Source organism: Theropithecus gelada, chromosome 18 (assembly GCF_003255815.1).
Source record: "Theropithecus gelada isolate Dixy chromosome 18, Tgel_1.0, whole genome shotgun sequence".
Taxonomy (NCBI): domain Eukaryota; kingdom Metazoa; phylum Chordata; class Mammalia; order Primates; family Cercopithecidae; genus Theropithecus; species Theropithecus gelada.
In genome coordinates this window covers 14,819,430-14,963,608 of record NC_037686.1, presented here as the reverse complement: position 1 = coordinate 14,963,608, position 144,179 = coordinate 14,819,430, and the positions used below count along the sequence as shown (strand labels likewise).

At 38.6% G+C, this 144,179-nt stretch overlaps 1 long non-coding RNA gene across 1 annotated transcript; it reads left to right on the top strand.

Moving 5' to 3' along the window:
* Window positions 1-82,660: 82,660 nt before the first annotated feature.
* LOC112611672 lies at window positions 82,661-142,866 on the top strand. Its single transcript, XR_003116707.1, has 2 exons — window positions 82,661-82,747; window positions 142,608-142,866. It is a non-coding gene; the product is annotated as an uncharacterized LOC112611672 (long non-coding RNA).
* The last annotated feature ends 1,313 nt before the right edge of the window (window positions 142,867-144,179 follow it).

Genomic DNA, 144,179 nt, shown 5'->3' with positions numbered 1-144,179 from the left:
TTATAGTTAAGACACTCATAAGCACCTGCCATAGATTTAACATCAAAACTGTCGATTTTCTAGATTTTCCTTTCAGAAGAATCCTAGGCTCTTGGACATAGTAGTAAAAGGAAAAGTCATGGCTCTTTCCTGCTGTGTGTGTCAAACCTTCCTTGCTGGCACCAGTTCTGGTTGGTGAGAGGCAGTCTAGACTAGACACTGTCTAAAGTTTGGAGTTGTTAAAGGGGCTATTTGGGAGGTATCTTGAAAATACTTAATGCTTCTCTTTGCTTTCACCAAGGCAAAGAAATAAACCTTTTAGAATTCACAAAGGGAGGAAAGAAGAACAAAAGGGCAATCATCAGAGGCAGTGGTTTGGATGATAAGCAAGTCTGTTGTCTTCCTGTCACTTCTGTTGTTCCTGTGCTGGATGTCTTCCAATTGCACACTCCTCCCCTATCTACCCTGCTTTCTGTCCAGAGAGGCTGGCCTGTTTTAGATTAAGTCAATGGTTTTCCAAATGTGACCCCTGGATAATCAGCATCACCTGGGGACTTGCTGGAAGTGCAAGTTTTCAGGCCCCATCCCAGACTTCTTGAATCATAAACTATGGGGGTGGGACCCAGGAATCTGTGCTTCGACAAACTGGCCAAGTGATTCTGAAACATTCTAACCTTTGAGAATCACTAGATTACAAAATTAAGCTCCTTTGTGGCCTCCAGTTGGTTTTGATCAGTGGGGAGCATCAATAGGAAATCTGAGGGAGGGAGGAGAATGTGGTCTGGGCATTTATTTTCCCAACTCTCTCCCTGTGAGGTCACTGGCATTTGGCCACATTCCTCTAATGGAGGCCACATCTCCTGTCAGGAGGCTTTTGCAGGTCATAGTAACCTTTCCTCCTCTTGGGGCTCTTGCTGTGGCTAGCCTCACGGGTGCTACATTCTTCCTTAATAGCTTCTCTAAAATCTGCCCACACTTGTTGTAAATAGTCACTTTAATGAACTCTTCTTGATGACCTTATTTGAGTATAGTTGATGTAGTTCCCAGTGCAATTTTTGTATTGTCTATTTAAGTGACTCTTTACTTTCTTGAATACCCTCTTTTCCCTTACTTCATGGCATTGTTGGGAGGACTAAATGAATTAATATGCTTATCACAGTGTCTGGTTCATAGGCAGACAATATATGGTAGTTATTTGTAGAGGTGTTACAGTGTTTTTGCTGTATGCAGCCATGAGATATCAAAATGTAAATGTCTTTAGCATCTTTCCATTATTGCACCTCTGTCCCTTAGCCATCTGGTATTACAGTTGATTTTCATATTGATTAACTGATTTCAGGTGGAGGCATAATCAGAACCATGAAAAAGTTCAACAGTTTGGAGATTAAACATTAAAACCAATTTTAAATCATCAGAACCAAAGTGCCATTAAACTTGATAATTAAGTGATTATTATCTAATTTATAAAACACGTAGAAAGGTTTGCAGTTCCTTATAAACAGCTGTTGTTGCTCCTTAATGGATTCTAAGTTTACTGGCACTACTGTGAACTTCTCACTAGTAATAAGATATCATGAAATTGTGGGTGTGATCACCCAAATATGTAAAAAATTAAGTGGAGAGTGTGAGGGGGTCTTAACAGTGACTTTTATTTCAATATGTCTGCTTTGTCCAGGGCGAGCTTCTAGGGTGTGTGACCTATACAGTCACACTGGGTCCTGCACCCAAAGTGACTATGGTTTGATTTAATGATTTGTTTGGAATTTTTAACAATTTTTTAGCAGTAGGCCCCACATTTTCACTTTGCATTGCCCCGTAGATTATGCGGTTGGTTCTTGCTCTGCCATATTCATATTTGTTCAGGATGACCCAGTTAAGTATGATTACTATCAAAAATAAAGTCTGACTGTATTATCATACCTATTAATAATTACTTTATTCATTTTGGTCTCCAGATGAAAGTTTCTAAAACTCCAGCTCTCACAGTATTAAACAAATGTGTTCATCTCAAAGATTGAAACATAGTTTCACCTGTATCACTATTTCTAATTAAATATAACAGATAAGGAAACAGATAAGATCCAGTACACAAAATCGGCAGGATTATGTTGAAAATACTGAGAAGTTAAGGTGCTAACAGGAACTGCTATTGTATTTCATCAGGCAACCAAGCCATAAAGGTTCTGACTGAAAGCTACAGACACAAATGAAAAATGCTTTTCTTTGTATAGATTTCCTTTGAGAGTAAAATAAGGAATAGTAGATATCATTGGTAGCTCAGCAACAGGTAAGTTTCATCTAAACAATAACTTTGTTAATCAGAGACTATCTTCCCTGAATAACCTAAAATTATTATTATTAATTAAATTTTTTTTTTTTGAGATGGAGTCTCACACTATCGCCCAGGCTGGAGTGCAGAGGCATGATCTCTACTCAGGGCAACCTCTGCCTCCTGGGTTCAAGCGATTCTCCTGCCTCTGCCTCCTAAGTAGCTGGGATTACAGGTGACTGCCACCATGCCTGGCTAATTTTTTGTATTTTTAGTAGAGACAGGGTTTCACTATGTTGGCCAGGCTGGTCTTGAACTCCTGACCTCATAATCCATCCACCTCGGCCTCCCAAAGTGCTGGGATTACAGACATGAGCCACCGCACCTGGCCCCTAAAATTATTTTTTTTTTCTTTTAAGTTTTGGGATACATCTGCAGGACATGCAGGTTTGTTACATAGGCAAACATGTGCCATGGTGGTTTGCTGCACCTACCAACCCATCACCTAGGTATTATCTTGATTCTCTCCCTCCCCCACCCCGCCTCCAACAGACCCCAGTGTGTGGTGTTATCCTCCCTGTGTCCATGTGTTTTCGTTGTTCAGCTGTCAGTTATCAGTGAGAACATGTGGTGTTTGCTTTTTGTTCCTGCATTAGTTTGCTGAGGATAATGGCTTCAAGCACCATCGATGTCCCTACAAAGGACATGATCTGGTTCCTTTTTATGGCAGCAAAGTATTCCATGGTATACACGTACCACATTTTCTTTATCCAGTCTATCATTGATGGGCATTTAGGTTGATTCCATGTCTTTGCTATTGTGAATAGTGCTGCAGTGAACATATGCATGCATGTATCCTTATGATAGAATCATTTCTATTCCTTTGGGTATATACTCAGTAATGGGATTGCTGGGTCAAATGGTATTTCTGGTTCTAGGTTTTGAGGAATCGTCACACCATCTTCCACAATGGTTGAACTATTTAATTCCCACCAACAGTGTAAAAGCATTCCTATTTCTCCACAGCCTCACCAGCATCTGTTTCTTGACTTTTTAATAGTCACCATTCTGACTGGCATGAAATGGTATCTAATGGTGGTTTTGATTTGCATTTCTCTGATGCTTGGTGATATTGAGCTTTTTTTCATATATTTTTTGGCTGCATAAATGTCTTTTGAGAAGTGGCTGTTTATGTCCTTTGCCCTAACCTAAAATTATTGATGAAAATAGAAATACTTTGGGTTTGAGAATAAACTGTTTCTATAGGGTTGGGACTTGGTTATGAAAATTGAAGTAATTTCTGGTTAAAAATTTATTTCCTGAAGGAGTAAATATCTAATACCTGACATAAGGGTGACTCAGAATGTCAGTGTTTCCTTTTTTGGCATCCAATGAACAAATCTTAGAAAAGGTTACATGAGCCAATTAACAGCCTTTTCCCAACATGGTGAAGAAACACTCTATTCAATTATGGTTTGCACTGCAGGCTCTCTTACCATCTTTACTCTGACCAGTCCTTGTGAGACATGGCATTAGTATACAATTGAATCCATTGAAATAATTCATTCCATTATATATCATAATACATGGGACCTTGCCATGGCAAGTCAAGAAATCTCACTACCCAAAGCAGCTGTGGGCTGAAAGAATGTCAAGGCTTGCAGGGACAGATCTATTGGATGCTTACAATGTGTGGGTAGAATTGTGAGGCCTTATCCTGGTGCTTGGATACATCATCTAGAATTGAATGCCGAAGTCTTTGTCTTTCAGTGCTTTCTTAGCATTTACAGCTTTTCTCCTGTACTATTTGACTGGACTTCACTAAAGGAAATTTATAACACTCAATATCAGTTTTCTCACTAAGCAAGCCACCCAACCAGTGTTTTAAAGGGAAAAAAAGTGATATATCATTTCTTCCTCGTAAATCACTAAAGTGGACCCATTGAGCACCCACAGACTGATGAAAATGTGCTTTGGGAGGCCGAGGCAGGAGGATGGCTTGAAGCCAGGAGTTCAAGACTAGCCTGGACAACATAGTGAGACCTGTCTCTACCATTTTTTAAATACAAAAATTAGCCAGGGATGGTGGTATGTACCTGTAGTTTTAGCAATCCAGGATGCTGAGGCGAGAGAGGATTGCTTGAGCCCAGGATTTTGAGGCTGCAGTGAGCTATGTTTGCATCACTACACTCCAGCCTGGGTGATAAAGTGAGAACCTGTCTCAAAAAAAGAAGAATGAACAAAAGAAAGAAAGGAAGAAAGAGAAGGAAGGAAGGAAAAAGATATGCCATACTAACACTAATCTAAAGTAAGATGTAGTGGTTATAGCAAACAAAATAGATCACAGAGCAAAGAATATTACTGGGGATAAAGAGAGTAATTTCTATAAATGGGTCAATTTGTCAAGGGGACATAACATTTCTGTTTATTTGCCTAATAGACTTCAAAAATTCATGAAACAAAAACTGATAGAACTGAAAGAAAAAAATAGACAAATCCACAATTTCAACCAGAAATTTCAACCCTGTCTCCATATTGATAGAACAAGTAGAAAAACATCAGTAAGGATATAGAAGACTTGAACAACACTATCAAATAATGACAATATTTATATAATATTAGACTCAACAGCAGGATACAGATTCTCTTCAAGCATACACAACATTTGCCTACACTGATCATATTATGGGCTGTTAAATAAGTCTCAATAAATTTAAAAAGATTCAAATCATAAAGTATATGTTTTCAGTCAACAATGGAATTAGAATTCAGTAAAAGAGCTATCAGGAAAATTCCAAGTATTTGGAAATTAAATTATTTCTAAATGACCTATGGGCCAAAAAAAGAAAAAAAAAAGAGACAGGAAATAACGTCCTTGAACTGAATAAAAATGAATACACAACATGTTGAAATTTGTAGGATGCAGTTAAAGTAATGCTTAGAGAAAAATTTATAGCACTAAAATGCCTATATTAGTGAAGATCTTAAATGAGTGACCTCAGCTTCTCTTTTATAAAAACAGAAAAAAAAATCAAATTAAAACTAATCAGAAAAAGGAAAAAATGATAAGAGCAAAATCAATTAAATAGAAAATAAACAAAAAGAGGAAAATAAATGAAACCACACCAGATTCTTAGAGAAAATCAATAAAATTGATAAATCTCTAGTCAAACTGATCAGGAAAAAAGAAAACATGAATTGCCAATACCCATAATGATAGAGATGACAACTACAGATTCCACAGATATTAAGAAAAGGTAGACAGATAGATAGATATAATAAGGGAATATTATGACAAACTTTATGGTAATAAATTTGAAAACATAGATGAGATGGATAAATTCTTTGTAAGACAAACTACCAAAGCTCACTCAAGAAGAAATAGATAACCTGAATACCCCTGTAGGCTTTGATGAATTTTATGAAACATTTGAGGAAGAAATAATACTAGTTGTACACAGAGTCTTTCAGAAAATTGAAGCAGAGGATATATGTTTTAATTAATTCTATGAGAACAACATTATCCTGATACCAAAACCACACAAAGACATTACAAGAAAGCCATAGACCAATATCTATCATAGACATAGATTAAAAAATTCTTAAAACTTTAGCAAATCAATTCCAACTATACATAAAAAGGATAGTATCTAGTGACCAAGTATCCCAGGGATGCAAAGTTGCTTTGAAATTTGAAGATTAATGGAGATAACTGTTCATTTTCCTGTCTACTCTGATATGGCACATGCCAATTTTCCTAGAATTTTTCCTCTGGAATGAATGTATCCTCTTAAAAATCTGACTAAATCAAAAATTATTCTTCCCAGGGTGGCATAGAAGTCTTTTTAAAAGCCATGTTGACTTTAGCCAGGTAAAGTTTTGCTTTTTAAACAAACAAACAAAATCTAGCGCTATTGTGGGATTCAATAGAACTCTTACATATTATGACTTAAACATTCCTTTTTTATTACTTTTCTATTGCTCTGTAACAAATTACCACAAATGCATTGACTTAAAATAACACACATTTATTATCTTACAGTTCCTGTGTATCAGGAATCTGGGAATGGCTTAGCTGGATCCTCTGCTTAGGGTTTCACAAGGTTATAATCAAAGTGTTGGCTGGGTTGCAGTCTTATCTGGAGGTTTGACTGGGGAATAATCTGTTTCCAAGCTCACTTAAGTTGTTAACTGCATGAATTTCTTTGTATCTGTAGGGCTGAGGGCCCTGGCTTCTTGTGTGATGTCAATTGGAACAGCTCTTAGCAGCTGCCTGTAGGTCCTCAGGCTGTCCATAGTTCCTTATTGTGCAGTCCTTCCCAGCATGGCTGTTTAATTCATAAAGTCAATAAGAAGAGTCTGTGGAGTAAGTCTGCTAGCAAGATAGAGTGGAATGTAACATAACAATCACAGGAGTGACAGGAAATTTCATTATCATTGTCATATTTTATTGGCTAGAAGACCACATTCAAGCAGAGGGAATTATACAAGCATAAACAGTAGGAGGCAGTGAATTGATGTGGGGTCAATTCACAATCTGCCTGCAACATATGCTTAAAGGACTTTAGGAAGTAATAGATTCTAAAACAAAATTGATTGGATCCAATAATGTATAAAACGCATTATACAACATGACCAAGTGAGATTGATCTCATGTATAAAAGGCGGTACAACATTCAAAAATCAATCACAGTCGTCTCTTCCCGCATCCTCCTGCCATTCAGTTTCACTTTCCTCAATTTCACTTACCTGTGGTCAACCCTGATTAGAAAATATTACATGGAAAATTCCAGAAATAAACAACTCATAAATCTTAAATTGCGTGCTATTCTGAGTAGCAGGAAGAAATCTCACACTGTTCTGCTGTATCCCACCTGGAACATGAATCATCCCTTTGTTCAATATATTCATGCTGTATATATGCTACCTGCCCATTATCCACTTAGTAGCCATCTCAGTTATCAGATTGACTGTGCTGATATCACAGTATTTTTGTTCAATTAATCCTTATTTTACTTAATAATCACCCCAAAGTACAAGAGTAGTGATGCTGGTAATTTGGATATACCAAAGAGTAGCTGTAGAGTGCTTTGTTGAAGTGAAGAGGTAAACATTCTTGACTTAATAAGGAAAAAAAAAAAGTATGCTGAGGTTACTAAGAACTATGGCAAGAATGAATCTTCTAACCAGGAAATTGTGAAGAAGGAAAAATAAACATGTGCTGGTTTTGCTGTCATACCTCAAACAGCAAAAGTTCTTGCCACAATGTATGATAAACACTAGATAAGATGGAAAAGACATTAAGTGTGTGAGCAGAAGACATGTACAGTAATGTGTTCCAATTGACAGCAAGAAGGTTAGGTACTATTCAAAATTTCAAGCATCTACTGGGAGGGTCTTGGAATGTGTGCCCCTTGGATAAGGCAGGGGGACTATTGGTGTAATGTCATTCATCACATCAATAGCTAAAGAAGGAAAATCGCATGATCATCTTGACAGATGCAGAAAAAGTATTTGATAAAATGCAAGAATCAGTCATGATAAAAATTCTCAGTAAACTAGGAATAGAGGGGAACTACTTCAACTTGATACAAGAGTATCTGCAAAAAACCTACAGCTAACATTATACTCAATAGTGAGAAACCAGAAGCTTTGCCACTAGGACTAAGAACAAGATAAGGATGTTCCCTCTTAACCACTGCTTTTCAGCATCATTCTGGAAGTCATAGGTAGTACAATAAGACAAGAAAAGGAAGGAAAATGTGTAATGATTGAAAAGGAAGAAATAAAATTGTCTTTTTTTGCTTATGATATAAATGTCTATGTAGATAATTCAGAAGAATTGACAAAAAATCCTGGAACTAATAAGAGATTACAGAAAGGTTGCAGGACACAAGGCTGATATACAAAATTTAATCACTTTCCAGCAATGAACAAATGGAATTTGAAATTAAAAACATAATACCATTTGTATTAGCACCTCCAAAAAAATACTTAGGTGTAAATCTAATAAAATATGTGTAAGATATGAGGAGAACTATAAAACTCTGAAAAAAAAATCAAAGAACTAAATAAATGGAAAGATATTCCATGCTCATGTATAGAAGATTGAATGTTGTCAAGATGTCAGTTTTTCTGAGTTTGATACACAGATTGAATTCAGTCCCAATCAAAATCCCAGAAAGTGCTGGGCGCGGTGGCTTACGCCTGTAATCCCAGCACTTTGGGAGGCTGAGACAGGCAGATCATGAGGTGAAGAGATCAAGACCATCCTGGCTAACATGGTGAAACCCCGCCTCTACTAAAAATACAAAAAAATTAGCTGGGCGTGGTGGCAGGTGCCTGTAGTCCCAGCTACTCAGGAGACTGAGGCAGGAGAATGGAGTGAACATGGGAGGAAGAGCTTACAGTGAGCCGAGATAGCGCCACTGCATTCCAGCCTGGGTGACAGAGTGAGACTCCGTCTCAAAAAAAAAAAAAAAAAAAAAAAAAAAAATTCCCAGAAGGTTATTTTGTGGATGTTATCAAACTGATTCTAAGTTTATTTGGAGAGACAAAAGACTCATAATAGCCAACATAACATTGAAGGAGAAGATCAAAGTTGGAGGACTGACCCTACCTGACCAAAACTTGCTATGAAGTTACAGTAATCAAGACAGAATGGTATTAGCAAAAGAATAGACAAATGCAGTAGTGGAACAGAATAGAGAAACCAGAAATCGACCCAAATAAAGTTGACTGATCTTTGACAAAGGAGTAAAGGTAGTTTAATGGTGAAAAGATAGTCTTTTCAGCAAATGGTGTTGGAACAACTGGACATCTACATGCAAAAAAAAAAAAAAAAAGGAGAATCCAGACACAATCCTATACTCATCACAAAAACTAACTCGAAATGGATCATATGTGACAATGTTTTGTGGACAATGTGAAATGGGAAACTATAAAGCTTAAATCTATATGACCGGGGTTTGGTGATGACTTTTTAGATATGACATTAATGGCACCAACAGGATGATCCATGAAAGAAATAATTGACTATATTTTATTAAAATGAAAAATTTCTGCTATGAGAAAGATACCTTCAAAAGAGTAAAACGACAGGCCACAGACTGGGGAAAAATTTTTGCAAAAGACATATCTGGTAAAGGACTCTTATCCCAAACTTGCGCAGGACTTTTAAAACTGAACAATAAGAAAAACCAAATTGATTTTAAAAAATGACCCAAAAACCTTAACAGACGCCTCACCAAATATGCATATGATGTAAATAAGCATGAAAAGATGATCTGTCTTTTATCACCAGGGAAATGCAAATTAAAACAACAGTAAAATACCATTACACAAATCTTAAAATGGCCCAGATCCAGAACACTAACAACATCAAATACTGGTAAGGATGTGATGGAATAAGACTTCTTATTCATTGCTGCTGGGAATGCAAAAGGGTTACAGCCACTTTGGAAGACAGTTTGGCAGTTTCTTACACAAGTAAACATGCTCTTACCATACAATCCAACAGTCATGCTCCTTTGTATTTACCCAAGTGAGGTGAAAACTTGCCACACAAAAACTGGCACGCAGATGTTTATTATAACAGCTTTATTCGTAATTGCCAAAACTTGGAAGCAACTAAGATGTCTTTCAATAGGTAAATGGATGAATTAACTATGGTACATCCAGACAATGGAATATTACTCAGTGCTAAAAAGAAATGAGCTATCAAGCCATGAATGGCATGGAGGAACCTAAAATGTGTACAACTAAGTGAAGGAAGCCTATCTGAAAAGGCTATATACTCTATGATTTTCACTGTAAGACATTCTGGAAAAGACTAAAACTATGGAGACAGTAAAAAGATCAATGGTTGCCAGGGATTGGGGGGAGAGGGGGATGAATAGGTAGAACACAGAAGATTTATATGGGACAGTGAAACTACTCTATATTATACTATAATGGTGAATACACATCATTATACAGTTTTTCAAACCCATAGAGTGCACACCACCAAGAGTAAACCCAAATGTAAATTACAGATTTTGGGTGATAAGGATGTGTCACTGTAGGTTCATCAATTGTAAGAAACGTGCCATTCTGGTGGGAGAAGTGTTATATAACAAATCTGTGTTTCTTCTGCTCAATTTTGTTGTGAACAAAAACTGCTCTAAAAAAATAAAGTCTAACAAATTAAAAAGCAGTAATACAAAATAATTATAAACTAAGCAAATAGATGTAGGAATTTAGATTGAATGATAAATTGATTGGGTTTAGTTTTGTTCAGATTTTTTTAAAACAAACTTATGGTTTGAATAACTGTGTATATTAATTTATAGAATGTTAAAACTTTCATACTGTTGTATTTCCTACCTAAATCTAGTTTTTCAAATTTGGCTGTAAGTTCTTGAAGGCAGAAACCATATCGTGCCTTTCTGGTATGCACAATATATTTTAGCATGTTAATGGAAGCATGTCAAAATTTTGTAAATACCATTCAAATGTTTACAAAGAGAATGAGTGAATTTATTGCACATTTAAAAATAAAAGTACTAAAAAAAAACAAACAAACAAACCCAAAAAGTGCTTTGGCTTCATGTATTGATCAATAAAACATTATTAATTTGGTTCAACTCAACTTGAAGTTTAGAGAAATAATGGGATTTGTTTGATTTAGGAGTTATTTTTGTTTCATTTATTTATGTTTTATTTGTACAAGTTTATGGGTACATGTGAATTTTGTTACATGTATTTAATGTGTAGTGATCAAGTCAGGATTTTTAGGGTGTCCTTCACTTGAATACAGTACATTTTTGTTAGGTATAGTCACCCTGCCCTGCTATCAAACATTGAATGTATTTCTTCCATCTTACTGTACGGCTGTGTCCTTTAACCCACTTCTCTTCATCTCCCTCCTCCCCCTAACTCACCCTTCCCAGTCTCTGTTGTCTATCTTTCCACTCTCTATCTCCATGTAATTTTAGCTCCCACATATGTGAGAACATGCAATATTTGTCTTTTTGTGCCTCTCTTATTTCATTTAACATAATGACCTCCAGTTCCATTCATGTTGCTGTAAATGACATGATTTCATTACCTTTTGTGGCTAAATAGTACTGCACTATGTATATATACCATATTTTCCTTATCCATTCATCTGTTGATGGACTTTTAGGTTGATTCCGTATCTTTGCTGCTGCAATATACATGAGAGTGCAAGTATCCCTTTAATATATTGATTTATTTTGCTTTAGATGGATAGCCACTAGTGGAACTGCTAGGTCATATGGCAATTCTAGTTTTAGGTTTTTGAGAAATCTCCACACTGTTTTCCATAATGGCTATACTAGTTTACACTTCCACCGGCCACGTGCATCCTCATCAACATCTGTTATTTTTTGTCTTTTTAATAATGACCATTCTGACTGGAGTAAGATGATATCTCCTTGTGATTTGATTTGCATTTCTCTGATAATTAGCCTTGTGATTTGATTTGCATTTCTCTGATAATTAGTGATGTTGAGCATTTTTTTCATTACCCGTTAGCCATTTGTATGTCTTCTTTTGAGAAACAGCTATCATGTCCTTCGTCCACTTTTTAATAGGATAATTCGTTTTTTTCTCTCAAGAGTTTGAGTTCCTTGTATATTCTGGATATTGGTCCCTGTCAGTTGGACCAGTGTTGTTGAATAATTTGCAGATATTTTCTCCTATTCAACAGGTTACCTCTTTGCTCTGTTGATTGTTTCCTTTGCTGTGCAGAAGCTTTTTAGTTTAATTAAGATCCATTTATCTATTTTTGTTTTTGTTTCCTGTGCTTTTGAAGTCTTAGTCATAAATTCTTTGCCTAGCCCAGTATCCAGGAGAGTTTTCTGTAGGTTTTCTTCTTGTATTTTTATAGCTTTGGGTCTTATGTTTAAGTCTTAAATCCATTTCGAGTTGATTTTTATGTATGTATAAATTTTTGAATAGATTTGGTATGGTGAAAGATGGGGTCCAGTTTCATTTTTCTGCATGTGGGTATCCAGTGTTTGCAGCAGCACTTATTGAAGAGGGTGTCCTTTCCCCAGTGTAAGTTCTTGTTGGCTTTGTCAAAGATCAGTTGGCCGTAAATATGTAGTTTTACTTCTGGGTTCTCTATTCTTTTCCATTGGCCTGTCCATCTATTTTTATAACCAGACTGTGCTGTTTTGGGTACTCTAGTTTTATATTTTGAAGTCAGGTAGTGTGATGCCTCCAGATTTGTTCTACTCAGGACTGATTTGGCTAATCAGTTATTTTGGCTAGTCAGTTCTTTTCTAGTTCCATATACATTTAGGATTTTTTTTTCTAATTCCATGAAAGAGGACATGTATTTTGATAGGGACTGCATTGAATCTTTAGATTGTTTAGGGCAATATGGTCTTTTTAACACTGTTAATTCTTTTGATCTATGAGCATGGGATGTTTTTTTCATTTGTTTGTGTCTTCTTGGACTTCATTTATGTTTTGTAGTTTTCCTTGTAGATATCTTTCACCTCCTTGGTTAAATTTATTCCTAGGTATTTTATTTATTTTTGGCTATTGTAAATAGGATTTCCTTCTTGATTTCTTTTTTGGCTAGATCATTATTGGCGTATAGAAATGCTACTGGTGTGTGTGTGTGTGTGTGTGTATGTGTGTGTTTTGATATGGAGTCTCACTTTGTCACCCAGGCGGAGTGCAGTGATACGATCTTGGCTCACTGCAACTTCCACCTCCGGGGTTCAAGCGATTCTCTTGCCTCAGCCTCCCAAGTAGCTGGAACTATAGGCGCACACCACAACACCTGGCTGATTTTTTTATTTTTAGTAGAGATGGGGTTTAACCTTTTTGACCAGGCTGGTCTCGCGCTCCTGACCTCAGGTGATCCTCCCACCTCGGCCTCCCAAAGTGTTGGGATTACAGGCGTGAGCCACCGTGCCCGGCCACTACTCATTTTTGTACGTTGATTTTGAATCCTGCAACTTGAATGAACTCATTGATCAAATATGAGAGTTTTTTGGTGGAGTCTTTAGTTTTTTTCTTGGTATAAGATCATATTATTAGCAAAGAGGGACAATTTGGCTTCCTCTTGTCCAATGTGAATGCCTTTTATTTCTTTCTCTTACATTATTGCTCTGGCTAGGACTTTCAGTACTATGTTGAATAGGAGTGGTGAAAATGGGTATAGGATATCTTTTTTTAAAGTTATTTTAATGGAAAAATTTAAACAAAAACTAAACAATTGTAAAGGGTTAATGTTTTAGAATATTAAGTTTTAGAAAGTTTACTTATTTTATGAAACAGTGGAAATTCAAGATTATTGCTGTAAAAAAACTGTCATTTATTTGCATTCTTATATGCTTTCATTTGTTACAAGAGAGAAAATTGTGTTAACAGAAATTGCACTTGAATGATGATCTATTTCACCTATGCCACAAGCTGTAGAAAATAGTGTAGTGAACTCCCAAGTACCCATCACTGGGCTTCAGTAATTATCAACACATGGACATCTACCCACTAACTTCTCCCTATCTTTTTCATATTGAGGCTAATCCTAGGTATTATATAATTTCATTTACAAATACTTCAGTGTGTATATCTTTAAAATATAATTGTTGCAATTATACTTCAAATTAATAGAAAATTAAAAATATATCAAGTATTCAATCTGTGTTCCATTTCTTCAATTATAGGTTTCAAACACAGTGCACATGTTGTACTTAGTCATTACATCTCTCAAATCTATAGACTCCTCTCTTTTTTGTTTATTTTGTTTTGGTTAGGTCCCTTAATAGAATTCCTAACTTGAAGGTGGCTAGAGACCTTGGAAAGGTCACCAAATTCATACTTCACATCAAGCACGATCACACCTAAATTATCTTGGGCAGAGAGGTGCCGTCTGAGAAAGTTTCCATCCTGGTGAAATCAGCTGTCTTGAAGTGTCTTCTACATTAAGATATGTGAGGTTGTGATACTTTGCAGAAGGGAGATCTCTAAATCTAATGTGTACGATAGGTAGTAGTGCTAGAAAGACCTCTTATTTGCTCCAGCTCTGTTTATTAGAATGCACTCTCATTACTAACCTGACAACAAGAGGTCTTCTTTGTGAGAGGCAGAGGGGTTACTAGGGAAATATAAAGAACCTTTCTCAATGGAAGAATTTGTCCAGGAATGGTGTGTCCCTTCTGTGAGTCTCTGGAATTCTTAACCTTAGTCAGAAATTCAGTTAAACAGTGTTTATATGCTATTTTATATTATCAAAGGGTAATTGGTGTTTTCTTTAGGATCCTGGCCAAATTCCAACTCTGATAAATACATTCTACTTCCCTAAATTTCCCCTGCAATTTCAAATGGATTTGGTATTCTTAATTACCTGCCCCAACCTGTTGCTTGGTGTTGAAGTTCACCTATTAAGCAGCTGCTACTTTTGGTTTCAGAGGGACCCAAGTAAATTTGGCAAATGAGTGGGTGTATGTGTGTGTATGAATGACTTGGAGGACTCTAGAACTTAAACTTCTTTTCTAATATGAAAAAGTTTAAAACAGAGGGAAAGGGAGAGAAAGAAATATAATAATAAATATAGTCACCCCGCAACTACAACTACAACCCCACCACTATAGGGCCTTTCGTCTTCTTGCTCTGTTACCCAAGCTAGCTCAATCTCCCGGCCTCAAGTGATCCTCCTGACTTGGCCTCCCAAAGTGCTGGGATTACAGGCATGAGCCACCACACTGGCCTGCTCAGTAAACCTTTATTAAGAAGTTTATATGTGTGAGGTTTTGCTCTAGGTATCATGGAGGATACAAAGATGAAATAGATAATAGTTCTTGCCTTAGAAGAATGTACAGTCTAGTAGGGTTGATGTTTTTATAATATTAGGTAGTACTAATTAACCTTTTTAAAAAGTCTCCTTTATAGTGAATAAAAACTTGAGCAAGTTATTTACCTCTTTAATCCTAGGTTTTCTTATCTTTAAAATGGAGATAAATATTTAACTGAGAGCATCTGTAAGCATTTTAAGATTTGAAGTGCTTTTGATATTGCCTGGCACATAGTAAGTGGGTGCTTAGTGACCATTAGTTATTGTGCATTTTAAAATGTATCACTTAGGTCCAGCTGCTAGGCAAATGTGAATACCATGGAAGACTGTACTAGGTTGAGCATTCAGATTCAGATAACTGTCTAGATTACAGAGCCATGGATGGACAGCTCACTCATCCCATAAATGCCAGGATTACAGGATAATTCCACACCCAAGTTTCTAGCAGGCTCTAAATCTTTCATTTACTAGATCTCTGGTAAAGATTGTAAAGTCAGGAAAAGGAATTGGTGTCCTTCTGCTCCTACCTCATTATCTAGTTTAAAATTTGGAATGATGTTAGGGACTAAGATTTGGAAATTCAGAACTTTAAAGCTGTTATAACAGGAGAAAATAAAAACTTTACTGTTTGGCATTGCCACATATGCCAAAGTTCCTCCCTATTTAATGAGCTTTAAGCTTTCATATGAAACATAAGACACTAAAGGAAAAAGTATTGCCACAAGGCTAATGATGACAACAGCTGCCAGCACACCTTCCATCAAAAGCATGTGAAGACTTGAAACAAACCTGAGCTTTGATTTGTTTTAGAAGCATCACTGTGACATGCCTATGCCGGCAGAGGCTCAGAATACATTCCTTAACACTAGGACTCCAAGATGTGCTGGATGCCAGAAGCCCAGTGATAATGAGAGAGCAATTGTAGAGCTTCATTCAGATGATGTTCTTTCATTGTGGGTATGCTAGCTCAGAATGTTTGGTGTAGGGAGCCACAGTAAAGAATCGGCCAATCCCTTTCCTTCATCAGGGGTTCTAGTCTGGCAAATACATGTATTCATACCCTCATCCTCCAGATATTGACTGCCCACTATATTTAAAGGCAGTGTGCTGGTAATTAAAGCAAGTAAAATAGTATATTTGGGACTGTCAGTAGATTATAAACTTCATATCCGATTCTTTGTGTTTTTAGAGAAAATCCACTGAGATACTTTAAATTGAATCAAATACACACACACACACACACACACACAGACACAATATGACTCCAAAAAGTAAGAATTTTATTTTCTTATATTGACAATTTACTATATTTAGAACACCATTCTAGGTACTTAGGAAATCCTAAAAAGAATATGGTTGGATTGTAATAACTGGGTTAGAGTGAGAACAGGCTACTTCAGCTTCACAGAGAAATCTGTGTATTTTTTTTCCATGGGAAACATACTCTGCTTATAAACATATGGTCCATTTACTAAGTCTTGGCTTCCTACCTATATATCAGATAGCTAGGTCATTCTAAAAACCCTAAATTGGCAAGTTGTGATCTTAACCTTAACAGTTACTGTGGGCTTTCCATACACATTCTCATTGTGACCACTTTCTCCACGTCAATTTGAGTGAACAGTGGAAATTCACCTCCCCCTTTCAGCATTTTTAAAGATTATAGTTCCACAAGTATCCACTGGGATAAGCAGTGTATATTTGGTGTCTCCATTTCAAACCATATTTGTCTTTCACAAGTAGAGTAAGAGGGAGTATTGGGAAAATTTATACAAATCTAATAAAATCAACGCTATCTAATCAAAGTTTTATTGGATAAGGAACACTTACATAGTAAAAATGTGCTGCATTTCTAACTTCTAAAAGTCTAGGAACAAACAGGGGTTTTATTAAACTATTATCAACAGGTTGATGTGCTAAGACAGAATGATACATTTTGTTCTCTTTGCTATCTGAAAAGCGAGTTATATTCATTTGCACCCACTCTTTTTTTCCTATCATATTCTTAATAGTTAAATTTCATTCAACTCCTCCTCCCCACTTCTGGCAATTCCATCATGCCTTGAAATACACAAAATCTATCAGATCTTTCTTCATGGTCTGGCTTTTTCTGTCTCCTTTAGTGCCCAGGAATATTACCCAGATTCTTTTTAGCTTTGGCAGTTCCATTTTCCAGGCATTCATAGCCTCATTAGCATATTTTAACAAAGATGTGATTCCTGGTCTCAATGAGTGTTTAACACTCTATTTAGAAAGGCAAGACATGCCTTTTAGGAGAAGTCACTCATACCAATACTTTTTTTCATGGAATTTTAATTTTATGAAAGACCATGAAGGTCTTATAATTTAGTAAGTATAAGTAGCATTGGAAACCCAGGCACATAAAAATAAAAGTCTTTTTACTTTAAATGATTTTAGCATTGTGGAGTGATTCAAAATATTAAACAGCAGCACAGACTTCTTCTAAAACTGGTTCTTTATTTATATCACTGGCTATTCAGTTGGTTAGCCTTTGGTATGTCGGGACTTTTTATGCTGTTGTTGCTTTAAATGGCATAATCAAATGGTCCAGCCGTGTAGGGATTCAAATTATTGTCAAATCAAACAACATAATACTATATTTTTTAAATTCTAAATACGAATTATATCTTCATGTAATTGTATTTATCATAGTCCTTTAGTAAAAGAGCAAAAAGTAGAAGGAAGTAGAGATAACATTGGCCAAAGAATTATTTTTTGAAATTATTAATAAGAATGCTTCTGATTTCTTTTTTTTCTTTTTTTGAGACGGAGTCTCCCTCTGTCGCCCAAGCTGGGGGGCAGTGGCGTGGTGATCTGGGCTCATTGCAAGCTCCGCCTCCTGGGTTCCCACCGTTCTCCTGCCTCAGCCTCCCAAGTAGCTGGGATTGCAGCCGCCCACCACCACGCCCAGCTAATTTTTTGTATTTTTGGTAGAGATGGGGTTTCACCGTGTTAGCCAGGATGGTCTCGATATCCTGACCTCGTGATCCACCCACCTCGGCCTCCCAAAGTGCTGGGACTACAGGCGTGAGCCGCCACTGTGCCCGACCAAGAATGCTTCTGATTTCTAAAGACACAGCATTACCTCTGGTGGGTCAATGGATAATAAACTTCACATGTAGTGGAACTAAGTTATTTATAGTTAGGCAAACGAAGAAAACAAATATTAGTTTAATGGAAGCCATACTGCAATTTAAATTATTTGAAAATGCAAACACAATTTATACAACTGTCTACTATGTTTCTGGTTCCAGATAAGATATGGTTCTGGTTCAATTAGAATGTGCTTCTTGAAAAGTATTTTCAACTCCTATTTGAAAAGTAATAGTAAGCAGAAAGCAGTACAGAATTCAAAGTACCACCAAATAGGTGATAAGATAACCATTTCTTGTTTCTAGGTAAACCCTAACCTGAACTTAAGGCAACCCCAAACCAAAAAAGGAACATAGACACAGAGAGTTCCAGGAGGAGACCTCTAATTCTTCCAGGAAAAGATTAGCTAACATTTAGAGAAAGAGTTGGAAATCCCCTTTCTTCCTTCTTCTCTCCCCCAGCTCTTCCTTTTCTTTCTTTTCTTCCTCTTCTTTTTCTCCTACTCTTTCTCCTTTAAGTCTCTACTCCATTTTCTTTTGCCAGTCTTTAGGCAATTGTGCTGTGATAGGGGCAGTGACAGCAAGAACAGCAGCTACTGGGTTCCTCCTAAAACTGGGGCAGGGGAACATTTCTGTCTGATGGGAGAAGCTGTGGTTTCAAAAATGTGGAGTGAAACCCTGTTGCTCTCCCTCCACCTGTTATCTTGCTTTGGCTCCAGAGAGGGGCCACTAGAAACTGTGGAGGAGAGGGGGGTATGGTGGCTCATGCCGGTAATCCCAGCACTTTGGGAGTCTGAGTCATTTGAGGTTAGGAGTTTGAGACCAGTCTGGCCAACATAGTGAAACCCTGTCTCTATTAAAAATGCAAAAAAATTAGCTGGACATGATGGTGCACACATGTAATCCCACCTACTAGGGAGGCTGGGGCAGGAAAATCGCTTGAACCCAGGAGGTGGAGGTTGCAGTGAGCCACTGCACTCCAGCCTGGGTGACAGAGTGAGACTCTGTCTCAAAAAAAAAAAAAAAAAATGTGGAGGAGAGAAGTTCAGTGTCCTGATTAGAACATTGAAAAGGGAGCCCCAGGGCACCAGAAATACCAGGGAGATCATGAAGAACAGGGAGACTGGGAAGAAAACTCGTAAAGTTGTCTGTGAACTCCTGAGCTCACCCTGGATTTGTGCATGCATGGATCCTAGATACCAAATACTTTGAGAACTGAACTAAGGGGTAGATCACAGTCTAGGTCCCACACTGGTCATTAGATGACACACACATGGAACAGAGCTGAACACCAGGAAAATCTCAACCTGCATAAAAATCAACAGATGCCACTGCTAATGTATCACCAATGTTGAAATTATCTGATAAAATATGTACAAATAAGTAAGGGCATACACTCTTGAAAATAATGAAGAGATAAAATGTCCTAACAAAGAAATAGGTAATATAGAGTATAATCAAATGGAAAATTTAGAACTGAAAAACACAATAACTAGGCCGGGCGCGGTGGCTCAAGCCTGTAATCCCAGCACTTTGGGAGGCCGAGACGGGTGGATCACGAGGTCAGGAGATCGAGACCATCCTGGCTAACACGGTGAAACCCCGTCTCTACTTAAAAAATACAAAAAACTAGCCGGGCGAGGTGGCGGGCCCCTGTAGTCCCAGCTACTCGGGAGGCTGAGGCAGGAGAATGGCGTGAACCCAGGAGGCGGAGCTTGCAGTGAGCCGAGATCCGGCCACTGCACTCCAGCCTGGGTGACAGAGCGAGACTCCGTCTCAAAAAAAAAAAAAAAAAAAAAAGAAAAATACAATAACTAAAATTAAAAATTACAGAATGGGTGTAATAGCTGAATAGAATTGACAGAGGAGTCAGCAAATGTGAAGATATAGTAATAGAAATTATCCAATCAGAAAAAGACAGAAAAAGTATTTTAAAAATGAAGAAAGATGTGTGGGATAATACTCAAAAGTCTAATGTTCATGTGATTAGAGACTCAGAATGAGAGGAGAAAGAACATGGGGGAAGAAACATCATTTAATAAATAATGGCTAAAAACTTCTCAAATTTGGTAAAAGACATACACCCACAGACTGAAGAAGTCTAGTGAATCCTAAATGTGACAAAAACCAAATAAATCCATGTCTAGACCTATCACAATTAAATCATTATGAGCTAAAGACAAAATATGAAAGCAGCAAGAGAAAAATTATGTATTATTGAACTGGCTACAGTTTTCTTATCAGTAAATGTTCATGCAAAACATAGTGGAGGCCAGGTGCAGTGGCTCACGCCTGTAATCCCAGCACTTTGGGAGGCCAAGACGGGCAGATCACGAGGTCAGGAGATCAAGACCATCCTGGCTAACACGGCGAAACCCCATCTCTACTAAAAATACAAAAATTAGCTGGGCGCGATGGCGGGCGCCTGTAGTCCCAGCTACATGGGAGGCTGAGGCAGGAGAATGGCGTGAACCCGGGAGGCGGAGCTTGCAATGAGTGGAGATTGTGCCACTCTACTCCAGCTTGGGCGACAGAGTGAGACTCTGTCTCAAAAAAAAAAAAAAAAAATTAATAATAATAATAATAATAATAGTGGAATAGCATTTTTAAGTGCTGAAAGAAAAGAATTGTTAATCTTGAATTTTATACCCAGTGAAAATATCCTTCAGGAATGAAGGTTAAATAAAGACATTCACAGGTGAAAGAAAACTAATAGAGTTCACTACAAACAGTCCTCATCTAAAAGAATTACGAAATGAAATTTTTCAGATAGGAAATGACACCAGAAGGAAATTAGGAGCATGAGGAATGAAGGAAGAGTGGTATAAATGGCAAATATTTGGGCAAATATAATAGACTGTTCTTCTCCTTTTAAGGTGTTTGAAGTATACTTGATAATTGAAAACCAAAACTATAACATTATCTGATGGGTTTTCAATGCATATAGATGTAATATATAAGGCAACTACAACATGAAGGATGGAAGGTAAAGGGATCTCAGAAAAATTTCTGCATCACATTTAAAGTGGCAAATATTGATTCAGAGCATGCAGAGAAGGTTTAAGTGTGTTCATAGTAACAGTTCATCACCACACACACACACACACACACACACACACCACAAAGTGAAATAATAATAAACTAAAATAGAATACTAACAAATGCTCAAATAACCCAAAAGAAGAAAAAAAATGGGTAACAGCGGAAGGAAAAACATAAGGAATAGTGAGTAAACAGTTAATTAAATAGTAGCCCTAAACCCAAACATATCAATATTAACATTAAATGTAAATGGTCTAAGCACACTAGTTAAAATAGAGATAATCAGAATGAGTAAAAAGGTATCACTCAACTATATGCTGTCTACCAGAAACATACTTCAAGTATAAAGATATAGGAATGTAAAATGAAAAAGAATAGGAAAAAACCTATTTTAAACATGAATAAAAATAGAGTTGGTATAAATATAGTAATTATCAAAGTAGACTTCAGTGCAAGGAAAATCACCAGGGATTAACTGAGACATCATGTTATATAAAAGTAAATTCACCAAGAAAACATACAAATCTAAATGTGTGTGTACCTAATAACAGACTTTAAAAATACATGTAGCAAAAATAGACAAAATTGAAAGAAGAAATAGCCATATTCTCAACATACATATAATAATTCTAAAATGTATATGGGAAGACAAAAACAAACAAAAAACCAGAATAGCCAAAACAATTTTAAAAAAAGGAAACAGTTGAATGGCTTACATTGATGTTAAGATTTGCTACAAAGCTATAGTAATCAATATAGTGTGGTGTTCGTGAAGGGATAGACATGTAGATCAGTGGTACCGAATTGAGTCCAGAAATTGGCTTCACTCAAATATGGCCAATTGATTTTTTATGAAATTGCAAAGGCAATTCAATGGGGAAAGGATCGTCTTTTCAACAAATGGTTTTGGAACAATTAGATATAGACATGCCAAAAAAAAAAAAACCTCCACCTAAACCTCATGGCTTTTTAAAAAAGTAAATAAAAATGGATCATAGTTCTAAGTGTAAAATGTAAAAGAAAGACGAGGCTGGGCACGGCTCACGCCTGTAATCCCAGCACTTTGGGAGGCTGAGGTGGGTGGATCACGAGGTCAGGAGATTGAAACCATCCTGGCTAATATGGTGAAACCCCGTCTTTACTAAAAATACAAAAAATTAGCCAGGTGTGGTGGCATGCACCTGTAGTCCCAGCTACTTGGGAGGCTGAGGCAGGAGAATCGCTTGAACCCGGGAGGCGGAGCTTGCAGTGAGCTGAGATTGCACCATTGCACTCCAGCCTGGGTGACAGAGCGAGATGCCATCTCAAAAAAAAAAAAAAAGTAAAACCATAAAGTATTTAGAAGAAAACATGAGAAGGAATGTTCATGACCTGTAGTAGGCAAATAATTCTTAGATATAATACTGAAAGCATGATCTAGAAAATAAATAATTGATAAATTAGACTTCAAAAATAAAAACTTTTGCTCTGCAAAAGACTTCACTGTTAAAATAGAAAAGGTAATATTTTATCACTCTCCCCAATTACTGATCCTCTTACGTAGGTACTCCTTTCTTTTTTTCTGTTTTATTCCACTGTGCTGGAATTTAGTCCTTTGACTTCAGGATCTCTCTTTGCTCATCTCTGGGGCATCCATCTCTAGCACTTTCTTGGAACTATCTAAGTAGATCCCCAGGTTTCTTTCTCACTCAAGCCTGCCTTGGGCCATGAGAAATATGTTTCTTTGCTCCACAGTTTGTAAGAGTGCAACTAATTCACTTTTTTCATTTGACCACCTCAGTTCTTCCAATCCTAGATAGTTTTCTAATAACTAGAATGGGACTACCACCATCTAGTTATCTAATATTTAGAAATTGAGAATAAAATTTTATTTTTGTCTTGTGTATAATGCATGTGTGGGTTAACTGTCACAAATGCTGACTCTCAGATTTGCTGTATCCTAGCTTGCATGCTCCTTGCTTCCTACAGATGTGTTCCAAATAAGAAAAATAAATCTTAAAATTAACCTAAGCAAAATGTAGGAAGATGGCACTGTTGCTGCAAAGAGTTACCCAAAAGATTTCAAATAAACTCAGTTTTCACTTCTTTACTGTTGGATTGTCCCTGCAAACAGTTTTCTCTCTACATAGAAAGTTATTATATTGAGTTAATGTGATACTCAAATAGGAGAACTTAATTTCAATTTTAGATTCTTTTTTCATGGAACAAATACCATTTGGACATCCATTTTATCATAAAAATCCTTCTATAAGCTAAAAAGTTGCTTTTTGTTTCCCCAGCTTAAAATGATTTTATGGCAGTTAATGAGCAGATAAGTATCTCTATGCTGTGACGCAAAAACTGGTCAATTAGTTGCAAAAAAAAGTCAGTTAAACTAGTTGTTTTGGCATTGCATAGTTTGAGATTGATCAATTCGTGAATGGATGGAACTCGAGATTTAATGATAAATGTGAATGCTTTTAAGTTTCTGGGTGTTAGCGGTAATTTAGAGTGTTTTACTCTATTAAATTTAGCCCTTGCTCATCTCTTTTCCATACCATTAAGAATGGCCGGCTGAGCACGGTGGCTCACCCCTGTAATCTCGCACTTTCGGAGGCTGAGGGGGGCGGATCACAAGGTCAGGAGATCGAGACCATCCTGGCTAACATGGTGAAACCCCCGTCTCTACTAAAAAATACAAAAAAATTAGCCGGGCGTGATGGCGGGCGCCTGTAGTCCCAGCCACTCGGGAGGCTGAGGAAGGAGAATGGCGTGAACCCGGGAGGCAAAGCTTGCAGTGAGCCGAGATCACGCCACTGCACCCCAGGAGCCTGAGCAACAGAGCGAGACTTCATCTCAAAAAAAAAAAAAAAGAATGGCCATTTAGCTGATCTTGACAGCTTACCCACTTTCAAACTATCCTCCACCCTGTCATTCAATGGCCTTTCAAATTGGATCATGCTGCTCTCCTGCCTTTTTAAAGGCACCCCAGTGGTTCTCTCTTACATACAAAATAGAGTTCACATTCTTCAGCAGGCCTTTGGGTCTTCAAAAGCTAGTCTCAATCTGCTTTATCCATTTTATTTTCTTTAGTATCTTTTTCTCACACTCTATAGGTGTTCTAACCTTTCTCTGAATATGGAATATTCTTTCAGGTCTTCATATTTTGCATAACCTGTTCAATTAACCACTCATCCTCTGCCCCATTGCCTCTCTGCCACCCATGGTGATTCCTTTCCATATCTTTACATTCCAATTCAGATGTCACTTTTTTGTCTGAAATAGGCCCTCTGATGCTCACTTCGTGCCATTATAGTACTTTTTTTTTTCAGACGGAGTCTCCCTCTGTCGCCCAGGCTGGAGTGCAGTGACACGATCTCCGCTCACTGCAATCTCTGGGTTCACGCCATTCTCCTGCCTCAGCCTCCCCAGTCGCTGGGACTACAGGCGCCCGCCACCACGCCCAGCTAATTTTTTGTATTTTTAGTAGAGACGGGGTTTCACTGTGTTAGCCACTAGACCTCGTGATCCGCCTGCCTCGGCCTCCCTAAGTGCTGGGATTACAGGCCTGAGCCACCGCGCCCCGCCACATTATAGTACTTTTTACATACTCCTGACAAAACAAACAAGTATTTGTTTACTTTTCTATTTTGTTCAATAGATTGTGAGCTTCTTGAAGACAGTCTGTTTATTCCCATATCTTGAATCCTAACCTAGTGTTTGAGATAATACACACCCAGGCAATATTTGTGGAATGAATGATTTATTGGCTAAAAGACTGCACTTTTAGTGGCTTATCACTTACTTGTAAAGGAAACACCTACCCTGGGAGAATCTGGCACACATATATTTCATAAAGTTTCCTATATAATGAAGTGAGTGCCTGAAAGAAGTTGTGAAACTCTTACAGGGCAGCTTGTTCCCTTCTTATTCATGGACTCAGGCCAGGGCATTAGAAGAAAGGTCTGACTGTACTTATTAAGCAATCCTCTTAGAATTCCTAAGCATAACCAAGTATTTGACAAATGCAAAATTAAATTTGGCTTAAAGCTGAAGGAATTCAAGCCCCCCAAATATTTTAGAGTCCTTTCTCCATAAAAAGCCCTATCATTTTCATATCATAAAATTATTTCTTTAATAGGGCCTTGTCCCAAGTTGATGCTCAATAACCACTTGTTAAATGAATTGATTTTTTCCCTGTCTAGTGAAATTATAAGAGCAAATGTCACCTATGCATATGTTCCCCAGTATATCCTTATATGAACATGATCCTATAACTCGTAGAATCATAGAATATCAAACCTAGGACTTTTGAGTTTGTCTTATTGAACATCCCCAAGTTTAAGATGAAGAAACAGGTCTAGAGAGATGAGTCCTTTCCTGAGCTGAATCATGTGAAACTGCGGTTTCTATACGTCAACAATGGTACAAAATTTGCAATTTTTTTGGTTGCATCCAAAAACCACCAAAATGTACATTGCATATCAGGTTATAGGACTCTTCCTGAGGATGATAAGAACAAAAGAAATACCATGTAAAGTAAAAATTAAACACCAAATCAGTTAGCTTCTGAGTTGTAGGAGAGGGATCATGTCCCTGTGGCTTTACCCATTACACATGGTCAAGGATACATTTGGATGATAGGGTAAAAATAATGATTTGCATGGTATATTGGGTTGGGAAACTTGTAAAGAAATAATTGGTTTTTAAAAAATATACTGAGTTATAAAATCTTCAGTGAGTTTTTTTAAGAATACAATTTTAAAACCTTTTACCAAGTTTAACTGTGTGTCTGTATTTCAAAGAACTGGAATTTGCCAAAGAATTCCTGTTCCCTGAACATTCTAGATCCAACCTAAAGTAAAGAAATGGAACTGAAAGTGAGGATGATTTTGTTTACTCTGTCCTGCCTTTATGGAAAGCTAGGCTTATCGTAGGGACTGCGTTTCATTTTCAGAATGAGCTTTCAGCAGGAAGCAGTCTGCTCGTGCATGCATGACGGGAGAGGAATGTGCCCTGAAAAGATGATAGTTTTACTTAAGAAAGGGTTTTGGCGCAAGCATTTCTTTGGGAAATTCTTTATGACATTTTCCCCCTTGACATATGTGGTCTACTTGACACTTTCCTCAATAAACACGTATACTTCAACCCAAGCCATCCTGTGGACCTTTCTTTTTTTTGTTTTCTCTTGTTTCTCTAGCCTGTCAGAAGAAATGTGACATTAGGTTTGGGGCCAGGAAAGTCATTATGACCTTAGAGTATTCAGAGATTTCTATCTTTGGATTTGGTCCTTGGAAGACCTATCCATAGGTGAAATAGAACACAGGTGCAATTTCCTGGTCAATCACGGTAAACGTGTTTTTCTTTGTTTTACTTTTAGATGAGATAATTGCTTTGGTTCTTACCTTTTGCCTCAAATGTTCAGGTAATTATTTTTGCTCTCTGTTTTGCTTTGTTAACTGAAAAAAATCAGCAGTGAGAAATAGTTTTAAAACATGTCTCATGTTTCTGATTGTCTAAATGAACATATTCTGATTTACTGGACAGCCTATCCAATTAATTCCATAGACAGTAACAATAAATGCCTTATGGCTGTCTTCAAATATAGCTTACATTGATAAGCATGATTTGTAAATGCCATAGGACAGGATTTGTTGGTTTTGCTCACTGTCAGATCCCCAGCATTTAGTATTCTGCCTGGTACATAGTAGGGACTCAGAAACTACCTGATGAATAAGTAAATGGAAACAGAAATATTGACCTTGAGCTCTGTGAGGGATACTTACCTAGACTTATGAAAATTAACTTAATGAAATATTCAATTATAGAGGTCAGAGAAGACATAAAATATGTTATTCTGATAGAAAACAGCCTAGGGAAGCAAGTGCCTGTGGGAGGATTTAACCCTAATTCTTGCCCTTCAAATCTGGGTGTTTGTGAGCCTTTGAATCGAAGGAAACTTTCAAGGTCATCAGGTTCAATTACTTATTGACAAAAGGTCTTCCAGCTTTCAATTGCTCACCATTTATAATACAGTGACAGGGCTTTTCTAATTAATAGGCAACATAGTCTTTTATGGGAAAATTCTGATTGCTAGAAAGTTTTGTCCTTTTGAGCCAGAATTTACTCGTCTGTTATTTCCAAATGCTGGGACTAGTTCTGCTCTCTGGGACTGCATGTTGTAAGTCTGACAGGAGACCAAGGAAGACCTGACTTAAGATCTGAAATCCTTTATATCAGCACTAGTGTAGATTTATTTTGGGATAAGGCCCAAACTAGATAATAAGCCTCACCAGTTCTGGTCACATAATAAATATAAATTAGCATGCTTAGCACCACCTAGTGTTCTCCTCTTGTACATTATTTATGGGAATGTACATTGATAACACTTCTTTCCAGAGCAGTTTGCCCCTACATAGGAAATTACATCATTTCACCAAGAAATTCCATTATAGGAATTTACCTTAAAGAAGTACTTCCAAATTTGTACAAAGACAGATAAACGAAGATGCCTTCAGGTGATCCAGGATACCCATTACAAAAATTTTAAAGCCATTTAAATATTCATTAGCAGGTAAATAAACTTGATATGTCCACTGAATGGAACAGAGTCATGAAAAAGAATGAGATAGAGCTACATATATCCAATTGGCAGAGGTTCATGATATTAAATTTAAAAAATCATAAAAGTATGTATATCTTCATTTTCATAAAATATAATAATACATCTATGTTAGACAATTTTGAAAGATTATATAATAAGCTGTTAACACAATCTCTAAGGGATAGCATTATGGTGGACTCTAATTTTTACTTAATATATTTCTGTATATATATATTTATGGGTTTTTTTTTGTTTTTTTTTGAGGTGTCTCACGCTGTAGCCTGGGTTAGAGTGCAGTGGCGCAATTTTGGCTCACTGCAGCCTCTGCCTCCCGGGTTCAAGCGACTCTCCTGCCTCAGCCTCCCAAGTAGCTGGGATTACAGGCACCCGCCACCACACTGAGCTAATTTTTTGTATTTTTAATAGAGATGGGGTTTCAGTATGTTGGCCAGGCTGGTCTCAAACTCCTGACCTCGTGATCCACCTGCCTCGGCCTCCCAAAGTGCTGGACTACAGGCATGAGCCACTGCGCGGCATATTTCTGTGTTCTTAGAATATTTTTAAGTGAGCAGGCATTACCTTTGTAATTAGAAAAATAACCCAGACACTTAAAAATGTTATCTGGATGAGTTATAGGACATTAGGGCTGGAATAGACCTTGGATTGAGTAGGAAGAGTCTTGAGAATTAATCCAACACCCTAATTTTACAGATAAGAAAACTGAGTCTTTAGTTTTTAGAAAACTAAAAATGTGAAATGAACTACCTAAAGCCCCCAAATTAGTAACAAATCCATTTTTAGAAGCCATATTTAGTACTGTTTGAATTATACCACAGTGCCTTTAAAAAGCAGCACAGATTTTGAGAAAAATAAAATAGGAAAATATTTACTTATAAATGTGTTTATATTTCTTCTTTTAAAAAAGTGTCTCATCATTAGAGCAATATAAAAGAGTAACAACTTCACAAATTATGATAGATTTTTTAAAAGCCTGAATGTTACTTTAGAGACGCTTAACACCAATGTTCGCAATCTCAGAAGAGAAAATTAAAGCCCAGTGATTTGTGGAAGATTGTATAATGCACTAGCAGCAGAGTTGGAACTAGAACCCTGGTATCTGGGTTCTCAGTCGATGATTCTGTTAAATTGTCCACACTTCTTCTTGCAAGTTGATGTGCATTTATTAAATATCTGTCACTGTGCTAGGTTACACCCTTGAAAAATAAAATGTGCCAATGAAATGTGCATTCAACAGACTTAAGTATAGATAAATAATTAATTTGAGAAAGTCTAATGAATTAAGTCTCAAGATTTGATTGAATTCTTTGGCCTTAAATTAAAAATGGTGTGTATGAGAACTTTTTTTTCCTTTTCTCATTAAAGATTTCAAGGCATTCCATACAATTATATAAAACATTACAACCTTCTCAAAGGGAGAGATTATTATATCCATTAGGAAATGAAGATACAGAGACATTAAATGGTTTGTACATTAGTCACCAAGAATAAGAATAACCCTAGGATCCCTTAGTTCTGGGTGATTTCCAGAAAACCACACCTTTCATGGATTCAAATTAACTTTGGACCACTCCTAGAATCCTGGACTTGTCTGGAAAGTGAATAGGTCATTGCACTTTATTTTAAGGTTAAGTCAACCACAAATCTGGCTGAACCTGACTAATCTGAGCAGAGTCCACTAAACTATGGCTTCTAACCTAGGTTAACTCCAACAGAACTGGGGAACCATTTATTATTCTGTGGGTGAGGCCGCATGCATCAACAGCCAAGTCAACAGCAGATGAATGAAAACCACAAAATTAAAGGTGTTACTGGCACCAAGACCCAAACTAAAAGTGCTGATCCAGGAATGACAATCTCTAAACATTTTCAGACAAGTTAGGAACACAAGTAAGACTAGCTTTGGGCAGATCCCATTTGTGTGACTGGCACCAACACAGAAAATACTGTACGGTGTGTGTCTCATTTACCTTGGCACTGAGGCTGCATCAGCCCTTTGGTGCCCTGACTATGCCTTATACAGATTTTAAGATACAAAGCAAATTTTTGTTCCAGGTTTATTTTAATCATCTTTAGATTCTCCTTCCCTTAGCAGGTTACCTTCATTGTGGCAAAAATAAAGAAATAAGTAAGTCTCTGATCCCCTTGTATAGTTTAAAAACATTCTGATTGCCAGGGGAAATGCAAATGCAGATCCTTTCTTCCATAGTCTTCCGGGTTTTCAGGGTATATTACTTCAAGTCCACTAAGAAGTAGGAGATTTACTGGGTGAAGGAGGGAGAAGGTGGGGAGATCCTTCAGATTGTGTAGAAGAGAGGGAAGAAAGGAAGACTGGATATGAGGAGTCTCAGACTGCAGTGCGGTACCAAGGAAGATTTGGCCAGGTTGACGCGGAGTCCTTGAATCAAAGTTACTGAGGAGTCCTGCATATTGCCGAAATGGACCTACCTTAGTATCTCTGAGGTGGTCCAGAATTGGCTGGGAACCCTCCCACAAAAGTATGTCCTTTGGGCAAATGCAGTGCTGGATCCAGAGGGACAAGATCTCAGGCTTTTGGTCAATTATGCTTCTCACAATAGGAGGTCTGACAGGAGCATTTTCATGCCTGCTCCTGTCTAACCCTTGTTCCACACAGGTCTACTTCATGGAATGCTAACTCCTCCATGGTTCCTTAGGGGTCTCTTTCTTTTTTTTTTTTTTTTTTTTTGAGACGGAGTCTTGCTCTGTCGCCCAGGCTGGGGTGCAGTGGCCGGATCTCAGCTCACTGCAAGCTCCGCCTCCCAGGTTTACGCCATTCTCCTACCTCAGCCTCCCGAGTAGCTGGGACTACAGGCGCCCGCCAACCCGCCCGGCTAGTTTTTTTGCATTTTTTAGTAGAGACGGGGTTTCACCGTGTTAGCCAGGATGGTCTCGATCTCCTGACCTTGTGATCCGTCCGTCTCGGCCTCCCAAAGTGCTGGGATTACAGGCTTGAGCCACCGCGCCCGGCCCTTAGGGGTCTCTTTCTAAGGGGGGATTTAGAAGAGGGATAGTAGAACTATGTCTGGCACAATAGCTATCATCAGGGATACTCCTTTGTTGAACTTGTGATAGTCTACAGATGGCTTTTGCAGGGGCCAGATTAGTGAATTAAATGAAGATATGATGAGAGCCACCATCTCTGCCTCCTTTAGCTCATTAATGACAGCAACAATCTCCTTCATCATCTGTGGGATATATTGTTTTTGAATTACTATGTTGGCTGTGAGGAGGAACAATTTTAAAGATTTCCAGTTGGTTTTTCCTACTGTGATAGCTCTTACTCCATAGGCCAAGGGTCTTAATCTGAGGGTTACTCCAACTGCCAAATTGTTGCAGTGGGTGTCATAGGAATGATTATAGAATATACTTTCTGCGGTATTTGGTCAATGGATTTTGGTTCTAAAAATCTGCTCAAGTCTGGGAATATTAGCAGAGGATTGTGACTTTTTTATAGGTGTGACTGTCCTCTGCCTCTTGCTCTCCCATTCTTGTCTTTTTTAAAAAATTTATTTAAAGATGTTAAGTAGCACCCTTGCTGGCTGCCCTTCTATTTTGCTCCTAGGAAAACCATGCTTTATCAACCGTCTCCACAGCTCCCTGTGGGTCAAACCCATTGGCCGCTCTGATCTTGCAGACCATTATGGTAATTGCAACCTCCTGACTTCTGATAGTTAAGTGCTGTCACCTGGCCTCTATTCCTGTGGGGCCTCTATCATGAATATGAATACTAATGAACCCAGCTCTATGATGGCCTCTCCTACAATCAGCCCTGGCCTGCAAAGGAACTGCTACTGAACTTCTTAGTGATATGGCTGTCCCTGTCAGCACTTGGTGGCCTTGGTAGAAGATGTGTCTTCTGGGCTTTCTTGTGAACACAATCCTCTAGGGAAATCTTACTGCCTTGCATAATAGGTACACTCTATCATACCCATTTCCAGGTCCAGGACTAGGATGAGGCAAAGACCCTAATATTTCAGGACCATGAGAGTGAATGACTCCTTCAGTTATGCCCCTTAGACGCTGCTCTTGCCTCACTCTAATCTTGGCCTTGCCCACTTCCCTTTGCCTCGCCCACTTCCCTTAGCCTCTTTATTCTTTCCTCTAGCATTTGTGAGGGCAACTCAGGTATTTACACTTTGCTGTGTTGGTCATCACTTTTTTCCAGTCTTCTCAGAGCCATTCTACCAGTGAATTTTCCTCATACTCTGGGATCCTTGCCAGGCTTTAAATCCTGTGTCCCAAGTAAGTGCCTTCAAGTTAAATTCAAGTTAATGAATTTCTGCTTACCCAATCCAGTCTTACATTCTGGTCCTTTTTATCAAGCACACTTAAAATCTAATCCTAGGCTCCTGGCTCCTACTGGTACATGCTAGCTCACTCTTGCAAACTCTTCTTTGGTATAGAGTCTCTTTCTTATGAGGCCCATCAGGTGCTCAGCTGGGTAACCAAGGGGAGGAAAGGGCAGCTTCTGAGGGGGCATTTACTTCCTCCTAGAGGGGACAGGACTCTAGCATTTTCTAGCACAAAGGGAGGTGCTTCCGCTTACTAGAGATGGCTAGGCCACCTTTGCAAGCTCTGAAGGTTCAGGGGGATCTTCATAGCCAGTATCTTCAGGAGGCATCCATCTAGATGTTCTCATCTCAGTTTTCTGGATCCTAGTTTTTCCCAACTAGGGCCCTGACCTTACCATAGTAGACCTAATTTGGCGGATCATTCAGACGTCTTTGGAGCTGTGCGTGCACCACCACACCCAGGAATTTTGTATTTTTAGTAGAGACAGGGTTTCACCATGTTGATTAGGCTGGTCTAGAACTCCTGACCTCAGGTGATCCACCTGCCTGGGCCTCCCAAAGTGCTGGGATTACAGGTGTGAGCCACTACGCCTGCTGTTTTTCAAATGCCTGAATGATTGGACCTGAATGATTCTTCCCTTCCACTGGGACATTTTCTCAGGTCATCGCGGGTGAAATCTTGAGCATTTGGGCCTCTGCCTTGGGCCACGGACTATCTGTACCCTACCTACCACACGAGATGGCCCCCACTTAATCTACTGTTGGGTGAGTGAGCCAATCCCAAATCCCCATCTTCCTGTCTGTTTTCTCACACCACTGTGTGTACCACCTGTTTTGATTTGGACCCATCCCAAATAAATCTCGAGCTAGGATTAGATATGAAAGAGATTACTGAGGGAGGGAGCAGGAGGAGGTGGAGAGAAACTTTAGAACCACAGTGTAGAAGAGAAGAAGGAAAGTAGCAGGATTGGGTAGGATGGGTCTCAGACTGCCATGCAGTGCTAAGAAAGTTTGGCCAGCTTGATGGTGAGTCCTGTATATTGCCAGAATGGGCCTACCTTAGTATCTGCTGTGCTCTAGCATTGGCTGGGAAGTATGGCCTTCGGGTAAGCGCAGTGCTGGCTGCATCCAGAGGGACAGGATCAATTAAGCTCTCTACAGCAGGAGGTCTGAGAGGAGCATTTTCATGACTACGACACACAGCAACCCAGCTGCTAATGATTTATAGTCTTCATGGGTTAGACATATTTGTGTTTTACAGTTGAAAACAGCTGAGAGGAAATAGGCTCAGTAGGTACTCCTGGAACTGCATTTAGATAAATACTTTCCATTTTTAATTTTAAAGAAGAAGGCAAACTAAATACATCTAAACAGTTTACATCATAGTTAAGTGGAATAACAAGTCTGGCACAGGTTAGATAATTCAGACCACAAATTCCCATTCTCTCTGGTTCCACAGTGGCTTTTTGGATCTGTGAAATGTAGAGGTGTCATTTTGTGGACAGGTGTGCCTTGGCATAACAATGCTTTAGCTCATACAGATGATCACATACTACCAATATCATTGAGTAATTTTGGATTGAGTGGTCGGTTGGAGGCAGAGTCATGCTCCCTGGTCTGTAGTGCAGTGTGATTGCTTCATGACACCTGCATTACACAAGTGTTTTTATCTTCTGAGTAGCTATTTGCCTTGTGTTTCCTCTTGCCTATATTTCTCTTTTTACATCTCATGGGTGTTAGAATGTAAATTCCCAGACAATACATAAAAATCCGATAATTATCAATGAGACTGATAATAATGCTATTTGACATTTGGCAACATAGAGGGTTTTCTTGGCTCACGCTGGATATCTTGAACCTGTGCCCTATTAGGTAACTTTCTTAAACTGCCTGAAGTATATGATTTTTCTCTGTTATCTCAATGAATCATTATTCTTCTAATGTCTCTTCAAGTTTACTTCCTCTGTTGGTATCTCTCTTTTGTCCCTCATTTGGCATTTTGGGGGTAATGATAAATGTTGGGTGGAAAACATAAGCAAGGTGGAGCATAGCTTTGCATATGCTCATTGCATTTTTGGAGCCCCTTTGCTATTATTGTATCATCAGGAAAAAATCCTAGGATGCTTGTATGGCTAAGGTAAGTCAGATAACTTGGTACTTATTCATCTCCAAAGGTATCTTGGATTTATAATGGAGATAAGGCAGAGAAAGGAGAGATTACATTAGTGACCTCTGTTCAGGGCTGTGGGAGTTCCCTGAGTCTAATGAGTAAACAGCTATATCATCTTAAGATCAAAACAGAAACTATAGGCTAAGGTCAGCAGTCAGGATATGCAGGAGTCTGTAAGCTGGTAAGCACTATTAAGCTTGAGTTTTCAAGCTGCACTCAATAGGGATATAGAATATTTGTAGTTTTTTGAAGCTTATTTATCTTTTGTGACATACTTAAGACCTTCCTGTGATCTGACAGTGTATCATAAAGCATTTTAATGCATTTCCTTCTCAATTTATTTTTATCGATAACTCAAATTGTGTAAGCAAGGAGGTATACTGAAAAACAAACAAACAAACAAAAAACAGTTCTAAACAGATTGAGAAAAGAAGACTGCCTTAAGGATTTAACCACCTTAGTTTTCTAGGAGGGTCTGGCTGTCAGACAGTTTCATCTCATGAGCCTCTCTGCCTACAATTCCTTTTCCTTTCTGTGACTGAAATGCAGGTTCTGTCCATCTCTGCTTTCACAGTCTGATTAACTAGAGTGAGATCTCGTATAAAGAAAGTGTTTTTTTTATTCTGAAACTAGCTTAAGGGAAGAAGTACAGGCTTCCTGCCTTAACGTTGCGGCTTCGCTTTTGGAGCAGAAAGTGAGTGCTTTTAAAGGGGAGCTTATGAAGGGGCAGAAGTGAGCAGGGTGATGGGGGAGTGGTCCACATACTCACTTCAGTGCCTTATCTGCCAGGCAGTTGGTGTTTTCATGGGCAGAAATAGGTTGTAAGAGTAGCTGAAAACTCTCCGGGTGGGAGAGAGTTTCATAGCGGGGGTACTTTGGGCTGTAAATTGACTGTTATCTCTCAAGGCAGTCTCCTGGTGGGAGGGAGTTTTGTACTGGGCATATTGTGGGTGTAGATGGAATGTTATTTTGTGAGGCAGTCTCCAGGTGGGGGAGAGTTCCTTTCTGGAGCTTCTAAGCACATCGTTAGATGAACTTGTTCCGTAGGGAGCATCTGGTGAAAAGGAGGTAGAAGGTTATAATTGCACTTCGAGAGGGCTAGGTAGGAAGTGGGGAAGAGGGGGAAATGGAGAAAAGAGAAGAGAAAATAATTTTATAAAGTAACTCACTCTCTTTCACTTAGAAAAATGGGGGTGCTTGGTTATGCTTCTACCCCCTCTCCATTAGAAGTACAACTTAATTCAAACAAAAAAATCATCACATATACATCAAATAAATTCCATGTGAATGTTCTCATGCTTTATTCATGCTTTTGGAATGGGAAGAGCAATTGTAACATTTTTCATGTTATAGGGAAGAAATGCTAGTAGGGATAAAATATATGGAAAGAGGCTGGATGATCAGGAGTTAAGAAAAGAAGGTAAGAGCTGTGATACTGTTAGCAAGGGGACTTTGATTTAGAATCTGTATTCTTTTTATATTCAGAGAGTTATTTGGATCTTCATTGCTCCAAGTGAACCCATTTATATTTTTCTTTTTCTCTTCTCCTCTCCTCCCTTCTCACCTATTTTGTGTCAAAGCAACCTTGTTTAAAAGATACTTACTTTTCCAAAAGGAGTTCTCATAGAACAAATCTAATAATTACCTTCTAAATATTAGCATTTAGAATAATTGTAAAAAATAAAACCATTATAATCCAGAGGAAGGAAGGCCACTCAGCAGGAGATATTCAATTTCAGCAGCTGAGGGAACATAGTCATGGGTATCTTCTCATATGTCAGGAAGGGACTAGTATTTAATCTTTCTTGAGATCTTATGGTATCATTACATATAGAAAGTCATCTAATTCTGACAGTGGACTATCAGATAGGTGCAATATTATTCGTCTTACTGTACACACAAGGAACTGAGAGAAGGTAAGACATTTTCCCAATGGGCTGAGAGAACTGGGGCTGCGAGAAGTTAAGAAGTTAAGAAATTTTCCCAAGTTCATATAGCTAGTATGGAAATGGTAGAGCTGGAAATGGTAGAGCTAGGACTGGTTCCATAGTCTATGATTTTCCCATTCTATCTCTATCAGGCTATAATTACACACACACGCACACCCCCACATATTTAGAACCATGAGTAACCCATTATGATTGTTTCTTATATATAAGCCCCTAGATTGAATAACAAACAACCATCTGAGGAGAAAACATCAATTATGAGGCGAGAGAATGTCCCACACCAGACCTGAGAGGAAATGACAGAGCAGCCTTTAGTAGAATTGATATGTTTTCCTTAAAACATTTTCATCATTTTGCTTTCCAATTTTCCTACCTCATGAGCCACTATTTGTGTTTCCTGAACTGATTTCTACTCTTGTTCCCAAACTGTTAATGTCGAAATGACCCAGAAATCAGGTTTTGGACCTTTTCTTTTACCTATACACACTCTCTCTTTAGATTTCATTTATTCCCAGAGCTTAAAATAGCGAATATGTGATGGTGATTATAAGTATTTATCTCCAGGTTGGACTTTTACCCTGAACTTCAGACTCATATATCCAGCCTCTTCAGTATCTTCACTGGGATGTCTGATAAACATCTCAAGCCTAATCCTTCTCAGGCCTCACATACCCACATACAGTCTTCCCCATCTTAATGAATAACAACTATTTGCTTCTAGTTTAGGACAAAAACTGTCTTGAATCTAAAGTGAGACTCCTGTAACAGCATATAGTTGAATTATTGTTTTCCATCTGTTCTGCCAGTCTCTGTCTTTCAATGGTGAGATTAATCCATTCATATTTAAAGTGATTACTTGATAAGAAAGGACTGCTTCTGACATTTTTCTATTTATTTTCTATATGCCATTTTAAAAATATTCCTAATTTCCTTCAATTTTATTTTGTTTTGTGTTGTGGGTTTTTTTTCTAGTGTATCATTTTGACTCTCTCCTTTTTTGTGTATATTTTTAGTTATTTTCATAGTGGTTACCATGAGGATTATAATTAAAAATCATATGTTCATAACCTCATTTGAATTGATACCAACCTAGCTTCAATATTATATGAAAACTTTGCCTCTTTACAGTTCCACCTTTTTTATATTGTTATTGTCACAAAATTATTGTGTACCCATTAACACAGAATTATAATGATTGTTCATGCCCTTGGCTTTTAAATTATAAAGAAAATTAAAGAGAAGTTATAAACCAAAAATAAAATGATATTGCCTTTTATGTTTATCTATATGGTTACTTTTACTGGAGTTCTTTATTTCTTTGTTTTTTCATATGGCTTTGGGTTACTATCTAGCATGACTTCCATTTTGGCTTGAAGGAATCCCTTTAGTATTTCTTGTAGGGAATGTCTAAGTGATGAACTCTTTAAGCTTTTGTTTATCAGGGAATGTCTTAATTTCGTCTTCATTTATGAAAGGTACTTTTGTCAAATTTAGAATTCTTGGTTGATATTTTTTTCATCACTACAAATAAGTCCTCTCAATGCCTTCTGGTCTCCATGGTTTCTAATGAGAAATTAGCTGTTGACCTTTATTGAGGATCCTTTGTTTGTGACAAGTTACTTTTCTCTTGTTGCTTTCAAGATTCTTGCTGTGTCTTCGGCTTTCAACAATTTGATTGCAGTATGTCTCTGTGAATCTTATAGTTTATCCTACTTGGAGATTATTGAGCTGCTTGGATGTGTGGATTCACACTCAAGAATCCCATTGAGCCTCTTGGATATGTGTCTTTCATCAAAATTGGGAAGTTTTCAGCCATTATTGCTTCAGATATTCTTTCTGCCCTTTTCCTCTTTTCTCATTATGCATATGTTAGTATTCTTGCTGGTGTCCCACCGGTCTCTGAAGCTCTGTGTCCCTCCATACTACTATTTGTTTTCTGTTTGTTCTGTGTGTTCCAGGTTCTGTGTATCATTTTTCTTCTTTTCCTGCCCTATTTTAAACTAGTGCATATTTTTAAGAATTCTGCTTTATCTCTATTTTTTTGCATTCTGTTTCATTTTTTTAGTGGTTACTTAGTGTTTCCTATGCATCTCTACATTGTAGCAGTCTAACTTCACATTATATTACCTCACATGTAATGTAAGATCTTTATAAAAGTATAATTATATTTCTTTCCTATTGTCCTTTGTGCAGTTGTCATACATTTTACTTTTACATATATCACATGTCCCAAATACATAGTTATTATTTTTTTGCTTTAGTTCAATTATCTTTTGAAGAAATTAATAAAGTGCAAGGTACAGTGGCATACACCTGTAATCCCAGCACTTTCAGAGACTGAGGCAGGAAGATTTCTTGAGCCCAGGATTTTGACACCAGCCTGGACAACATAAGTGAGACCACATCTCTATTAAAAAAAGAGACTAAAAAAAGAGAAAGGATCCTTTATATTTAATCATTTATTTACCCTTTTTGACAATCTTTATTCCTTTGTGTAGATTCAAGTTTCCATCAGATATTATTTTCCTTCAGTGTGAGAAACTGTCTTTAGTGTTTCTTGTAGTGTAAGTCTTCTGGATATTGTCTCAGCTTTTGTTTGTCTTATGAACTCTTTATTTTGTCTTCATTTTTGAAGGGCATTTTTTGCTGTAAATAGAAGACATGGTTAACAGTTTTCTTTCATCATTTTAAAGTTTTAAAATGTCATTTGCTATATTCTAGTTTGCATAGTTTCTATCAAGACATCTGCTTCCATTATTATCTTTATTCATCTGTATGTACTATGTCTTTTTTCCCCGGTAGCTTTTAAGATTTTCTATTAGTCACTTACTTTTTAGCTATTTGATTCTGATATACCTTGGAATAGTTTTCTATGTTTATTCTCTTTGGTGTTCATTGAGCTTCCTGAGTCTGTATGCTTAGAGTTTTCATAAAATTTTACAAAATTTTGGCCATGATTTCATCACATTTTTCTACATCCTTAAACCCTTATCCCAAGAATTCAATTACACTTAAGTTAGTCCATTCAATATTGTCACAGATGATTGAGGTTTTTTTTTTTTTTTTGGTCTGTCTGTTTTTTGTACTTCAGTTTGGATAGTTTATGTTACTGTACTTCAAGTTTATTGACGTTTTCTTCTGCAGGGTCTATTCTGCTCTTCATCCCACTTAGAGAATTTTTCATTTTGGAGACTTTTTCTTCTTTAGGAGTTTTCATTTATTTTAATTTATTTATTTTATCTTGTTAGGTTCCTGCTTTTCTTTAAATACTTTCATGTATGTATAACAGCTATTTAAAATTCTTTGTCTTAATTCTATCATTTCTATCATTTATAGGTCTGTTTCAATTGATCAATTTTTCTTCTGAAGTGGGTCACATTTTCTTCCTTCTTGGCATGTCTAGTAATTTTTGACTAATGTTGGACATTTTGATTTTTACATTGTAGCATACTAATTTTTTTTTCTTTTGAGATGTGGTCTTGCTCTTTCCCCCAGCCTGGAGTGGAGTGGTGCGATCTCAGCCCACTGCAACCTTTACCTCCTAGGCTCAAGCAATCCTCCCACCTCAGCCTCTCAAGGAGCCAGGACTACTGGTGCGCACCACCACACCTGTACTTTTTGTAGAGATGGGGTTTTGCCATGTTGCCCAGGCGGGTTTGGAACTTCAGGACTCAAGCAATCTGCCTGCCTTCGCCACCCAAAGTGCTGGGATTACAGGTGTGAGCCACCATGTCCAGCCCCTCACCATATTTTTGTATATTCCTTAAAGAGTGTTGGGCTTTGTTCAGCAGCCATTTAAATTATTTGCATATATATGGATCTTTTTTGAGAATTCTTTATAAACTTTGTTAGAGTGATGTTAGAATAGCCTTATTCTAAGCTTAGTTCAGTTTTGTCATTAATGTATCACCTTTCTGGATGTCTACTGAATGCCTAGGTATTTAACAAGAACTCCCCATTCTGATGGTTAGAACACACACATTTCCCAGCCCTTTTGTGATCAGACATTTTCAACTTATTGTTCTCTGGTCACTCTTTGCCATGCTTCATGAAATTTAACTTTAGGCAACTGTGACTTGGTTTTCAGAAATGACTCAAGAGAATCCCTGTGCATATTTCTGAAAGTCTTTCTGTATACAGACCTTGTACACAATACTTGGTACTTTGTTCTTCAGTTTTCCTGAATTCTGATTCTGTCTTAATTCAGAGAGACCGCTATGCTCAGCTTGGTATCCTACTCTCCAAATCACAGTAAAAAGAATTGTCTTCAGACAGAAATCCAGGATGATTATAGGGCTCTCCTCATTTGTTTCCCTTTTCTTGCTGATCACAGTATTGTGCTGTCTGCCCGATAACTGAAAACAGTCATTTCATGTTTTCTTTAGGTTGTGCTAGGGTTAACCTGGTGTCCGTTACTTCATCATTTCCTGAAGCAAAAGTCAACTGTGGGGCTCTTGGATACTCTTTTTGTACAAAATAGATCAAATATGGCCGAGCGCGGTGGCTCATGCCTGTAATCCCAGCACTTTGGGAGGCCTAGGCGGGAGGATCACAACGTCAGGAGATCGAGATCATCCTGGCTAACATGGTGAAACCCCTTCTCTACTAAAAATACAAAAATTAGCTGGGCGTGGTGGTGGGCACCTGCAGTCCCAGCTGCAGGAGAATGGTGTGAACCCGGGAGGCGGAGCTTGCAGTGAGAGGAGATCTCGCCACTGCACTGCAGCCTGGGCGACAGAGCAAGACTCCATCTCAAAAAAAAAAAAAAAAAAAAAAATAAAATAAAATAATATTTTTAAGGAGAAAATATAGCATGACGGTTAAGAATATACACTTGAAAATCTGACAAACTCTTCACTCTAATAGGGCAAGAGTGAAAAACTCTTCACTCTAACTGGGCAAGTGAGAAAATTCTCATTTTCCTCAACCATAACAGAGGAATAATATTATTATCTGGCCTTAGAATTATTCCAAGGATTTATGAGGTAATGGACACTATGGATGTAGCATGCCTGTCACATATAAAATGCTACATAACCATTATTATTGTTGTTTTATATTAAATTTACTTCTAAAACCATATTTCCTACTACTGCTGTGACAAATTACCGCAAACTTATTGGCTTAAAACAATACAAATTTATCATCTTACAGTTCTGGAGTCAGAAGTCCAAAAGGGAGTTCACTGGGTTAAAATAAAGATATTGTCAGGATTATATTCCTTCTAGAAAGGTATGGAGAATACATTTTCTTTTCAGTTTATAGTGGCTGCCCCCAGTTTTTGGCTTGTGTTCACCTTTCGTCTTTAAAGCCAACAATGGAGGATTTGAGTCCTCATATCCCATCACTCCAATATTGTTTCTGCTGTCACATCTCCTTCTCTGATTCTGCTCTCTTACCTGTCTCTTTCACTTGTAAGGACCCTTGTCCTTACATGGGCCCCTTCACATAGTCCAGGATAATCTCCCACCTCAGGATTCTTAATTAGATCTGCAAAATTTCTTTTGCTCTATAGGGGAACATATCAACAGGTTCTGTGTGTGCTTGGTGTGTTAGAAGCAAAGAAAAAGAAAAAAGAAAAAACAGGTTCTATGGAATAGGATATGATGCCTTTGTCTACCACATCATTGTATAAAGCCTTATTGGATATTTCCATTCTTCTTTCCCTGTCATTAAATCACCCATTAAGTAACTATATGCAAAAACGATCTCTTACAGAAAGGTTACACATGGTCAAAAAAGGAAAAAGTCTAGAAGAAAATTCAGATTAGTAAAGAAGAAAGTATCCTGAATTTGGGGTTCTAGTCCCAGATTTGTTTGTCAATAGCTGTTTATCTCTGAGAAAATGACTTCCCTTTCTGAATTTCTGTTTTCTTACAGGGGAAAGTAACTAAGAAACCTCTTAGATACCTCTGTCACTATGGTTCAATAAATCTAATATATCTTGCAGTTTGACTAAAGTAGGATATGAAATGTGCTCATTGTGGAGTATCCCGAGCCTCCTTTAGGTCTTTAAGGAGACACAGGTTTTTGGATAAAGGAGACCTACCCTTGCTGTTGCTACCAGAAAAGAACTATGCAAATATAATTACACATGAGGTAATATAACCCAAACATAACAAAAGAGACTATTGGAGGAAGGCCCAGGACTCAGAGAGCAAAGATCAGAAAAGAGACAAAAGGCTGGCACAGGTTCAGTGCTCAGGAGGGATATCTTCTAGCAATGTTCCAAAGGGATGCAACGAAGGTGAGGGTAAAAGCCCCAGCATCAAACACTTGCAAAGCCCTCCTCTAAGCTTAGACAATGGAAAAACAGACAGACAATGACTCAGAGCCTTAGCTGTGTGTGGGAGCCACTGAAATAAACTGTCAAAGGGGAAAGGGGGATTGCAACAGCATCCAGCAATGGTACTATGCAATATACAAATGAGGTATAGGGTAGAGGCAGTGGTTATAACCAAAAGCATTGTGAGTGATCAAGGAAATGCTTGCAGGTTACTAATCAGCCTGTGGGTCAGTATGCATAAAAGGGTTTGTGAGAAAATGATTTCTCTCCTGGGACTTTGTTGGCTGTCCAGGTGCCGCACTGAGAAACAGATTTTGTTGTGGCAAAAGGGCCCGAAAAGTCTTCATTCTTGATCTGACCCATCACCTGAGAATTTCATCATGTTTCTGGCTTAAAGATGATAGTGGGCAACAGCTTGCATGTTGAAAGAAGCAGGGGGCATGCCAGTCACATGCCATAGTATTGAGCTTAATGAGGAGGTCAAACTCACTTTTTTCAGAATTCTGTTAAGACTGTGAGGAAATATAGACAAACAGCAATGCAAGGCAATGGATCATCAGAAATGAGACCTGTTATTTGGCTGGAATAATTTGAATAGTATTGCTGAGGACCAATGTCCCTGTGAAAGGAGAGGAAAATCTTTTACTCTCATGCTAAAGACACAACAGGTTATAGAAAAAGAGTTTGATGTTTAATTCTACTGTAAGATTCCAAACAATTTTCCTTACCAGCTTTTCGGTAAGTATGCCATATATTATGTCAAATTCCTAGGACATGTGAGGATAATAATTTTCTTTCAGGTTATTCTAATCTTTACCACATGGGAATTGAATCACTACATTATATAGGTTATATTGGATCACTAGGTTATATAGCAGGGTAGCAGTGGCAGTAATGCTAGAGGGAAGTGGTGGTTGCCCCAAGATTAAGCTCTAGGGGCAGTTGTACAAGCCATAATGTTTGGTGCTTTTTGGTAGCACCCATGACTACTTCACAGGATGAGTTTGGCAGCATGAATTTTGGGCTTTGTTCTTGACTGTGTAGCTCCAAAGCCTTCCTTTCCGTACCTTCTTAATACCTCCCTGATTTTGTAAGCTGCCTAATGTCCTTTTTTTTTTTTAAAAAAAAAATCTTTTCTAATGTCTTTTAAATTACTTTTATTTTGGCTCGCTAGACTTTTATTTCTGCTGTTTGCAACCCAGAACATAATAGATACTGTTGGGGATCTTGTTAAAATACAGATTTCAAGGTCTAGACATAATCATTCAGAATATCTGACATTGGGACACAAGAATCTAGTTTTTTAAAGATTTAGAATCAGTCAAGTATTTTTTTCTGTAGCAGGTGACAAAATCCTCAGTTTAAACCAGTTTAGGCAAAAACCAGAATGTTATTGACTTACATAATTAAAATGTCTAGGGAGTAGACTAAATTAAGGCAGTACTTAATCCAGAGCTCAACAGTACCTTCAGGATTTGGTTTCTCTATTTCCCAGTTCTATCTCCTGTAGTGTTTTCTTTAGTCTCAGATTTCATGTGGTAGTCAGATGGTGGCAGGGACTCCAGGCATCCTCTCAGCTAGTGTTTCAGGAGACAAGAACACACTTGTCTTCGTCCTAGAAGGTGTGACTCTGTTGGAGGTCCATATCTGAAACCATTGCTCTGGCTAAGGGAATCCAAAGGTTAGTTGGTCTGAGTCTCCTGCCATCTCTGGACCCCAGATTATTTCAAGAGACTTTTTATTTTTTCACTTCAATGACAGTCTCAACTTTTTGTTAACTGTCTTTCTTGAGGGCTACTGAATATCCTCATACTTGCTGTTAAGTTGTATACTCATTTATACACTTATAAATAGTTTGAACACTTACTAGGCATTGTGCTAGGCAAAGGGGATTTAAAATGGAATAAAATGTGGTACTTATTTTAAAAGAACATAGATTCTAGTGGGAGAGACATATAAGCAAACCAGTATTTAAATCCATTTGATTTATTATTGAATATCTATTGAATGCTTGGCACTATTCTAGTGCTGGGGATACACCAGTGAATAAAATAAAGTACTTGTCCTGATGTTGCTTACATTATAAGGGAACAAGAGAAAATAAATCAATACACATATAAATAATATAGGAGAGCATGATAAGTATAGCGGGACATACTATAGCATAAAGAAGGGTATGATGAGTAAAGAGAAGACTGATGACGCAAAAAGAGAAGGCGGATGATTTCAGGAGCAAAGTCCTTAAGTAGAAGAAAGGGGACAAGATCTGGTGCACAACTGGAGTTGGATAGGGACTGAAACAATTGTTTTTACCTTTTTGGAGGTAAGAATTAAAAAAAAAAACCTATGAAAGCCTCTTCATAGCATCCATTTATTAAATATTTTTAAGAACTTGTTATGTGCTACATACTATTCTGGTTTCTGAAGATATGCCAGAGAACAAAACCAACAAGATCCCTGTTCTCATGGGGAAGACAATAAATAAGTTTAAATATATACATATATAGTTTCAAATACTGATAATTACCATGAAGAAAAACAAAACAGGGTAAGAGACTGATGAGGAAGAAAGACTTCTCTGAGATGTGATTTTGACTAGATGTTATTTAAAGCCATGACTCTAGATGAGATCACCTAGGGAGGACAGCAAATAATGAAGAGAAATCTGAGGACTCAGCTCTTGGGTATTTACCTTTTCCATTTCAGTAAGAATAGAAAGACCCAGTGAGTAAGACTGAGAAGGAGGTAGCTGGTGAGATAAGAAATAAAACAGGAAAATAGATGTTGTGGATGCCAACTGTAACCCAAAAATAAGTGATTCAATAAAACAAAGTAATCAACTATGTCTCATGCTGCTGAAAGGATGAGTAAGATGAAAATTAAAAATTGTTTCTTGAATTTGGCAAGAAGGAGATCATTACCAATGAAAAGATTGGTTTCAGCGGAACCAGGGTACAAGAGTTAGACTAGAGTGTGTTCCACAAATAATGGGAGATGAAAGGATAAAGAGAGTGATTATGGAAAACTCTAAGAGAATTACTGTCAGTTGGGGAACAAGGAAATTGGGAGAGGAAGTGGTCAGATGGAGTCAAGGAGAGAATGCCCCTGCAATAAATACTTAAATGTGAGGAAGCAGCCTTGGAATTGGGCAATAGGTAGAGACTGGAAGAGTTTTGAGGTGCACATTAAGGACGATTCTGATAAGGGCTCAGAAAGAAAATAGGAAAGCTGCAGAGAAAGCTTCTGTTTTCTTAGAGGATACATAAATAATCATAAACTGTTGACAGAAATGTAGACATTAAAGGCCATTCTGGTGAGGTCTCAGGAGAAGTGAGGAACATGATATTGGAAACTAGAGGAAAGGTAATCCTTGTTATAATGTGGCAAAAAATTTCAATTAATTGTGTTTATGTGCTAGTGTTTTGTGGAAGGTAGAACATGTAAGCAATGAAATTGGATATTTAGCTGAGAAGATTTCTAAGCAAAGTGTTGAAAAAGTGGCTTGATTCCTCCTGACTACTGATAGTGAACTATGAGAAGATGGAATCAAAGATGGAATTGTTAAGCAATTCCAGAAGCAGAACTTGAAGACTGGGAAAATTCTCAACTTATCCATATTGCAAAAAAAGAGAAACAAGTATGTGTTGTGTAAGCCATCTAGTCTGTGTCATTTTGTTATAGCAGCCTGAGCAGACTAAGACATATTGGTAGCTAGCAGCACTTGGAGAAGTGCAACTTGCAGCATGACATGCTGGCTTTTCTCACTGTGGATTCGGTTCAGGGTTTGCTCCAAATAAAAAGTATCCGGAAACTGGTTCTTCAAAAGATTGAGTCTCTCACTCGGCCTTCTCTAGGTAATTAATTGTCAAGGTAGTTTATCCTCATTTCCAGAGGGGAGGAAGTTCTTCTGTGAAAAAGGGGATATAACCTGAGTGAAAGTCGACTTGGCCTGGAAATGGCCACCATTTCCATCTGACTCAGAAAGGAGAATGTGGTGTATCTTGCATTCCTACCTTGAAGGGAGGTTTTTTTAAAGCGTGGAGATGTGGAAATAGGCAAGTAATTCAAGGCCTTGGGGTAAGGCAGAGGTGCCAAGGCTACCCAGAGGTGGGAGTTTATAGGAGGCGGAAAGACATCCCAAGGACAAGTTTATACAAGAACTGCTCAGGGAAAGACATAAAAGGAAGTGAGGCAAGAAGCCTCAAGATTAACTTGGCATCCTGCAAGTCTGTTTGAAAAAATCCCCAACGGGGTTGTCAAAAAGCCTTCCTGTGTTTTCCTCAGATGCTTGTACTTGCCCCAAGCCTGCTTCCTTGCTGGATGTGCAACTTGAACCAGTCCTTAGATACTCAACCTTGGCAGTATTTAAAGCAAATCATTTCTTGCTTAGCACTTTTCCCTGGGTAGGAGGGAGGACTCTTATGAGCAGGTGTTGGCATGGTTAATGCAAAGCTATATTCTTCCAGGTAATATTTTGAGGAGAAAAGCAGAATGATGTCGTTCCTGCAGCCATGTCCTCCATCACCAACACACACACACACGCACACATACACACGCGCGCGCACGCACACACACCACATTGGAGATCCTGTTGAATAACTGACAGACTAAATGTTCAATTCTCTATTTCACTTTTCTATTGAGATATATAAGGCTTCAAAAAAGTGATACTTTTCAGAGAAAGGTGTGGGTTAGTAAATCTACTGACTGATTGTTCTTTACTTTTTAAGCGTCCCACTAGAGCAGCTATAGATCCTACCTCTATTTAATACTTCTTTTGTTAAAAAAAAAGCATTAATAGATTCATGCTTCCAAAATCTGCAAGAGGTTGTGCTTTTGCTAGAAGATGAGTATTTTTTAGTCTTTATGAGTATCTGTAAAATCTTTTAACAAAGATAGGTATGTCTCAATGGCTAGGTGCCAAAGATGAAGCTGGAAACGGTATTACTATGAATGTAGTTTTTGCCAGTGTGCCTACATTTTGTCAAATATAGATTATTATTATCATTTGGAGGTATTTACTATTAATATGCCTGGCCTGGCATACATACCTCAGTTTGATGAAGAGCAACAAAGTTTGTTAATGTTTTCTCTGACAAAGGTTATCTAGATAGTCTTATAGTAGGAAGGGCATCCAAACCTAGTATAAGAAATAATGCCTAGTAAAGCAAGTTTAAAGTAGGTATTTTTGGATAATATTGTAGTGTCAAGAAGAATGATGTGTTTGCAGAGTTGCTTCTTGCCATCAAATTGACAGGTTCTACTTGAACTAATAAGATACTGTTGGATGCCATTGAGGTTAATACAAAGTAAACTCCAGAGAACTGATAAGGTTGTGTTACTTGTACAAGAATGCCTGTAATCCCAGCACTTTGGGAGGGCAAAGCAGGCAGATCAACTGAGGTCAGGAGTTCGAGACCAGCCTGGCTAACATGGTGAAACCCCGTTTCTACTAAAAATACAAAAAATTAGCCGGGAGTGGTGGTGCGTGCCTGTAATCCCAGCTACTCAGGAGGCTGAGGCAGGAGAATCACTTGAACTTGGGAGGTGGAGGTTGCAGTGAGCCGAGATGGTGCCATTGTACTTCAGCTTGGGCAACAAGAGTGAAATTCTGTCTCAAAAAATAATACATACATAAATAAATAAATCTACTACTTGTAGACATGTTTGTGGAAAATATATCATCAACAAAATAAAGACTATTCTTAGTACGTACTCTGATTTTCTTAATTCATGGTTCTCAAAATGTGGTCTCTGGACCAGAAGCACCAGCTTCACTTAACCAACTTGTTAGAAATGCAGATTCTCAGGTCCCTATTGAACAGAAACTCTAGGCCTGGGACTCAACAATCTGTATTTTAACTAGCTCTTAACTAGCATGATGCATGGTAAGTTTGGAAGTCACTGACTTGAACCCAAATCAGTATTGGGGCTAACAGTGCTTTTTCAGTTTTATAATTACCTAGAAGTCTTTATGTTAGGAGATCTTGACACATAGAATGTGATTGACTGGTCATATTTTCTATAGACAAAATGTTTTGTCTGGATAGGATAGGCAACTGATGATAATAATTTTCATTAATTAACTCATTCAACAAATATTATTTGAATGCTTACAATGTAGGCACTAGACAAACAAAAGTGAAGAAGAGAGAAAAGAGTTCATCTTTGTAAGCTACCATTCTGGGCTGAACGTATATTGTAATGTTAATTTAACACAATGACTCAAATTGCCTAGTATTAGACCATAGGGGAAAAAGTTTGTATAATACTACTCTGTGCTTATGGATGAATTGCCCACTTTTTAGAGCAAATGAATTCTTTCTAGGCTTGACCTGATCATATGATAGTGTTGTATCACACTGAATTAACACAGCCAGTGAAAAGTAACAGTTCAATTAGTTGTTTCATTTATCCCAAATTACTGGATTTTATGCTACTAAATTGACAAAACCAACTAGTAACATTGGAATTATGTCAATTTAGCATGAGGCTGTACTTATGTGGAAGATTATATCTGGAGAAAAAACACTGGTGGATGAAAAGAACATTTGGAGCATAAATGATCCAGTTTGGCTATTGCTTGATTTCACTAGTTTTTTTCATTGCTCCAGTTTTTTTTGGTAATATAATAGCCTTCCTATTTGAGAAGAGATTAACCATGTTAACAATAAAAGATAATATAAAGAAAATTTAGGACCAGGGTCTAGCTTTATAAAATTTATTTGGTTGCTAGGGAATAAATAACATTTCTATTTTCATCCAATTTAGTAGTATATTAGAGATGAATATGAAATAGAGCATATCTTAAGTTCTCTCTACCTTTCTTGAATGTATTAATATACATGGTAGGGGAATGAAAATCCTAAAAAAGAAGCACTATATTAAAGCAAACTTTAATAAAGAATCTGAACATTTTTATTCATATAAAGGCACTAAATCTTTCCATTTCTGTCACCATGAATATTTTTTAAAGTAGTTATTAACCACCAGTTGGCATATGAGGTTTTAATGAATACATTGTATGTTAACCAGTCGCTCGCTGTACCTGCTTCTAAAGAGGCTTCCTTTCCCAGGAACTAGTTGAAGATGAATGATAGTCTTTTAAAGAAAAATATCAGGCTTAATCTCTGGCTGTGCACAGGGAAATCAGAAACATTTGTCTCAGAATTTAGGCCACCCAGTTCAGTGCAAGTCTTGTCTAAAAGTGGTTCAACTTCAAATGTTTTAGTCCTATCTTATGCATGAATATTTATACTTCACTCATTTCTCAAAATTCGCTGATTAAAGGTCACAGAATGGGGTTAAAGATTAGTGGTCTGGCTCTAGCCTTTGATCTTTGGGATCAGGATACTGGGTTTCTCCAGGTTTGATAGTTTGTGAATGTAGGTCAGACCATCAAAATGTATTAAGTTGAGCTGTATGAGATTGTCATTTTTGTAGGTAAAAAATGGCCAAGTATTGGGACTATGCCATTTGATTAAGTCTGACATTTTCTATCAAGAGCTAACAAAAGCAAGGCATATACTCTTTTTTCCTTTCCTTCATTCTCTAAGGAAGAGGTATTTTTCGTTTATATGTTAGTTTGCTTCTCTTTCTCTGTAAAGCTACATTCTCCTGTTGATTCAATCATTCAAAAATCTTTCTTTTTTAGAGGTTGGGGATGCAATCGTGAACAAGATACACACCATACCCACCTCATGATACTTACAGTCTAGCTTCTAGAGAAGTAAAAAGGCAATTTTGTTATGGCAAAATGTGTTAAAGAAGTTCAAAGTCTTGTGAGAGTACTTAGGAGGGGGATACTTAACTTGAAACTGGGAATCTGAGAAAGTTTCCTGGAGGAAGGAACTTCTAAATTAAGAGTGGAAGGATGGTGAGGACTTAGCCAGGCCAATGGGAGGAGCAAGAGTGATTAAAGTAGATGGAATAACATGCAAAGCTGAAAGACAACCTGATTATTTTTAGTGAACTGTAGGTAGTTTATCTTGACTAGAACATATATGTGAAACACAAAATGAAATTGGAGAAGTATCAAGAGACTGTAACCATGAAGGGTCATTTATGCCAGGTTAAGGTGTTTGGAGGCTATCTCAAAGGCAATGGCCAGTTATTGAAAGATTTTAAGGGGTATTGGGTGTGGCATGATCAGATCTGCATTTCAGTAGAACCAATTTAGAAAGTTAGTTTGAGACTATTGCAGTAAAACTGGAAATAGAAGATAGTTACTTGAAATAGGCAATGGCAGTGGTGATAGAGAGTAGCTAAGATAATCTTATTAGGAGGTAAGATCAGTATGCCTGATGGTTAGCTATGAGAAGAAAAACAAGGAGTTAAAGAAAACCCCCAAGTATCTGACTTGAACAACCGGGTATTTCTTTTTAGAGAAGCAGGAAACTGAAGAGGAGGAGCAGGTTGGGAATAGAAGATTGAGTTCACTTTAGGAACCAATGAGTTTGAGTTGGTTATGGCAAATCCAAACCAAAGTGTCCAATAAATAATTAGATATGCCGGGGAGACACTTGGTATTGGAGCTATAAATTAGAAGCTGTGTATAGATGTAATTTAAGCCAGAAGAGTAGACAGATTAAAACACTCAGAGTTTGTAGAATGAGGCAAGATTCTAGCATAATCCTTATAGAACAGAAAATTTAAGGGAAAAGCAGAGGAAGAAAACTCCACAAAAGATGCTGAGAAGTAATTAGAGAGATAGAAGGAAAATCAGAGGGTGTGTTGTAATGGAAGCCAAGGGAAGAGTGTTTAGCGGAAGGAGTGATTAGCCACAACAAATGCTGCCAAGGGTACAAGTGAGACTGAAGTTCATTGTATTTAACAATAAGGAAGTCATTGGTGACCCGCTGAGAGCAGTTTTTGCTGGAATAGCGGGGTCAGAAACAAATTGAAATGGTTTAGGAGTGAGTCAGCATTGAGCAAGTGGAGATCTTTGAGAAGTCTGGCTTCCAAGGGGGAAAAGGAATATGACAGTGAAAGACTAGAAATAAACTTCTCTAGAAAAAAACATAATCAGAATGAAAAAACATTCTTGAGTGTTTTATATATAGAAGGATTTAGTAAGAACATGACATAGGTATAACGAGCTCTCAAATAGCAGAATGAAATGAAAGGGAATTCACAGAGCTGAAAAAAAACAGAAGACCAACACCATTATAGAACTAATTTATATGGTAATGAACAGATTAGACATGGCTTAAAACTGAATTATTGATGTGGAAGAAAGTCTTAAGAGAATCAGTGCAAAAAATACATTAATTAGAAAAGGGATAATATAGAAGTAAAAAGGCTGATATGTCAGAAAGATATTTGGTATCACTAAAGTAGAAAACAGCACAGAAAATGTAATAAAACACATGATATAGAAATTGATTACATGCATATATATTACTTATATAACATATATATTCTTTATAGCCAAATTCAATTAAGGGAAGAAAACATAACCAAATAATGTAATACCCAGCCAAATTGTAATTTGTATATAATGGTAACAAAAAGTTATTCCTAAACATTCAATAACTCAGTGAATATGGCACATATGAAAGCTTATTGGAGAAAAAAGACTATTTGATAAAATACTGATAACCAAAGAATAAATTGGCTGGGCGTGGTGGCTCATGCCTGTAATCCCAGTACTCTGGGAGGCCAAGGCAGGTGGGTTACCTGAGGTCAGGAGTTCAAGACCAGCCTGACCAACATGGTAAAACCCCGTCTCTACAAAAATACAAAAATTAGCCTGGCACAATGATGGGTGCCTGTAATCCCAGCTACTCAGGAGGCCAAAGTGGGAGAATCACTTGAACCCAGGAGACGGATGTTGCAGTGAGCTGAGATCATGCCACTACACTCCAGCCTGGGTGACAGAGTGAGACTCCGTCTCAAAAAAAAAAAAAAAGAATAAGTTAAAAATATAGAACTATGGAATGGAAAAGACATGACAAAAGATAGGCGGAGATTATTGGCTTCATTTAGATATTGGTCTAAGACTTAACAATTGTAGGAATTATGGCTGTAGAAGCAAATGTAAATGTTATAAAGCCTGAAAGTATAAAAACAAAAACTAACCAAAATGAGTATGTGGGAAGAAGTGAAAGCTTGCTAATTTTCTTAACTCATTTGGGAAGGAGTCAATTGGTAATATCTATATTAAACATATAGTTTCATCATTATTTAATAATTTAAACTTTTTGTTCTATGATTTTTTCTGTAATCTGAGAGAGATATTTTAGAAAACAAAATATTCTATGGTGATAAAAATGTTTAGCTGAACCTAAACAATTCTTTTAATGCATTTCAGATTTTTCTTTTAAAGTCAATAATACTTAGATTTAGTGCTTTTTATGACAATGTAGCATTCATGTGATTCTAGTTTATTAAACTTTAATTTATTTGCCTATATAGCTATCATTTATCTAGCTAATTCACATGTCCAGGTATATTTATGTATATAGACATACCTGAGATGATTGCCATCTTTTCAGAATAATGTTCACCTAATTAAAAAATGATTATTTTTAGAAGGCAAGATTTGGGAATAATTTTTTTCTTTCTTTATACTTTTTGTATTATATAAATTTCTTTAACAGCTTTATTTTTAAAATTACCTTATGTTCATGTAAAAAATTATGTATAGAAAAGTACAAAAGCGAAAAAATCACGTGTAAGTCTAGCACTCAGAGTTATTGTTTTGTTACATATCCTTACAGACTTTTTTCTGAATATATGTATACATGGTTACACATACACATATCTTTTAAACATTATTTTAAAACAAACTGAGATCTTATTTATTTTTCAATTTGCTCATTTAGCATATTGTGAACATCTTTTAATGTTAATAAATGTAGATCTGCACCATTATTTTAAGTAGAATTTCATTAGATGGCATTCCCATAATTTGTTTTACCATTCTCTAAATAAGGGACATTTACAATGTTCAACATTTTTTATTATTATAAAAGTAATTGGCCGGGTGCGGTGGCTCACGCCTGTAATCCCAGCACTTTGGGAGGCCGAGGCGGGTGGATCACCTGAGGTCGGGAGTTCGAGACCAGCCTGACTAACATGGAGAAACCCTGTCTCTACTAAAAATACAAAATTAGCCAGGCGTGGTGGTGCATGCCTGTAATCCCAGCTACTCAGGAGGCTGAGGCAGGAGAATCGCTTGAACCTGGGAGGCAGAGGTTGCTGTGAGCTGAGATTGTACCATTGCACTCTAGCCTGGGCAGCAGCAAGAGCAAAACTCTGTCTCAAAAAAAAAAAAAAAAAAAAAAGCAATTATAGGTGAACAGCTGCTATCATTTGTGTTTGCATTCGTATTTATAAGAGTTATTTATTATGGTAAGTTCCTAAAAGTAGAATTTCTAGGTTTAAATACATGCTTTTTGGGTGGCGGGGGAGGCAAATTCTGTGTGTGTGTGTGTTTGCATGTGTGTGTGACCAGGCATCAAGCAGTCTGCTGCAGATTTTTCCACTAAAGAGAAAAAGTGACAATCCATCACCTGGGGCCTGAAGGTATGTCTTCAGATACCCAGCTATAAGTGTGAATTGTCTTTGTTTCATATTTTAAAAATTCATTCAGATTCTTGCATTGTACTTTTTAAAAAATAATGTTTTATGTCTCTAAATCTTTGAGTGAATTTGATGTTCTAGGAAAGTGTGTCAAGAATATCCTGTTGCTCATATAACTCCCCTTATCCCTTATTCTATGCTTGGAAAATAAAAGGTGTAAATCAACAAAAGCTAATTGTTAATTGAGGAATAACTGTCAACCAAGCATTATACTAGTTTACTGTGGGGAATTACAAAGAAGATGAGAACACAGCCTCTGACTTTGAATAGCCTCCAATTTACTTATTTTCCTTTAACAAACTCATCAAAGAATTATGCTTAACCTGATAACTGACTGGGCTAAGGTCTATGATGAATTTGCTTGACAGGATGGAAAGTCCCTACTGGCTTTCATTGCACACTTCCGGGACCTTGCTAATGTGTTTGTCTTGGACTCCAAGGCATTATTATTAGCATCTGTAGCATTCTAGAGTCTTGGGAAGGGGGTCGGGTGCCCCGCTGGCAAGAAGTCATTGTAATGAAGATAGGAGTTTTTAGGCTTTTACATTTGGGACAAGTACAGTACAGGAAATGTAATAGGTCCTAAATTAACCAGGACTGCCAAATCAGTAGACATTTGTTGTTGTTGTTGCTTTTGTTGTTAGAGTCAGGATCTCACTTGTTGCCCAGGCTGGTCTCAAACAATCCTCCTGCCTTGGCCTCCCAAAGTGCTGGGATCACAAGCTGGAGCCACATGTTACCACATGTCTGGCCAGACATTTTAATGTACATTATCTTAACCACTTAAAATTGTTACTAGGAAAATGTCACTAGGAAAGACTCTTATCAGAGATATTAAAGTCACATTCAGAGCCCATTTGGAGGATAACAACAAATAAAGTCCAATGTTAACTTCTGTGACTTCATTCTATTTTCGTTACACTGACACTGATGCATAACACAGTCCCAAGAATAGAATAGGTAAATGTTTGCTGAATAAATAGATGAACGCTCCCAATAATGAATAAAAGGTATTACATTGTATTTATCATGCTGTACTTACTGAAAGAAATAAAGTATGCTCTTTTGTTTTAAGAAGGCCTTTAACATCAAGGACTGATACGTAAAATGTTTGCTTGTGAGCCTGGAGCAAAGCTACAGAATGCTCTTTCTCATCTTCTGAGCCATGTCTCTCTATAGCTTACCTTTAGTCCCAAGTTTTTGCCATTATACTCCTACGGTCTGGCTGTAGAGGGTCTCTTGCAGGGAGGATGCCTTTATCTGTTCTTTACTCTCCTGACCTCACACTGGGATCACTGACCTTTGTGTAACTCTTGCTTAAGGTGCTGCTTTAGAAGCTCCAGACTTTGAACTTGGCATTCTTCCAGTGATGGCAATGGCTGCTGCCATCACGTCGGCCTCAGCAGGGAGGAGCAGCTGGGGCTGCACACTCCAAGGAGCCGGTGGGCGCCACGCCCCTTCTGAATTGGGGCGGGAGCTCCCTGGGTGCTGCTGCCCCTGCCCAAATTGTGACTGCAGACCCAGGCCTCCTGTTCTATGGAGCAGGCAGAAGACCTGCCCTCCTGGGTGGGGCTACAGCCACCCAAACTGCAGCTGCGGATTGGAGCCTCCCAGTGATTTTGGGTGGGGGCCAGAAACAGGCAGGATCTGCCCTCCTGGGTGCAGCTGCAGCAGGCAGACCCGAGGCTGCAGACCTGGGCCTCCTGTTTCATGGAGCAGGAGCAGGGGACAAGTGGGAGCCCCGCCCACTTCCGAGTTGGTGGGGCTGGAGCTCCCGCCCTCCCAGGCGCAGGAGGACCCTGGCATCCGTGCAGCCTGTACCCTGGGACGGGGGGTGGGGGGGGGCAGGAAAACCCCTCCCTTCTCCTTTCCCAGTGTCTTCTGGGATATCTGAGTGGGGTTGGGGCCAAGCCCCGGGCCTTGAATGGCAGCGAGAGGCAGAGTCCTGGGTGGAAGGGGGCAGCCCCCAGTAAGACCCCACCTTCAGGTCGGGAAGGGCCTGAAGGCTTGGGGCCGGGCTGCCAGTCCTGCGGATGGGAGTGGGGACTCGTGGTGCCTCTTCCAGACCACCCATGGCTGCCCATGGACCAGTGGGCACACACTTCCTCCCCTCTGAGGTCCATAAAAGCCGCGGGCTCAGCCAGAGCAGGGCAGGGGATGGCCAGAGGAACAAAGAGGGAAGAGAAAGAGGGTGGGACGACTAGCTGCAGAGAGGAGCTATTCTCTCTGCTGATAGCCGGAGATGATGGGATGACCAGTTGCAGAGAGGAGCTATCCTCTCCAGGGCTGCCTCTCTGCTGAGAACTGAAAGCTCCATAGATGACCTGCCTACAGAGAGGAGCTACCCACTGCAGGTCTCCTCTGAGCTGTTGTAACACGCAGTAAAGCTCATTTTTGTCTTGTTCACCCTTCACTTGTCTGCGTACTTCATTCTTCCTGGATTCAGGACAAGAGCTTGGGCAAAGGTGCTGTGGCCGCAAAATTGACACCCCAAAGACCCCATAACGCCAGGACATGACTTCTGATGTTTCTTCTGATTCTTGCACATCTTCATTCCTCAGGAAGGAGGCACTTGTCCCCTTACTCTGACCTGAAGCCTTGTAAGATTATCAACATGCAGCCAGGAGAGGTGGTTCATGCTTGAAATCCCAGCACTTTGGGAGGCCAAGGCGGGCAGATCACGAGGTTAAGAGATAGAGACTATTCTGGCCAAAATGGTGAAACCCTGTCTCTACTAAAAATACAAAAATTAGCTGGGCGTGGTCTGTAGTCCCAGCTACTTGGGAGGCTGAGGCAGGAAGATTGCTTGAATCCGGGAGGTAGAGGTTGCAGTGAGCCGAGATCGCACCACCGTACTCCATCCAGCCTGGCGACAGAGTGAGACTCTGTCTCAAAAAAAAAAAAAAGATTATCAGCATGACTCTTCCTCACTCAAGTTCCCACCAGTGTGGAAGAACCAGACATCCTGATTCTGAATTATTTTTGCCCATGTTATTTCCCAGGACTGAGCTGAGTAGTTACAGGCAGATGTTTAGGCATAGGGTCACACTGATGTGGAATGTTATGCTACCTTTGACTTATTCTATTTATTTAAGTACATAGAATTGGATTATAGTCCTTGCTTCATAAAATATTGTTGTTTCATGAATGGCCTCCTTATTTTATTTGCTTATTTATGCTTTTAGAATATAATGATGCTACTCATTCAAGAACTAATATATTACTAATAATTTATATCTACCTATATATATATTTTTCTATTTTTTTAACTTCTCCTTTCACTGATGACAGTCCTTTGCAGCTATGGGATGGATATCTTTACTTAAATATAATCCAGTTTACATAAGAAAACCTTCAGGCATCAAAATTCCAGGTGCAGCCATTCATAAAGACAGTTTCATGACTTATATAATGGAGAACTAAAGACCTGGTGTGGGATTTCCACTAGACAGAGGTGTCATTAAGAATTGGAACAGTTGATGGGTGTGGTGGCTCATGCCTGTAATCCCAGCACTTTGGGAGGCTGAGGTGAGAGGATTACTTGAGCCCAGGAGCTGGAGACCAGCCTGGGCAACATGGTGAGACCTCCATCTCTATAAAAAAACAATAAAAAGAATTGGAACAGTTATTATTTTGACCTTACTTGGTAGGGGCACATTGGTGTGGTGTTGCAAGAATGCTGCCTAATGCATCAGCACTCATAAAAGACAAAGACAGTAAAAGCTGGCCTGTGTGTTTACTTTCATAAATCAGAGTTATTTAAGGGTCAGAGATGCTTTGAACATTTACAAATTAGAACTACATTTCTCCTGCAGTACAATGCAGAGGAAGTATGATTCATATAAATCTTCCTTTGTGTTTCACATTGGCCCTGGATTACATGCTGGTTGATTCGCTTTTAGTCTGAACAATAAACTCAAGACTTTCTTTTTCTCGAAATTATGTTTCTGATCATATAAGACAAACTGGTAAAGGAGCCCTTTAGTTTAGTGATTTAGTGGTTTGTTGATCTAGACCAGCCGAGGAATTTTTTTCCCCTACACCTGGCAGTAGTCTTAGGTTCTTGCCTGAGCTTGCCTGGGTCTGGAAAGAAAATTCTGCCTTGCTCTACAAAGCACTTCTCCATATTGTTGCTCCTCCAGGAAAGGCAACTTTCTAGTTTAGGAGATTTCACTCAGGCTAGAGCTTTTCTTGAACGTAACAATTACCTAACAGTGTCTGCAGAATTAGAGCTTAATTCTGTCCTTGGCAAAGGAGGTAATTATACGTAATTTGGGAAGGAAAAGGCCATGATCATTATTAACAGCATTTTCTCTTTATATCTTCAAGAAGTGCAGTTATTAATAATTGAGCTTTCCTCCTTAGATTGACATGTGTAAAAACATCTATTCAGTGAGATTTAGTTAGTCTTTAATGTCGCTGCCAAGAGTGTCCCTGCTCAGCTCAGTCAATTAGCACCATCTAGTGTATCACATGTGTAGAAACTCAAGACCAACTCCAGGACAAAACATCCAAAAAAGTTCTTTGGACCTTTGGGGAAGTTGTAAGTATGGTCATCTAGGACACATTCCTTTGCGAATCATGATTGCACCATCAGTTGTTTTTTATAAAGATGAAACAATGAAAATAAGAGGAATATGTCAAAGAAAAGAATAAATGAGCACCAAGATTATGTGAGAGGAATGTGTGTGGCGCCTGAGAGTGGGTATCAGCACTTGTTGAATGCCTACTGTGTACCAGGCTGCATGCTTTGCTTATATTTTTTTGAAGTGGAGGGAGTAGAGTTGGGTTTTTTAATTTTAATTTCACCTTTTTTTTTTTTTTTTGGTGCAGATGAATGATAAAATGGGCTGATATTTTGTGACTCCAGGTTTTTTTCAGAACCTGCTAAGTCACTGTTGAAGGTACTTCTACTTCTACATACATCTCTTGCATAGCTGGTGAACAGAGGCACTGACAGCCCTTTGTTCCAGACAACAAGGATGTTTTATAGTGAAAAGTCTTGGAAAAAAGAGATAGTGTCTTCTTCCAGAGCAGAGGTTTGCTTTTGTTCAGTATGTCTCTCTCTGGAGCAAAAGTTAGGCAGGTTTGCTTGCAGCCCATTATAAGATTTGGGTTTCCTAATCTTGAGATTACTCAACTGTGATAGAAACCCACAGTGTACATAGCACCAACCTGGGCATCTCTACTTTGCCCCTGTGGGACTTAGAGGGGCAAGGGAAACTGATGCAAGCATGAAGTTCATGCTCCTTCCTGTGGCTTGGGTAATAAAATCCTTTTCCCTGATCCAGGAATCTTGCATCTTCTAACAGCATCCATAAAACAAGTTAGCTTGCCAGTAGGGTAAAACCTCAGACCCTTGCATTTCTTGACAGTTACCATCCCAATTGCCAGATACCTGGTTCCCACAGTCATGTAGCACTTGCCCTTCCCTATCTTGCAGAAGGAGGGCATCCCGGTTGACCCTGCCATTGTTCTGATCACAGTCCTGTTGCAGTAAAAAAAACCAGATACTAAGAATAATCCAAATGTTAAAAAACTGAACCAGCAGATGATTACACACATAATACATAATATTTATATTATGCTTCCCAGGTGTACATATGTAAATTACAAAATATTAGAATTTTTATAGGTTTAAGTTAGTTTTAATTAACTTTTTATGGCATGATGAATATCCAGGACTTACTAGAAGTGTTTATTACGTTTAGCAAAGGCAAAAAAAAAAAAAAAGGCCCAGGAGATTAAAGTAACTTCTACTGAGCCAGGTTCTTCCAAAGATGTCATAGTTTTTCTTACTCTTGGAAACCTGAAAATTGCTCTCAAACTTTGTAATTACAGTGTAGGAGTGGGTTAGTGTGTATTTGTGTGTGTGTGTGTGTGTGTGTGTTAAAATGCAAATTATCCAGCCACATCTCCAGAGATTCTAATTTGTCAAATGTGGGCTTGATTTAGAATTCTACATTTGCTACATGAATCTAGGTAATTCTGACTCTGGTGTCTTGAGAATCACATTCTGAGAATGTGACAGAAAAGACTTCTCAAATGAATCACTTAAGGCACGCAAGTGATTTGTGCAACTGTGGCGCTCTAAAAATGAGTTACTTTTTATTAGGTTGCTGGTGACCTTTATTGTAAGAATAAGTGAGTGCCACCCAAATGTAAGGCACAGAATAGTAAATGGTGGTAGAATCAGCTATACCTTCTTTTTATTCATTCAAGAAATATAATGTATGGAGTCTGGCTATGTGTGGCAATACGCTTGTTGCTTAAAATGGCTTCATTTTCATACCCTTTGCTTTCCCCTCTGTATTGTTTCCAATTCTTGTAAGTGGATTTTTATGAAGAGGGTTTGAAATCCCAGAGGATATGGATTTAGCCTTTATCCCCCTCTAAAACATTTCACTGGGTGCTCACAAAATCCATAAAGTAGGTTAAAAAAAACAAACAAACTCATGGCATCTTCATTTTACAGATGTGAAAACTGCTGGACAGAGGCTAAAAGACTTACCAAAAGTCACACAAGTGGGAAGAGATTGAACTGGGGCTAGAGTTTGGTTTTCTGGCTCCCACCCTCCATTCTTCCCTATATGCAGTATTGCCTCCTGTATGATTTTCCACAGGGACCCTAGAAATAGTGAGCGCCTCAACTGTATTTTGGATGTAATTTGATTTTGATGAAATGTGATTTACATGTACATTTTCAGGCCAGAAATTTCCTATCGTCTAAGCACAGTATACCTGTGCAGCAAAGAGAAACATTGACATCCTTATGATGTCATAAAAAATGCCCCAAAGGAAAAGACAGGTTTCTGTTTTCAAAATGAAGTGATGTCTGCAATAAACAGAGTCAAGCATAATTACATAACATCATACTCTATCCCCCAAGACCTGCACACTGAATTATCTTACCAGTCTCCAAAATGCCCCATGAGAAGGTGGAATGGAAAAAGGCAGTGCAGAACAGGCTCAATAATGTGGACACAGTGCTATGTTAATTTTGAAGGGGACTTGGGAACCACACATTTGGTTTCTTGTTCCCAAGTACCATGCCAAGCATTGCTCTGGGTTTCCTGCCTTTCCCAGACACTTCTCTAGATTTTGTATTTTCCAGGGCACTCAGACCCTGTCTGGCTTTCAATAAATGTTCAGTAACAACAATAACACAGAAGTGACTGTTTATTCAGATGGAAATTAACATGGATGAGATAACATTCTTGATTTCTGTTTCCCACCCCTAAGATTGTAGGTTTTAGCAACAAGGGAGAGAATAGATTCAATACACATTTCTATTGCTGATAGAGATTAGCATTTACTTACCTTGGGGCAGGTTCTTTACCGTTTTCAAAATGCTCTCACATGTGTTAGCATCCTTAATTAACCAAACACCTATAGAGTGAGCAGGAGAGGTATTATTTCATTTCATAAGTGGGCCTCAAAGAGAGTGATTTGCTTAATGTTGCAGTAATGAAGCTTGTCCATATTTGAACGTGGGTGTTGACTATTGTTTTTTGTTGTTGTTGTTGTTGTTCACTTAACCACATAGTCTGGAGATTCTCTAGCCAGAAAGTGGGCATCACTTTAGAACCCTGTACTCGGCAATACCATGCAGTGGCCAGAACGCCCTGGGTTTGATTTGAAGGTCTGCCTACTACTTGTCTGAGTATGACCTTGGTCAAGTTATTTAAACTATGCAAGTCTCAATTTCTGCATCTTTTATTACTTGGGACAAAGACTCAAATTAAACTAGCTTGGCCCCTGGGATGGATTCACGGTAGATGTAACTAGAAGGGCAGGGGCATAGTAGAACACATGGGAACCAAGATTTTCCTGCAACTGGGCTTTCTCTCTGCCTCTCGTGGACCTCAGTTTGATTCCCTCCCACTGCACTTCTGCCTGTCTGTGTTGTATGTTAGTAGTTTGGTGCAGATATGTGAACAGTTTTGCTATGACAGGAAGGAGACCCCCATACCAGTTATAGTTTATAACAGTCAAGATTCTCATTCTTTTGATCAGGTCACCTTGAGACTGTGGCCAGAAGTGTAAGGTACTATAATGGTCCAGCTTGGGTCACTGGCCTTGGGAGACATAGGATATGACACTGGCTCCACCCAAACCACTTGCCTAAGGTCTGGGAGAAGTGGTTTTTTATGGTTTTCATTTTTTAAAGATGGAGGCTGCTACTAAATCAAGAAAGAAAGGGTTCTGGGCATATGGCATCAATAGATATACAGTATGAGCTTTTAATCTGTAAATAGGAATAATCTCGATGTTTTTGGTGAAGACTATCAATACACTAAAAACTACCAGATCTCTGTATTTAGTCTTGATACCTTACTGACGTTCTAGATCTCTATATCCAGTTGCCTGTTGGACAGTTAGTATGATGGTTAGTTTTATGTGTCAACTTGATGGGATACCCAGATAGTTGTGAAAACACTATTTCTGGGTGTGTCTCTGTGTGTGTTTCCAGAAGAGATTAATATCTGAATCAGTAGACTGAATAAAGATCCACCCTCACAGGGTGGGTGGGCATCATCCAATCCACTGAGGATAGGTCAAGAAAGTGGAAGAAGGGCAAATTCACTTTCTTTTGAGCAGGAATATCTATCTTTTCCTGCCCTCGGACATTAGAATTCCTGGTTATCAGGCCTTTGGGACTTAGGCCAGTAGTTCTCCCCTCAACGATCCCAGGTTTTCAGGTCTTCAGACTCATACTGAATTACACGACCAGCTTTCCTGGTTCTCTCACTTGCAGGTGGCATATCACGGGACTTTTCAGCCTTCATAATTGCATGAACCAATTCCCAAAATCTCCTTTCATATATCTATATATCCTATAGGTTCTGAATCTCTGGAAAACGCTAATATAGTTAAGATATTCCACCAGCATCTTAAATTCAAAGAACAAAAATCAAACCACTATCTTTTTCCTCACACATGTTCCTTCTCCTTCTTATCTCAGTTAATGGCACCTCCTTTACCCGACCACCCAAACCAAAAACATGGCGGTCACTTTCACCTTCTCCCTCCCCATTCCCAGCTCAGTCTCTTCAGATAGTTACTAGAGCCATTGACTCTACTTTGCTATCTTTCGGACACTTCTAATTCCCTCTTTTCCTACTGTCACCACTTTGGTTCTGGCTCTTATCTCTCCTAGATTACTGCTGCAATTCTGCACTGCTGTTAGAGGAATTTTCCTACAATGCAAATTTCTTTCCTAATTAAAACTGTTCAGTGACTTCCTTCTTTCCATCTATCAAAGAAAGAAACTGAGGAACAATTCATATAGAGAGTTTGTTTGGGTCAAGGTTGAGGCCAGCCGCCTGTGACACACTTCCAAGTTGCCTTGGGGAGTGCTCCACTTGGTCTTTGTTACAAGCAGGTTTTTTAGGCAAAAAGACAAGGAGTGGGCTGATACAAAGTTGTTTGGCAGGAATTCTCATGGGTTTACAGAAATAACATTGGTTAGTGATTGGCTATACATTGTTGAACTATAGGGTGTGAGTTATGGTGTCCAGGTATGACATTTTATGGCTACTTAGTGTCAGTGTCTAGAACCCACATAGCAAGTGGCTTCAAGAGGCAGTTATTTAGCTCAAGTGGGGAATGGGTGACTGCTTCACATGCTGCCACATTTCAATGCCATCTAGGCCTGATAATTAAAGGGGGTTCACATTCCTCAGATAAAAAGTTTATTTTTCTCCTTCCGTCTCTCCTTTCCTTTCTTTATTTATAAAAGATAAATGTCAAAAATCCTTCATGTGACACTAGATCTTCTTCATTTTTTGCCTTCTTGGCTTTATCTCTTGAGCCTCATCTTTTTCTTTTCTGGAACTCTATGTTCTGATCGTATTGAACAATAAAATTAGAATTCCTCCCAAATAGCATACTCTCTCTTATCTCTAGACCTTAAAATGTGCCTAGCAGGTAGTAGGTTACCCTTGAATATATGTTAAATTAATTAACTAATTAATAATAGTGTACTGGCTCACACCTGTAATCCTAGCAGTTTGGGAGACCAAGGTGGGCAGATCACCTGAGGTCATGAGTTCGAGACCAGCCTGGCCAACATGGTGAAACCCTGTCTCTACTAAAATACAAAAATGAGCCAAGCACGGTGGTGAGCACCTGTAATCCCAGCTACTTGGGAGGCTGAGGCAGGAGAATTGCTTGAATGTGGGAGGCAGAGGTTGCAGTGAGCGGAGATTGTGCCACTGCACTCTAGCCTGGGTGACAGAGCAAGACTCTGTTTCAAAATAAATAAATAAATAAAAATAAACAGTGTCTCCAGTGTCTGGCCTGTGGCAGGTGTTCTCTATAAACAAGTTATTATTATTTCCCATTTTGTTTGTAAGCTGCTAAGCCTGTTGTTGCATTGATCTTGTTCCAGTCAAAGGCCAGAATCTTCTTGTGCTAAAATACTTATTCTCAAAGATAGAGGTCATTCTGGATAGAAAGTGAGTTGTTGAGATTGACGTGATTATTCCTGGAAAAAAGACATCTGAGTTGTACCCCATTGAGACCCTTTAAGTCTGTGCTCAGGGCCAGTATGACCACTAACCATAGGTAACTAAAACTGACCGTCACACTAACTCCAACAGGCAATTGGTATAGAGATCTGGAACTTCAGTAAGGTATCAAGACTGAAGACAGAGATCTGGTAGTTTTCAATGTATCATAATCTGATAAAGGACCTCCATGGGATACTTCAAGGCTGGTCTGAAGAGCACCACTGTTGTAATCTCTTTTCTTCCTCCAGAAGCCATGCATATGTCATCTACGAGGGGAAAGGGCTTCTCTAGCCCTCCTTCCTTAGTGTGTGGACCAAGAGTGTCCAATCTTTTGGCTTCCCTGGGCCACATGGGAAGAAGAAGAATTGTCTTGGGCCACACATAAAATACACTAACGATAGTGATAGCTGGAAAAAAAAATTGCAAAAAAACTCATAATGTTTTGAGAAAGTTCGCAAATTTGTGTTGGGCCACATTCAAAGCCACCCTGGGCCTCATGTGGTTCACTGGCCATGGGTTGGACAAGCATGGCATAGACAGATGAATTTACTGGGCAAGATAACTGTAACCTTGGTTGGCAGAGAATATCTAGTTCTAGGGTTGTTAAGGGAAGGGGATGTAGTTTTTTGATGGAGAAAATAAGTTCGATATATGTTAGCGTGGCCTTATTAGCAGAAGGCAAGGAAGAATGATCAAGGGAGGATGGGCTAAGGGAGGCCAGGTGGGATGTGAGGGGTTATGTCAGAGAAACCAGACTAGGGAGGTCCAGAGGCTCAACACTTAGAGGAGGGCTTTGGGAACATGGTGAGATGGCAAGAGCTAATCTAGCAGAGAGTAGGAACATCGTGATGGCCAAAAAAGGGCACTGGATTAGGACACTTGCATTCTGGGCTGGGATCTACCAAGTACCTACCTTTGGCTAAGCCACATGTTTTTCTGAGCTTTGTCTGGGGGCACACGGAGGAAATTACTTTATTAGATTAGTTTTACTAGAGTGTAACATGATTTGTAAAGCTATAATATACAAGTGTGTAGTTTATATAAATTATAATTATAGAGCCTTTCTAGAATTCATTCTTGTGGGATTTTATCTTACAACTTTTCCATTAGGAAACACAAATATATTAAGCTATAAGATAAATATATTTTGTCACTTATTTTATTTTAATTTTTTTTGGCACAAGGTCTCGTTCTGCCACCCAGGCTGGAGTGCAAGATCATGGCTCACTGTAGCCTTGACCTTCTGGGCTCAAGTGATCCTCTCACCTCAGCCTCCCAAGTAGCTGGGACTACAGGCATGCACTACCACACCTGGCTAATTTCTGTATTTTTTGTACAGATAGGGTGTTCCAGTGTTGCCCAGGCTGCTCTCAAACTCCTATCCTCAAGCAATTCTCCTGCCTTAGCTTCCCAAAGTGTTGGGATTACAGGCATGAGCCATTGCACCCAGCCTATTTTGTCATTTAAGAAGTCATTCAAAAGTTGATTGTGAAGAAATTTGATTTTTTTTTTTTTTAAGAGATAGGACCTTGCTCTGTTGCCCAGGCTTGAGTGCAGTGGCATGATCATAGCTCACTGTAACCTTGAACTTCTAGGCTCAAGCAATCCTCCTGCCTCAGCCTCCCTGAGTAGCTGGGACTACAGGCATGCACCACCATGCCAGTATAATTTTTAAATATTTTGTAGGGACAGGGTCTTGCTATGTTGCCCAGGCTGTCTTGAACTCCTGGGCTCAAGTGATCCTCCCACCTTAGCCTTCCAAATCACTGGGATTATAGGCAAACACCATTGTGCCTGGCCAAAATTAGATTATTTTATCATGTTTAATTTCCATTCTTCATAAAGAAATGGAGAGTAAGGTTTACATTTTTATTATGTTTTAAAAGATTTTCTAAAATAATTTTGCATATTAGAAATTCTGTTTTTATGACCTAAGTATAATTATTTTTGGACCTAAGCCTAAACTACTTTCAAAAGGCAATTTTAAGAAACTCTTTTAAAAAGATAATACTAAAGTTAAAGCTCATTGCTTGTTATTTCCTACCAGATCAGATTTCTTAATCAGGAAAGGAGGGTGAGAATAATGAAATGAGTGCATTTTTTTCTTAGAAAGAAAAAGTCACGGCCGGGCGCGGTGGCTCAAGCCTGTAATCCCAGCACTTTGGGAGGCCGAGACGGGCGGATCACGAGGTCAGGAGATCGAGACCATCCTGGCTAACAGGGTGAAACCCCGTCTCTATTAAGAAATACAAAAAACTAGCCGGGCGAGGTGGCGGGCGCCTGTAGTCCCAGCTACTCGGGAGGCTGAGGCCGGAGAATGGCGTGAACCCGGGAGGCGGAGCTTGCAGTGAGCTGAGATCCGGCCACTGCACTCCAGCCTGGGCGACAGAGCGAGACTCCGTCTCAAAAAAAAAAAAAAAAAAAAAAAAAAAAAGAAAGAAAAAGTCACAAAGACCTTTTCCTGTAAGATGGAGAACTCCATTTTTACATCTAAATCTATTTTGTGTTTCTGATTGGCAAAGGACTATGATAAATCCCCACAAGATCTGATAAATCCCCATAAGATCCTATTACAGCAAATTCTTGGACAAATGCTTATCTCTAATTAATAGTATTTTCATCCATACTAACTATGTGATTGTATGACATAGCTTTGCAAATGGTGTCATACCCTGGTAAAATTAAACTAATTCAATATAATGATTTCCCTAATGAATTTGAGGATAGTCCCAAAGATAGAATCCAGAGAGTTAGCTGATGTTATTTAGGAAAATGATTTTTATGGTCCATCCAGGAACATGTCATCAGATTTCTTGTACGGATTTGTTTCTTGGAGATGGAAACCAATCCCTTTCTATGATTAACCTTTGGCCGTAAAAGTTCTTGCAATTCTGTGTCTGTTTATGGACAAGAGGAAATGGCGAGGTGTCATAGTCTCTGCAGTCAATCCAATCACCTTTGCTCCTCTAGGACCAAAACAGACACAGCTAAGTTTACATTTTATACTGGTTCATTTTTCCTTCTTAAGTTTCTCTTTTATTGCGTAACTGGAAGAAACGGGTCATTTTATGTCCTCTGGAACCAAAGATAAATTCCCACTTGTTCCCATGACTCCCAGCAGACATCACAAGACCTGTGTCCACTGGACTCTGCCGAGGCCATGGCAATCCTATGGCTGCCCGTCCAAGCATGCCCAGTGTTTGCTGCCACCACCGCCACAGCATCTATGGTCTTGGGTGCTGGCAGAACATTTTGCATCAGAAACCATGGCTGAAGGGGATCTTGCTAAAAACATCCTGTCCTGTATGTTACCTTTCACTGGTTCCCACAACTGATTTAGAGCCCAAGGAAAAGGATGCTAAGAGCTTGGGTTCTTTCTCACTACAAATCTGTGAGCTTGTACTCTTAACCAGCTTTAACTCTTAACCAGTGAGTTAACTCTGTGAGCTTTAACTCTTAACCAGTCACTCCTTCCCCATACAAACAGCCTGCTTAACCTAGTAGTAAGGGAAAATCACTCCTTTGCTATTATCCTACTTTCACCCGACCCCAGACCCCCAAGTCCTAGATATTAAAGTGGGATTTAAAGTCTTTTTTTTGGTTGTTAAATTTGTAGCCAAGCCATGTAGAGGTGTTTGTTCCCTAGTGGGTGGCAGGTTGCAGCCTAATTTTATTTTCATTTTCAAGATTTGGTTTCAGGGCTTAATATGGCAAATTAGGTGATCGTGAATAGAAAGTAATTGTGTTACCATATATGTCTGATTTATTTAAAAAGTAAAAAACCATTAAAAGGAAAATCCTAGCAGTACTTCATAGCTGTACTGCTATGTTAATATCTGTTTGTCAAAAAGCTTTTTCCCTTTGCACATAATAGGTGATATAAAAATGTTTCCTAAAATCTCAAATGCAACTATACCAACAACATGTTCTATTCAGAAATCTGCTTTAGAACAGCTTTTGCATATTAATGAGTTCATTTCATTATTAGATTTTTCCTATAATTAGAGATATCTTTTAAAAAGTGAAACAATACCTGCCTCTTAATAAAGTCTTCCTCTTTTTTGAATGAACTAGCAAATGAAGACTTCCAGGGAAGACTAAAACCATCCTCTACCAAATTCCACGGTATGATTTGGGACTAGATTGCCGTTGGCTCTGGCAGAACATTTATAATCCCTGGAGGGATCTCTTGAATTTAGTAAATGCCTCCTGCGAGTTGAACGACACATTTCTTTGGTAGTGGGTAGGTGGGGTGGGAGTATTCCTACAGTTTTTTTCAGTGTGGATAGTGCCAGGAATCCTAAGGGCTTTGCTTTCAAAATCAGACAAATAACTCAGTTTTGCAAACCTCAGAGGATCAGTAAGAGAAAGTGACCCACGCCCCAGAGAAAAAGCAGGGATGTTTAAGGATAGAACCATCCCTTTATTTATCCTTTTATCTCATTCCAGAACCATAAATCTCTTCTCCGTCTTGGATTGCCTCCCTGTAACAACATGTGGTAGAGATTTTGGCCCAAGTACTGATTAAACCTGAAGGAACCCCAAGGGGAAAACTCAGTCTTGAGTCTCCCTCTGGTGGATATTTGTAGTAATCCACATACAGCTCTGTCAAATGAAGGGATGAATTTCAGAAATAAATATTCAAAAAAATATATAGTAAACATAGTAAAAATATTCTAAGACACCAGCACTATGCATTATTTTCTATGCATTAATTAAAATTCTTAAATTATTCACTTCTATAATCTTCTGTTTTATTTCCTAGAATCTACCCTCACTTTGATAATCTGAGCTGGATGCAGTGGCTCACACCTGTAACCTCAGCACTTTGGGAGGCCAAGGCAGGCAGCTCACTTGAGGCCACGAATTCCAGACCAGCCTGGCCAACATGGCGAAACCCTATCTCTACTAAAAATACAAAAATTAGCCGGGCGTGGTGATGGGCGCCTGTAATCCCAGCTACTCGGGAGGCTGAGGCAGGAGAATCACTTGAACCCAGAAGGCGGAGGTTGCAGTGAGCTGAGATTGCACCACTGCACTCCAGCCTGAGTGACAGACCGAGACTCCGCCTTAATTAAAATTAATAAAAAGTCTAAACAATTCCTTGAAACAAAACAGCCTAGAGTCCCCTCACCCCAGCGCTACAAAGTAAATGAAAGAAGTAAACAGTTTGTCCGTCTCTATTTCCATTCTAACACAGAACACCAAAGCAGAGATGATGTGAAATTTGCCATTTGTAATTAACTGCTGGGCAGGAGTCCATGGAAAATTTTCCTCTCACCTTTAGCTTGAATCCAGAGGAGGTTTAAGGTGGGCTTTAGCATACGTGTTACCAGCTCTCCCTCAGGGAAGCTTCCACGCGGGAGGCTTTGGAGCTCTATTCCCTAGGTAGCGCCACGCTCTTTGGGCTTTTCTTGTGCTTGTACAGTTAATGGCCCTCTGAATCGCTCTCTTCAAAAGGGGAACCGTTTGAACCTGGGAGGCAGAGGTTGCAGTGAGCCGAGATCTCGCCGTTGCTCTTCAGCCTGCAAGACGGAGCAAAACTGTCTCACCAAAAAAAAAAAAAAAAAAAAAAAAAAAAAAAAAAGAAAAGGCCAGGTGCGGTGGCTCACGCCAGTAATACCAGCACTTTGGGCGGGTGGATCACGAGGTCAGGAGTTAGAGACCATCCTGGCTAACACGGTGAAAGCCCGCCTCTATTAAAAATACGAAAATTAGCCGGGCATGGTGGCGCCGGTAGCCTGAGGCGGGAGAATGGCGTGAACCCGGGAAGCGGAGCTTGCAGTGAGCCCAGATTGTGCCACTGCGCTCCAGCCTGGGTGACAGAGCGAGACTCCGTCTCAAAATAAATAAATAAATAAATAAATAAAATTTAAAAAAGTGGAACAGTGAAGAAATGCCTCTTCATTCTTCAGATGTGACTGTTGCTCACGTTCTTCTGTCGTTACACTCATCTTCAGGCTCAGGCTCCATTTGATGTGCTCTGGAGTCTGATACTTGAGCAGGACTCCTCATTTCTCTGCCAGCGAATCTTCTTCCCACTACCAGATTCACAGGCTAGTGTTAATTTCTCTTCGCATATTTTACTATTTTGAAGTTTGTAAGGTTAACTGTAGTTCCATTACTTGGAAAAAAAAAATCCTTTTCCTTAAATAGACAATCTCTATGTCCTAGTTATAACTAGTAACGAGCTTGGCTTATAGTACATTTTAGGTTTACATAAATGTCCTTTTCGTTTTTTTTTTTTTTAAATTTATTTATTATTATTATACTTTAAGTTGTAGGGTACATGTGCATAACGTGCAGGTTTGTTACATATGTATACTTGTGCCATGTTGGTCTGCTGCACCCATCAACTCGTCATTTACATCAGGTATAACTCCCAGTGCAATCCCTCCCCCCTCCCCCCTCCCCATGATAGGCCCCGGTGTGTGATGTTCCCCTTCCTGAGTCCAAGTGATCTCATTGTTCAGTTCCCTCCTATGAGTGAGAACATGCGGTGTTTGGTTTTCTGTTCTTGTGATAGTTTGCTAAGAATGATGGTTTCCAGCTGCATCCATGTCCCTACAAAGGACGCAAACTCATCCTTTTTTATGGCTGCATAGTATTCCATGGTGTATATGTGCCACATTTTCTTAATCCAATCTGTCACTGATGGACATCTGGGTTGATTCCAAGTCTTTGCTATTGTGAATAGTGCTGCAATAAACATACGTGTGCATGTGTCTTTATAGCAGCATAATTTATAATCCTTTGGGTATATCCCCAGTAATGGGATGGCTGGGTCATATGGTACATCTAGTTCTAGATCCTTGAGGAATCGCAAATGTCCTTTTCTGATACGTTTGCTCCCTAACTAGACTCTAACACCATCTTTTAATGTTTTAAATTAATATACAGCAAAATTGACTTTTTGGGGGAGAGTTTTAGCTCTAGAGGTTTTAACACATGTAAATTCATTAATAACCATCACAATCAGGGTACAGAATAGTTCTATCACCCAAAATACTACCTCATGCTATCCTTTTGTGGTCACCTTAATCCTTGGCAACTACGGATGTGTTCTCATTACCTATAGTTTTGCCTTTTCCACAATATCATATAAATGGAAACGTATAGCATATAACCTTTTGAGACTGGCTTAGGATACTATCTTTGATAATCCTTCATGTTGTTGTGTGTATCTGTTACGGACTGAATGTTTATGCCCAATCCCAACTTTCTATGTTGAAATCCTAACCCTCAATGTAATATTAGGAGGTGGGGCCTTTGGGAGGTAATTAGGTTTGGATTGTGAGGGTGGAGTCCTTCAACGGGATTAGGGATTAGTGCCTTTATAAAAAGAGGAAGAGGTGGGCGCGGTGGCTCACGCCTGTAATCCCAGAACTTTGGGAGGCCGAGGCGGGTGGATCACGAGGTCAGGATATCCAGATCATCCTGGCTAACACGGTGAAACCCCGCCTCTGCTAAAAATACAAAAAATTAGCCGGGCGTGGTGGCGGGAGCCTGTGGTCCCAGCTACTCAGGAGACTGAGGCAGGAGAATCTCTTGAACCTGGGAGACGGAGGTTGCAATGAGCTGAGATCTTACCGCTGCACTCCAGCCTAGGTGACAGAGAAAGACTGTCTCAAGACAAAAAAAAAAAAAAAAAAGGAGACACTAGGTAGGACTCACTTTCTCCTCCTTGTCAGGAAACCATGAGAAGGCTGCTCTTGGCAAGCCAGGAAGAAGGCCTTAGCCAAGAACCGAATTGAATCTAAGGGCGCCTTGATCTTGGACTTCTCAGCCTCTAGAACTGTGAGAAATCTATGTCAGTCATATAAGCTATCCTGTCTATGGTATACAGCAGTCTTGACTAAGACAATGTTAATAGTTGGTTCCTTTTTGCTGCTGAGTACTGGTCCATTGGATGGATGTACCACAGTGTGTTTATTAATACTTACCCATTGAAGTATATTTGGGTTGTTTCCAGATTTGATGATTATAAATAGTTTCTATAAACATTTGTTTTCATTCCTCTAGGGTAGATAACTAGGAGTGCCATTGATGAGTCATTGGATAAGTACATGTTTAATTTGATAAGAAACTGCCAAACTGTTTTCCAGAGTGGCTGTAACATTTTGAACGATCACCTATAACATATGAGAGTTGAGTTGTTCCATCCAGTATGTGGTCTTGTTGTGATTTTTTATCTCATCCTGTAATTGTATCTCATCCTGTAGTAGTATCCTAATTTGCATTTCCCTAAGGGCTAATGATATTGAACATTTTTTCATGTGCTTATTTGCCATTCTTACATCCTCTGAGGTGAAGTATCTGGATACAAATCCTTTAATGGATATGTAATTTGCAAATATTTCTCCTGCTCTGTAGCTTGTCCTTTAATTCTCTTAACAGTGTTTTTCACAGGGGAAAGATTTTTTTAGACCTTATTCTTTTTTAAAAAATTGTGACATATATATATGCCACTATGTATATATTTATATATTTACATATATAAATATATGAAATTTATGTAAATTTATATATAAAATATACTTGTATATTATATATAGTTATAAAATTTGCTGTTTTAACTATTAAGTGTACAATTTAGGGGCATTAATTATATTCACAGTCAACCATCACCACTATTTCCAAAACTTTTTCATCACCCGAAACAGAAACTCTATTCCCATTAATCAATAACTCTTCATTCCCTCCTTTTCCCCAAACCCCAATAACCTTTATTTTACTTTCTATCTTTGTGAATTTGCCTTTTCTAGGTACCTCATATAAGGGGAGTTGCACAATATTTGAGTCTGGCTTATTTCACTAAGCATAATGTTTTCAAGGTTCATTCATGTTATAACATGTGTCAGAATTAATTCCTTTTTAAGGCTGAATAGCATTCTATTGTATGTATATACCACTTTTATTTATTCAAATGTTGATGGCTACTTGGGCTGTTTCTACCTTTTAACTATCGTGAAGAATGCTGCAATGAACATTGGTGTACAAGTATCTGTTTGAGTTCCTGCTTTCAGTCCTTTTGGCTATATACTTCAGAGTGGAATCACAGTCATATGGTAATTCTGTGTTTAGCTTTTTAAGGAGCTTCAGAGGAAAGAGTCTTAATTTTAATGAAGTGCAATTTATTAATTTTCTTAAATAAATTGTCCTTCCAATGCTATGTTTAAGAACTCTTTGCCTAATCCTGTTATGAAATTTCCTCCTATGCTTTCTTCTAAAAGTTTAGTTTCTGTTTTACATTTAGCTCTATGATCCATTTTGATTTTTTATATATAATATATTATATACAATATATATTTATTTACATTTATATACATTTATATTATATATTATTTTATGTATAATATATAATATATAATTATATTATAACTGTATGTTATATATAATTATATATAATATATTTAATATATAAAATATATTTAAACATATTATATATTTAATATATTATATATATTTAAGTTAAATTTAAAAAGATAAAGACATATATATTTAAATACATAATATATAATACATTAAATATTAAATATATAATATATATATGTATGTCTTTATCTTTTTTTTTTTTTGAGACAGGGTCTCACTCTGTCGCCGAGGCTAGAGTGCAGTGGTGCAATCTGGGCTCACTACAAGCTCCACCTCCCGGGTTCATGCCATTCTCCTGCCTCAGCCTCCCGAGTAGCTGGGACTACAGGCACCCGCCACCACACCCAGCTAATTTTTTGTATTTTTAGTAGAGACAAAGTTTCACTGTGTTAGCCAGGAAACTCTCGATCTCCTGACCTCGTGATCCACCCACCTCGGCCTCCCAAAGTGCTGGGATTACAGGTGTGAGCCACAGTGCCTGGCCATAAAGTGTAAGGTTTAGGCATGGGTTAATTTTCTGCATATGGATGCCCAGTATTCCACTATCATTTGCTGAAACTACTATCCTTTCTCCTTTGAATCCCTTTGCACGTTAAAACAAATCAATTGATTATATTTGCGTGCAGTTTTATTTTGCCCCATTGATTTCCGGCTGGATCCCTTCTCTGATAGTATGTTGTTTTAATTACCATATGTTTATAGTAATTTTAAAATCAAGCAGTGTGAATTCTCCAACTTTGTTCTTTTTTTTTTTCAAAATTATTTTGGCTATTGTAGTTCCTTTGCCCCTCCATATAAATTATATAATTAGTTTGTCTCTACCTACAAAAAATTCTGCTGAGTTTTGATTGGAATTGTGTTTAATCTGTAGATCAGTTTGGAGATAATTGATATTTTGCATTAATTGAGTCTTCTAACTTTTAAACACAGTATGTGTTCCATTTATAGCTTTTTAGCAAACACAACCTGGACACTTCTGTTAGATTGATACCTGAGTATTTAATTTTTTTGACCGTATTCTTAATGATATTGTTTTAAAAATTTGAGGTTTTAATTGTTCATTTCTAGTGTTTATAAATCAGACTGATTTTTGGTATGTTGATCTTGCATCCTGAAAACTGGAATAATGGACTCCGCGAGACATAGCTAAATTGAGATATCCTGACAAAACTTTAGTTAAGAGGAATGTCAGGCAAGGGGGTGCTGGTTCCTGGAAGCTGTAGAATGGACCAGTGGGTGAGTGTGGAAGAGGGGAAGTGTCTGGGAATGGAGTAGTGGAAAGGAACTCACACACGTTTCCTGTAAGAGAGCCTACATTTAAGGACTTGCAGAGTGAAGACATCAAGGAAAGTCCGTGTTAACCAGAGGCACATTGAAAAAACTATCACTGTGTCCAGTTAAATAGATACCTGCCCTTTTCCTCCTTCCTCCTCCCAGTCCTGACACGTTGAAGATGCCAGAGACTTGAAGAGGGAGGGTCTTTAAATCAGAGAATGAGATTGGATTCTTGCATTGGACTGTTCTAAATTTTGAAAACCAAAAGTAAGTAGAAAGTTATTAGTTAACAGAGATTTAACATAGCATCGGAGAAAAGATAAAACCACTTCATGCTATGCAAGAACTGGCAACACTGACTTAGAGCCACTTATGTTTCAACCTTGGCAAAGATGTCACATCTCCAGAATTTTATCCTCTAGACTGGATTAAGTGTCCCTCTGACAACCTCCTATGGTCCTGTATTTACCCCTGTTTTATCACATTTAACAAAGTATTTAAAACTCCTGATTTATTCTTTTTATTATTGGGCTGGCAAGTACTTTGAGAGCAGGGCCTATGTTTTGTTTGCTGGTGTGTCAGCATGTTGCCTACCACCTATTAGACATTAACTAATATTTATGATAAATTAAACATATGCAGATAAATTGCATCCTGCTATAAACTGTGCTATCATCTCTATAATTCTATAAATTTTTCCATAAATAAGAAAGCTTTTTAATTAAAACAATGTAGGGAGATAGTTTTTCAATGCATGATTTTTTTTTTTGTCATAGTTGACCAAAGATGAAATGGATTATATAGGGAGATAATGAGTTCTCTTTCATGTTTGGGGGTGGGGATGATGTTCATATCTAAACTGAATGGCCACTTGATTTGGACATTTGTAGTAATTCAGATCAAAGTCAGGACTAAATCATCCTTAAAGTTCTTTCCAACCCTGAGCTTTTAATTCATGTTTACTATGTTTTAAAATAATAATAGAACTGAGTGCAACATTCAACTCTTGAGTTAATGCTGAGGCTCTCTAAGGCTCATCTTACATATTAACAAAAGGAGAATCTAACAAGCCAGAAATATCCACTTATAAAAATGTTTTAAAGTAATCAGCCCATTTATGATAATCCAACTAATGTATTTTATTAGTTTTAATACGAATATTTCTCATGAGTAATTATTATTGCAACATGGGTGTGAGTCTAAATTAGATAGGGAAAAAGAACCAAAGCTTTGGAAGCCAATGTTAGGCAAACCAATTGGAGAAATTTTAATGTCATATGAATCTCCTGAAATCGTGTTAAAATACAGACTCTGGCCAGGCGAGGTGGCTCATGCCTGTAATCCCAGCACTTTGGGAGGCTGAGGCAGGTGGATCACCTGAGGTCAGGAGTTTGAGACCAGCCTGACCAACATGGTGAAACCCCGTCTCTACTAAAAATACAAAAATTAGCTGGGCGTGGTGCTGGGTGGCTATAATACCAGCTACTCGGGAGGCTGAGGCAAGAGAATTGCCTGAACCCAGGAGGTGGAGGTTATAGTGAGCACAGATCGTGCCTTCGCACTCCAGTCTGGGCGACAGAATGAGACTCTGTCTCAAAAAACAAAAAAACGGTTCTGTTTCAGTGGACCTGGGGTGGGGCTAGAGATTCTATATATCTAACAAGCTCCCATGTGATGCCCATGCTGTTGGTCCATGGACTTCACTTTGAGCAGAAAAGTCCTAAAATGGTGTTTGCCGAACTTTGCTATTTGCATAAACCTCATGTGGGCAAATGTAGACTTCAGGTTCTTGTCCTAGAACTACTAAATCAGAATCTCCAAGGTAAGGTCCTGGGATATATATGTCTGATAAGTGCCCCGAGTGATTCTTACATCAGGCAACTTGGGAATCGGTGACCTAAGAATGACCAGGTCTGCCTTTATCATCTCAGCCTCTCTGGGGGAGAAGGGAACCCCAAGGTGCTGGTCTTGGAGGGTGGATGGAGAGCTGAGGGGCAGAAGAGCAGTGATCTCAACTTTGGCTGCATTTTAGAACTACCTGGGGGAACTTTAAAAAATGGTCAGAATCCTTGAGGGTGAGACCTATGCCTCAGTACTTTTGAAGTTCTCTGGATGACTTCAGTGTGTAGCCAGTGTTGAGAGCCACAGCAGGAAAGGGAGGTGGCTGAGCCAAGGGGTCAGCTGTTCAGGAAAACATTCTTGAATAGAATGAAGAACAGATAATTTATTTAGATTATAGGTATGTTCTTTATGCATCAGCTGACCTCTTTTTAATACTGGGTTTCTATAAATGTGGTTTGAAAATAATTTGTACTTTAAGGTAAATCTTCCTTTATTTTCTTTTACTTTTGTGATTGAAGAAATAGGAATTTCATGTCTCCTTTCCATCCCTCCCACTGCATGCTTCTTTCCCCCAACACATCATTATTAACAGACCCTGATGGGAGAATGCAATGTTAACTAACCGAATTAAATACAGAAAAGGCTGGAAACCATCAAGAAAGGCTTGCTGGCAATGAGCATTCCCAGCTAGCAGAGTCCTTTCTGTTCACTAGCTGGCTTTCTGTGGCCATCAAGCTGGGCACTTACGACATCTGATCAACTTGGAGCTTCTAGAAAGGTGTGGACATCAACATAGGAAAGTGTCTACTGAATTTTTATTTTCACTTCCCCAAACCAACCTACCACGAAGCAGAGAGGACCTGTTTTCTCATATCATCACGTCTGATTGATATGCTAAACTTCATCCAAATTCAAACAGGCACACCCTGGTGAGATTTACACTTTCTTCTTTAGTAATTTACTGCTTCCTTCTCCTGTAAATCTAGTAAACCAAATAACAATGGAGTGAGAGGAGAGAAGGAATTGTTCTCATCTTTAAAATAAGAAACACCATGTTTTGGCATAAAGCAGGGTGAACTTGCTACTGTAAACATCAGCAATCCTGTCACAGACAGCTGTGCGCTGGTGGCCCCCCACCCCGGGAAATGTGTACACAGTTGAGACGTACACACTGGACTCAGGCAGCAACAATGGAGAATAGGACCTGGAGGTCTTTTCCCAGGTTTTATCTGTAGCAGGCATCAATGTCTAATATAGTAAGTCAGCTACCAAGTTCTCCCAGAAAGAGTCTGGCTTCCTCTGTTTGTATGGAATTTCCTCCATTGTGTGGCTGAAGAGAGATCCAAGTCCACAAAGAGCAACAGTATGGGACTGGATTAATGTCACCTGTCGTTCCTTGTCTGCTCTGCTTCTGGGGAATAACACACTTCAAGCAATACAAAACAATTCCAAACAACTTGAGAGCAATAGCTGTTAATTCCCAAAGATTTTTTCATTAAAAGGTGGACTTATGTATTATTTAAAAATGATAAGAAAAAGTTGTGAAGTTTACTGATGCCTTCAAAGCTAACTTGAATACCTCACCATGAAAAAGTTGTTTCAGAAACGATTTCGAACACGATTTTAAGATGTATAAATGTCATTATTGTTTCTGGAGGTTGAAAACAGACATTTGGAATTTTTGCACTGAAAAATATTAGAAAACAGGTTGGGTTTTATAAACTTAGCTGAAAATAATACGGCAGTGTTATAAAAACATAATAGAAATTGGAAGCTATAGATTATTGAAGCATAAAGTCACTGGTGTTAGAGCCAGAGATTCTAAAGATAATCTAGCCCAGTGGTTCTCCAAACTGAGGGTGCATCAGGATCCCATGGAGGGCTTGTTAAAGCGCCTCTTGCTGGGCCTCACCTCCAGAGTTTCTCATACAGTAGGTTTTGGATGGGGGCTGAGAATTTGCATTTTTAATGAATTCTCAAGTGATGCCGATGCTGGTGATCTGAGGACTACATTGTGAGACTCTCTGGTTTGGTGCTGTCTCATTATACAATTGAGGCAGTTGAGTCCTGAAGAAGTCAAATGTCTGAGCCTCTTCTTAGGCCTGTTCCCGTCTAGGGTAAACCTTCCACTTGAGTACGAGGTACTACCCACTCTCAAGGACACCACTGTTTTAATAGTTATCCCTTCTCCTGGCATCAACATCTTCTGGTATAAATTCTTTAGTTAATTATGTTAGCCTATAAACATGCTGTGATAGTGTCCATCTTAAGGAGACAGAATGGACTCACATTGCACTCTGCCATGCCCTACAGAAAAATCTCCCCAGAAGGCTGTCTAGTCATTGTTCCACTCCTCTCCTTCCAGTCTCTTGAACTCACTCGAATCGGGCTCTCATTATTTTCTTGAAACTGTTCTTGCTGAGGTCACTAGTAACCTTCATATTGCCAAACACAGTGGTCAGTTCTCAGGTCTGCCTTGCTTCTCCACCAGCCGCACAGTTGATTACTTTCTCCTTGAAACTCCTGCCTTCATGGGCTTTGGGATACTGCTCTCTTGATTTTCCTAGCTCACCAGCCACTCCTTTTCAGTCATCTTTGTTGATTCTTTCTCTTTACTTTATCTCTAAACATTGGGGTTCCCCAGGGCTCTATCCTTAGATCTCTTCTTTATCTGTACTCCAGGTGATACCATTCAGGAATACTGTCTCTGTAGTGATCATTTGCAAATTTATGTCTCCAGCTGAATTTCTTCTCCTAAACTCCCAATTTGCACACAGGCAGTTCTTGCTTCATGCAGTAGTGTGGGGCCATAAAAATGACTGTGCAAACTGAGACAGCTCAAAGTGTTCTTAATAATTCGCAATAAAAATTTTGATTGTTGCAGGACTTAAAATTTTGTCAAAATATTAGGCTCTTACTGTTGGTTGTAAACATATGAGGTAATGAAAAAATAAAAAGTAGTATTTTAAAACTAATATTTACTTAGTTTAGTACACTGATTTAAAACATTAGAAACATTGAGAAAGTGTTTCATTTATTTGTAAAACACTTATCAGGACTACTTTGAACAGTGCTTGCCTTTTTGTCATATAACTTTCAATATGGAGTAAGCATCAATTCTACACCTTGGCAAATTATATTTCTTTCTAAGTTTGGATCAGCTTCCAACATTTTAGCCTTTGTGCTTTAGATGTTGTGACATATCTCTAAGAATTATTTATTTATTTATTTATTTTGAGACGGAGTCTCGCTCTGTCGCCCAGGCTGGAGTGCAGTGGCCGGATCTCAGCTCACTGCAAGCTCCGCCTCCCAGGTTCACGCCATTCTCCGGCCTCAGCCTCCCGAGTAGCTGGGACTACAGGCGCCCGCCACCTCGCCCGGCTAGTTTTTTGTATTTCTTAATAGAGACGGGGTTTCACCGTGTTAGCCAGGATGGTCTCGATCTGCTGACCTCGTGATCCGCCCGTCTCGGCCTCCCAAAGTGCTGGGATTACAGGCTTGAGCCACCGCGCCCGGCCTCTAAGAGTTATTTTAATGTGAAAGATTTTGCCTGAATCACTTGCTCTGACATATTCCTCTGGAGCATCTTCGTCTTTTTTCTACAACAACTTTCCTCCTTTATGTCTATAAACTCACCTTCACGAAGTGCTTGTGACTGCATTCTAGTGTCTTAAACAGTGGCAGTGTCAACATTCCTGGGGCAGCTATTTCTTCTATAACTCCATTTATATTTGATTTGAATTTTACTTTTAGTGTTGTCATGTTTTTCCTTGCTGCCCTTTCATCTTTGTGGACCAGTTTCTTCTTTTGATAATCCATTTTTGTGGAATGTCATGTGGGCTTATTACTGAGAGACAGGAGACAACACAGTGACACATTTTGCTGTATGTGAACTGAATAATAGACGTACCAGTGACCAGCTGGTGATCAATCAGTCAGGCAGACTCTGAAAGAAGTGACATGATTGGTCACTAATGATAGTATACATCTGTTATATACAGAGTGATTTGTGGATGGGAGAAACAGTGAAACTGTACTTTATGCGATTATTCAGTTACTATAATGTGGCAAATGCAATTTGAATCATATTTTTGGAGGACTGGTGTTATTTAACTAAACCTGGGTAACTGAAGTTTGTGCATGTTGGAATCTTGCAAAGAGAGGACTGCCTACAGCCAACTGCCCATTTGACATCATCACTTGGGTGTTTAATAAATAGCTCACACTTAACATGCCCTAAGCTGAACTTTTAAGTTTTTCAACCTCAAACCTGCAGTTCTCTTTGTGTTAAATGACAACTCCATTCTTCTAGTTGTTTGGGTCAAAAATCTTAGAGTCATTTTTGATTTCCCATTTTCTATTACAGAACATATCCAATCCATCAACTAATCTTGCCCACTCTATGTTCAAAATATAATTAGAATCTTACCATTTCTTGCTGCTATCATTCTCATCTGGGCCATCATTATCTTCCACTTACCTTCCTAAGTGGCCTGCTCACTTCTACACTAGGACACCTATATCTATTCTCCATGGCAATAAGAATGATCCTTTAAAAATGTGAGTTGAGTACATGACTCCTCATCTCAAAATCCTTCTATAGCTTCCTGTTTTAATTACAGTAAAGCTCTAAGTTTTACAATGGTCTCCAAGGCCCTATATCATCTCACCCTAGGCTACCTCTCTGACATCCCCTCCTTTCACATCCCCCTGCCCACTCTGCTCTCACTGCACTGGCCTCCTCACTCTTCCCTGAATGGGACAAGCATTACTTTCCCTCAAGGTCTTGCCAGTTGTTTTTAGCACATGTGGTATGTTTCTTCCCCATCTGTCTATGTGGCTCATTCCCTCCCTTCCTCTATGTCTCTGTACAAATTTATTTTATAATCATGCTATAGAAAATTGTGATACCCATCTTTCCACTTCTCATCTGGGAACCCTTTATTCCCTTATACTGTTTTGTTTTTTTCCACAGCTTCTGTCACCATTCAACATGTTACATATTTACTTGTATACTTCCCCTGCAAGATTGTAAGTGTCATGAGGGCAGAGACTTACTCTGTTTTGTTCAGAGCTTAATCTCCAGAGCTTAAAATAGTACCTGGATCACAGAGGGTCCTTAACAAATATTTGTTAAATGAATGGAAGATGGATATTGCTGGTTTGTGGCAATTATGAAGAACCATATTTCCAAATATGGCTTCTGCCAAAGCAGACCTGGTAACTGGAATGATAAGCAGGGCAATGACTTTAGTGCTTTGCTTGGTTCTGATTGGGGATACAGGGCTGTCATAGAAGTGTAAAATTCATTGAAAACTTTCTTGTAGAAGTTAATTTTTACCTACAGAGCATACACATCTTGTCTGAGAACTTGTTCTAGTGGTCATTTTGCCATCAACTTTAACTTATTAAACAAATCTAAAAATGTTTTTTCTTTGTATAGATAAATTAAAGCAATTTTTAAAAAAAATGGTATGTCTATTTTTTGTTTGTTTTCATTTATTTGTTTTAGAATGTTGGGGAAAATGGAAGGAGAAAAAAAAAACAATGCTAAAAAGCCTGGAGATGACCACATATGAAAGGACCATGTGTGCAAAGGACTGCTGGAAAATGAATCAGGTAGGAACCAGGAAATATGGTGTTAAGTTGGATTGACCTTCCTTTGGAGAATCTACCAGACACCTCTTATATTTTCTGGGAGGAGTCCCCTTTTTACTCCAGCCATTGCTGGGGTTGCCAGTTACATGTAGGTATAACTTGACAATGCCTCACTTTACATTCACTGTTTCTCACTTTCTTCCCCAGAGTTTCTCCCTTCACTAAGTAGGATACCTGTAGAAATGAATGTGGGCATTCTGGAGCATATGCAAACCTGCAGATGTGAGGGCAATCCTTTGTCAATGGGGTCTGGGAACTGGAAGATAAATGTTTCTCTCTTTCAACTCCTGGGTGAATAATTCTGAGATGTATCCTTTCTTGTCCTCTTAGAGGATCCCAGAGGAATCAAGCCTCAGTTGCCCACAGTGGTGAGGAGCTAGATTGGGTTGTGCTTCCCTCTTCCTTTTTTTATTCTTCCCAGTCTCCCCCTGCAGCTCTTTGGGATCATACCTCAAAATAAAGCACCTGTACACCGGACTTTGTCATAGGTTCTGCTTTTGTGGGGAGCCTAGGCTAAGACAGGAGTCAAACAGAAGACATTTTTTGGAAAACTTTTGTGTTAATTGCAACTTTCTATAAATACATTTACCCTGAGATGCTCTCTCCTTGCTGAAAGACCTCCATTAGTTCTTTATGGGCTGAGTAATAAAGACCTAGATCCTTAAAGCAAGACACTTTACACTGTCACCCTGTCTACCTCTTGAACAACTATAAACCAGTGCTTTAATTTCTCCCAAATATACGATTCACATTTTTGCCTTGTGTGTGTGTTTCTCCCAAGGATTAACTCATATATCCTCCTGGAAGCCTTCCTCAACAATTTAGCATGTAACATTCCTGCCTCCTATGCACCCTTGCTACCCTTTTTGTTTGGATTGCTTATTTGGTATGTATGCCATGTTGTCACAAATTATTATTTATCTCTTTATTTATATGTTCTGACTAAACTTCATTATAATCATCTGTGGGAATAGATTGTATCTTATAATTCAATATCTCCAGCGGTACCTCACACAATGCCCTGAACAATAAATGCTACCCGTGCTGAGACTGACATTGTGGTGACATGATCTAAACCAGTGTTTATCAAAATGTATTCATGGGGTATTAATAGGCATTATAAGAACAAAAGTGTTTTATGTTCAATTAACTTGGGAAACCCTGGAAGACTTCTTTGAATCTTTAATTGTTGCAAATCTCTAAGAGAAAAACACAATATGTAGTTTTTCCAAACTTGCTAAGCCATAGACATTTTTTTCGTGAAGCATTTCCTTAGGCTAGTCTCCTGAAAGGCATGTTTAAACTGCTTCTAAATATATTGATTGATACACTACATAGAAATTCCTGGGATCTATGCAGAATGAGGGTATAGCAGGTAGAAGTAGCTCACAGAGAGAAATAATATATGGCATGAGAGAGGCTTATAATATACATGAAGAGAGAAAATATTCACATCCTAAAAATCACTAATGAACATTGATCAGGAATATCTGTTCCAATACCTCAAATATATTTTTGGCATGTACTTAAATTGCATATTTTTCTTTTTAAAATTTTTAATGTAATAAATTATACTAATAGATTTCTTAAAATTGGGAAATGTTGCTTTCTGGAATAAACTTTGCTTAGTTATAGAATATAACTATTTTAACACATTGCTAGATTTAATTTGTTAATATCTGGTTTCAGATTTTAATTATAAGCATTCTAGTTTTCTTATTGGAATATGTTTGTCAGGTTTTGGCATTAATATTATGATAAAACTGTAAATTGAGTTGGGAAGGCTTCTATTGTTGTTCCTTGACTTTAGAGACAACTCACCCACAAACATCCTGAATCGGGTACCATTTTTAATTGTAGAGCTTTTGTGTGTGTGTGTGTGTGTGTGTATATATTTCAAATTCTGCAGCTGTTGGGTTGTTTAGGTGTTCTACTTATTTAGTTAATTTGGGGAATTTATATTTTGATAGAACATCATTTGTTTCCTTTAGATTTTAAAGTGTGTTGTCATAAGAAAAGTGGTAGCGGGGAGGGGCTGAGATGACTGACTAGAAGCAGTTGCCACCAGAGGCTCCCACTGAGAGAATGAAAATGGCCAATGAATCCTGCACCGGCAACTGAGGTATCCAGATTCTCTCATTGGACTAGGCAGCGGGCGTGACCCTTGGAGAGTGAGGAAAAGCAGGGTGGAGCAATGCCCCTCCGGGGAGCGCAGGGGAAGGGGAGCTCCCACCCCCAGCCAAGGGAGGGGGTGAGTGATTGTGCTACCCCCCCCACAGGAAACCACATTTTTTCCACAGATCTGTGCAACCCACAGGTCAGGATATCCCCCCTGTGAGTCCATGCCACCAGGGCCTTGGGTCCCAAGCACAGAGCTGTGAAGATTCTTGGTGGCCACTTGACGGGAGGCTGCCTGAGACTACTGAGTTTCCAGTGGGAGGGTTGACCACTATCACTGCAGTTTCCTGCTGCCTAAGGTGACTGAGCTCCTGGGGAAAGGGGAAGGAGCCATCACTGCAGCTGCAGTCTGCCGTTTTTCCCCTGCCAGTGCTGGGGAGACTGGATGATTTGGACTCAGGAGGAATTCCCCATGGCACAGCACAGCAGCTATGGCAGATTGTGGCCAGACTGCCTCTCTAGGCTGGACCCTGACCCATCCCTTCTCGCTGGGCAGGGCCTCCCTGTGGGAACTTCAGCAACTCCAACCAGGGGTTTACAGACAGAACTCTGATCTGCCTGGGACAGAGCCCCAGGGAGGAGGGGCGGTCTCCACAGATGAGCAAACTTAGTCTTTCCCCCTGCTGGCTCTGAGGAATCCGGGCAGTCCTGATGAGTGGGATTCCCCACAGTGCAGTGCATCCCCTCTGCCAAGGGGCAGCCAGAGTGCTTTGTTAAGGGGTTTCCTGATCCTGTGCTTCCTGACTGGATGAGACCACTCCCCCACTCCCTGCCCACCCACAGGGGTTGCCAGGCACCTTATACAGGAGCATTTCTGCTGGCATCAGGTCAGTCCCCTTCTGGGACACAGCTCCCAAAGGAAGGAGCAGGCAGCCATCTTCGCTGTTTTGCAGCCTCCAGGGGTGATACCTCCAGGTATGGGAGGGACCCAGGCAAACAGGGTCTGGAGTGGACCCCTAGCAAACTGCAGAAACCTTATGGAAGAAGGGCCTGACTGTTAAAAGAAAAACAAACAAACAAACAGAAAACAACAATAACAACTGCATCAACAAAAAAGTCCCTCCAAAAACCCCATCCAAAGGTCAGCAGCCTCAAAGATTGAAGCTAGATGAACTCACAAAGATGAGAAAGAATCAATGAAAAAATGCTGAAAACTCAAGAAACTAGAGTGCCTCTTCTCCTCCAAATGATCACAAGACCTCTCCAACAAGGGCATAGAACTGGGTTGAGGCTGGGATGAATTAATTGACAGAAGTAGACTTCAGAAGGTGAGTAATAACAAACTTTGCTGAGCTAAAGGCAGATGTTCTAACCCAATGCAAAGAAGCCAAGAACCATGATAAAACATTACAGGAGATGTTAACCAGAATAACTAGTTTAGAGAGGAACATAAATGACCTGATGGAGCTGAAAAGCACAACACAAAAGAACCTCACAATGCAACCACAGGTATCAATAGCCGAATACATCAAGTGGAGGAAAGCATTTCAGAGATTGAAGACTATCTTGCTGAAATAAGGCAGGCAGACAAGATTAGAGAGAAAAGAATGAAAAGGAATGAACAAAACCTCCGAGAACTATGGAATTATGTAAAAAGACCGAACCTATGAATGATTGAGGTACTTGAAAGAGATGGGGAGAAAGAAACCATGTTGGAAAACATACTTCAGGATATCATACAGGAGAAATTTCCCAACCTAGCAAGATAGGACAACATTCAAATTCAGGAAATCCAGAGAACCCCAGTAAGAGACTCCATGAGAGGATAAATCCCAAGACACATCATTATCAGATTTTCCAAGGTTAAAATGAAGGAAGAAATGATAAAGGCAGTCAGAGAGAAAGGCTATGTCACCTACAAAGGGAAGCCCATTGGACTAACAGTTGACCTCTCAGTAGAAACCCTACAAGCCAGAAGAGATTGGGGGCCAATATTCAACATTCTTAAAAGAATTTCCAACCTAGAATTTCATATCCAGCCAAACTAAGTTTAATAAGTGAAGGAAAAATAAAATCCTTTTCAGACAAGCAAATGCTGAGGGAATTCTTCACCACTAGGCCTGCCTTGCAAGAGCTTCTGAAGGAAGCACTAAATATGGAAAGGAAAAGTCATTACCAGCCTGCACTACAAAAATCATTACCAGTCTAACACTACAAAAACACATGGAAGAACAAAGACCAATGATACTATGAAGCAATTACATCAACAAGTGTGCAAAATAACCAGCTAGCGTCATGACAGATCAAATTTACACATAACAGTATTAACCTTACATGTAAATGGGCTAAATGCCCCAATTAAAAGACACAGTACAGCAAGCTGGATAGAGTCAAGGCCTATTGGTGTGCTGTATTCAAGAGACCCATCTCATATACAAAGACACACACAAGCTCAAAATAAGGGATGTGGGAAAATTTACCAAGAAAATGGAAACACCAAGAAAATGGAAAGCAGAAAAAAGCAGGGGTTATAATCCTAGTTTCTGACAAGACGGACTTTAAACCAACAAAGATCGAAAGGGCATTACATAATAGTAAAGGACTCAATTCAACAAGAAGAGCTAACTATCCTAAATATATATGTACCCAATACAGGAGCATCCAGATTTATAAAACAAATTCTTAGAGAACTATAAAGAGGCTTAGACTCCCACACAGTAATAGTGGGAGATTTTAACACCCTATTGTCAATATTAGATCATCGAGACAGAAAATTAACAAGGATATTCAGGACTTGACCTCAGCTCTGGATCAAGTGTACTTCATAGGTATCTACAGAGCTTTCCACCCAAAAACAACAGAATGTACATTATTCTCAATGCCACATAGCACTTATCCTAAAATCAGTCACATAATTGGAAGTAAAACACTCCTCAGCAAATGCAAAAAACTGAAATCATAAGAGTCTCTCAGACCACAGTGCAATCAAATTAGAACTCAAGATTAAGAAACTCACTAAAAACCACACAACTACATGGAAATTAAACAACCTGCTCCTGAATGACTCCTGGGTAAGTAATGAAATTAGGCATTGTATTTTTAGTTGAGACGGGGTTTCTCCATGTTGCTCAGGCTGGTCTCAAACTCCTGACTTCAGGTGATCTGCCCGCCTCGGCCTCCCAAAGTGCTGGGATTACAGGCATGAGCCACTGCGCCTGGCTCTTTGATTTTTAAATTGTATTTTGTAGTTAAAGCATACATATTTTGTACATGGTGTGTTTATTTTTTTACATTTATACCTAAGTATTTCTTTGGAGCAATTTTAAATGGCATTGTGTTTTTAATTTTAGTTTTCATACGTCCATTGTTGTATAAAGAAATACAGTTGATTTGTGTGTTGATTAAGCTGTAACCTGACTGTACCATTTTTTTTTTTTAGGGTTATAAAAACTTTTGATCCCAGTTTATTTTGTATATTAAAAAAAGTTTTGTAAATAGGGAGATTTATAGACTTCTTAAATAAATTTTACTTTTTTTCTTTCTCAATTACAACTTTATGAATGTCATTGAAATGTTTTAAACAAGCATTTGCTTTGTGTAAGGTAGATTCTCTCAAAGAGTAGAATAATAAAGCAGCTTTTGTTTTCTATTTTTTTCTGAGTTTTCTTTGATTTTGATAGGGATGTAGAGAAGCTGGTGCCACCCATGTAACAATGTCTGAACTTTGTCAGAGAACTTACCAGAATGAATCTTTTTGTAAAAACCCTGGTGGGGAAATAAGTAGTCCTCTTTGATTACTGGGCAGCCCATTGCAATAATACCTAGTTGGCTGGCTGAACCTAATTAGCTTTAGGCGGTATTTTGTTTCATTTTGCTTTTTTGTAGATACTTTGGGATTTTCTACACTGTCCTCACATCTGCAAATAGAAACATTTCACCTGTATTTTATATAATTTTTAAACATGCTAAAAATTTGAAAGAATATTACAATGAATACTTGCATATTCACTTACAATACCCACAATTGTTAACACATGTTGAATGTGTGTGAATGTGTGCATACATATTGGTTGGACATCATGATGCTTTTACTTACAAACTCTTCATCACATATATATTAATTATAAGTATATTCTACTATAGTTACATTCTACTATCACACCTCAGGAAACTAACAATTCCCTAATATCAGCTCATATCTAATCCACACTGAAATTTCCTCAGTTTTTCTCCATGATGTGTCTTACAGTTATTTCCTTCAAACCACGACTCCATGAAGTTTCGTGCATTGTATTTGGTTATTATATCTCCTTAGTCTCTTATTTTTGAACAGTGTCACCTATTTTTTTCCCCTGTGAAAATGACTTTTTGAAGAAACTTGGCCAGTTGTCTTATAGGACATTCTATGTTCTGAATTAGCCTTCTTTTTTCCTTACTGTTATTTTTTGTTTGTTTGTTTTTGTTTTTTTCAGACTTGTTCGTTTATCATTTCTATTTCCCATAAACTGGAAATTAGGTTTAAAGTCTTGGTAAGATTCAAGTTAAACATGTTTGGCAAGATATGTAATAAGTGATGCTTTGTGTTGTGTATCACTTCACATCAGTAAGAACATAACATTAGATTGTCCTGCTATCCGTGATGCTTATAGCTTGATTATGTGGTTAAGGTACTAGATCTTGCCACTGTGTAAAGGTACATCTTTGTCTTTGCAATTACCAAGTAGCCTGCAGGAATGATGCATAAATGCTGTGAAATGCTTTGATGGAAGCCAGTTGATTCTTTCCAGAGGAATATGTTCTTTGCAAAAGAATCACTTCCCTTTTAGGAACCTTTGAAGATGAATCTCCACCTTGGGGCAGAAGACACGAAGTTTGCAAAAAGATTTCTGACCTTTAAAGCATAGAAAATGTGATTCTGGTGTGCTGAAAGAGAATATTTAATGAATATTCTACATGAGACTAGCTCTATAATTTAATGTAACTATATCAACTAAGGAACATTCTAAGGAATACTTTGAGAGAACAGAGAGTGGGAAAAGTCTGCACCTCAAGATGTGGTCTGTAGGGCAGAAGTCTTTCGAGTTTTGCTCTGTGTTGGTAGCAGATAGTCACCTAACGAAGTAGTGGCAAAGACCTAGTGAGACAGGTTTCACTTTGGAGGCTGTCTATTGAGTGAGCATGGTTTTATATAAGGTTTCCTAAAAGAGGATTTGAAGAGTATAATGTTGGTTCGAAGGTGGAAAAAGTTATGCTATTGTCTATGTCAAGTGTCAGAGTGCCCCATGCTCTAGAATTAGTTTGGCACTTTTCCCAGCATTGTGACAGCTCTTAGGTTCAGCCTGGTGTGCTGCTCTGGAGTGAAGGAGGAGGATGCCCAGGGACTTCCTGATGCTGATCCATAGCTTTAGGGTGCTGCTGGAGAGTTGAACCAGAGGTGCCAGGGCAATCAATTTGTTGCCAAAACCATGCCCATAGCCAGTCTTATGAGTGAGCAGAGTGGATGAATTGGAATAGTACTGGGTAGTTCCTTGGTTCAAAATATCTCCCTCCTGGAAATGTAGTGTGACAGGAAATGTACCTCCCTGGCTTTGAAGGAGGACAGATCTGGTTTTACTACTTACTACTAATAATGTGATCTTGGGAAAGTTATTGTTATTTTAGTGTTTAATTTGGGCCAGTTATTGTTTTGTTTAATCTTCACAGCAACCATAGGAGACAGTTGCTATTAATAGTGTCTTATTTATTTATTATAGAGATGGGATCTCACTATGTTGCCCAGGCTGGAGTACAGTGGCTATTTACAGGCCCAGTAATAGTGCACTACAGCCTCAAACTCATGGGTCAAGTGGTACTCCCACCTCAGCCTCTGGAATAGCAGGGACTATAGGGGTGCGCCACTGCACTTGGCTTAATATCTCCACCTTACAGATGAGGACACCGAAGCACTGAGAAGTATGTGTGTGTATATGTGTTCTATGGATCAGGTGTGGGACATGGCAGACAGAGCTGCCTAAGACGGTTTCCTGACACAAGTAAGGAAATCTTACGGGAAGGGGATAGAGTTGTCTAGTCAGAGGAGTAGGGGGTGAGAAGGCTGTAAGCAACCAGCCAGAAGAGAGAGATTGATGTCTCCAATGGAACCGCAATCCAATAGCTGTCCTAATGGAGAAGAGGAGTCACCATAGAAATAGCAGAAGTGTCCCATGAGGAAAAGAGACAGTTTAAAACCCATTCCCGACTCAGAGAGCATTAACACTAGGCAATTCTGGTTCCTTTCAGGTACAACCTTTCCTGCTCCTTACTAAACAGTACCACCTTCCCCTTTGCCCTACTTCAACTCTGGAGAGAGCAGAAAGCACAGTGAGAAAGCTGACAGGGAGGGAGAGAAGCAAGGAAAGGCACCCAGAGAAGAAGGTGACCATGTCCCTCTTTCCCATTGCAGGCTTCCAGCCTGCAGCAGCCCATGCTGGGGAGGGGAAGAAGCATTCATTCTAAATGAAGTTTCGGGTTTTAATTGTTTGACTGTTATATGGGAAAGGATATTTAAATTATAGAAAAAAGTTGGATTTTGGATAAAAATGAGAGGAAGTTTGGATTTGGATAAAAATGTGTGGAATTTTGTGTTTTCATTATCTGATAGGGGCTAGACAATAGACATGCTCTAGATTCATCTAAAGGGAAGAAGAGAATTAGCTTCATGGAAGAGGTTTGAACAGGCAGTGGCAGAAAATGGTAATGTTGTGTACTTTTTGTACTTTTTGAAGTCTCTCTCTTGTAGGATAACGCAGATTCTTCTGGGAGGAATAACAAATTACTCTAGTAGGCTTCAAAACACCAGAATATCTGAGGAATCTCTTTTTCAGAATAAAATTTACCTAGAATAGTGAAGATTCAAAGCAAATAAAAACAGGTTCCCTTCTCTTCACCTATCTACACCATTACCACCCAATTCAACTAAAGCAGCACTGCCTGTATAGGTTTCATATTTTTAGCACTGAAGATCAAAATTATTGATGTGATGATGATACCTTAGCAAACCCATTTGGCTTGGACATTGTAATGACTTCTGGGGCTTCTTAAACATGTCTGTAAGGAATTAGGTACAAAAGTACCCACTAGGTTTCTTTGTGCTCGACTTCACAACCTTGTTTTAGTGATGGATTGGTTAATCCATGCTTGAGCTCTCTAAGGCAGCCCATGTTTTTCTTGGTCATAGCTACTATAAGAAAGTTCTTACTTAATTGAGCGAAATAAGTAATGGCCGTTCTTTCTTACCTTCTGGTAGAAGAGACATTGGGCTTTTAAAATGCAGAGGCCTTTTACTTTTCCTTTTCTTCTAGTGTTACCCTTGTAGTTTGAGGGGGATAACTTTTCATTCTTCTGGTCGATAGTTCTGCAATTATGAGAATGGCCGTGGTGTCAGGTATCAGGAACAGCAATGTCATAAGTTCTCAGGGAGAGATTAAAAAGTACTTTCATAGATTAAGAAAAATATTCTCAAACACAGTATAAGAAAATGAGGACTCTAGATTTATTGCATTTCCCCTACCTCACCCTGCATCAGAGGATACGATATAAACTGAAGCATGGTATCCTGGAAGGTTTGCTTCTTTTACCGAATGTGTCAAGATGGAAAGCATTAATGATACTTGGTCTGAACACTTTTTAGGTAAATAAATTCCTGATTCGGCTTAATCTCTGAAGCTTCTGGCTTCACAGATTTTCGTATTCTTTGCTCTGACTAAAAGGTCCTCCAATTTCTGTTTGGGAATCCTGAGTTGGGTTTGTTCTTGGCACATCATTTTTTTTGGAAGGCCCAAGTATAGCATTACTGCACCCTACAGTCTACACAGGGTCTGGGCAATGTTTTTGGAAACACAAAGATGATCTCACCCAGTTGGAAGAAGGGTCACATAATAAAATAATGGTCCTTCTCTCAGGCCACTGCACACTGCTGAAATATATTGCTTCTTGACCTTTTGGCTAAGATTCCATGTAGAACAACTAAAATATTAGCTTCCTGTCAGCTTTACCACACTTGAGGCTATAATTTCTGACAGATGTAAGAGATTGTGTGCTTCGTGGGGGCCCAGATGAGCTGTCTTTGTAGAGGTCTTTTTGTGATAGCCGAGTTTGTCTAAAAAGCATAGATCATAGACTATCCAGTCCAATAATACACATAATGCTTGAATCATCATTGTAATGTTTGTTTGATTTTCCCCTGGCAGAAGTTTGCCAGCCTGGGCTTGAATACCACCAGTGAGGGGTAGGGAACTATGAAGTTGCCCATTCCATTTTTGGCTTAATATTTGTCTGAAGAAGAAAAAGTTTATTCTTGCTGAGCTGAAATCTGCCTGCTTGAAACTCACATTCATTAATCCTAGTTCTCCCCTTCTCGGTCTAGGGACAGTACATTGAATCCCTTTTTAACTATTTTAGTATAGCTACTGTTTGTTCTCTAAATCTTAGCTTCAGGTTAAATAATCTAGTCCCTTGAACAGGTTCTTTTGCAATTTGGATTCAGTTTCCCAAGCATATCCCAAAGATACTCTAACATATGTACCCAAAGCTGAATTCAGGACTAAATTATCCACCTTCTCATTCTCAATGTTACACTTTCTTAGAGCACTATCAAGTGCCGTTAGTTTTTTTTTGGAATCATATCACATGTTTAACACACACTGACTGTTAGTTTTTTTTTGGAATCATATCACACTGTTAACACACACTGAGCTCATTATTAATTAAGATTTCTAAGCCTTTTACATACTTGCTGTTACTAAGCTTGCAAGATTTATTTTTGAACCCACGTTTAGGATCTTGTACTTATTCATCCTAACTTTTATTACATTTAGCCATTGCCCTAGCCTCTCCTAAATCTTTCTGAATCTTGATCCTTTTATCGACAACATTTGCTGTCACTCCTGGCTTTTTATCATCTATAAATTTGATGAGCATATTGTCCATGTTTCTGTCTTACTCATTGATGTTAGAAGGACAGAGCTAAAGTCAGAGGGCAAGTGAAAATGGAAATTTCAGTCCAATAATGAAGTAACCTCACTTTTTAATATTAATGAGCTCCAGGTCTAACCAGTAGAACAAGCCTTTGTGTAGTGAACCTGGTATGGTGGGAGAAATTGTTCATGTCTCAGTAACTTTCACTCTTAACAATACGGCTTCTTAATTTAAAAAAGAAGAAAGAAATAAAAGGCAGCATTTAGGCCAGGCGCGGTGGCTCATGCCTGTAATCCCAGCACTTTGGGAGGCCGAGGTGGGCAGATCACGAGGTCAGGAGATCAACACCATCCTGGCTAACACGGTGAAACCCCGTCTCTACTAAGAAGTACAAAAAGTTAGCCAGGCGTGGTGGCAGGCGCCTGTAGTCGCAGCTACTTGGGAGGCTGAGGCAGGAGAATGGCGTGAACCCGGGAGGCGGAGCTTGCAGTGAGCCGGAGCTTGCAGTGAGCCTAGATTGCGCCACTGCACTCCAACCTGGGCGACAGAGCAAGACTGTCTCAAAAAAAAAAAAAAAAAAAAAAAAATTAAAGGCAGCATTTAAAGCAAAAGTAAGAAAACACCCACTGGCGTATAAAATTTTTAAAAAGATAGCCAATATTTCCTTTGAGGCTCTGGTTACTTCCCGAAACTTGAATTGTTCTTCTTTATTTTAAAAACAAAAACAAAACCAAAACCAAACTAACAAAAACCTTAGTGCAGAATAAACTTTTCAAAGTTGAGTTTTTAGAAACAATCATCTGGTTCATTTAATTGATGGCTAAAGGTGTGGTTTTGTTTAAACTACCCCGTATGTAGGTTTTTAGCCCCTCCCCTTAAAATTAATTGCCACAATTCTTGACAGTGATAGACACATATATGTGAGAGATGGAAAGGAACTTAATCTCAGTTGGTACACTCTGACGGAATAAAGAGAAGTGGGCTTCAGAAGATAAATGTGAAGGATGAGTTGAATTTTCCAATTAGGAAAGGATCTAGCATGACTCTCCATGTTAAAGATTTCCAGATAAGTTCAAGAGGAAAAAACTGAAGCTAAATTTCACAAGGAAGTAATAATTCACTTCTGATTAATGACTGTCCATAGGCAATGCTGCCAGGACAGACAAATTGCAGCACTGCATTCCAGCTCAAAACCAAAACAAAACAAACTCCTTTCATCAATTGGATACTTAAACCTAGTTTAAAGTACTCTAATGAATGAGACGCATGCCAGTATGCATGATCAGTAATGGGATCATCCTACTTTATTTTCCTTTTGTTTATGCAGTGTCATAGTTACATTTCTGGCTGTGTTTTATGTTGTTAAGACCTGGACTGCAAACACATTCCTACTCAAACTGTTACAGGTTGTTTGTAAAATATTTTGGAGTGTAGTTTGTTATAACTTTCAACCCTCCTCTGCTACATGCACATAAAACACCCACCCACCCCCCGCACACTATCCTCCTCAAATAGTCACAATATATTTATTAGTTATTAGCCTTGTCTAGCATACATATTGTAATTATAATTCACTTGTAGCTGAATATTGTTTTTGTGAAGCATCATCTAGCCTTAAAGTTTTTTGTTTTGTTTTGTTTTGTTTTTTGGACTTTTAAGGCTTGAATGGTCAGTGTGACATATAGATGGGTCAAAAATATCCCTATCCCCCTACACCCTCTCTGCTTTAACCATAGTGAACTTCTTACATATCTCCAAATGTATTATGATACAACCTTCTCCAAAGCTTTGCCTATGTTCTTCCCTTTAACTGGCTCAATAATTCCCCTTTCTCTGGCTCAATAATTCTTACTCACTCTTGAAAATGAAGCTGATATACTGTCTTAGTCCATTTGTGTTGCTATAAAAGAGTATCTGAAGCTGGGTAATTTATGAAGAAAATAGGTTTATTTGGCTCATGGTTCTGCAGGCTGTACAAGGATCATGTTACCAGCATCTGGTTCTGGTGAGGGCTTCATGGCAGAAGACAAAGAAGAGTGGGTGTGTGCAGATCACATGGGGAGAGAAGAAGCAGGAGAGAGAGGAGGGAGTTTCCAGACTCTTTTAAACAACCAGTTCTTGCAGGAACTAATAGAGCGAGAACTCACTCATTACCTCAAGGACAGTGCCAAGCTGTTCATGAGGGATCTGCCCCCGTGACACAAGCACCTCCCACTAGGCTCCACCTCCAACACTAGGGATCGAATTTCTTAAAAAATTTTTTTTAAAATTTTTAATTGTTGTGGATACATAGGTATATATATTTATGGGATACATGAGATGTTTTGATAAGGCATGCAATGTGAAATAATCACATCTGGTGTATCCATTCCCTCAAGCACTTATCCTTTGTGTTACAAACAATCTAATTATATTCTTTTAGTTATTTAAAAATGTACAATTAAGTTATTACTGACTATAGTCACCCTGTTATGCTATCAAATAGTAGGTCTTATTCATTCTTTTTTTTTTTTTTTTTTTTTTTTGAGACGGGCTTTTGCTTTGTTGCCCAGGCTGGAGTGCAATGGCGCGATCTACCTCCGCCTCTCAGGTTCAAGCAATTCTCCTGCCTCAGCCTTCCAAGTAATTGGGATTACAGGCATGTGCCACCATGCTCAGATAATTTTTGTATTTTTAGTAGAGATGGGGTTTCACCATGTTGGCCAGGCTGGTCTTGGACAAACCCCCAGTGTATATCTTTATACATTTATCTTTGAGCGATTGTGTATTTCCATAAGATATCTTCCTTCAATGAGAATTGTCTTCAAAGCTATTTTTATTTTTTTAAGACAGAGTCTCACTCTGTTGCCCAGGCTGGAGTGCAGTGGCGTGATCTCGGCTCACTGCAATCTCCGCTTCCCGGGTTCAAGCGATTCTCCTGCCTCAGCCTCCTGAGTAGCTGGGACTACAGATGCGTGCCACCACGCCCAGCTAATTTTTGTATTTTCAGTAGAGACGGGGTTTCACCATGTTGGCCAGGCTGGTCTCGAACTCCTGACCTCAGGTAATCCACCCACCTCGGCCTCCCAAAGTGCTGGGATTACAGGCTTGAGCCACTGTGTCTGGCCTATTCATTCTTTCTATTTTTTTTAAATACCCGTTAACCATCCCCACCTCCTCCTCAATCTTCCACCACCCTTCCCAGCTTCTAGTAAGCATCTTTCTATTCTCTGCCTTCATGAATTCAATTATTTTGATTTTTAGATCCCACAATTAAGTGTGAGCATGTGATATTTGTCTTTCTGTGCCTAGTTTATTTTCTTTAACATAATGATTTCTAGTTCCATCCATTGCTGTTGCAAATGACAGGATCTCATTCTTTTAAATGGCTGAAGAGTACTCCTTTGTATATATGTACCACATTTTCTTTATCCATTCATCTGTTGATGGACACTTAGGTTGCTTCCAAATCCTAGGAGTGCAGATATCTCTTCTATAGTCTGATTTCCTTTCTTTTGCGTACATACATAGCAGTGGGATTGCTGGATCATATGGTAGTTCTATTTTTAGTTTTTCGAGGAACCTCCAAGATGTTATCCATAGTGGTTATACTAATTTACATTTCCACCAGCAGTGTAAGCCCTTTTCTTCATATCCTTGCCAGCATTCGTTATTGCCTGTCTTTTGTATATAAGCCATCTTAACTGGGGTGAGTTGATATCATTGTAATTTTGATTTGCATTTCTATGATGATGAATAATGTTGAGCACCTTTTTCATATGCCTGTTTGCCATATGTATGTCTTCTTTTGAGAAATAGGCATTTCTATCCAATCTTTTGCCCATTTTGATCAGATTATTAGATTTTTTCCTCTAGAGTTGTTTGAGCTCCTTATACATTCTAGTTATTAACCCCTTGTCAGATGGGTAGTTTGCAAATATTTTCTCCCATTCTGTGGGTTGTTTCTTCACCTTGTTGATTGTATCGTTGCTATACAGAAGCTTTTTAATTTGATATTATTCAATTTGTTCATTTTTGCTTTGGTTGTCTGTGCTTTTGTGGTATTGCTCAAGAATTTTTTGTCCAGACTAATGTCCTAGAGATTTTCTTCAATGTTTTCTTTTAATATTTTCACAGTTCAAAGTCTTAGATTTAAATCTTTAATCCATTTTGATTTGATTTTTGTATATGGTGAGAGATAAGGGTCTAGTTTCATATTTCTGCATACGGATATTCAGTTTCCCCAGAAGAATTAATTGAAAAGACTGTCTTTTCCCTAGTGTATGTTCTTGGCACCTTTGTCAAAAAATGAGTTCACCGTAGATGTGTAGATTTATTTCTGGTTTCTGTATTCTGTTCCATTGGTTCATGTGTCTGTTTTATGCCAGTACCATGCTATTTTGGTTACTATAGCTCTGTAGTATAATTTGAAGTAATGTGATTCCTCCAGTTTTGTTCTTTTTGTTTAGGATAGCTTTGGCTATTCTGGGACTTTTGTGGTTCCATATAAATTTTAGGATTGTGTTTTCCATTTCTATGAAGAATGTTATTGGCATTTTGATAGGGATTGTGATCAATCTGTAGATTGTTTTGGGTAGTATGAATATTTTAATAATATTGATTCTTCCAATCCATGAATATGGAATATCTTTCCATTTTTTGGTGTCCTTTTCAATTTTTTTCATCAGTGTTTTGTAGTTTTTATTATAGAGCTATTTTACTTCTTTGGTTAATTTCTAAGTATTTAATGTTATGTGTGGCTATTGTAAATGGGATTGCTTTTAAAATTTCCTATTCACATTGTTCACTGTTGGCATATAGAAATGCTACTGATTTTTGTATGTTGATTTGTATCCTGTAACATTACTGAATTTATCAGTTCTAATAGTTTTTTTTGTGGATTCTTCAGTTTTTTCTAAATATAAGATTATATCATCTGCAAACAAAGATAATTTGACTTCCTCCGTTCCAGTTTGGATGCCCTTTATATCTTTCTCTTATCTGATTGCTCTAGCTAGGACTTCCAGTACTATGTTGAGTAGCAGTGGTGAAAGCAGGCATCCTTGTCATGTTCCAGATCTTAAGAGAAAAGACTTTTCCCCCCCATTTATTAGCTGTGGATCTGTCATATGTGGCTTTTATTATGTTAAGGTATATTCCTTCTATGTCCAGTTTTTTCAGGTCTTTTTGTTTTTTGTCATGAAGGGATGTTGAATTTTATCGAATGCGTTTTCAGCATCAATTGAAATGATCATATGGATTTTGTCCTTCATTATGTTGATATGATGTATCACATTGATTAATCTGTATATGTTGAACCATCCTTGCATCCCAGGGATAAATCCCACTTGGTCATCATGGGATCTTTCTAATGTATTGTTGAATTCAGTTTGATAGTGTTTTGTTGGCGATTTTTGCATCAATATTTATCAGAGATATTGACCTGTAGTTTTCTTTTGCTGATGTGTCTTTGTCTGGTTTTGGTATCAGGGTAATATTGGCCTTATAGAATTAGTTTGTAAATATTCCCTCCTCCTTTATTTTTTGGAATAATTTGAGTAGGACTGGTATTAGTTCTTTACTTGTTTGATAGAATTTTGTCAGTGAAGCCATAGGGTCCAGGCTTTTCTTTATTGGAATACTTTTTATTGGAGCTTTGATCTCATTGTTTTTGGTCTCTTCAGGTTTTGTATTTTTTTATGGTTCAATCTTGGTAGGTTGTATGTATCTAGGAATTTGTTCATGTCTTCTAGATTTTCCAATTTATTGACATATAATTGCTCATTAGTGTCTACTAATGATCATTTGAATTTCTCAGAGATCAAACTTCAAAATGAGGTTTAGCAGGATAAACATCCAAACTATTGCATGTGCTTTCCAGGAAGTTTTTCCTGATTCTCAGCTCTTATTCATGTGCTCTGTGCTTATCATTTACATATCAGATATCACACTACAGTATAAATATTAATGTACTTCTATATCTTTTATTTAACATTGTATACCTATATATCCTGACATTTATAATAGGTGCTAGTACTATCTGAGACATAATAGGTACTCAACAAATGTTATCAATATTTTTTTAAAGCAGGGTTCTTTCTTATTCTCCAGACTAGAATAGGTGGTTATATTGTATAGTCTCATAGAGCACTGAATTTCTCCTTTGTAGCACTTACCGGATTTGTAATTATGTACTTGTGTAATTATTTGATATCTACCCCTTCCCTAGTTACAAGCTCTGTGAGGACAGGAACTATGTCCTTTTTTCCATTGTTCTATTTCTGTTCCTGGAACAGTACCTAGCACATGCTATATACTCAGTAACTATTTGTTAAATCAATGACCAATTGAATGAATGTGTCTCTGTGAGATAAATCGATGAAGGAAGTGGTGTCTCAATGTTTTAGTTTAATGGAAGGAGTTGCAAAGGGGGAGTGTTATTAAAAAAAGGGTGAGACTGTAAGAGAATTTCTTGAAACCCAAACTGGGATATTAAAGATATAGTGGGTAGAAGGCAGCAGGGGTGAGGATGGGAGGGAAGGACAGGGAAGGACAAGGGCCTGATAAGAGGAAAGTGTATGGAGAGAAGGGTTTATACCTTAAGCTACGAAGGTGGGTCACTGTGATGAAGGCCACAGGGAAGTGGGAGGCAGGCAGGAGAGAGTGATAAGGTTTACCTACCCTTGGGGTTCCAAATAGGACGTTGGCTTAAAGATATTTTTTCATAGTCTCAGTAGCTCCCCTTCCAAAAGAGCATGGCACTGTAGAATTTTGCCTTTGATATCCTACAAATCTGGTTCCAAAATGCAGCTATAAGGCTTACTAGTTGTCTGAATTTGAGTAAGACATTTCACATTTCTGAGTCTCAGTTTTATCATTTGTTTTATTTCATTAATTCCATATTTTTATTTATTTATTTTTAAACTTTTAAGTTTAGAGGTATATGTACAGGTTTGTTATGTAGTCAAACTCATGTCATGAGGATATGTTCTACAGATTCTTTTGTTACCTAGGTATTAAGCCTAGTACTCATTCGTTTTTTTTCCTGAACCTCTGCTCCCTCCTACCCTCACCCTTCAGTGGGTCCTATTGTGTGTTGTTCCTCTCTACGTGTCCATGTCTTCTCATCATTTAGCTCTCATTTTTAAGTGAGAACATGTGGTATTTTGTTCTTGCATTACCTTGCTAAGGATAATGGCCTCCAGCTCCATCCATGTTCCTACAAAGGACATGATCTCATTTGTTTTTATGGCTGCATAGTACTCCATGGTATATATGTACCACATTTTCTTTATCCAGTCTATCATTGATGGGCATTTGGGTTGATTCCATGTCTTTGTTATTGTGAATGGTGCTGCAACGAACACACATGTGCATGTGTCTTTAGTATGGAATGATTTATATTCCTTTGGATATATACCCAATATGGGATTGCTGGGTCGAATGGTATTTCTGTCTTTAGGTCTTTGAGGAATCACCACACTGTTTTCCACAGTGGTTGAACTAACTTACACTCTCACCAACAGTGTATAAGTGTAGTTTTATCATTTGTAAGAAGAGGACAATCATATTTATCTTGAAGAGTTCTGCAATCAAATGAGATAATGTTCCTAATGCATCTAACTCAGTATCTGGCTCAGAACAATTACTGAGCAATGGTAACAGTTATTAATATTAACCAGACTTAACCTTTATGAAACTTAAATGGTTCTGTTCTTGGCCCTAAATTGTTCAGTATTTTAAATCAACAGTTTGAAGCATTCTTATCAAATTTAAAGATGAAACAAAACTGAGAAAAACAGCTAATATGTTGGCTGACAGGCCAAGGAGCCATAAAAATCTCAACAACCTTGAAGGATAGGCTGCAACCAGTATGATAAAATTAATAGGGATAAATTTAGACTCTAACTTTTGTGTTTAAAGGATCAGCTGAAACCAGACCAAGGGAGACTTTGTTTAATAGTTTATAAGAGAAAGAGAAAGGCTCAGGGGTGTTAGCTGACTGTCAGCTTAACATAAGCCAACTGAGTTAAGGCTGCCAAAATGCTAATGTGACCTGAGGTCATGTGATGGAAATAGAGAGTCCAGAAGGAACGAGATAATCATCCAAGTGTCCTTGTGCTGGTCAGACAACATCAGGGAAGTTGTGCTCAGTTCTTGGCCTGAACTTTACAAATGACAGATCTACAAAAAGGTTAATAAGAGGGACAAAGTTCTGGAAATCATGTCGTATGAACAATGGTCAAAGGCACTACAGATATTTAGTCTGGAAAAGAGGAGACCAGTCTGGTGTAGATTTGGAGTGGAAAGTGGGTGGTATGGAGCATGCCACAGCCTTGAGCTATTTGAAGGGTTTTCATTTGGAGGAGCAATCAGACATGTTCTGCAATATTTCAAAGGATGGAAGAAACTTTATGACTAGAAATTGTAAGGAAGGGAAACTGTGGTCAGTATATGTTAAAGTATACTCTTTATAGATGTATCTGCTAGCATTTAAAAGTCTCCACTGTGTACAAGGCTCTCTGCTAAGATCTTCTTATATATTATTTAATCCTTACATCAACTCTGTAATATGGGTATTATTATCCTCATATAGATGAATAAACTGAGGCTTCGATTGACTAATTGATTTGCCTAAAGCTACACAACAGATTAAATGGTAAAGCTGGGACTCTAACTCAGGTCCTGTGACTGGAAACCCTGTGATTTTCAGCCCAGTGGCATATTTCTCAGAGGGCTTCCTGAGACACAGGACTTTCAGTGCTAAAACCAGAACAGTCCATGAAAAACCAGAATGGATGGTCATCCTAATTTTATGATATGTTCCTCTGCAGCCCCAAGATGGAGACCTTTGATGCCTGGAAAGCTAAGATTATAGCTCAGCGCCTGGCTTTGGCTCAAGTTTCAAAAGGGTTTCCAGAACATTTAACTACTCAAATATGGAAATGGTCTGCAGTAAGTGGCAATGAGCTCCCAATTCTCAGATGTAGTAAAAATGAAGCTGGATTCTACCTGTCAGAATTGTTGAAGATAAGAATTCTCTATTGGACTTGTCAGTGAAGACCATTTCCGTAGTTTTTTCTATCACTGCCATTCTGCATTTCGGACACAGAGGTGTCCTTTCTTGGATCCTGAGGTGATCCCCCAGTCTCTTTTTATTTATTTAAATTTAAGTTCCGGGATACATGTGCAGAATGTGCAGGTTTGTTACATAGGTGTACATGTGCCATGGTGGTTTACTGCACCCATCAACCAATGTCATCTACATTAGGTATTTTTCTTAATGCTATCCCTCCCCTAGCTCGCCACCCCTTGACAGGCCCTGGTGTGTGACGTTCCCCTCCCTGTGTCCATGTGTTCTCATTGTTTAACTCTCACTTATGAATGAGAACATGTGGTGTTTGGTTTTCTTTTCCTGTGTTAGTTTGCTGAGAATGATGGTTTCGAGCTTTATCCAAGTTCCTGCAAAGGACATGAACTCATCCTTTTTTTTTTATGGCTGCATAATATTCCATGGTGTTTATGTGCCACATTTTCTTTATCAAGTCTATCATTGATGGGCATTTGGGTTGGTTCCAAGCCTTTGCTATTGTGAATAGTGCTGCAATAAACATACATGTACATATGTCTTTACAGTGGAATGATTTATAACCCTTTGGGTATATACCCAGTAATAGGATTGCTGGGTCAAATGGTATTTCTGGTTCTAGATCCTTGAGGAATCGCTACACTGTCTTCCACAATGGTTGAACTAATTACACTCTCACCAACAGTGTAAAAGCATTTCTATTTCTCCACAGTCTCTCCAGCATCTGTTGTTTCCTGACTTTTTAATGATTGCCATTCTAACTGGTGTGAGGGTATCTTATTGTGGTTTTGATTTGCATTTCTCTAATGACCAGTGATAATGAGCTTTTTTTCATATGTTTGTTGACCGCATAAATGTGTTCTTTTGAGAAGTGTCTGTTCATATCCTTTGCCCACTTTTTGATTTTTTTTTTCTGTAAATTTGTTTTAAGTTCATTATAGATTCTGGATATTAGCCCTTTGTCAGATGGATAGATTGAAAAAATTTTCTCCCATTTTGTAGGTTGCCTGTTCACTCTGATGATAGTTTCTTTTCTGTGCAGAAGCTCTTTAGTTTAATTAGATCCCATTTGTCAATTTTGGCTTTTGTTGCCATTGCTTTTGATGTTTTAGTCATGAAATCTTTGGCCATGCCTATGTCCTGAATGGTATTGCCTAGGTGTTCTTCTAGGGTTTTTATAGTTTTAGGTCTTATGTTTAAGTCTTTAATCCATTTTGAGTTAATTTTTGTATAAGATGTAAGCAAGGGAACCAGTTTCAGTTTTCTGCACATGGCTAGCCAGTTTTCCCAACACCATTTATTAAATAGGGAATCCTTTCCCCATTGCTTGTTTGTGTCAATTTTGTCAAAGATCCGATGGTTGTAGATGTGTGGCATTATTTCTGAGGCCTCTGTTCTGTTCCGTTGGTCTATATATCTGTTTTGGTACCAGTACCATGCTGTTTTGATTATTGTAGCCTTGTAGTATATAGTTTGAAGTCAGGTAGCATGATGCCTCCAGGTTTGTTCTTTTTGCTTAGGATTGTCCTGGCTATATGGGCTCTTTTTTGGTTCCATATGAAATTTAAAGTGGTTTTTCCAAATCTGTGAAGAAAGTCAATGGTAGCTTGCTAGAGATAGCATTGAATCTATAAATTACCTTGGGCAATATGGCCATTTTCATGATATTGATTCTTCCTATCCATGAGCATGGAATGTTTTTTCCATTTGTTTGTGTTCCCTCTTATTCCTTGAGCAGTGGTTTGTTGTTCTCCTTGAAGAGGTCCTTCACTTCCCTTGTAAGTTGTATTCCTAGGTATTTTATTCTCTTTGTAGCAATTGTGAATGAGAGTTCGCTCATGATTTGACTCTCTGTCTATTTTTGGTGTATAGGAATGCTTGTGATTTTTGCACATTGATTTTGTATCCTGAGACTTTGCTGAAGTTACTTATCAGCTTAAGGAGATTTTGGGCTGAGACAATGGGGTTTTCTAAATATACAATCATGTCATCTGCAAACAGAGACAATTTGACTTCCTCTCTTCCTATTTGAATACTCTTTATTTCTTTCTCTTGCCTGATTGCCCTGGCCAGAACTTCCAATACTATGTTGAATAGGAGTGATGCAAGAGGGCATCCTTGCTTTGTGCTGGTTTTCAAAGGGCATGGTTCCAGCTTTTGCCCATTCAGTCTGATATTGGCTGTGGGTTTGTCATAAATAGCTCTTATTATTTTGAGATATGTTCTATCAATACCTAGTTTATTGAGTGTTTTTAGAATGAAGGGGTGTTGAATTTTATAGAAGGCCTTTACTGCATCTATTTAGATAATCAAGTGGTTTTTGTCATTGGTTCTGTTTATGTGCTGGATTACATTTATTGATTTGCATATTTTGAACCAGCTTTGTATCCCAGAGGTGAAGCAGACTTGATCGTGGTAGATAAACTTTTTGATGTGCTGCTGCATTTGGTTTGCCAGTATTTTGTTGAGGATTTTCTCATTGATGTTCATCAGGGATATTGACCTGAATTCTGTGTGTGTGTGTGTGTGTGTGTGTGTGTGTGTGTGTGTGTGTGTCTGGCAGGTTTTGGTATCAGGATGATGCTGGCCTCATAAAATTAGTTAGGGAGGATTTCCTCTTTTTCTGTTGTTTGGAATAGTAACAGAAGGAATGGTACCAGCTCCTCTTTGTACCTCTGGTAGAATTAGGCTGTGAATCTGTCTTGTCCTGGGCTTTTTTTTGGTTGGTAGGCTATTAATTACTGCCTCAATTTCAGAATTTGTTATTGGTCTATTCAAGGATTCGACTTCTTCCTGGTTTAGTCTTGGGAGGGTGCATGTGTCCAGGAATTTATCCATTTCTTCTAGATTTTCTAGCTTATTAGCGTAGAGGTGTTTATAGTATTCTCTGATGGTAGTTTGTATTTCTGTGGGATCAGTGGTGATATCCCCTTTATCATTTTTTATTGTCTCTATTTCAGTCTTCTCTCTTTTCTTCTTTATTAGTCTGGCTAGCAGTCTATCTATTTTGTTAATATTTTCAAAAAACCAGTTCTTGGATTCATTGATTTTTTTGAAGGGTTTTTCATGTCTCTATCTAATATAGAGACATGAATATTACTAATATCTTAGTTATTTCTTCTGCTAGCTTTTGAATTTGTTTGCTCTTGCTTCTCTAGTCCTTTTAATTGTGATGTTAAGGTATTGATTTTATATCTTTCCTGGTTTCCCCTGTGGACATTTAATGCTATAAATTTCCCTCTAAACACGGCTTTAAATGTGTCCGAGAGATTCTTGTACATCGTATTTTTGTTCTCATTGGTTTCAAAGAACTTATTTATCTCTGTCTTAATTTTGTTATTTACCCAGTAGTCATTCAGGAGCAGGTTGTTCAGTTTCCATGTAGTTGTGTGGTTTTATGTGAGTTTCTTAATCCTGAGTTCTAATTTGATTGCACTGTGGTCTGAGAGACTATTTGTTATGATTTCTGTTCTTTTGCATTTGCTGAGGAGTGTTTTGCTTCCAATTATGTGGTTGATTTTAGAATAAGTGTGATGTGGTGCTGAGAAGAATGTATATTCTGTTGATTTGGGGTGGAGAGTTCTGTAGATGTCTGTTAGGTCCACTTGGTCCAGAGCCTAGTTCAAGTCCTGAATATCCTTGTTAATTTTCTGTCTTGTTGACCTATTTGAATATTGATAGTGGGGTGTTAAACTCTCCCACTATTATTGTGGGAGAGTCTAGGTCTCTTTGTAGGTCTCTAAGAACTTGCTTTATGAATCTGGGTGCTCTTGTATTGGGTGCATATATATTTAGGATAGTTAGCTCTTCTTGTTGAATTGATCCCTTTACCATTATGTAATGGCCTTCTTTGTCTCTTTTGATCTTTGTTGGTTTAAAGTCTGTTTTATCAGAGACTAGGATTGCAACCCCTGATTTTCTCTGCTTTCCGTTTGTCTGGTAAATATTCCTCCATCCTTTTATTTTGCCCCAGGCTCTTTGCATAGTATTAAGAGCAAGCCTGGAACGTGGACCCTTTTCTCCCTTCTTGTGGTCATTGCCCCCTGTTAAATGTAGCCAAAATGTTCTGAGATTTTTGCCCTTGGAGCACACATGCCTTTGGATATTCAACCCAAGGCTCTTCCAAGAAAAATCCAGACACCAATTAATTATATATAGGTCATTGATATGTTTATGCACTTCAAAGTCATTTCAAAAAGAGAAGAAACAAAACAGGTCTCAGTCTGTTTTTTTGGAATGTACTCATCAGTGAAATTTTATTTCAGTGATGGTCTTTAAAGGCCTCATGCCCGAGCATCTTGGAGCTCATTAGTATTATGAAAAATATCTTTACGTTTTCTAGATCCTTCAGATTTGTTCTGTATTTGTGTAATGTTGTCTTGGAAAAGTCTTTTTTTTTTTTTTTTTAATAGCCTATGCTGGAGTAAAACTGATTTAGAATAAGCAAAGTGGCCTTGATAATACATTTGCCCACGTAAGTTAGGAAATTCTTAGTGATTCCTGTTATCTTACTTGGAGAATCCCATGGGACACTGAAGCTGAGACTCTTCTCCATGGGAAGGCTTCTCTCACTTGGTGAGTGTCTCTTGTCAGCTGAAGGAGATACCTTCTTGTCCTTTGAGTGGTAAGAGACAGATGGCCAATACAGGGAATTCTCAATGGGGAAAACTGAAAACAGCAAAAATTTAAAGTCCACATTTTATTCCATCTATGTTCTTATTCTATGTATATCTTCTGGATGAGTATCCAAGCAACAAACAGCAGAGTTATTTTTCATGTGAGTTTAACATATTCGTGTCTTTCCTCTTATATAGTTCTTATGCTCTTTCTGTTTTCTTCACTAACAGCTATCATTATTGAAGAGCCCATGTGGAGTCAAGCTCTGAGATCATGCAGCATTTGTCTTTCAGAAAGTGGTATCATTCTGTGTCTGGCTTATTTCACTTAACATAATGTCCTCCAGATTAATCCATGTTGTTGCAAGTAACAGGATTTCCTTCTTTTTCATGGCTTAATAGTATTTCATTGTGTATATATACCACATTTTCTTTATCCATTCATTTGTTGGTGAACACATAGGTTGATTCCAGATCTTGGCTATTGTGAATAATTCAGTAATCATGGGAGTGCATATATCTCTTCCACATATTGATTTCATTTCCTTTGGCTATATATCCAGTAATAGGACTTTTGGATTATATGGTAATTCTATTTTTAATTTTTTGAGGGGTCACCATATTGTTTTTCATAATGGCTGCACTAATTTACATTTCCACTAATGTTGTGCAAGGGTTCTCCTTTCTCCATATCCTTATTAAGAGTTTTTATCTTTTGTCTTTTTGGTAATAGCCATTCTAACAGGTGTGAAGTGGTATCTCATTGTAGTTTTAATTTGCATTTCCCTGATGATTAGTGATGTTGAGTGTTTTTTCATATACTTGGTTATTTGAATGTCTTCTTTTTAGAAATGTCTATTCAAGTCGTTTGACCTTTTAAGAACCAGGTTATTTGTTTTCTGGCTAATGAGTTGTTTGAGTTCCTTATATATTTTGGATACTAACCCCTTATTAGATGTACAGTTTGCAAATATTTTCTTCAATTTTATAGGTTGTCTCCTTTCTTTGTTGATTATTTCTTTGCCCAGACTAATGTCATGGAATTTTTCCCCTAATTTTCTCCTAGTAGTTTTACAGCTTCACATTTAAGTCTTTAATCCATTTCAAGTTTTTTGTATCTAGTGTGAAACAAGGGTCTAATTTCATTCTTCTGCATGTGAATATCAGTTCTTTCAACACCATTTATTGAAGAGACCCTCCTTTCCATATTGTGTGTTCTTTGCATCATCATTGAAAATCAATTGACCATAAATGTGTGGCTTTATTTCTGAGCTCTCTAATATGTTCCATTGATCTATGTGTGTGTTTTTATGCCAGTATCATGCTGTTTTGATTGTGATAACTTTGCAGTATATTTCAAAGTCAGGTAGTGTTATGCTTCTAGCATTGTTGTTTTTGCTCAAGATTGCCTTGACTATTCAGGTCTTTTGTGGTTCCGTATAAATTTTAGAATTTTTCTATTTCTATGAAAAATGCCCGTGGAATTTTGAATAGGAATTGCATCGAATCTGTAGATTGCTTTGGGTAGTATGGACATTTTACAATATTGAATCTTCTAATTCATGAGCATGGGATATCTTTCCCTTTATTTGTGTCTTCTCCAGTTTCTTTCATCTATATTTTGTAGTTTTTACTGTACAGCTCTTTTACTTCATTAGTTAAATTTGTTCCCATTTTATTTATTTTTCTAGCTATTGTAAATGTTGCTGTTTTTGTGTTATCTTTTTGCACAGCTTGTTATTAGTGTATAGAAATGTTATTGATTTTTGTATGTTGATTTTGTATTCCAAAACTTTTCAGTATTTATTAGTTCTGAAAGATTTTTGGTGGAATTATTATTATTATTATTATTATTTTGGATGGAGTCTCACTCCATTGTCCAGGTTGGAGTGCAGTGGCGTGATCTTGGCTCACTGCAACCTCTACCTCCTAGGGTCAAGCAATTCTCCTGCCTCAGCCTCCTGAGTAGCTGGGATTACAGGTGTGAGCCACCACGCCTGGCTACTTTTTTTCTATTTTTAGTGGAGATGGGGTTTCACCATGTTGGCCAGGCTGGTCTCAAACTCCTGACCTCAGGTGATCCACCCACCTCAGCCTCCCAAAGTGCTGGGATTATAGGCATGAGCCACTGTGCCTGGCCTTTTTGGTAGAATCTTTAGGGTTTTCTATATATAAGATCATTTCATTTGCAAAGAGGGACAATTTCTTCCTTCCCAATTTTGATGCCTTTTATTTGTTTCTCTTGCCAGTTCCTCTAGCTAGAACTTCCAGTACTATAAAATAGGAGTGGTGAGAGCTGGCATCATTGTCTTGTTCCTGATCTTAGAGGAAAACCTTTCAATGTTCACCATTGAGTGTACTTTTTAGCTGTGGATTTGTCACATATGACATTTATTGTGTTGAGGTATATTCCTTCTATACCTAAATTATTAAGAATTTATCATGAAAGGATGTTGAATTTTATCAAATGCTGTTTCTGCATATATTGAGATGATCATGTGGTTTTTGTCTTTCATTCTGTTAATGTGGTATATTTTATTTATAGATTTGTGTATGTTGAGCCATCCTTTCATCCCTGGAATAAATTCTACTTGATCATGATGAATGTTTATTTTAATATGTGATTGAATTCATTTTCTAGTATTTTGTTGATAACTTTTGCATTTATGTTCATGAAGGATGTTAGCCTATAATTTTCTTTTCTTGTTGAGTCCTCATCTAACTTTAGTATCAGATTAATGTTAGCCTCATAAAATGACTTTGTAAGTATTCTTTCTTCTTAAATTTTTTGGAAGGATGTGAGATGGATTGGTATTATTTCTTCTTACCTTTTTATTTTCATTTTATTTTATTATTTTTTAAATATAAGATCTTGCTCTGTTTCCCAGGCTGGAGTGCAGTGGCATGATTATAGCTTACTGCAGCCTCAAACTTGTGGGCCCAAATGGTCCGTCTGCCTCAGCCTCCTGAATAGCTAGAACTATAGGTGTATGCCAGCATGCTCAGTGAATTTTAATAAAATGTTTTTTTTATTTTGTTTTGTTTTAGACATGCAAAAAACCCAAAAACAACAACAACAACAAAAAAAACAAACAAAAAAAAACAGGCTTTGCTAAAAATTGCTATGTTGTCACGCTGGTCTCAAACTTGTGGCCTCAAGCAATGCTCCCATCTCTGCCTCCCCGAGTGCGAGATTAAAGGCATGAGTCACAAGCCATTGTACCTGGCCAGTTTTTCTTTAAATGCTTAGTAGGATTAAGCAGTGGTCATCAGATTCTGGGATTCTTTTTGATATGAGACTTTTTATTATTGATTCAATATGTTTGCTCATTATTGGGTTGTTCAGATTTTCTATTTTTTCATGATTTAGTCTTAATAAATGTATATGTCTAGGAATGTATTCATTCTTTTCTAGGTTATCCAATTTCTTGGTGTATAATTGTTCACAGTAGTCTGTTTTGATCATTTGTATTTCTGTTATACAATTTGTAATATCTCCTATTTCATTTATTTTATTTGAATCTTTTTTCTTAGTCTAACTAAAGGGGTGTCAATTTTGTCTCTTCAAAATCAACTCTTACTGATCTTTTGTATTGTTTTCCTAGTCTTTCATTTATTTCTACTCTAATATTTATTATTTTCTTAACTTTGAGCTTAGTTTGCTCTTCTTTGCCTAGTTCCTTGAAGTGTAATGGTAGGTTGTTCATTTGAGATTTTTCTTCTTTTGTGGTCTAGGTGTTTTTCCTCCAGAATATGTTAGCTGCATCCCATAAGTTTTAGTATGTTGTGTTTCATTTTTATTTGTCTCAAGATATTTTTAAAATTTCCCTTTTAATTTCTTCTTTAATCCATTGAATGCTCAGGAACATGTTTGATTTCCATGTATTTGTGAATTTTCTGAAATTTCTTCTGTTATTGATTTCTAGTTTTGTATGGCTAGAAAAGGCACTCAATATGATTTCAATCTTCTTAAAGTTGTTAAGACTTGATTTGTGGCCTAAAATATGATTTGTTATGGACAATGTTCTGTGTGCACTTGAGAAGAGTGTGTAAGCTGCTGCTATTGGATGGAATCTTTTGTATGTCTGTTACGTCCATTTGGTCTAATAGGTAGTTTAAATTCAGTGTTTCCTTATTGATTTTCTGTCTTGATCTGTTCATTGCTGAAAGTGGAGTTTTGCAGTCTTCTGCTATTATTCTCTTGTAATTTATTCCTCTCTTTAGATCTATTAATATTTGCCTTATATATTTAGGTATGCTGATGTTGAGTACATATATGTGTATATATATTTATAATTGTTATAGCTCTTGATGAATTGACCCCTTTATCATTATATAGTGACATTCTTTATCTCATTTTACAGTTTGGCTTTAAAGTCTGTTTTATCTGATACAAGTTTAGCTACTCCTGCTCTTTTGGTTTCCATTTGGCTGGACTATCTTTTTCCATCTCTTTACTTTCAGTCTATGTGTGTCCTTACAAGTGAGATGAGTCTCTTGTAGGCCACATATAGTTGGTTTTAAAAAAATCTATCCAGCCACTTTATGTATTTTATTTTATTTTATTTTATTTATTTATTTTTTTTTTTTTTGAGACGGAGTCTCGCTCTGTCACCCAGGCTGGAGTGCAGTGGCCGGATCTCAGCTCACTGCAAGCTCCGCCACCTGGGTTTACGCCATTCTCCGGCCTCAGCCTCCCGAGTAGCTGGGACTACAGGCGCCCGCCACCTCGCCCGGCTAGTTTTTTTTGTATTTCTTAATAGAGACGGGGTTTCACCGTGTTAGCCAGGATGGTCTCGATCTCCTGACCTCGTGATCCGCCCGTCTCGGCCTCCCAAAGTGCTGGGATTACAGGCTTGAGCCACCGCGCCCGGCCCACTTTATGTATTTTAATTAGATTATGAGATCTGGGATTGAATTCATTTTTAGCAAAGCCTGTTTTCTTTTTATTATGGTACTCTTAGTTGTTTTAGGACTTCTACCTTCTAATATTTATGGATCATTATTCTGCTCTTTGAGACATCTTTTACATGAGTTGCTTTTCCTGAGATACTCTAATCCTTAAGCCTTAGAGAAGCCTTACTTTAGATCAGTGCCTGGATCCTTAATGCCTAAAGACCTTCATTGGTCATTTTGAACTGCTCCTTATCTATTGCTTCCCAACCAGAATCATTGCCTGGCTTCTCCTAGAGAAATATCTTCATTGACCATAAGTACAGTTTTCACTGTGCTTGCACTTGTCACTGAACATTCTCACCCCTTGACATGAATGTAATGTTTAATATGAAGAATATATTTTAACATCATAGCTCTCTGTTGATATAGTCTTGTTCTGACCTCCTTTCTAAGCTCTTAGAAAATAAAATCTCTTTAACAGTACTCTGTAAGGACAGTGGGAGGTGGGCAAGGTATGTAAACTATCTGCCCTCCTTATGTTTCTATAAAAGGGGACCTTTTGCTAAGACATCTGCTGTCTCAGCATTTCTGGGATGAAAGAATGCACCCTTTTCCCATGGTCTTCCCTCCTTCTTTTGGCAGGAGAGTGCCACCTTTTTGGCCTCTTCCATGTGCAAGCCAGTAGGGTTAGTTTGCCACAAAGAGCAGAACAGTCAGACAAGTGTATGTTCTGATTTTCCTTATCTCTTCCTCAGGTTGGGTGGTAGTGGTGTTAGTATGCTTCTGATGAGTCGAAGTCACATGGAGCGTGCCCCACTAATCATCTTAAATCTTGGGAGGAGACCACTATCCAGGTCAGCTTCCTGCTATATCTGGTGAAGAAGTCCCCAGGGGTGGCTCTGAAAGACTGAAAATAATTAATTATCCTCCTCCTTCCATAACTCCTGGGATCTAAAGTATTCCCTCCAGGGGTTTTACTCTCCCCTCACCATGACATAATCCGTGCTTCCCATTCTAGTAGTGCTGACTTCACCTTTTCCACAATCATCTCCTACCTACAAGTAGGTCATGTGTCTGAAGTGGCCAGGTACAAGAAGGACATGGTATTTTTGTAAAATTTATAAAGGACTTATTTTATCCTCTTCCCTTGCTCCTCATGGACCACTGGAGAGGGACTTGATGAGTAGTGTACTAATTCAAGAAGTCATCTCACATCCAACCTAAATCTTTTTGATCTAGAACTGTTTCAACCCAGTAACAGAATCTAGGAGGCTTAACCTGAATCAAGTTTGAATTCTTTAGGATCCCTTTCAGCCAGGCTACCACGCACAGGGTATATCACATGGGCTGGCCTAGGTTATTGTTAGGGGAAAGAAAGAAGCATTATGCCCCAGAATGGTCAAAAGAAATTCCAAATTTCAAATAGGCCTATATAACACACACATTCCTTTTATTCTTGATCATTAATAAGGAGGTATGTGAAAGGAGATAAGCCCCTTTGAGAGGTGACTGCTTTCAGTGAGCAAAGGAGGAGACGAAAGAGAGTAAGAAATCATTTTGAGCTGATTTTTTTTGGCTTATCCATTTATTCATCACAGCACACATTGGAGACAGGCCTTATTGTCTCCCAGATGTGGAAGAGAAACTAAGACCTATTTGTGCAAGTCAATTATTCAAGGTCATTAAGATGGAGTCATGATGTGAACCCAGGTTTGCCTGACTCTAAGGCTCCCAAATGGTCTGCTGTTCTACAGTGCTTTCCCAACCTGCTCCACCCATCTTATTTATTTATTTATTTTTAAGTTCTAGGGTACATGTGCACAACATGCAGGTTTGTTACATATGTATACATGTGCCATGTTGGTGTGCTGCACCCATTAACTCGTCATTTACATTAGGTATATCTCCTAAAGCTATCCCTCCCCCCTCCCCCCACCTCATGACAGGCCCCGGTGTGTGATGTTCCCCTTCCTGTGTCCAAGTGATCTCATTGTTCAATTCCCACCTATGAGTGAGAACATGCGGTGTTTGGTTTTCTGTTCTTGTGATAGTTTGCTGAGAATGATGGTTTCCAGCTGTATCCATGTCCCTACAAAGGACACGAACTCATCTTTTTTAATGGCTGCATAGTATTCCATGGTGTATATGTGCCACATTTCTTAATCCAGTCTGTCATTGATGAACATTTGGGTTGGTTCCAAGTCTTTGCTATTGTGAATGGGGCCACATTAAACATATGTGTGCATGTGTCTTTATAGCAGCATGATTTATAATCCTTTGGGTATATACCCGGTAATGGGATGGCTGGGTCAAATGGTATTTCTAGTTATAGATTCTTGAGGAATCGCTACACTGTCTTCCACAATGGTTGAACTAGTTTACAATCCTACCAACGGTGTAAAAGTATTCCTATTTCTCTACATCCTCTCCAGTACCTGTCGTTTCCTGACTTTTTAATGCTCGCCAATCTAACTGGTGTGAGATGGTATCTCATTGTGGTTTTGATTTGCATTTCTCTGATGGCCAGTGATGATGAGCATTTTTTCATGTGTCTGTTGGCTGCATAAATGTCTTCATTTGAGAAGTGTCTGTTCATATCCTTTGCCCACTTTTTGATGGGGTGGTTTGTTTTTTTCTTGTATGTTTGTTTGAGTTCTTCGTAGGTTCTGGATATTAGCCCTTTGTCAGATGAGTAGATTGCAAAATTTTTCTCCCATTCTGTAGGTTGCCTGTTCACTCTGATGGTAGTTTCTTTTGCTGTGCAGAAGCTCTTTAGTTTAATTAGATCCCATTTGTCAATTTTGGCTTTTGTTGCCATTGCTTTTGGTGTTTTAGACATGAAGTCCTTGCCCATGCCTATGTCCTGAATGGTATTGCCTAGGTTTTCTTCTAAGGTTTTTATGGTTTTAGGTCTTATGTTTAAGTCTCTAATCCATCTTGAATTAATTTTTGTATAAGGTGTAAGGAAGGCATCCAATTTCAGCTTTCTACATATGGCTAGCCAGTTTTCCCAACACCATTTATTAAATAGGGAATCCTTTCCCCATTTCTTGTTTTTGTTAGGTTTGTCAAAGATCAGATGGTTGTAGATGTGTGGTATTATTTCTGAGGGCTCTGTTCCGTTCCATTGGTCTATATCTCTGTTTTGGTACCAGTACCATGCTGTTTTGGTTACTGTAGCCTTGTAGTATAGTTTGAAGTCAGGTAGCATGATGCCTCCAGCTTTGTTCTTTTGGCTCACGATTGTCTTGGCAATGCGGGCTCTTTTTTGGTTCCATATGAACTTTAAAGCAGTTTTTTCCAATTCTGTGAAGAAAGTCATTGGTAGCTTAATGGGGATGGCATTGAATCTATAAATTACCTTGGGCAGATGGCCATTTTCACGATATTGATTCTTCCTATCCAAGAGCATGGAATGTTCTTCCATTTGTTTGTGTCCTCTTTTATTTCATTGAGCAGTGGTTTGTAGTTCTCCTTGAAGAGGTCCTTCACACCTCTTGTAAGTTGGATCCTAGGTATTTTATTCTGTTTGAAGCAATTGTGAATGGGAGTTCACTCATGATTTGGCTCTTTGTTTGTCTGTTATTGGTGTATAAGAATGCTTGTGATTTTTGCACACTGAGTTTGTATCCTGAGACTTTGCTGAAGTTGCTTATCAGCTTAAGGAGATTTTGAGCTGAGATGATGGGGTTTTCTAAATATACAATCATGTCATCTGTAAACAGGGACAATCTGACTTCCTCTTTTCCTAATTGAATACCCTTTATTTCTCTCTCCTGCCTGATTGCCCTGGCCAGAACTTCCAACACTATGTTGAATAAGAGTGGTGAGAGAGGGCATCCCTGTCTTGTGCCAGTTTTCAAAGGGAATGCTTCCAGTTTTTGCCCATTCAGTCTGATATTGGCTGTGGGTTTGTCATAAATAGCTCTTATTATTTTGAGATACGTTCCATCAATACTGAATTTATTGAGAATTTTTAGCATGAAGGGCTGTTGAATTTTGTCAAAGACTTTTTCTGCATCTATTGAGATAATCATGTGGTTTTTGTCTTTGATTCTGTTTATGTGCTGGATTACATTTATTGATTTGCGTATGTTGAACCAGCCTTGCATCCCAGGGATGAAGCCCACTTGATCATGGTGGATAAGCTTTTTGATGTGCTGCTGGATTGGGTTTGAAGATCAAATGAATGAAATGAAGCGAGAAGAGAAGTTTAGAGAAGAAAGAGTAAAAAGAAATGAACAAAGCCTCCAAGAAATATGGGACTATGTGAAAAGACCAAATCTACGTCTGATTGGTGTACCTGAAAATGACAGAGAGAATGGAACCAAGTTGGAAAACACTTCCCCAACCTAGCAAAGCAGGCCAACATTCAAATTCAGGAAATAGAGAGAATGCCACAAAGATACTCCTCGAGAAGAGCAACTCCAAGACACATAATTGTCAGACTCAACAAAGTTGAAATGAAGGAAAAAATGTTAACAGCAGCCAGAGAGAAAAGTTGAGTTACCCACAAAGGGGAGCCCATCAGACTAACAGCGGATCTCTAGGCAGAAAATCTACAAGCCAGAAGATAGTGGGGGAAATATTCAACATTCTTTTTTTTTTCAGCATTCTTAAAGAAAAGAATTTTCAACCCAGGATTTCATATCCAGCCAAACTAAGTTTCATAAGTGAAGGAGAAATAAAATCCTTTACAGACAAGCAAATGCTGAGAGATTTTGTCACCACCTGCCCTACAAGAGCTCCTGAAGGGAGCACTAAACATGGAAAGGAACAACTGGTACCAGCCAATGCAAAACATGCCAAAATTTAAAGACCATAGATGCTAGGAAGAAACTGCATCAACTAACGAGCAAATAACCACCTAACATCATAATGACAGGATCAAATTCACACATAACAATATTAACCTTAAATGTAAATGGGCTAAATGCTCCAATTAAAAGACACAGACTGGCAAATTGGATAAAGAGTCAAGACCCATCAGTTTGCTGTATTCAGGAGACCCATCTCACGTGTGGAGACACACATAGGCTCAAAATAAAGAGATGAAGGAAGATCTACCAAGCAAATGGAAAACAACAAAAGGCAGGAATCCTAGTCTCTGATAAAACAGACTTTAAACCAACAAAGATCAAAAGAGACAAAGAAGGCCATTACATAATGGTAAAGGGATCAATTCAACAAGAAGAGCTAACTATCCTAAATATATATGCACCCAATAGAGGAGCACCCAGATTCATAAAGCAAGTCCTTAGAAACTTACAAAGAGACTTAGACTCCCACACAATAATAATGGGAGACTTTAACACCCCACTGTCAACATTAGACAGTTCAACGAGACGGAAAGTTAACAAGGATATTGAGGAATTGAACTCAGCTCTGCACCAAGCGGACCTAATAGACATCTACAGAACTCTCCACCCCAAATCAATGGAATATACATTCTTCTCAGCACCACATCGCATTTATTCCAAAACTGACCACATAGTTGGAAGAAAAGCACATGTCAGCAAATGTAAAAGAACAGAAATTATAACGAACTGTCTCTCAGACCACAGTGCAATCAAACTGAGAACTCAGGATTAAGAAACTCACTCAAAACTGCACAACTACATGGAAACTGAACAACCTGCTCCTGAATGACTACTGGGTACATATCGAAATGAAGGCAGAAATAAAGATGTTATTTGAAATCAATGAGAACAAAGATACAACATACCAGAATCTCTGGGACACATTTAAAGCAGTGTGTAGAGGGAAATTTATAGCACTAAATGCCCACAAGAGAAAGCAGGAAATATCTAAAATTGACACCCTAACATCACAATTAAAAGAACTAGAGAAGCAAGAGCAAACACATTCAAAAGCTAGCAGAAGGCAAGAAATAACTAAGAATCAAAACTGATCCCTCCAAAATGGATTTTCTCCCCAGAAAAATGCACAAGACTTTGAATCACTTAAGAAATATGAAGATCTATAACAAATGAACAGTTGATGTAGAGCAGGACAGCATTTACTTCTGGATATATAAGGAACTTAAGAACTTATTCTTGTGGAAAATCACAATGATTTTCAGAATATTTCACCAAACAGATGGTGGCAAATAGTTTGGCAACACATATATAGAAAGATGATTTATGCTACACATAAATGAAAGGCAAACACAAACACAATTGATGTGTTTTCTTATATTACAATAATTTACACTATACCGATAACCACATGGAAAAATTCACAATTATAAAGAGTGAATTTTTATAATTTTATAATTATATAATTTTATAATTATAATTATAATTCACTATATAGTGGATTATAAATAGTTCTATTAATTATAATGTTCTATTATAATAGAACATTATAATCTATAAAAACTAAAAGCTGGAACAGTAAAAAACTATTTGAAACAGTCTTTTTACAACCACTATTTGCATAATTTCCAGTAAAGACTTAAAAGCTGTGTTAGTCTGTTCTCACACTGCTATAAAGAACTACCTGAGACTGATAACTTGTAAAGAAAAGCGGTTTAATTGACTCACAGTTCCACAGGCTGTACAGGAGGTATGGCTGGAGAAGCCTCAGGAAACTCATAATCATGGCGAAAGGTCGAGGAGAAGCCAGCACATCTTACCTGGTGTGAGCAGGAGGAAGAGAGAGAGAATGGGGAAGTGCTACACACTTTCAAACAACCAGATCTTGTGAGAACTCACTCAGTATCGTGAGAACAGCAAGGGGATATCTGCCTCCATGATCCAATCACCTCCTACCAGGTCCCTCCCCCAACATTAGGGATTACAATTCAACATGAGATTTGGATGAGGACACAGAGCCAAATCATATCAGAAGCCTAATACATGTATGCGTATCTTTTATGGATTAAAATATTGTACATTTAAAATTATATTTTAATATTGTGGCATAAAAAATATAAATTAAAATATTATACATTTAAAATTATATTTTAATATTGTGGCATGAAAAATATAAACACCAGTGCAGTATGTTTATGCTTAGTCAAAGTTAACTAGTTTAGGGTTTTAGAAACTTTTCCAGGTAAAATAGAGTCAAGTATACTCGAGATCACCATCCTACAGATTCCTATTTATCAAACCTGGCAATCTCAGTGAACTGTGATTGCACCACTTCACTCTAGCCTGGGCAACAGGCTAAAAAAAACCCAAAACCAAACCAAACAAACAAAAACCCACACCTGGCTATCTACTTCAATTTGTCAATGACCCTCAGACCTTTCTTTGAACTTGACAACATCACTCCCAACCTTAGTTTTTACACTGAAAGAGAGATGAATAGTAATGTGAAGCATAAAACAAAAATGAAACCTGCATCTTTAGAATGTAATTTTTGTGCTTTAGAGTTTTCCTTTGCCTATTGGTTCCTAAATATAGACTCCGCATTTCAGTTCCAAGAACTGACTTAGAAAAATATAGAATGTTTTAATGTTTGTTTTAGATGTGATCTTTCTCATAAGCCTTAGAAAAGGAGCAAAAAGAGACATAAACCTCAAGCTGTATCTATAGCAATATCAGTCAATATGACTTTTTTTTTTTTTTTTTAATTGAGAGGGAGTCTCCCTCTGTCACCCAGGCTGGAGTGCAGGGGCGTGATCTCAGCTCCCTGCAACATCTGCCTCCTGGGTTCAAGTGATTCTCTGGCCTCAGCTCCTGAGTAGCTGGGATTACAGGTATGTGCCACCACTATTTTTAGTAGAGATGGGTTTTCACCATGTTGCCCAGGCTGGTCTCGAAGGCTGACCTCAAGTGAACTGCCTGCCTTGGCCTCTCAAAGGGCTGGGATTACAGGTGTGGGCCACCACACCCAGCCCAGCCAATATGGTATTATTTTTACTAACAAATTATCCAACTTGATTATACAAAAAGTGTATACATACGAAATACATACTACATACAAAACAAAATACATAGAGACAACAAATGAAAACTTTATACAAAATACTCGATTCCATCAGTATTTAACTTTGTATTGTTTTGGCTGGAAGACTCTTCTCTGTGTATTCTTTTCTGATGTTAAGGAATAGTCACATCTATGTAGCATAGCTCATGCCTGTAATCTCAGCACTTTGGGAAGCCAAGGGGGGTGAATCACCTGAGGTCAGGGTTCAAGACCAGCCTGGCAGACATGGTGAAACCCCTGTGTCTAGTAAAAATACAAAAATTAGCCGGGCATGGTGGCAGGTGCGCCTGTAATCCCAGCTACTCGGGAGGCTGAGGCAGGAGAATTGCTAGAACCCAGAATGTGGAGGTTGCAGTGAGCTGAGGTGGCAGTGAGCTGAGGTGGCACCATTGCACTCCAGCCTTGGTGACAGAGCGAGACTCCATCTCAAAAAGAAAAAAAAAAAAAGAAAAAAGAAAAAGAAAAATAGGAATGAATGTGTGTGTGTGTGGGAGGCTAGTGACACAGCTAAAATACACATATGTATACAATTTAGCAGTGTCATATTATCTGAGTTAATTTCTTTTGCTTGTTTACATTTACCAGTAAGTGGTCCAGAATACAAAATATGGTAACAGAGAACTCAATTTTATACTTACTCCTTGGTGCAGTTACCAGAAATAAAAACTTGCATCCTAGGAATAGGGAGGTATGAAAAAAACCTTTTTTTTTTTTTTTAACTTGGAGATAACACATTGAATAGCTGTCAAAATTCAAATTGACTAGTTTTGAAAAACTTGAGAAGTGTGTTCAAATGAATAAAAAAAAAAAAGAAACCCATAGTTGCCTAAGAGTCTTAAAAATTAGAAATTTAATACTCTCATCAGTACACCACCATTCTGGAATCAGAACTGGTCTGCTTTTTTTGTGTGCCTATACTTCTGGACTGTGAACTTCACACATGTTTCTCAGTTCTTCCCACCACTTAGGTGGGACACGATGGCTGGAGTGGACTAGATTTGGGTATGTCTCTTCTTCCACATGGGAGGCGGAGCTGGCTGGAATTGGATGTTTCTCTTCCCACAGGTCTGTTAAGCTCTGTTAAATAGTTTCTCCTGAGGGGTGGACCTTATTCATCACTGAGTGCTCTGGCGTCTTTAAAAATGGTTCCTTTCCCCTTCTTCCTGCAGGAGGTATGAGGAGATTCTTCTCCAGTATTCACTGTGAGAAACTGGTCCTGCTCCTGGAGGCAAATTCACAAAAGCACGGAGGCCCTGATGCGGAGTCCCCCCAGTTTTTAATCTCTGAGGCTTGTTGGCTCTAGGCCTCCAGCCATTCATCGGTGATGTTTAGGTTTCCCTACCTTGGCACTGCTTTCCATGGAGGTTTGTGCTTAGGGGTTTCTGCTCCGGCAAGTCACAGTTCTGTGCATTTGCCTGCTGGTCTTTCCAGTTTTGGGGGCAGTGGTTTGCCTTGTGACCCCACCTCTCTGATGGGTCTCAGAAAAGCTGTTGATTTTTTAGTTTAAGTTGTTTTTACTTGTTAAGACAGAATGGCAACTTGCAGCTAGATTGAAAACCAGATGTCTTCTAATAACTCATTTTTTAAATTCACAGATTTGGACTACTTCCTTTATCGTAATCTAAATAGAATAGTTTTTAGTGATCTTCAAGGATATTATATGTGGAATCAGTTGCAAGTTTATATTCTACAAATGTATGCCGAATATTTTACCATCTTTGAATTTTCACTCTTCTTCTTTCTCGTAATATCAGTCATACCACACTGTCAGGTCTCCCTATGTAGTGTCCCTCACATTTCATTTCATTGGCTTTACTCTGACTCCAGTCTCTTACGGAAGAAAGTCAATATTTCTGAACCCAGCATTCAAGGCCCTTTGGATTGGGCCCTGTGGCAATGATACTCAGCTATTCTCTCTCGGTTCAGCCTTCACTCTATACTCCACCCTGTGAGGATGGGCTGCAGCTCTGCAGGCTGCATTTCTCCTCTGTCAGTGCAATCCCTGTGAGCTCTGTCAATGGGGAAGCTACAGGGAGATTGCAGACCTGGAGGAGGAGAAGGGACTTGCTGCTTCCTGTCTCCTTCTGGTTCTTCTGAGTGTAGCTCCAGCTTCATTTCTTCACCCTGGCAGCTGCAGTTTCTTCCTGTAGCAGCAACTGAATCCAATATGCCAATTTTCCCAAACTTGCAGAGCCAGCCTGACTGAACCTTCTTAGAGACAACAGCCCCTTCTGGGTTCCAGGTATATGGGCTGTTACATTTTTAAAAATTTTAAAAATCCTTCTTCACCTTTTCTGCCAGCCCTAGAAATGATAGCTGTTTCCTACAGTTGCTACCTCCATGATACCTTAGAATTTTCTTTTTACCTTTTCAGGTACTTAGTTAACAACATTATACTTATTAATAGTTAACAATTCATTATATTAATTTTCTCTGTTGAAATAATTGGTGTGGTGTCTGTCTCTTGATTATGGCCTCACTGACACAGGCACCAGACCACTGCCACAATTGTAAATGATTTCCCAGATCAGATCCTCTGCTTCAATGAGAAAAGTCTATTCTTTCCACGTGCCCCTAAGTGGGCTTTTCCCTTTCCCAACTTTGAAAAACTTGCTTATATCACCCCTGACCTACAAAAGCTATCCAACTTCTGCCAATCTAAATCTTGTCTTCCAAAGTCCAGGTAAAACCCCAGGCTTTTTTTTTTTTTTCTTTTTTCTTTTAAGTTCCAGGATACATGTGCAGAATGTGCAGGTTTGTTACATGGGTATACATGTGCCATGGTGGTTTGCTGCACCTATCAACCTGTCATCTAGGTTTTAAGCCCCACATGCATTAGGTATTTGTCCTAATGCTCTCCCTCCCCTAGGCTCCCACCCCTTGATAGGCCCTGGTGTGTGATGCTCCCATCCCTGTGTCCATGTGTTCTCATTGTTCAACTACCACTTATGAGTAAGAACATGTGGTGTTTGGTTTTCTGTTCCTGTGTTAGTTTGCTGAGAATGATGCCTTGCTTCATCCATGTCCCTGCAAAGGACATGATCTCATTCTTTTTTATGGCTGCATAGTATTCCATGGTGTATATGTGCCACATTTTCTTTATCCAGTCTATCATTGATGGGCATTTGGGTTGGTTCCCAGTCTTTGCTATTGTGAATAGTGCTGCATTAAACATATGTGTGCATGTATCTTTGTAGTAGAATGATTTATAATCCTTTGGGTATATACCCAGTAATGGGATTGCTGAAAACCCACAGTCTTTTCTGCAGCTGTCCCTGACCATTCCCAGTACACAATTATTTCTTCCTTGCCAAGGAGACTCATTTGATGCTTAGTCCCACACAGACAGCCTTCCTCATGCCCACCCCCTCATTATGTTAGAGATACGCTGTACTCCATTGGTTTGTTGGTAAGTCAGTTGCTGAGCAAGTGCATTTTCCTATAGGAATAATGTTAGACATGGTGGTTAAGGCAATGCCAAAATGGTACACATTTCTAGGCTGTTCCATATAAGCCCATTTAACTCACAGTGGAACTGAATTGTAAAGATTCAGGACTAGAACCTAACAATAATATGTAATGTTGTTATTATTTTTTTGAGAGATTTGACACAGGATCCCATCTCATTATAGTGCCCTGCCATGAGAATAGGGCATCTTTCCTTTGATGAGCACTCAGCAGCTGTGACTACAGCTCCCATCAGATCTGCTTGGGAAAGGAAAGCTGAAAGCCCTGGTGGGCAGGGGCTGCTTGGATGCTCATTTATTTGAGTCTTGCTGTCAGGGACTGCCTGGACCACCTAAAGGTCAGCAACTTTCTATGTGATATTCCTTTCTCCTAAGCCTGCTAGAAGGGCAGGACTGTACCTTATATTTTAGTTCTTACACTGTGCTTAGCACAGCACCTTGAGCATAATAGGCCTAGTTTTCCCCAAATATGCCTCCTGCTGCTGCACAGCCATTTTGTCTCTAGGTAACTTTTTTTTTTTTCCCCAGCTACTTAAAAAAGTTCCTCCTCTGTTTTCATTTTGTTTTCCTTCAGGATATATCAGTAGAGGTATCTGGATAGGAGAATCTAGTTCCGAGGTAAGAACAGTCTCCTACCGAACATGCAGTTAAACTCATTTTCTCTACAGTTAACATCATTACAACTGGGATTTGAATGGACACTTAAACCCAAAACTTTCTGAGGGAGTTAAAATAATACGAATTGGGTTTACCTGCAGGCTCAGTAGGCAGGTTATTGGGAGTGGAAGAGGGGAAACAGGGCTGGAGTTGCCCTCCGCTGGAATGTCCTTCTCCCAATCTGATACCTATTGGTCAATTTAATGGTATCACAGAAGCATAATGGCTTAGGAATCAGTCAGACCTGCATTCCAAATGCAATTCCATAACTTTTTGATGTGAAACATTAGGTAAGTTACTTAATTGTTTATTACTTTCCTCATTTATAACATGGTGATAATAATTCATGGAGTTATTTTGAGGAACGAAAACATAACATGTAAGGTATCTGGTATATAGTCTGGCATATAGTAGATATTTCAGGCATTCAGTAAGTGTTAGTTCTTTTTCCCTTTCTTGAGTACTTTGAGTTTAAAAAGGCATATCTACTGCTACGAGAACTGTGAGCCATGGCCTGAAAAGAAGACAAAATAATACAATATGAGGTTTTGAGGATATATATACAGTGTTCTTTCTATTCTTTGTTCCTCTACCTGCCTTTATTTTCAGAATTCTAAACTTTAGTAATAACTGATAAGAAGGCTAGCATTAATTCATAAAAAGCTATAATGCTATTTTTTGTGTAGGTATATTAAATATACTTTATGTAGTCTCAAAATCATTCCTGTCTGAAATAATATTTGCCAAATGAAAAGAATGCAATAACTTTTGAACAAAAATGGTCTTTGTCTTTCTTCCTAAGTAGAGTGCTCATTTAAATATATTTATCTGAAACTAGTTCTTAAATTACTTTTTAAAAATTAAAGCTAGCACTGGTGAGGTTGCAGAGAAAAAGGGACACTTATACACTATTAGTGAGAGTGGAAATTAGTTCAACCATTGTGGAAAACGGTGAGGTGATTCCTGAAAGACCTAAAATCAGAATTACTATTTGACCCAGCAGTCCCATTATTGGGTATATACCCAAAGGAATATAAATCATTCTGTTATAAAGACACAGTCATACATTTGTTCATTGCAGCACTATTCACAATAGCAAAGACAGACATGGAATCAACCTAAATGCCCATCAATGATAGACTGGATAAAGAAAATGTGGTACATATACACCAGGGAATACTACACAGCTGTAAAAAAGAACAAGATCTTGTCCTTTGCAGCAACATGGATAGAGCTGGAGGTCACTATCCTAAACTAAGTAATGCAGAAACAGGAAACCAAATACCGCATGTTCTCACTAACAAGCGGGAGCTAAATGATGAGAAGACATGGACACATAGAGGGAACAACACACACTGGGGCCTAAGAAGGTAGAGGGTGGGAGGAGGGAGAGGTTCAGGAAAAATAACTAATGGGTATTAGGTTTAAGACCTACTTGACAAAATAATCTGTACAACAAACCCCCACGACACGAGTTTGCCTATATAACAAACATGCACATGTACTCCTGAACTTAAAAGTTTAAAAAAATTCATAATATTTTGATAGTTTGCAATACTTTGCTGGCCTGAGGAGCAGTTCTCAGGTGGTAAAACTGCTGATGTTGATTCTACTTAAAAGGACAGTTCTTTGACACTATTAATGAAAGCTCTTGTATATCCACTTTACCAGAGGCTTGTCATAGCCAATAGTTAATAACTACAATTTGTGCATTCATGTGTATAGAGGGATTCTTGAAATATTTAATAAATTGTTAGATTGAAGATCAAAAATAAAATTAAAGTTAGCATTATTTAATAAATCAGTTTTTAATCATAACATTATTTTATCCTATAGAAGCAGATAATGTTTAGGCCATTTTAATGTAATGTAAATATATATGTATATCTAATTTATTTTTTCTGTGTAGATGTACTTTATTTTTATAAGTTATAGATATACATACTCTATAGTTTAATTTAATAGATAAGACTTGCTTTAGGCCTTGCAGGTACAAAATACTCCCCATAAATTCTACTTACAGATTAGTTTGGGTTACACTGGCTATTTTAAAATACAAATGCCCTGCTGGACAGTAAATCCCATTTACCTTTTCTATTTTTATTTTTTTAGACTTTTATTTTAGGTTCTGGGGTACACGTGTGGGTTTGTTATACAGGTAAATTGCCTGTCGTGGGGGTTTGGTGTACAGATTATTTCATCACTCAGATGTTGAGTATAGGACCCAGTAGGTAGTTTATCTATCCTCTCCCTCCTCCCAACCTGCACCCTCAAGTAGGTCCTGGTATCTATTGTTCCTTTCTTTGTGTCCATGTGTACTCAGTGTTTAGCTTTCACTTATAAGTGAGAACATGTAGTATTTGATTTTGTTTCTGCATTAGCTAACTTAGGATAATGACCTGTGGCTCCATCCATATTGCTGCAAAGGACAAGATCTCATTCCTTTTTGTGGTGGTGTAGTATTCCATAGTGCATATGTACCACATTTGGTTTATCCAATCTATCACTGATGGGTATCTAGGTTGATTCCATGTATTTGCTATTGTGAATAGTGCTGCAATGAACATACACATACATGTATCTTTATGGAAGAATGATTTATATTCCTTTGGGTGTATACTCAATAATGGGATTGCTGGGTTGAATGGTAGATCTGTCTTAAGTTCTTTGTGAAATTGCCAAACTGCTTTCCACAGTGGCTGAAGTAATTACATTCCCACCAGCAATGTAGAAGCATTCCCTTTTTTCTGCAGGCTCACTATCATCTGTTACGTTTTGACTTTTTAATAATAATTATTCTGACTGATGGGAGGTGGTATTTTGTTATGGTTTTGATTTGCATTTTTCTAATATTTAGTAATGTTGAGTATTTTTTCATATGCTTGTTGGCTGGCGGTGCGTGTATCTTCTTTTGAAAAATGTCTGTTTATGTCCTTTGCCTTTTAATGGGGTTATTGGTTTTTTGCTTGTTAATTTAAGTTTCTTATAGATTGTGGACATTAGACCTTTGTCAGATGTATAGTTTGCAAATATTTTCTCCCATTCTGTAGGTTGTCTGTTTATTCTGTTGATAGTTTATTTTGCTGTGCAGAAGCTTTTTAGTTTAATTAGATCCCATTTGCCAATTTTTGTTTTTGTTGCAATTGCTTTTGGCATCTTGGTCATGAAATCTTTGCCAGGGCCTATGTCCAGAATGGTATTTCTTAGGTTATCTTCCAGGGTTTTTACAGTTTTAGGTTTTACATTTATGTCTTTAATACAAGCTGAGTTGATTTTTGTATATGGTGAAAGGAGGGGGTCCAGTTTCAATCTTCTGCATATGGCTAGCCAGTTATCCCAGAACCATTTATTGAATAGGGAGTCCTTTATCCGTTGATTATTTTTGTCAACTTTGTTGACAAAAACAAAGCTGGTTGTAGGTGAGTGGCTTTATTTTCGGGTTCTCTATTCTGTCTCATTGTTCTGTGTTTCTATTTTTGTGCCAGTACCATGCTGTTTTGGTTACTGTAGCATTGTAGTATAGTTTGAAGTTAGATAATGTGATACCTCTAGCCTTGTACTTTTTGCTTAGTCTTGCTTTGGATATCCAGGCTCTTTTTTGGTTCTGCATGAATTTTAGAATAGTTTTTGCTAATTCTGTGAAAAATGTCATTGGTTGTTTGATAGGAATAGCAGTGAGTCTGTAAATTGCTTTGGGCAGTATGGCCGTTTTAACAATATTGATTCTTCCTATCTGTCAGCTTGGAATGTTTTCCCATTCGTTTGTGTCATCTCTGATTTCTTTCAGCAGTGTTTTGTAATTCTCATGGTGGAGATCTTTCACCTCTTTGGTTAGTTGTATTCCTAGTCGCGTGTGTGTGTGTGTGTGTGTGTGTGTGTGTGTGGCTATTGTGATTGGGAGTTCATTCTTAATTTGGCTCTCCCCTTGGATGTTGAGAGATAGAAATGCTGATTTTTATACATTGATTTTATATCTTGAAACTTTGCAGAAATTGTTGATCAGTTCTAGGAGATTTAGGGCAGAGACTATGGGGCTTCCTAGGTGTAGGGAGGTAATTGAGGTCTACCCACATGCACACACTGGCAAAGTGGGGCTGTGGGCTCCACCTCAGCAAAGAGGTGGAAGTGGAGGCTGCAGCAGGGGGAGGCTGTGGGTGGGTGATTGCTCCTCAGTGGGGCTGGTGTGCTGGAGCTCTCCTAAGGTCAGGTGTGGTCTGCCAGTAAAGGAGCTATGATCATGGCCCTTGGAAGTCACCCTGGTTGGGCATCAGAGGCTGTGCTGCAAGTGGGTGCAGCAAGCTGGGGCCCCAGGAGAGGCCAGCAGACAGGGGTTTCTCAGATTGGACTGGGCCTCATCTCATGGGCAAGACCACTTTGCTCTGTTCAGGTCTGGCAGTCATTAAAGGCCAAGGCCACCTAAAGGAGCATGGAGGGTTTTGGGGAATGGGCATCCCCAGCCATGCTCCACTATAGCTGTTTCTATGCCAAACCCTCTGGGTGCCACGTAGACTGGAGTCCTGCCCCTACCACCTCTCTAAGCAGCTCTCCCTACCAGCTCAAGTGTCCATGGGAGTCGTGGGGTCTCCTGCAGCTAGGATTCTGGAGGTCCATGGTGAGAGCAGGCCACCCCTTGCCTGTTCAACTCACCCCTTTCTCAGGAAACACTATATTTTAAAACTCTTTGGTTTTTTTTTTCCCTCTAAATTATATAAGCTCGTAAGGCTTTCTTTCTTAATTTTAAATTTTATTTATTTAAATTGACAAGTGAAAATTGTGTGTATTTATGGTGTATAACAATGTTTTGATGTATGTATGCACTGCCGAACGGCGAAATCAAGCTATTTAACATATGCATAACCTCACTTTTTTGTAATGAGAAGACAAAATGTATTCTCTTAGCACTTTTCATATATGCAATTGTTATTAACTGTGGTCACTATGTTGTATAATAGATCTCTCGAACTTATTTCTCCAATCTAAATGAAATTCTGTATCCTCTGGCCAACATCTCCATCCACCCCCACACTAGTCTTTCATAACCACCATTCTGCTCTCTACTTCTATGAGGTCAGCTTTTTTAGAGTCCACATAGAAATGACATCATGTGGCTTTTGTCTTTCTCTGCCTGGCTTGTTGCACTTAACGTAATGTCCTCCAGGTTCATTCATGTTGTTACAAATGACAAAATTTTGTTCTTTTTAAAGGCTAAATAGTATCCCATGGTATATATACCACATTTTAAAAATTCATTAATCAGCTGATGGACACTTAAGTTGATTCCATATCTGGGCTATTGTCGGTAATGCTTCAATAAATGTGGGAGTGTGGATATCTCTTCCACATACTGATTTCATTCCCTTTGGATATATATCTAGTAGTGAGATTGCTGGATCCTGTGGTAGCTCTATTTTAATTTTCTGAGGAACTCTCCATACTGTTTTCCACAGTGGCTGTGCTAATTCACATTCTCACCAACAGTGTTCAAGGGTTCCCTTTTCTCCACATCCTTGCCCACACTTTTATCTTTTTTAAGGCTTTCAGTCCAGCAAATTTTAAAATGATACACACACCTACTATGAATACTAATAAAAAATGACAAAATTTCCAGAATACTTTACAGAAGAAAGTAAAAAACTAAATAACATGTTTTCATTGAAGCATTTTTTCCTAATATCCAAAGACTGGAAACCACACAAGTACAAGTGTCCACCAATAGGGGATTGACCATATAAACCTAGGTATTTAATATATCCACAAAATGAAATATGTGACAGCTGCAGCTGACAGTGAGGAATAGTACTAGATGGGGCCGAGAGAAGGAGTGTGTTTTCTTGTTGCATTTTGTGTGATAGATGCAGCTTAACGCCACTAGCAGCTTCACCTGGTTCTGGTAGGGCGGCTGGGCCAGCTGAAAGGCCTCTTTTATAGGCAGAAGCCTCTTCTTTCCCATGGCATGGGGGCTGGCCCTGCCCACGCTCCACTGCAGCTGGCCCGACCACCCCAAGGCCAAGGTCTTCATAGAGCCACCCTGGATGGCTACAGAGCACCCAGGTACCCACCTTGTTTTGAGGGATGTTACACTGATAGGAGGCATTCAGAAGTTTTCCTAAATGATTGAAATATTAGCACAACAATTCATTTCTGTTAACTCCCTAGAGCGTGTTCCAACTGACCTTTTGTAATAAGTTTTTTCCAAGTTTACAACTCCTGAGAAGGTAGAAGGATGATGAAATTTCAGAAGAAATTTTGAAATCTGTGAAATCTTAGCCTTTGGGAGCCAGTCTTTGGATACAACATTGTTACCTAAATGATATGCTGTAATCCTAAACCTCTTTTTCAGGAAGCCGGCTGGAAAAACATTCAGTGATGCAGTAGGCTGTGGAATTGCTGAAATGTAGCCTGAGTTTTGGGAAATATGTGATGTGTTAAAATAGCTGGGACCCCAGGGATGGTGATGCACCAGACCAGCTGTGAACCGACATTAATTCAAACCTCTCGACTCTGAGACACGTGGTTTCTCAATATGAACAATGTGGAAGACGGTAATTTTCTGCAAGCTCATTTTCGAAACCTGCTGTTTGTACATATTATTAGAGACTTATTTTTTTCACTTGTTTCAAGTGTATTCATAATTGCTCTTCGAAGCATTTTTATGATGGCTGCTTAAAAATTCTCATCAGATGATTCCAACGTCTGTGTCATCTCTGTTGATTGTCTTTTCTCATTCAAATTGAGATTTTCCTTGTTCTTGGTATGAGTGATTTTCATTTACATCTTGGACATTTTGGATATTATGTTATGAGACTCTGGATCTGATTTAAATCTCCTGATTTAGGGCTTCTCTGGTTTTACATCACCAAGGGGAAGGGACCTTGCCTGTAACTGCCAAGTGAGGGTGAAAGTCCAGCTCCCCCCAGCCTCTAGTGACACTTGTGGGGGTGTTTTGTTACTCCTGGGGTGGATGGGGGGCAGGCTCCACATCAGGCTTCTGCTGACCCTGCCTGGCTGGCGGGGGGTAGGGGCCTCTCATTACTGGTGTCTGCATGCCCTCCACTGACATTGAGGGAGACCACGGGCTCACTATCCCTGGGAGGTAGTGAAAGTCCTGGCTTCTCACTCAGCCTCTTCTGCCTCCACCCTACCAGGAAGAGGTGGGGCACCTGGGCCATTATGGGAATAGTATACTGCCATAATGTGACCTGCTCTTACCATTTTTAAAAAACTTTTCACACATACACAAAAGTAGAGAGACAAATATAATGAATTCCATATACTCATCATCCAGCTTCAACAATGATATTTTGCCAGTCTAGTTTCATCTGTCTCCCCCAAACTTGTCTTGCTCATATATTTTATAGCAAACCCTAGATATTACTTCATTTAGTAATACATACTTCATATGGTATTTTAAAAATAATAACTTCAATTCCATTATCATTTTTAGCAAATTAATTATTTCTGAATATCTTTTTTATCAGTCTTCATTCAAATTTTCATGATTATATAAAAACGCTCTTTTTTACAGTTGGTTTTTTACATTGCAGTTCTCACCTTAAAGACAAACAATCTAACATTCTCCTCTTGGTAGTTGTTGCCCATCTTTTTACTCCCTTTTATGATCAAATTCCATGAAGGAGACGTCTAAACTCACTGTCTGATTCCTCAACTCCCATTTTCTTTTTAACCCACTTTGATTTTGTCCCCATAAGTCCACTGGAACCGCTCGGTATCCCCAATGGCCCCCATGTTTTCAAACCCAGTGGTTCTTTTTAATATATACCAAAGTCTCAAGCAGTTGAGGAAGCTGATGTTTTCCTCCTGGAACACTTTCCTCACTTGGTTTCTGGGACATCATGTTCACATCCTTTTCTTAACTCACTTGCTACCTCTCCCCTTCCTGGTCTCTAATTTTTGGAATACTCTAGGAAGTACTTGGTTCTCTTTAGTATATGCATGTATTTCTTAGGTGATAACCAAACTTTCTGTGTTCATACTAACTTTTCATCTGTCCTCCAAGCTATAGGTCAAACTAACATATACATCATCTTCTCTTGGATGTCTAATAAGCATCTTAAACTTTACATCTTCAAATACTGACTCTAAATCAGACCGTGCTCCTCCCCAAGTCTTCCTCATTTCAGCAAATGGCATAACAATAGTAAAAGAAGAGAGTAATGAGTTGAGTTGGCATCATAAACTTGGGTTATCTGGGTAGGCCTCTCTGAAGAGGTAATATCTGAACTGAAGTTAGAATGACGAGAAGGATCTGGTTAAAAAAAAAAAAGAGAGAGAGAGAGACAGAGGAATCTGGGAATCATTCTTTATTTTCTTATCCCCACATCTGATCTATCAACAAATTCTTTTTGCTCCACCTTCAGAACAAATACGGAACCTGACTAGTCTTCATTACTTTCATTACTACTACCTTTTACTAAGTCACCATCTTTTTCACTTGGACACTGCAATCGTTTTTCAAGTGGTCTTCCACGAGGATGTAATCTCTTATCAGGACGGAGACATCTTTTATTTACTGATATACTCCCTGCACTTGCAACAAAACCTGGTGAATATTGATGCTCAGTAAATTATTATTGAATGCTTTCTCTACTTTTATCAGCCAGATAAGGTTCATGGTACCTTTCTGCTCAATATATATCCATTCAATGGTTTTATATCACAATTAAACCTAAAATCTGATTCTCACCTTACATGATCTGTCCCCTGCTATCGCCCCAACTCATCTTCATCTGCCTTTCTCCTTGCTCCCTCAACTCCAGCCACACTGGTTTCCTGGATGTACCTCAGACATGCCAAGCATGCTCCTATTTCATGGCCACACATAGCTTTTCCTTCCACCTGGGACATTGTTTCCCCAAATCTTCCCTGCTGGCTTCTTCTCCTAGTTTCTGCTCAAGTACTGCTTCTTTTGAGCACCTTTCCTGACAACATTATTTAGAGTGTCAACACATTACTCTCTTTCCTTTACTATGATTTTTTTTCTTCATAACCCTTGTAACCAAAGGACATTTATTAATTTACTTTTTATTGTCTATCAAATTCACTGGAATGTGAGATACATGAGATAACTCTTATGTAACTCTAGCTCAGTAATGTTGTTGAATGAAGATATGTATCAATCCCGCAATATAACCTTCTTGCCTTACAAGTGTGGGCATTGAGAACCTGAGAGGTAAGGTTGCTTGTTAGGTTGGTGGCTGAGCCGCAGCTCCACTGCTATCCTCTGGAGTCTCAGTCCAAATTAAATTTTACTACATGGCATTGCAATAAGGCCCTGAAAATTCTACTAGTTCCATTCCCTGCCCACTATAAATGCAGAGTTGCTGCATGTTTTTATTTCACATCTTTAACAATAGTGCAAGCTGGTTGGCACTTTTCAGGATTTCCCTAAGGGGAGAGGAGGAGCAGAACACCTCTGCTGGTTTCTCCTTTGAAACGGAGACTTTGCAACGTCAGCTGCCATGCCATTGTTGGACAACAATATGTGTCTCAGAGGCAAGGAAAATTTCCCACACTCGGTGCTTACCAGACGCCTGGCTGGTGAGCCCTGGTCTCCCCATTACTCCTGGGTTCCTTGTTTCTTTTTCCTCTCTCTTTGTTATGTCATCTATTCATGACTGGGGCAAGATGCCATGCTATTCTTTCTCAATTCTGGATCAGTCTGTTATTAGCTATTCTCCTTGGGTGCCCTATTCATGAAAACCCAGCCACCCCCAGTTGCAATAGGTGAATTACGTGGAAAAGTTCAAGGCACATTTTTCCTGCTTGGTTTGTGTGTTTCCTGTGATTCAGCAATCTTCAGAGAGAGCTCTTCATCATGTTACACCATCATGGCCTGTGTCTCTTGGTCAAAGTAGGCTAAATCCAGTCCGGAGTTTGTGGATGTTCTCAGGGAATACTAAAGCCAAGGGGCAGCAAAGTGAGTCTGTGTTGTGGGTTTGTTTCATCAATCTGTGGTTTTAAGAGACCTAAAAATGGAAATGTACTCATGGTAAGAGCAAGTGGATAGAAGGTTAAACACGTGGTGCTCCAGTCACTTTAGGTTAAACTTTAATTCCTCTCTGGGTGTGCCTCCCCCAGCTCTAACACTTTTCTAAGTTACCCTGCTTTCTGGACATCAGGTTCCCCACTCAGTAAATGGGGCTCAGAGCAATAACCTGATACAGAAATCTGGTGTTTTGTATTGTGCTTTTAGCTATTTTTAGACAGGAATTGAAGCCAGACTGAGCATCCTTTCATCTGCAGAGCTTAAGTGCAGGATGTTGGGAATCAGGACTCCAATTCATTGAACATGTGCCTGATCCTTTCACCTGTGAAGTTGCATACTTTTTCCCAGTTCAGGAGTTATACATATGTATGTGTGTGCCTGCCTGCATGTGTGTGTACGTGTGTGTGTGTGTGAATGAAAGAACTGAACTGAGTCCTGAAATGCCTTTTGAAATGTTAAATCATCAGATAAAATAGAAACGGTGCAGTATTGTATCTTAAACTTACAGATTAAGTACCTTAATTTCTAAGTATCGTATCTTAATGTTAACGTATTTTATAGTATTGTATTAGTATTGTATTTTAAACTTACAGATTAATAGCACCAAATCTGTGAAGCCAGAAGATGTGGATTCAAACTCCTGCTGCACATCTTGTATGCTTTTTGATTTTGAAAGAGTTTTTTTTTTTTTTTTTTCCTTTCTGAGCCTTGGCTTTCATATACACAAAATGAAGTTACCAATAATGTCAACCTTATAGGGTAAGCATGAAGATTAGATAATGTATATGTATATAAAATGTATAAAATGCTTAGTATAGTCTGATATTTGATAAGTGCTCAATAACTTAGTGTTCAACAAAAATTATAATTAGTAATGTAATACACAGTGCCATAGAATCAGTGATAACATAGAATTGCATGTTTTCTATCGTATTCCCTTCTCTTTAGAATTTCACTGAAGCTTCTCTCTGCCTAACTGTACACCTTTCCAAAGACAAACCTCCCCAAATATGATGGTCATGGTGGCCCCTTGAAGGAAATCGCTTCATTGCTTGCTAGTCTTCTGGGAGATCTCCAAGCACTTTTTTTCTAGAGAACTACAGATCATATTTTTATATTTTTCCCTTAATTTTAAGCTGTTTCTGAGGATTTAGGAAGGGGACAAATTATTGTGTGGGATTTACTCTTTCCGTTCATTCTTGTAAATGAATAAAATCACCTAAAATACTCACCATGGGTTATTGGGGAGAGAAAAAGGGAGCACGGAAGAGAGTGGAGAGGAAAAGCAATGTGCAAATGATAGTTTACCACTCAGGACCAAGTTTGACATGTAACAAATTCCAAATAACTGTGCCTCAAACAAGGTAAAGCTTTATTTATCTCATGTAGAAAAAGTTCCGCGTGGCGGAACGTGGCGTGGGGTTAGCATGTCCCTCTCTGGTCTTCTGTGACTGGATGCCCATATTTTCTTTCTGTCATCCTTGGTGTGTGGCTTTCAGCTGTAAGATCTCTTTATGTCCCATGGTGGCTGCTGGAGCTTTAGTCTCCATGTCCACATTCTTGGGGACATGATAAAATAGATAAAATACAGGATACTCAGACTTGAATTTTAGGTAAACAACAAATGATTTTTTAGTGTTAGTATGTTCCAAACTGCATAGAACATACTTATACTAAAACTAATTATTTGTCATTTGTCTGAAATTTAAATTTAAGTAGGCACCTTGTGTTTTTATTTTTTAAATGTAACAACTTGACATATTCTAGGCAGAAAGAAGGAGGAAGGAAGGAGGGCAGAAGGTCCCAGGATTGTCCCTCCTGGGTGAGTAAGGCCCTTTTATACACTTCTGCTTACACCTCATTGGTTACCCTTAGCTACAAGGGAGAATAAATGAATGCCTAGAAGAAAACTGACATTCTGTTAGTAAGGAAGAAGGAAAAAATAAAATACTGGGTAGACAAACAGAAATTTCTGTGACAGGCAGAAGTTTGTTCCAATGCTTCTGTCAGGTGGATGAATGGAGAGATCAGACTCTCACAGTACTTTTTAACAGTTTCTTTTCTTTTTTTTATTATACTTTATGTTCTAGGGTACTTGTGCACAACGTGCAGGTTTGTTACATGTGTATACATGTGCCATGTTGGTGTGCTGCACCCATTAACTCATCATTTACATTAGGTATATCTCCTAATGCTATCCCTCCCCCCTCCCCCCACCCTAGAACAGGCTCCGGTGTGTGATGTTCCCCTTCCTGTGTCCAAGTGATCTCATTGTTCAAGTTCCACCTATGAGTGAGAACATGCAGTCTTTGGTTTTCAGTTCTTGTGAGAGTTTGCTGAGAATGATGGTTTCCAGCTGCATCCATGTCCCTACAAAGGACATGAACTCATCCTTTTTAATGGCTGCATAGTATTCCATGATGTATATGTGCCACATTTTCTTAATCCAGTCTGTCACTGATGGACATTTGGGTTGGTTCCAAGTCTTTGCTATTGTGAATAGTGCCGCAATAAACATATGTGTGCATGTGTCTTTATAGCAGCATGATTTATAATCCTTTGGGTATATATCCAGTAATGGGATGGCTGGGTCAAATGGTATTTCTAGTTCTAGATCCTTGAGGAATTGCCACACTGTCTTCCACAATTTTTTAACAGTTTCTTAAGTGGGACATCTTAAAAGTCTTCCTTTCAACCTCTTCACTCCTCTACACCAGTTTAGCAGTGTAGATGCTGCAAAGTAACCCAAGGACATTGTCCATTTTTCTGGAAGACTTTCCTATCCTTTTTATATATGGAAAAATATAAATTAATTAGAAAAACTTAGCATATTAAGGTCTGTTTTAGGAATGTCCCTAACTTAGGTATTTTGGGCACATGGTTTTGGGCTATGTACTAAATGATTTATTCTATATACTTTCATCAATATCTCCTGAGATATAAGTATGAAACACTAACAACCACCTTAGAATAGTTTAAAATAAATCAACAGACAATAAATATGGAGCTTTCCAATCTAACATACTTCATATTCTCTTGGCTATAGGAAGAAGTCCATTTATGCTGAAATATTTGTCAATGATAAGAATGAATTTATTGTTAGTAAGTAATTTATTGTTAACAAGTAACAAGTAAAGGCATTTTAACATAGTACAGGAGGAGGATATTCAATATAGTCAAAGGCAACACTAGTCAGCAGACAAGAAAACAAATAGGTTTATGAAAATGGGATATTTGAGCCCTTGAAAAGCTTGTGTCTACAAATGACCAGTTTTTAAAAGAATTCTGGGAATACATACAGAACTGATATAGTAGTATGGCCTTTAGAAACCCACAAAATAGCTTTGATCTTGGATTATGCTATGCAGTGGCTACAGGACTAGACAGCAGCTGTGGCATAAGGTATCCCAATAGTACCTCTGCTCAATGACCCAAGGCTTGGCAGGAGAAATATTGGGCTGGGAGACTTGAAGATCATGTTTAGTGGTGAAACCAAGCAGATGGTTCACCTGAAGCATTACTCCGAGAGGGCTAATTAGAGAAACAAACCTAGGGACTTGCCGAGGTACCCGAGTAAGCAGGTTGGAATGAAAGTAGAAGGCGAAGCCTCCTTTGGGTTTGCACAAGATCCAGAGTGCAGGTGACAAATACTTTTTGTAGTGTGTGCTCAGGCTTTTCTGTGGGTGGGAAGGTGTGGTTAAGAGCACTGTGCTGGTCTGGACAAGGGTCAAGGAGACACACAACATAGTGGTAAGAAGTATGGTGATCCCTTGTTTGCCTGGGACTCAGTTCCAGAGCATAGGACTTATAGCATAAACTGGGAAAGTCCTGGTCATACTATGAAAAAAGAAGGTGTTGAAATCACAAGTGGACTTTGGGCCCAGTTGGCCTAAACAGTAAGGAATCATCAGTTATCAAAGCTGAAAGAAACCTCAGAGGCTGTCCATCTATGTAAAACTTTTAACTCAATTAAGATCTCTCTCAAATAGCAGTCCCCAACTTTTTTGTCACCAGGGACCGGTTTCACAGAAGACAATTTTTCCACAGACTGGGGTAGAGTAGGAAGGATGATTTTAGGATGATTCAACCACATTACATTTATCATGCACTTTATTTTTATTGTAATATATAATGAAATAATTATGCAACTCACCATAATGTAGAATCAGTGGGAGCCCTGAGCTTGTATTCCTGCAACTGGACGGTCCCACCTGAGGGTGATGGAAGACAGTGACATGAAAGTGTGTTGCTTATGTCCAGTCTACTCTGTAATCTCATTTTGGTTGCTGTTACTGCAGAAAATTCTGCTTCACTAAGATAGGATGCTGAAAATGGAAGCAGGCTTTTCAGTGCTTTTGTGGCAGTCACAGAATATTTCGCCTTGACTTTAATCCAGAACTGTGGAGATTTGAAGTTTTCTCAAACATACTTTTAAGGCTACCATCATTTTCAGTCTCAAGCAGTTGATCCTCTTCTAGCATGGACAAAATCTATTCACCTGGCATATTCACAAATGAGTCACAGATCCATTCCTTCCCAGTTTGGGAGTATTTTGTGGTTGGGAAGTAATGCCCAAACTCCTTTGAAAGCTAAGATAGGTGATCATGCACCAGCTGGGAGAAAGACAGCCCTGGCTCTGTCTCTTTCAAAATCTTTGCTAATGTTTGAAACATGTCAGAGATCCCAATTCCCAATGTTCACTTGGTGCCCCTATAATTCCAGTTTGGCTTTGAATGAAGCCACTTTATCTGCCAACTTAAATACAGTTGTCATTCTCCCCTGAAGTGACATACTGATTTTATTGAACAGGTGGAATATGTCCCAAAAGTAAGCAAGTTTTGGGACCCATTCTATGTCACTGAAATATGTTGCCAGTGGTGACTCTTTTTCTAAAAGAAATCTCTGCAGTGGCTCTCATAACTCAAAAACTCTGGCCAGTGATCTACCTTTAGAAAGCCATCTCACTTCTGTGTATAAGAGAAGATATGTGTGCTCTTTGTCCATCTCCTCACAGAGCTGAGTGAACAAACATGAGTTAAGGGCATGTACGTTATTAAGGTTGATAATTTTAATCACACCCTGCAAAACATTATTAAGTTCAGGTGACATTTTTTGGCTAGTCAGCATTTCTCTAGGAATGACACAGTGCATAGACTCACACTCTGAAGCAACCTCTTTGACCCAGGTAGTGAAACCAGAAAGCCATCCAGTCATGGCAGCTGCTTCATCCATGCATAAACCTACCCAAAATGACCAATTCAGTTTTCCCGACATGCAGTCGTTCAAAGACTTAAATAGTTCTGCAGCTGTGGTGTTGGTTGGCAATAAAAGTGCACATAACATATCCTCATGCACATCCTCCTGAAAAATAAATCACACAGAAACAAGCATTGTTGTATTGTGGTCAACACTGGTAGACTTGTCAACCTGGATTGTATACCATATTGGCTCATTAATTTTCTCTGACAGTTGTGCCTCAAGAGCCTCTACTATTTCATAAATTCATCTAGTTTTGGTACTAGCTGAAAGAGGAACAAGTGCCACTTTTGAACCGCAGCCTCCGCTAAAAGTTCATGACAGGCCAGGTGCGGTGGCTCACTTCTGTAGTCCTAGCACTTTGGGAGGCTGAGGCGGGGGGATCACTTGAGGTCAGGAGTTCAAGACCAGCCTGGCCAACGTGGCGAAACCCATTTCCACTAAAAATACAAAAATTAGCCGGGCGTGGTTGCAGATGCCTGTAGTCCCAGGTACTCGGGAGGCTGAGGCAGGAGAATTACTTGAATCGGGGAGGCGGAGGTTGCAGTGAGCCAAGATTATGCCACTGCACGTCAGCCTGGGCAACAGAGTGAGACTCCATCTCAAAAATAAATAAATAAATAAAATTCATGACAGATGTCCTTAGCAGCTGGCAAGATCAACTCTTCACCAATAGTAAAGGGCATCTTACCTTTAGCAATGCAGTTAGCCACTAAGAATGATGCTGTCTGTGCAGACACATTTGATGAAGTGGTGGCCTTCAATAATTGCTTCTGTTCTTTGTGTTCACGTTTTTCTCTTTTGAAAAACTCCAAAGGCTTATCTTTTAATGCAGGGTGATTGGTCTCCATGTGGCGAAGCAGTTTGGAAGGTTTCATGCCTTTGGTGGATACCTAGTCACCATATATTATACAAAGCAGGCTTGGAGAAGGTGAATCACCTGTTGTAACGAAACCATAATTTAAGTAGGACTCTTAGTATTTTCTTGTAAATGAAGATTTCTTTTTGTTGGCAGTCTTAGAGTCTTCTGCTGTCTCATCATTGGATCTTTCCCTCTTTTCAAAGAAGCTCTCGAGTGACGTTTATTTTTCACTCATTTTGGCTTGGGTTAGCTTGTGGGCTTACCAAAACTGTGACAGAGACAAGAGCTCAGTGCAGGAAGGAGGCATGGATGGAAGTGGTAAATAAAATAATGGCAGGCCACACACGGACTGAAATAAGTGTCAGATTCTGACTTAAAGCCTGCCACCGGATGCAGCTGTACAATCAAAGTACATCAACTCACTTGCCACTATAAAGCCTGACACCAGATGAAGCTTAATTGTCATTTGCCACTCACTGATAGAATTTTGTTATGAGTCTGCAAGCAACTGATTTATTAAGGTTTCTGTTCAGTCGAACCTCTCTGCTAATGTTAATCTGTATTTGCAGCTGCTCCCCAGTGCTAGCATAACTGCTTCAGCCCCATCTCAGATCATCGGTCATTAGATTCTCATAAGGAGCGTGCAACCTAGATCCCTCACCTGCACAGTTCCCAATAGGGTTCGTGCTCCCATGAGACTCTAATGCTGCCACTGATCTGACAGGAGGCGGAGCTCAGGTGGTAACACGAGCGATGGGGTGTAGCTGTAAATACAGATGAAGCTTTGCTCACTTGCCCACCACTCAGCTCCTGCTGTACGGTCCAGTTCCTAACAGGCCACAGACTCGTATTAGTCCATGGCCCTGGGGGCTGAGAATCCCTGCTTTAGACTACCCACAACTGGTAGGTTTTTTTTTTTTTTTTTTTTCCCCCTGAACACTTCTATTTTATTTCTTATTAATTTTTTCCAACTTTTAGGTTCATTGGGTTTGTTACATGGGTAAATGGCATGTCATTGAGGTTTGGGGTGTGAAGGATCCCATCACCTAGGTAGTAAGCCTAGTACCCAATAGGTATTCTTTCAGCTCTTGCCCCGCTCCCACCCTGAACACTTTTAAATGGTTTGAATTTTTAGCTATTATCATGCTATTGAAGGATTTTTAAAATGGAAAGTTACAATAAAGCAGCTCCCTTTTATTTTGATCTATTCAGAAACTAAAGTCCCTTGCACACATTTCATTTCCTGAATAACTGGGCATTTACTCTTATTTATAACTACTTAAATATCAATTTTATAACTAACAGAGATGTACTGGGAAAATGACAGAATGTATAGCCAGAAGCTCTGCGTTTGAGTCCCAGTTCTATCCTGAATGAATTCTTTGATCTTGCCCGGTTAGGAGGCTCAGAGAGATTATGTGACCTGCTCAGTACAGCAGAGCATTGTAACGACCTAGAGTCTTGCTCCAGAAAACCAAGCCCATAATCTGAGTTCCTCAGACTTCTTTGCTTTATCAACTATAATTCCCTTGAGTTGTTGGCTAACATCTTGCTAATGTTAAAACAGAAATCCAGGGGTCCTACTGATCCTCTTCAGGCTATCGTGACACAAAAGAATGTAAAGAGGCCCATATCTTGATGACATATCTTTTTAGCTAAAAAATGTGCATATTATTACTATGCATCTGCAGCACAGCCTGTACTTCTCAGTTCACTTTAACTGCAGTCTCATGACTGACACAGATGTTATTGCTCCCCAATTACAGTGTTTTCTGCTTGGAGGCATCTCATCCTCTGTAATAGATCATGGGCCAGAGCCCCAGTGCTAAACATTAGCTAGTAATTTATGATCATACCTTCTGAGCAGAGAGGGCAGCCATAGCTCACTTTGGACTTGGAAAAGCACTCCAGGTTTTCCCTCAGCTCTTTTTTCCCCTCTTTTCTTTTTCTGCATTTGCTCATTACTATATCTTTTCAATTTAGGGATGGCCTGGATCCTGCCATGTAAATCAAAGAAGAGAGGGCCTGACTTAGCCGCCTAGCCTGGTTCACCTGGAACCCATTAGGATACAGGATCATAAACACCTCTATTTTCCCTTCAGAGAGAGACCAGAACCACTGGAGTTAAGCTACCTGCATAAGAGTTGAGTGCGATCAGCTGTACTTAATCTTTAAATGTCCAACCCACTGATAACCTTTGGTTTGCTTTGATAACTATGAAATAAATTCTCACTGCATTGGATACTGGCATTCTGGTTTTTATTCAAGGCTGTATTGCAGATGTCATAGAATTTTGGACTGGACAGCAGTCCTTGGAGATCTCTGGGTCCAGTTACTGGCTTTCAGGCACTTAATTTCTAAGCCTTCCTCTGCCAACTGTAAATTTCTTCAGGGAATGACATGGCATTTGTGCATTACCAACCTTTAGGTACTTTATGGGGTGAAAACCATTTGGAGGTGGGAGAAAGGGAAAAAAAAGAAAGATTCGTCAGATCCAAAGCTTTACAACATAGTATAACAGAAAGAGTGCAGTTGAAGTTTTGAGCATCTTGGGTTTGAATTCAACTCTTCTATTCTTGCCCGTCCTCCCATCCCCCGTTTCCCATCCCCCAGCAGTGAGATCTTGGGAAAATATTAACTCTGTTGGCCTTGTTTGTTTTTTCCTCTGTAAAATGAGGGCAGTGTTCGATGCCTCTCAAACTTGCATGTATATATCAACCACTTGGGGATCTTGTTTAAATGCAGTTTCTGATTCAAGCAGGGCTGGAGTGGAACTCTAGATCCTACATTTCTAAAAAGCTCCCAGTGGATGCCAACTCTGTGGGTCCGAGGATCATGCTATGAGTAGTAAAGGACTAAATCAGTGGTTCTGGCTAAATCACATAAAGAGCAGTTAAAAACACTGATGGACTCATTTAAAACCAGTTAACTCAGTATCTCTATTGGTGCAGTCCAGACACTGAGAGTCTTAAAAACTCTCAGGTGATCCCGATTCTGATATGCAGCCGTGGCTGAGAACCATAAGCCTAGGTCAGCGATTCTGAAACTTGAGGGTGCATCAGAAGAACCTACAGGACTTGTGTGACAACACAGGTTTCTGGGCACCACCCCCAGAAATTTTGATTCAGTGAATCTGGGCAGGGCCCCTAAATTTGCATTTCCCAATTGATGTTGACACTACTGGTCTGGGGACCACATTTTGAGAAAACTGGTCTAAATGATCTCTAAGGTCCCTTTCAGCTCTGAACATAGCTTATGCCATCAAGAAATTCTTCTTTTTTCCATAGCACATATTCAAATATAGATTATTTGTGACTATAGTGTATGAATTTTGAAGTCAGTTACTCAGTTGAACCAAGGCATCTGTTCAAAACATGAACTTTTTTTCATTTGCTTTTCAAATATTACTTCTTGTTCTGTCCTGGTTATAAACATAAAACATGACTACTCTAAAAGTTGTGGAAAAGAAAGATAAATATAATGAAGAAATTAAAAAATTTCCCATGTAACAAATTATATTCCCATCCAATATTTTCTTTTTATGCAAGCAAATAT